General features: G+C 37.9%; 5 protein-coding genes and 1 pseudogene across 9 annotated transcripts; 2 read left to right on the top strand and 4 right to left on the bottom strand.

Moving 5' to 3' along the window:
* Nucleotides 1–1,269: 1,269 nt before the first annotated feature.
* Nucleotides 1,270–2,780, bottom strand: LOC127448154 (uncharacterized; annotated as a pseudogene).
* A 14,160-nt stretch (nt 2,781–16,940) lies between these two features.
* Nucleotides 16,941–22,014, top strand: hrh3 (histamine receptor H3). Its single transcript, XM_051686487.1, has 3 exons — nt 16,941–17,306; nt 17,398–17,564; nt 19,823–22,014. The coding sequence occupies exons 1-3, from the start codon at nt 16,967–16,969 to the stop codon at nt 20,735–20,737; spliced, it is 1,422 nt and encodes a 473-aa protein (XP_051542447.1). The 5' UTR covers nt 16,941–16,966; the 3' UTR covers nt 20,738–22,014.
* Nucleotides 22,015–23,607: 1,593 nt separating this feature from the next.
* vps35 (VPS35 retromer complex component) lies at nt 23,608–62,340 on the bottom strand. Of its 2 annotated transcripts, none has more exons than XM_051686284.1 (17): nt 62,213–62,340; nt 57,324–57,422; nt 57,016–57,112; nt 56,679–56,802; nt 50,489–50,671; nt 50,011–50,224; nt 47,517–47,600; nt 45,484–45,593; nt 43,296–43,392; nt 41,895–42,043; nt 34,415–34,622; nt 32,566–32,721; nt 32,064–32,186; nt 30,772–30,951; nt 30,305–30,544; nt 26,889–27,032; nt 23,608–24,642 (listed from the first exon to the last, which is right to left on the bottom strand). In XM_051686284.1, the coding sequence occupies exons 1-17, from the start codon at nt 62,213–62,215 to the stop codon at nt 24,463–24,465; spliced, it is 2,391 nt and encodes a 796-aa protein (XP_051542244.1). In that variant the 5' UTR covers nt 62,216–62,340; the 3' UTR covers nt 23,608–24,462. The 2 variants fall into 2 exon arrangements, with proteins under 2 accessions (XP_051542244.1, XP_051542328.1); XM_051686368.1 differs by having other exon boundaries at nt 57,324–57,410; nt 62,213–62,287.
* Nucleotides 62,341–62,682: 342 nt separating this feature from the next.
* Nucleotides 62,683–74,520, top strand: orc6 (origin recognition complex, subunit 6). Of its 2 annotated transcripts, XM_051706002.1 has the most exons (8): nt 62,683–62,826; nt 62,940–63,066; nt 67,693–67,856; nt 67,928–68,017; nt 70,169–70,278; nt 70,630–70,716; nt 71,282–71,364; nt 73,949–74,520. In XM_051706002.1, the coding sequence occupies exons 1-8, from the start codon at nt 62,762–62,764 to the stop codon at nt 74,054–74,056; spliced, it is 834 nt and encodes a 277-aa protein (XP_051561962.1). In that variant the 5' UTR covers nt 62,683–62,761; the 3' UTR covers nt 74,057–74,520. The 2 variants fall into 2 exon arrangements, with proteins under 2 accessions (XP_051561962.1, XP_051561970.1); XM_051706010.1 differs by lacking the exon at nt 71,282–71,364.
* A 139-nt stretch (nt 74,521–74,659) lies between these two features.
* mylk3 (myosin light chain kinase 3) lies at nt 74,660–100,657 on the bottom strand. Of its 3 annotated transcripts, none has more exons than XM_051705990.1 (13): nt 100,323–100,657; nt 90,036–90,126; nt 89,200–89,539; nt 85,681–86,255; nt 84,866–84,971; nt 83,422–83,515; nt 81,322–81,431; nt 79,728–79,869; nt 79,236–79,306; nt 78,816–78,944; nt 76,923–77,075; nt 75,809–75,944; nt 74,660–75,702 (listed from the first exon to the last, which is right to left on the bottom strand). In XM_051705990.1, exons 1-13 carry the CDS (start codon nt 100,404–100,406, stop codon nt 75,625–75,627), a joined length of 2,109 nt encoding a protein of 702 aa, XP_051561950.1. In that variant the 5' UTR covers nt 100,407–100,657; the 3' UTR covers nt 74,660–75,624. The 3 variants fall into 3 exon arrangements, with proteins under 3 accessions (XP_051561950.1, XP_051561942.1, XP_051561932.1); XM_051705982.1 differs by lacking the exon at nt 100,323–100,657 and adding an exon at nt 95,611–96,327 and having other exon boundaries at nt 89,200–89,464; XM_051705972.1 differs by lacking the exon at nt 100,323–100,657 and adding an exon at nt 95,611–96,327.
* Nucleotides 100,658–109,263: 8,606 nt separating this feature from the next.
* Nucleotides 109,264–118,821, bottom strand: LOC127445991 (UPF0547 protein C16orf87 homolog). The gene is made up of 4 exons (XM_051706567.1): nt 118,446–118,821; nt 117,558–117,654; nt 112,530–112,700; nt 109,264–110,057 (listed from the first exon to the last, which is right to left on the bottom strand). The coding sequence occupies exons 1-4, from the start codon at nt 118,509–118,511 to the stop codon at nt 109,939–109,941; spliced, it is 453 nt and encodes a 150-aa protein (XP_051562527.1). The 5' UTR covers nt 118,512–118,821; the 3' UTR covers nt 109,264–109,938.
* Between the last annotated feature and the right edge of the window lie 3,075 nt (nt 118,822–121,896).

The following is a 121,896-nucleotide window of genomic DNA, read 5'->3' on the forward strand; positions in this document are numbered from 1 at the left end:
AGTGGCCCAGCCAGAGCCCAGACTTGAACCCGATTGAACATCTCTGGAGAGATCTGAAAATGGCTATGCACCGACGCTCCTCATCCAACCTGATGGAGCTTGAGAGGTCCTGCAAAGAAGAATGGGAGAAACTGCCCAAAAATAGGTGTGTCAAGCTTGTAGCATCATACTCAAAAAGACTTGAGGCTGTAATTGGTGCCAAAGGTGCTTCAACAAAGTATTGAGCAAAGGCTGTGAATACTTATGTACATGTGATTTTTTTTTTTTTTTTTTTTTTTATTATTATAAATTTGCAAAGATTTCAAACTTCTTTCATGTTGTCATTATGGGGTATTGTTTGTAGAATTTTGAGGAAAATAATGAATTTAATCCATTTTGGAATAAGGCTGTAACATAACAAAATGTGGAAAAAGTGAAGCGCTGTGAATACTTTCCGGATGCACTGTAGATCATCTTTATTTATGCATTTATTTATTCTCACAAAAATAGCTTCTAAAAATTCAGTGGTTGGAAAGAAGTTGGGATTCATTGTCAACATAAAGTAATATAAAAGAGGAACTGACTTTCCTGTCATTAACGACTGCAGCAGTGCACTTGCTAAACCTTATCTGTGCTGTACTTAAATCTAACATCTCGGAATATCTGGTATTCTAACTTTGTGGTTATGCATTTTTGTTGATGAATATGAAATAATTTGTGGATGTTCTGCAGGCAGGTTCCAAATTAGACAAGGAATAACAGGTTTGTAGGTTTTAAACATATGGCCTATGTGTTCAATGAATTTGATCACAAATTATAATGGCATTGAGCAGTATTATTAAGGAGGATTGCGGATGATCATAACTAAACCGCCTCTAGTAAGGGTTACATGCAGTCTCTAGAGATCATGTCAAAGGCCAGCTGTATACTCACCTTGTTGTATTTTCCCCTATTTTTATTTATTTTTTTCATCTAGAAATACCTTTCTGGTGTAAAAAGTGAAGTGTAAATTTCTAAATCATAAACCATTTAAAACTATAAAATCTCAAACAAACCTTAAAGTTTATAAAAAATCTCCAGATCAAATTGGTGCAGCTGAGCAGAAGGAATTTCTGGGCTTCCCAGAATGAGAAAAGAAAAACAGGTGGAAATGCTTAAAATTGTGTGAACAGTTAGAGTCCCTGCTGAAGCACAGAGAGCACATGTGTTAGTTCTATCAAACACTGTATGATCCCCGGGGACAATTCCAGAAGAGTCCATGTGGGGTCACTGTGTCTTTTTTTATTTTTTTTATCTCAGTTGCTGAAGTGTGTGTAGTTGTAATGTGCTAAGAGCCAGAGCAACTTCAGTTGACCTTCTCATGGATCGGATGAGGTACCGGAAGTAACAGCACTGGGTCAGAGTAAAAGTAAAGATTAGAGCACAGCCCACCATGCATCCACAGATTATCCAGTCCCACCAAGTGTAGGTGTATTGTGCAGAGCGGGTGGACAGGATTTTTGCAGTCTTTTGGGCTAGGTTAGCCTCCACCTGTGCTTGAGCAAGGTGGTACTCAGTTTGTTGGATGATTCTTTGTGCCAGTTCCATTGTGTCGGCCACAGCTTGGGTGCTTTGCTCATAGAAGGTGTCATCCCACCATGGCGAACCATGCGTCCAGTGGTACTCTCCCCAGAATGTTTATCTGTCCCAAGGAAAAGTCATCTTTTACTTCTAGACAAAAAGAGTGATTGGCAGAGCAGGACAATCCCCCGTAGGTGAAGGAATTCATTTCACTGACTACACACCATTGTGTATGAGATACCTGAATGGAATCAGAATGACCATGCAGCGACTGAACATTTATGAGTTTAGTGTCATTATGAGAAAAAGGTTGTAAGGTGGTACATGTACAAACAACATAGTTATGAGTTTCATGACAGCAAGTGCGACTGGTAAATAAGGTCTCAGTACCCCTCAAGGTCATGTACCCAGTAAGGTGGTCCCATTTGATGTTCTGATCATTCACTACTACACCAATAGAGCGTATGGTAGTGGAATTTGGAAATACTTGGTCTGGATGGATTAAAGGAAAGGTGGCAAAAAACCCAAGACATCCAATGCATTCATTTCCAGTATACATCATAGTGGTGGTTAATAACTCAGAATAATTGATATTTTTCATTTTGTCTGAAGCATGCCATCTGTTCAAATCTAAGATTTCTATTAGATCATTTAGAACATGTCTAGGTGTCTTGTGGAGACGGAGGTCTAAAATTTCTTGTCTAGCAGCAGTAAATAAATCTTGTGCATATGATCTGCAGGCTAAATCACGTTCGATGGTATGGGTCGGATTGAACAATGCGTGGCTGACCAACAGAAGCGCCTGCGCTTCAGAACTAACCGCTTTGATTATATTTTCATTGCTATTGGTGATATGTTGGAAATCAGTGGCCACCTGGTCTGCCATCCATGTTGAAAATTGAGATTGTTTAGTTATTTTGAAGGTGTTGACAATAGAACTGACTGAACCGAAGAGGCCTGCAGTATTTCCAAGCAGATCTCGTTTGGAACGGGTGTATGGTATTTTGACAGCAAGTCTGTCTTTGTAATCAGAAATTAAATCATCGATTCGTGACTGTAGCCATGCATATGTTTTGTCATCATAATCATTACAATGTTTTGTATAGGCAGATAGAATATTGGATATGTTGTAAGTTACATGAGTCATCACCAAATTTACATCATGAAACAAAGTCTTATTAATGTTCCCTTTGATAAGTCCACCAGGAGGAATTGGGTATAGCTTTGGGCATTGCTTTGGTTTACTATACCCACAGGTGGTTAAATTAAAACAGTGATTGGCAGTCCATGAACAGTTTTGTGGGCTAGTGAAATTGTTCTCACTAGCTTTACATTTTTCTACACAATAAATTCCTTCCTTTCGGCTAGTCCAGATGAAGGTTTTTGGTTTATTGTCATAGGGTTTGTATAATGTTAAATTGAATTTATATTCTGTGTAATTTATGTGTGTGGTGTTTAGTGTTTCTGTGTGAGTGCACCTATATGTGGCAGGTTCCAAATTGTTAACAAAAAAGCAGATTTTAGGGTCTATGCCGTCATTGTTTTTTTCATATAAAGTGCGCAGCCCACCTTCTTTAGCCCCTGGACATAATTTTAATTGATGCCAGGCAGTGATATTGTGCTGGGATGACCATGGTGGTGTGTGTGTTAATATGTTTTATGTATGCGGGATGGGTGGAACCTAATTTACAACAGATTTGTGGTGTGCAATTTTGTTTTCCGGTGCTACTCCGGGAGGCCATGTAACTATTTCTTTGGGTGTAATAAGAATTTGAGAGGTGTATGGCCCCTTTATATATTTCCATACCCATCTGCCGCATCCTAATGTGTGTGTGAGCAATACCCGTTGACCCAGCTTGATGCAGGTGGGTCCGGACACCTTTTGGCATCTGTCCCTCACGAGATTGCAACCTGAAATGGGAACAACCACAGAGAGAAAACAGTTAATGTTGAACCTTTAATTAATTTGCATTTAGACATGTGGTACTTTCTTTATTTTCCTCTGATGGTCACAGCCAAACTGTTACAGACAGCTTTAGTCTCATACTGTATGGCTTGTGCCATCAGGGGGAAGATGCATTTTGCTTTACAAAAACATGTACCATTACAATGTCTAATGCAAATTTAGTTTCAGAGATCAAATTAGACTGAGCATCTTTGGTGAGATCTGAATTACTGCTGATATTTTAGTGCAGTTTGAAGTGTGTAGCACCTTAAGCTGTTCTTGCAGTTGAGCCTGCAGAGTCTGCTGTTGTGAGCAATTCCCTTCCTTACATTAGCTCAAATGAGCTGATGCCCATAGCTTTATTTATTTTATTTTTTTTGTTCTCAACACAGCTCTGTGGTCGAAGAATCAGTTCACCTCTTTTTGGTGATGTGTTGTCTGCTTAACATTTTTTAAGGGTGATATTCACACATTTGATCATCTATGATCTCTGTGGTCTGTCAGGGTTGTGAAATTTCTTCCTGATATTTAGCATTTTACACATGTTTTTCATAATTTGCCCAGTGAAATGGGTTCCCTGGTCAGACTCGATTTGGACGGGCGCACCCCAAAGCAGAATGATTTGGTTGGCCATCACCCATGCCACGGTGTTTGCAGTGTTATTGCGGGTGGTAATTGCTTCCACCCACTTTGAGAATTTATCAATGATCACTAAGCAATAACGATATCCCCCTTTGGCACTGGGGAGTGGACCAATGAAATCCAACTGTAAGGATTCTTCAAGGTCTGTAAGCACGTGCATTGTATGCATAGGTCAGGCTGAAAGCCTTTGGACATGCTGCTGTAAACACCCAATGACTGCAGGCGCATATTTAAATGGGTCAAATTTCTGCTCAAGCTGCAGAGCTTTTGTGATTACAATATGAAACTGAAAGCAATTTTCTCATTTTCTTGAGTTAAGATGTCACTAGGTGTATTCTCATGTGAATCTATTTGAATATGAAGAGGGGGCTGGGCAAAGTCAGGGGTGATGCAAGGCGCAAAGAGTATTCTTGAATTTTAAAGGCTTAATGAAGTTCTTCAGTCTTTTTAAAGTTACTGAAGGTTAATGCTAACTGTGTAAAACTACTGAGAGTTTGGTAATTGTGTAAAACTACTGGTAGTCACATGGAATTTTGTACTCTGTATGGTTTAACTACAGCTATATGGTAAATAGCACAGTGTGCCATATCAGAGATAAACATATCCGACATAGTCACACATTCAGCTTGAAACTGATGAATAATTTCAAGAGAAGCGTGATTACAGTTATTTCAACTTTACACAAGACGAAAATTCTAGAATGCCCAAAGCATTTACAACCTCTAACCTAAGTGTTTCTTGTAACACTTACAGCAGAAACAGTCAAGTGTTTTCAGAAATAAACTGCATTATCTTATGTGTACATGCAGTATCACAAACAACTATCATCACGTGTGTTCTATGATAACAACAGTGTTTAGCATAGTTGCAAATGTAAAAAATAGGTGTTATAGTACTCTTTACTGATTTATAAATTAGTGACATTTCTTTTGTTGCTATTTATTTTTTTATCACATCACTCTGTTTTTCCCAGCCTTGCTTTTCATATGCAAACACATTGACATGCAGTGTTTATATCTCAATCGCTACTTTTTAGTTGTTTACAGTTGCTACCCGCTCATTCTTTTGAAATGTTGCAAGTTCGTTGCAGCAAAGTAAATAAACAATAGCGACGGTGTTCATTGATTTTAGAATGAAAGTTCCAATTGCAATCCTCCCTTGAATACCAGAATAAAATTTCCAGTTTAAGTTTGATCTCTCATCGCTTGGGCGAACAAAGAGATCATTAATTTGCAAAGCAAGAGATTTCGTTTCTCGTATCCTGCCGCTACCACTTCCCTGATACACATGTGGTTTTGTCTAAATTCTTTAGCCCCACCGGATTTTTCGGTCTCCAGTCTAATTGTGGGTATTCCGACCCATTCTACAAAATGTGTCTATATGGGGTGCGTCTGTGCTTTCCCTCAACACTTCTAAAAGGCAAAAAGAATGGACTTACAACAGCAACTGAAGACAGAGAAGTAGAAGCTCAAACCTCTTGTCCTGTGTGGAATGGAACTGAATGTCACGCTGAAAAGACATCACTCGCTCGCTGGAGATCACGTCGGGGTCACCACTGTAAAAAAGAGGATAATTTTCTATCCGTTCCGGAGTGGAACTTCAATAAATTGCCCTTGAAGGTCTCTGCGTTGTTCTGTCTTTTCTGAGCGCTGAAGTAAAACAATTATTGTTAATTCACACATTTGATTCCGTTATTCACTTTATCTGACTCCAATTTTATATTAATCTGACTCCAATTTTAAGTTGACCTCTAATTTATATTTAAGCTCTAATTAATTACTGATCATTCTTTTAATTTAACATTTTTAGGTTATTGATTACTCTAAATCCTCTTCTATTCATTGTCCTTTCGATCTTTGGAGATTTACGCCGGCCGTTATTAAATTACGTAAACCTCCAGAAAATGGATAGCCAGTTCCGTTCTTAATCAGTGGTTGTAGGGTTAACTAATATCGTCTGGTTTGGCTTGTCTCATAACCAGACGATATTGCCACTTAGTCACGTACATACAACTTGCTAAGGCGGGTGGTGAGCAGTGACTGAGGGTCTTTAAATGGCTTTCTCCTACCTGGTTGTCCTAGGTGGTTGTCCTACCTGGTTGTCCTGAGTGGTTTAAATTCAAACTGAGAGTCTTTAAATGGCTTCCTCCTATATTAAAGCTCCAGTAATGATATAAATGATTTCAGAGGAATTCAGAATAAATCAAATAATAACAATTTATTTGTCAGGTAGGATATAAAACATTGTTGCAGAAATTCAAATCAAAGCCAATTTCACATGATCAGAATAAACAACCATTACTAAAAATAAAAGACAAGTCAAAGAAACATACCTGACAAAACTACATGCAGATCTGCTTACAGATCCCCAGAGCTTCCTGCCAACTTTCCTTAAATATCTAGACAGAATAAACATTGTGTACCAAATGGTATTATCCTTTGAATAATGAGGGGGTGAATGGGTTCTTGACTTCCTGGGGTTTAACCTTATTAACATAAAGGAGATCATTTCAATTGTAGGTCAAGGAGGGGGATAGACCTCCAGAATTATGCAGTATTTGGCAAAGACCTTATAACTTTGTTACCATTAGTTTTATCAACATGGGAAAGAGACCACTATACCAGTCGCACAGAGACCTCTTAAATGATATCAAACACATACAGTTGCATTCTTTGTTTTCATGGTATTTGTTATATTTTTACATATAAATCTTGTGTCTTTGTGTTGGTCCAGAGCTGTTGAAGGGGAGAAGGGGGAGAGAGAAGGGGGGCAGCAAGGTGATTTGCAATTTATCACACTGTGGTGATATTCAGGCTTTTGTGAGAGAGTTCTATGATGTTGATTCTCGCAGAGTTCTTTGACTTATACTGGAAATGGCACCTTTTGGTTGTAGACATTCTGGTGCCAGCCTTACAACCACTACGCTTAAAGGCTCACCACCAATCAAAGTGGACTGAAGCATGATATTCAAAGAATAAGGTGTAATTTTTTCAGCATATGTTTTGGGAAAATTTAAGGCAGCTGCTGGGTTTATGGCTGCTAGGGAACAAGTTAACCAGGTTCTTCTACCTTTTTCAACTCTAGCCCATAACTACTGCTCACTTCAATAAGAGGTCAAAAAGGTGCTGACTACAGCAAACGAGCTGAATGGATGCTCTCTCGCTCTCTTGAAAAGGCAGTCAGTGATGATTTTAAAAGCACTGACTTTAAAATTAGTACTCATCAGAATTAGGCTAGATAAATTCTGAAAAGAGATTCTGTAATGCTATAAATTATGATGTTCATCTTATATGTCATGCTAATATAGTTAACTACAATATGAACAACAGTTATTAAGTGTAATTATAAGCAGTTCCACAAAATAATTACATTTTGTTCATTAGTATTGCTCCGTATGTACGTAAGTTTGCAATTGCACTGTAGTATGACCACTAATGTAAAATGTGACTGGGTTATTTTTGGGTCAGTATAGCATGATGGCTTTTACTATCTAGAGAATTTTGTCTGAAACTCATCATACATTATTCATTAATGGATGATTCAAGGGTCACTTGTCTTGTCCTCTAATTGGGTTACAAAAGCACCTGCTGCGTGAGCTACAGGATCATTCAAAGCATTTGAATGGCACTGGAACATAGGCACACTTGCTTTCATGTACCTTTTGCATATTCATAAGCAAGCACCTTCAACGCAGATCTGACTAACTGCTATAGTGTGACTGTTGATTTAAACTTCAATTAAGCCTTAGGAACTGTGATAGGACAGTAAAGTTTGTTCAAAGGGAATTCAACTTAAGAGAGAGAGAGAGCTAAGAATCTTACAGAAGGAACCTGGAGAAGTAATGGATTCAGCACAAGCCTTCTTCTGACTCACCACGCATTTCTCCACAACCACTCACCTCTCTCACGGCTTCAATTACCCATCACCACCTCTCCACAGCCATGGTTGTCTATAGCTACAGCCCCTAATAGCAACTCACTCCTTCAGCCCACATAGCTGCCACTCTCCAACACCTCCTCTATAACCACCGGCAGCACTCACATCTCTCATTGGTGAGAATGATGCAGTTATCTTCAGGCTACAAAAGGTCAAATCCCACCTGGACCGGGCTGCTAGCACCATCAGAATTATTTTCTTTCTTTTATTTAAGTCTTCCACTATGAGCATTGATATTGACTGGTAATGTGCATTTTAAGTACCGGTAGTCTATGTATTAAGAACTTTATGTACAGTATGTGTGTGTGTGTGTGTGTGTGTGTGTATTCACATGTATATCCTTTTTGGGTAGGCTTCTATTTCCTTTCATTACATGTAGCCTGTTATGTATTCTGTATATGCTGGATATGCTCACTGACCTATTATGTACAGTATGTATGCATGTATGTATGTATGTATGTATTTATATAAAAACTTAGAACACAATCTGCAGGGAAAAAGACATTCAGATAAAATGTTTGAGAAGAGTAATGTTTTTCATTTTTAAAAAGCCATCTCTCTCCCTTTTGTGAGAAAGATGCCTGCTTTCTGTGTGGAAACATGTAAAAACAATTGAAACTGATGAGCAGGAAGACCAAGAACTTGAGCCTATAATTGTGTTGATTCTAAGCCGTCCTTTATTCATCTGATATGCCTATATCTGAGAGAGAGAGAGAGAGAGAGAGAGAGAGAGAGAGAGAGAGAGAGAGAATAGCAGTCTGAATAAACAATACAGCCATGAAATTGCCATACAATACGGAGAATTATGGAAAGGCTATTTTTTTTATTTTGTTGATTCATCTATCAAACAGAATCAATATTAAACCCTCACTATTACGTCCCCTCCTCCAATACCAAGTTTAAATCTTTCTCCCATAATCTCTTAAGAGAAGTTGAAATTCCGTCCCCCAGACTCTGAATTAGCAGGGAGTAATACACTGATGCCTCATGAGTCATGACCTTTTCCAAAAGCAGTAATCACCACTCCCAAAGTATCTGCCACTTTAGGGGGTGTATGCCATTCCCAAAAATAGTACTGTACTGCGCAGCTGTAAATACTTATAGAACTGAGATTTGGGAATCCCAAAATGTTGAACCAAATTTTCAAAGGATCTCAACACTCCACTCTCATATAGGTCACCGAGTGTAGTAACCCCCCTCCACGATCCACTCTGACCAGCAAAAAGGGGACTTATTAATACATAATTTGGGGTTAAGCCATATGCTCGAAGCAACATTTAAAGAAATGTCAGAATTAAACAATCTGGACACTTTTGTCCACACCGAGTGCAAATGCGAGACAATGGGGTGTAACTTAACTTCTCCGGTTAGTTTGATAGAAGGGCTTTGCAATGGTGAAATAGGGGCAAGAACTTCCTCTTCAATACAAAACCAGGGAAGGGCTCTCTCAGGAGGAAGAGACCAATGAGCCAAATGTCTGAGACTGAATGCATAATAATAAAACAAAATCTTGGGTAGGCCTAGCCCACCTTTGTCAATCGGCCTATGCAATTTATTGAAATGTAATCTGGGATGCATACCATTCCAAATGAAGGACTTCACTATGCTATCAAACTGCTTGAAATAAGAGAGGGGGACATCTACAGGGAGAGATTGTAACAGCTAGTTAAATTTTGGAAAACAATTCATTTTAATAACATTAACCTTCCCAGTCATCGATAAGTGTAATGAAGCCCACCTGCCCACATCGCTCGAAAACCTTTTTATTAAGGGGTCAAAATTTACTCTAACTAAATCAGACAAATTTGCTGGGAATAAAATACCCAAATACTTAATGCCCTGTTTGTACCACTGAAAGGCGCCCAGCTGAAAAGCCGTTACTGGGCAGTACCCTGTCAGAGCTAATGCTTCGGATTTAGACCAATTGACTCTGTATCTTGAGAACTTAGAAAAGGAATGAATAATTCTGTGGAGGCAAGGCATAGATCTAGTGGGGTCGGAGGCGAATAATAAAATATCATCAACGTAAAGCAAAAGCTTATGCGCCATACCTCCTGCCACCTCCCCTGGAAAATCATCCTCCTTTCTTATCACGGCTGCTAATGGTTCCAGGGCAAGACAGAACAATAATGGGGAAAGAGGGCAACCCTGTCGGATGCCCCTGTCCAGAGTAAAATAATCTGAAATTAATCCATTTGTTTGTACCACTGCTACCGGGTGTCTATAAAGTAAGTTAATCCATCCAATAAAAGTATTTTTATATTTCCTAAATCTTAAAAAGATAATCCCATTCTACCATATCAAACGCCATTTCGGTGTCAAGTGAGATGGCATCGACTGGAGTCTGATCATTCGCTACTGACCACATGATATTGATGAAATGCCTAATGTTATCAGAAGAGCTGCAGCACCGAATAAATCCCACCTGATCTGTATGTATAAGAGATGTCATAACTTTACTTAATCGGTTAGCCAGAATTTTTTTAAACATTTTAACGTCTAGCTGGATCAAGGAAATTGGATGGTAACTCTTACTCTCACTTGGATCTTTGTCCTTTTTAAGTATCAGACTGATCCAGGCTTGTGTCATGGTTGGCGGAAGCTTTCCATTCTTTAATGATTCCGTATAAACTTCTAGGAAAAGTGAAGCCAATTCTGTAGCATAAAATCTAAAAAATTCAGCAGCAAAGCCATCTGGCCCTGGAGACTTGCCTGTAGGCAAGGCCTTAATTACCTCACCAAGTTCAAAAGTCTCCAAATATCTGTAAGACCAAGATTTTAACACATCCTCTGAAGCGTCAGTGTTGCTCTGGGGGGCTTGCACACTTTTGCTTCACTATGGTCAAGGACTGAGTCCATCAAAAGATTAAAGTCTCCTTCTAATATTATATCATGAGGGGTGCCAGCGGCTTGCAACATCCCTTCCAGATCTATAAAAAAGCCATGATCATCAATGTTAGGTGCGTAAATATTAGCCAAAATCAACCTTTGCCCCTGAATTTCTGCTAAAACAATAATGACTCTTCCTAATTTATCATTAATCTGTTTGAGACATTTGAAATGTAGATGTTTACTTATCAGTGTCATGACTCCCCTGCTCTTACTTGAGCCAGTACTAAAGAAAACATGTCCACCCCATATCTTCCCAAATTTTTCAGCTTCCTGCAGGGAAAGATACGTTTCTTGAAGAAACACAATATCATATTTCTTATGTTTAAGAAAAGAAATAACCTTCCTTCATTTTATGGGGTGCCCCAACCCATTCACGTTCCACATGGAGAGAGACAATCCACTCATATTAACATTTGACATTTTGACATATTAGAAAAAATAGATTGTGTGTCAAAAACACGATTATAAAAACTTATGAGATTATAAAAACTGCTGCACTTATGTTTCATAAGTGCAGCAGATGACCTAGTCATTCCAATGTCCTGCAAAAAATATTCCACAAAACAAACTCCATCCAATAGGAGGTATGAGCACAAAGAATGTGTAGATTTATCCACAACTGTCCCGATGGAGTGTTATTCCACAAAACAAACTCCAGCCGCTAGGCAGAACCAGCACAAAAAGAAACAAAGAAGATGCCCATTTTCCTCGGACAGTCAAGTGAATGTTCAGTGAGTCAGGTCCACTTAGCTGCAAAGCGAGTGCCACACAATTACTTACTCATTCCCTTTACTTTATGAAGGCCAATGCTTGTTGGGGACAAGTAAATACTTTGGTCGGGAGCTTCAGTGTAAAATCTGGTCGGGAGCTTCAGTGTAAAAGTGACCCTCTGTCGATGCAAGAGTTTCTTGAAGGAGTGTTATTCCACAAAACAATTCCGCGCCCAGCTTCCTTGGACATTCAAGTGAATGTTCAGTGAGTCAGACTCACTTGCTGCAATGTGAGAATCACACAATGATTTACTCATTCCATGGACTTTATGAAGGCCAATGCTTGCTGTGGGCATGTAAATATTTTACGGCCATCCTTAGTATCTATTCACAGTTTGGCCAGAAACGGATCTTCCATTGATGTAAGAGTTTCTTGCATTCCTTGAATCGATCATGTTTCTCTCTTGTCGAATTCACAAAGTCTGGGAACAAGAAAATGTTGTAGTTCTTCCAAGAAAGCCTTCCTTCACTCCTCGCCTTGCCTAACACGAGATCTTTATCGGATGATCTCAGAAATTTGGCCAGAATTGATCGGGGCCTGTCTCCCTCTGCGGATCTCCGAGCCGGGACCCTGTGAGCTCGCTCAATTTCCAGTTTATGGCCTGTTATGTTGAGCAGACTCGGGAAGAGCTCTTCTAGGAATTTCACCATATCTTGGCCTTCTTCATTCTCAGGAATTCCAACAATTCGGACATTGTTTCGATGATTACGATTCTCAAGGTCTTCCAACTTTATTGACATATTACAGCAAGATCCTCTAAGTCCGCTATGACCTTCGCCAGCATTACCAACATACTCGACAGTTGACGCCGAATCTCTCCCGCCGCACCGTCCAAACCAAGTCCGTGGTCTGCGGCCCTGTCTGGGGTGTCAGCTTGAGCATGTAAGCTTCCTTACCAAGCACAATGTCTTGAGTAAGAGTCAGATTGGGTTCTTACCAGACCACCGCACCACCGACCACATTCATACACTACACACGATAGTCAACCAGCACGTTCATCAAAAAAGCAAAGGCAAAATTAATGCATGATTTTGTGATTAATGCATGAATTATAAAATTCTACAATACGGCATTGGGGTAAAATGTACGACACTATCAAATCTATGTATTCAGACAACAGGTGCAGAATTAAAATTGGCAATAAAAGAACAGAATTCTTCACTCAAGGGCGTGGAGTGAGACAGGGCTGCAGTTTGAGTCCAACTCTATTAAACTTTTACATTAATGAGTTAGCAGTGCTACTGGAACAATCTGCAACTCCTGATCTGACTCTAAATTCTGAAGTTAAATTTCTTCTCTATGCAGATGATCTGATGCTGCTGTCAGCTACTGCACAGCAGCACCTGGACCTGCTGGAGAACTACTGTCAGAATTGGGCCCTGATAGTCAATTTGAAAAAAACTAAAATGATGATCTTCCAGAAAAAAGCCAGATTACAGGAAAACAAATACACATTCACTCTGGGAAACACTGCAATAGAACACACCCTACACTATGGCTACCTCTGTATAAAAATCAGTGCTTCAGGGGGTTTTGGTCTGGCAGTGAATGCACTAAAAGAGAAAGCTAGAAGAGCATTCTATGCTATTATGGGCAAACTTACCCATATAGACATTCCTGTGACAATTTGGTGTAAAATCTTTGATATTATTATTATGCCTATTGCTCTGTACGATGTGAGGTTTGGGATCCACTCTGTCTGGCAGATTACTCTAGATGGGACAAACACCCCATAGAATCCCTGCATGCAGAATTCTGTAGAAACATTCTAAGAGAAGAACGCCTACTAATGCATGCCGGACTGAATTAGGCAGATACCCCATAATTATACATATTGAAAAACGATCCCTCAAATTATGGACACACCTAAATTCAAGTTCCCCTAACACACTGCAACATGAAGCCCTTAAAACCCAAGAGTTGAAGCCTAAAACCAGTCCCCTTTGTCAGCTGGCTCTGAAACTCACAAACCCACTAACAACTAACAAACACCAGTTTCAGACCAGCACTGTTGAACAAAACCAAATCAGAATAAACCAAATCATAAAAGAAAGCAAAAATTCATATTTGGACAATTGGGAAAATGAAAGTAAAAACCAAAGTAAATTGGATTGTTATCGGATCCTAAACAGAAAGTATAATCTGGCAGAATATCTCCACACTGTAAGAGATCCAAAACAGAGACGGATCCTCACCAAATACAGGCTCAGTGATTACAGTCTGGCCATAGAAAAAGGCAGACACAGACAAACATGGCTTCCAAAGGAAGAACGAGTCTGTGCTTACTGTGACACTGGTAAGGTCGAGACAGAGACACACTTTCTCCTTCACTGTGAGGTGAGAGACAAATACTTCAAACCTCATGTCACAGTTTTCCAGTTCAGCAGAAACAGATCAAATGCAGGTGTTACTGGGGGAGGACAATCATGCATCAAATTCATTTTTGAAGTGCACACCCTCAGAAACCAATCACTGCCTCAATGTACTTCAGTCACGATATTTTTTTAATGTTCATATTGTCTTGTTAAATGCCAACCCAGTCTCAATCAAATTTGTACATATTTTATGAGTTGGCTATTTCGTATGTTTTGATGAATTTGTATGAATTCATCACGTGCAAATGCCTGGATGTCTAATGCGGAAGTAAGTGCAAATTTCGCGGATGAGGCATTAAGGATATACTTGTTAATATTATGCCCTTACCCAAACACCTTATCTAACCTTAACCGATCAGTAGAGTGTGTAAACATGATAGGAAGCTGTTGTGTGTGACAGAAGCAAGTAATTGTCGAGTATTAGATGGAAACGATGTCCAGCGACGTCATTGGCTGTAGTGAAAGTCGTACGATATCATACGAATTAGCCAAATTTAGAAAAGTCGTATGAATCCTTACGATTTCACAGTGAGAGTGTGTAGTAAATGCTTATTTTATATTGTATAGTGCATTTTTTTTTTCATTACCTGGCACCTTATTTTAATTCTGTTTTATTATTATTTGTTACTGTTTTATTATTATTTTTTGTCTTGTCATTATCTGTTCTGTGTATTAATGCTTTTACAATATTTTATGTAAACACAATCATGCCAATAAAGTACTTTAAATTGAAACTGAAAATTGAAATTGAGAGAGAGAGACTCTCATGATGTGGAGGTGGATGGGGAGAGAACACATCTGTTACTGTTTGGCACAACACAAGCACCATGATTATAATTAACTGCTTCAGTGAATTCAAGCAGCTTTTGTACCATTTTGTTATTGTCTATATTCCCTTTACACCCATTCATGACTTTATATCCAGATGTTTCTCAGTGGTGGTCACACAGATGATTGGTAAAATTAATATACTCTAGATGCATTAACAATGGTTAGGAGACCTTAAAGTCGGCATCAGACATGTAATTCATACATACAAACTGTATTTTTTTTTTATATTGTACATTTAAATTCAGTTCAGTTCTTTTTGTGTGCATTCTCTCAGCACATCTCTGCACAGAAATGTGCTTTGTGCATGAATCTCTTTCCCTCTTACCTTCCCATAAAGTCTCTTTTGCTGAAAGGCCACATAAGGTGTTCCACAGATATGCTTTTGTTGTCAAGTATATAATAATAAAACTAAAAATCCAGAGAGGAGTATGACAAAATCATGATGTCCCAGCTCACAAAGAGGACGTTCAGTGACAAAGGCCTAAACGCTTTTTATTTCTGCAGTGCTCTGTTCCACATTTACTTTGTCTTTGCCTATTATATACCCTCTCTGTAACATGATTTTATAGGAGATGAGGGTCTAAGTGTAATGAAGCACATAATTTAGTTTGGCAAAAATGATGCCACAGTCACATAATGTTCATGAGATCGGGCTAGAATGATTACACTGCAACAAAAATGTAGTTGTAGTAACGTATGAGGCTAGGTTACAGTTTTCCATTAGTGAACAGTAAATCTGTGTAATTAAGTTTGTCAGGAGATCATTATTATGCTACAATACAATCACTGAAATTATTTATGCATGCCTTAGCTGCGTAAAACACACAGAATGAATGCAAAGGGATGAAAAATGAAAAATAAAGCATTTAGACAACATTTGCTACATAGAGATAGTGTTGTCTTCGCAAAAACTAAGCTTAGAGAGCCCTGGATTGTCTACATGAGCGGCTGTATATTTTACATGCAGCAGCTCATTAGTCCTGACATAGCTTTCATGTCTCTTTAATGGATTCTCAAGAGATCTGCCATTTAAATCTCTGAATTTATTTGACCTTACTGGGTATTCATTTAGATTTTTTGCTGTTCAGTTTGGGCACGTTTTTAATTATGACATACTCAAACATCACCATTTAGTTTTAGAGGTCCAGCAAGAGAGTAAGGAATGAATGTCTTTCCTCATATTATACCCCACTTGGCAAGGTACAGCAAGGTATAATTTGTTCTGATGGTCTGTCAGCTGTGAACATTGCTATTCAAAAGTTCTGGGTTTGGCCTCCCTTTGTCCCTGTTAGGTCCATCTTCAAGATGTACTGTAGTGTCACATTCACGATATCAACCCAGCAAAACAGACTGTTCCCCTAATGTTAGTGTATGGCTCCTGTTTGGTTATTTTTTTAGAACCATAAACTCACCTTCTCAGAACATTTCAGGAAGGTTTTTGTTTGACAGCAACCTACAGTAATATGAACTTATAAAGAACGTTATCTAATGGTTATTTTAGGTTTAATTTGGAGACTAATATTTTTCCATTATGATTCAGTATTATTATTATTATTATTATTATTATTATTATTCATTTATCTTTTCATAAACGTTGCAGAGAGGTGTTTGAAAGACAACACTGACTGACTAGTGTAGTATAGCAGAAATTAAGGTAACTTATATTCAGGTGATTTGCAGCCAAAATTTATTATAATGATCAGATGAATGTTATAAAGTATACTTTTTCACAGCTGAAACCTAAAAAAAACAATGGATTACAAATAATGGCATGCAGCGATCTATGAAATCTAGATATGTAAAGCTTCTCAAGACAAACTTTGATCTTTGGTCTGAAAGTTAGTTTAAAAATTGATGTGTGAGATAGACAGACAGATAGACAGACAGACAGCGTTGAATAATCAGCCAATGAACGCGCAGTTCCCGACGCTATAAAAACCTGTGCCGAGCGCGCCACTCGCTGTCAATGAGCTTTTACGCACTGCTCACTATCATGCATAATTGTTTGTTGACGGAGGACATCAGCAGCAACACAATGCAATCCTCTTTATTTTCCGTGGCACACCCTCCAGGGATACCTACAGTTGTTTCATTAATTTGGAAATCAGGAATTCCGCATTCGTCCAACTGGACCGTGTCGGAGAAAGAAAACGGGACGACTCTCGGTGACTTGGACACATTTGAGAACCGGCGCGCACAGTATGGCCAGTTTTCTCCGTCCACCTCTATATTCCTAACGGTGCTCATGACGCTGCTGGTGTTCGCCACGGTTCTCGGGAACGCGCTTGTAATTTTAGCTTTTGTGGTTGAGAAAAGTTTACGCACACAAGGCAACTTTTTCTTTTTAAATTTGGCCATAGCGGACTTTCTTGTCGGTGAGTGATATTGATGACGGTTTGCATCTCAGTGTTTATTTATTAACTATAGTCTCGATTAATAGTTTTTGTGATTTGAATGGGTTTTCAGGAGGGTTTTGTATCCCCGTGTATATCCCCTATGTGCTGACGGGTGAGTGGAGACTTGGGAGAGGTCTGTGTAAACTGTGGCTGGTGGTGGATTATATGCTGTGCACCGCCTCAGTGTTCAACATCGTGCTCATCAGTTTCGACAGGTTTCAGTCAGTCACTAAAGCGGTGAGTGCAGCGCAAAAACACAAACTGTAATGTTCATACATTGAGACTTAAAGGAATACATCGGGTTCAATACAAGTTAAGCTCAATCGACAGCATGTATTGCATAATGATGATTAAATATAGTAACAATAAAAAATGTAACTGACTCGTCCATCCTTTTCTTAAAACAACAAAGCAGTGAGGCACTTACAGTTAGGGTTGCCACCCGTCCCGTAAAATACAGGATCGTCCAGTATTTAAGCTGGTCAGATGGCGTCACGGTGAAATCGTTCCAGATCGCTAATTTAACATTGATATAAGTTGAAAAATGTGCCTACGGTGGGTAAGGGACCATCTGAAAAGTCCATAAATGGTGCTAAAACTGCGGATTTATTTATTTTTTTTTCTATATAAATGTTAAATATCAAACAATGTATGAATACAATCACTGAGTCTTAAAGACAACAGGTGAAGAAAAAAAGAAACAAATATATATATATATATATATACTTCTAAACCAACCAAAATGTATTGCCTACATAAATAAGATAAAGAAGACAAATCATGGAAAAAATAAATATATTTTTAACATATAAATGATGTATTTTTTTAATCAGTCATTGGTCAGGAAAGTTCTCATTTTAGCATATAAGAAAGGATATACATTTTTTATTAATAACGCATATTAACTCAATGCATTTATTGCTAAAACTGTGGAGGATGTGGTTAGGGGCCGTGAAACTTGTGGACTATTTGAGCTGTAAAGTCATTTAAATCATAATTTATACAATCGTTTTAGGGTTTATAGCGTTACAGCCTATAACTTTACACAGGAAAGCTTAAGATGCGATTTTATCACAATAAAGTCACGTCAACAAGCATATTGTTTACGTCTTGTGGCTATAATTTTGAAACAGTGGGCATTTTAATGTTTATGGATTGGCCCCATTCACTTCCATTGTAAGTGTCTTACTGGAACCCAGATTTTGCTTTTTTTAAAGAAAAGGAGGGGTGAGTCATAATTATTTTTTGTTCTAATCAACATTATGCCACAAATGTCGATTGAGTTTAACTTGTATTGAATTCGTAATATTCCTTTAAAAGAAAGATTTCTATGGAAATCCCTTTAAATAAAAAAAAAAGATCCTAATCTGTCAAAATCTGATTTGGTGAATCAATTCAAAATGAGGAGTCTGAGCCACCACTAGCACAAAATATAACAAAATATGAGTTTGGTTACGCCTTGCTTTACCCAATAATCACTTGTATACAATAATAGATGTGCACAGTATATACAATAACACAAAGATTAGCACGGTACAGTCAGTACAAGAAGAGATTTACACAGTACAGTTAGTACAATAACACAGAGATCAGAATCAGAATAACTTTATTCGCTATTACAGGGAATGCATCAGAATTTGCCTTGGTTGTCAGCACAATACAACACAACTACAGTTCGAGTGCAACAACATTACAGTGCAGTATACTATATCAGATTAGGACAATAGTCACTACACTAACACAGATGACTACTGTGCAGTCACAACATTTACAATGAGATGATATTTAATTGGTCCGTCATATTAATTTTAATGTGGAAACATGCTAAATATGCCTTTCCACACAAATAATAAACTGTAAATAATTACAAAAACCAAAATGTTAGAATATTTGTGGAAATAAGTACTGGTATATGTTCAGTGCTGCAGTTTCAAAATCCACCTAGTGATGAAAACAGGCATGAGAACCATCACAATTTTGGCTGTGGCATTGGAGATCAGGCCACCATAAGACCAAAATAAAAAAGGATGCATGAAAACACTGAAAATCATAAATGTAAGATTTATGTGTAGTTTACACATACACATTGAGTTTCGCTGTTAACCTTTGCAGTGCCTACCGTTTTCCTCAGCTTGTCACGTAAAGGTGAAGCAAAACAACACAGATATGTTATTATATACCATTACATGTTCTGACATAATTATTTACACAGGCACAGCTACATAACTGTGTGGGCAAATGTCATGCACACTTTCATATTAACTATCATCTGTCAACATTTATTTACATCCCAGTACACAGTAATACACAAAGGCATGAACTCATTGCTTCTGCCTCTGAAATAAATGCACAGTGGCATCCATTTATTCATAATATTTAATTATTTCAGTTGGCAGGTAAAAGATGACATGACTTGGGACTCTATATTGCTGTTCTATATTGATCTAAATCCTGTATGTAATGCATATTAATTCAATTAGAAATCTCTGTTCCAGGTGAGTTACCGTTGCCAAAAAGGGATCACTAGAGAGGCTGTTTTAAAGATGCTCTGCGTGTGGTTGGCAGCTTTTCTTCTTTATGGTCCAGCTATTATCAGTTGGGAGCACATCGCTGGAGGAAGTGTAGTGCCAGATGGAGAGTGCTATGCCGAGTTCTACTTCAACTGGTATTTTCTTATGACTGCCTCTGCTGTCGAGTTCTTCACGCCTTTTATAAGTGTCACATATTTCAATCTCAGCATTTACATCAACATACGCAACAGATGTGCCATGAGGGAAGAACAGCCTCCTTATATTCGACTCAGGAGTCTCAAGATGAGGGCGCTTGGAACTGGTGATGTGCAGCGTGTGTTTTTTGTAAGGCCAGTCGAGGAAAGAGGGATCGGAGAGTTACCCTCAAGGTCTCGAATCTGCTCGTTGGCTTCTACAGCAAAGGTGTCTGCCGCTGAGTTTGGCAACGGCAGACAGACTAAACGAAAAGACAGCATGATTGCAGACCTGCCTCCTTTACAGGTTGGAGATAGGCTCTTGACATCTACTGAGGCGCAGTTTCATTATGTGGATCACTCGTCTGGATCACATAGACACCGTCCAGATATGGTTGCAAGTCTGGCCAGCCGCTTTCGCCTATCTAGAGATAAAAAAGTTGCAAAGTCTCTAGCTGTGATAGTTTGTGTATTTGGACTCTGTTGGGCACCTTATACTCTATTGATGATCATTCGGGCTGCATGTCATGGTCAGTGTGTCCAGCACTACCTTTATGAGATGTCATTTTGGCTGCTGTGGATAAATTCCTCCATCAATCCAGTCTTGTATCCTCTGTGCCACAGCAGCTTCAAAAGAGCCTTCAGCAAATTACTGTGTCCAAGCAAGACAAAAATACAGCCTCAGAACGTTGACCAGAAGTACTAAACTTCTAAACTAAATAAGGATTAAAACAATTTCAAACGTGGATATTTTTTTTTATGTGCTTGTACAGGAACTCAGTAAATGTTTGATCAAATCAGTATTTAACAGTAGCACAAAATTGTTTGCTTTGCTTACACTATAGTGCTTAGAGCTTTTTATGTACTTAATCAAGCTCTCACATTTATGTATGAAGCAGTGACATTGTTATATTTCTTCCAAATTAGATTTCATGAGTTTGCCTGCCCTTTTAATCTTTGAGTTATAAAGCGTAAACATATTTGGCTTGATGTCCGCAAAGGAGGGGCTCGAGAATGAGGCTCGACTCGAGCTCTAATTTACACTCCTAAGGGACAACTTAATATATGGAGGAAACTATAGGGCAGGAACTCTTAAAGGATCGACTTGGAGGGATGCCTGAAAGACTGTCACTAGAGTTAGGTAAGCGACGGCTCATACCATATATCCTGTGGGTTGATTGGCAGATTACATGAGCAAGCTCCTCCTGAACCTTTGTATTATAACTCCATTTTGTGCAAGCCACAAGTACCATTATGGATGTTTCATGCTTAATGTACAAATGCCTGGAAGTATCTTTAAATGCATTGCCATGCTTGCCTTGGTAATGATAAGGTTTATGATCATTTTGGACTGTTATACCTCTACATACCAGTCTGCAATGAGAACAGTTCAGATGAAATCATAGACCATGCTGTTCATTGTAGTAATTGTATATTGATTCTGAATATCAGATGTTCAGCGTTTCCAGGCAAAGGCTGCAGTTCTCCTTGCAACTGGGAAAACGACGGAGAAACGTGACACATATCATATCAAGGTAAACAATTTATACTGGATTATTTCAGGTCCTATAGCAAATGAACATAAAATTGTATATTTTCTTCAGTACAGCGAAATTCTCTATTGAAATGGAAAGACAAATAAAAATGAGAGTCAGAAAACCCAATGGACACTTACACTTTAACCCTATAAAGATACAATTTTTCTGAATATTAGATTTTTTTCTGTATCATATTTGAAACATCAGGCTTTAAAAGTCATTATCCTCCTGAGAACAAGCAATTCATTTTTGTGTAGGACTATTGTTATTTAAGTTTCGTAAATCGTAATTCTTGGGGTGTTTTAAGAGACTACCTGGGCTTTTCAGAGATACCTAATATTTGGGAGTTTGGCTTCAGTTCATTTATTAATAAACCAAACAGTATATTGATGTTTAAAAAAAAAGGCGAAATTGTAAAATAAAAATATATACAGTATAAATATCAGTTCCCACTTAAACATCGCTACTCACTGGTGACTCTGGTTCTCTCTCCATTCTTCTATTACTTGATCTTAGTTCTGCTTTTGACACTGTTTGCCATGAATTACTTCTCTCCCGCCTCTCGGATATTGGTTTCACTGGTGCTGCTCTCTCCTGGCTTTCTTCATACCTCACGGATAGACAGTTTTACAATTCAATGCAAAATTATCAGTCACCTACTGTTTCCCTGAAATTAGGTGTCCCTCAGGGATCGGTTCTTGGACCTTTACTATTCATTATATATATATATATATATATATATATATATATATATATATATATATATATATATATATATATATAATACTGCCTTTGGGTCAACTCATTTGCTGCCACGGTTTCAGTTACCACTGTTATACTGATGACATTCAAATATGTACAGCTTGTAGATCTGCTCCTACTCTCCAGACCGGTCCACTATCAACATGTGTAAATGAAATTAAAAAATGGCTTAACTCCAACTTCCTAAAATTGAACATGGATAAAACTGAGATCATTATTATTGGAACACCAACACTTACGAAAAAAATTCCTAATGACTTTGGTTGTGATATTGATGGCACTTTCATCAAACCATCCAATACTGTAAAAAATGTTGGTATCATCTTTGATCCCTCCTTCACTTTTGAAGCTCATATTAAATGTGTATCTAAAATTGCCTTCTTTCACCTTCGCTGCATTGCTCGCCTTCGTCCCTTTATCAGTCTCAAAGATGCCGAAACACTGGGTCATGCATTTATATCCTCACGTCTTGATTATTGCAATGCCCTCTCCATTGGTTTACCTGCTAACTCTATTGCTAGGTTGCAATATATTCAAAATTCTGCTGCTAGAATTCTTACACATACCAAGCGCTCAGCTCATATTACTCCATTCCTGTTTGAACTTCACTAGTTACCAGTTTTGTTTCACATCAAATATAAACTAATCCTGCTTACATTTAAATCACTTAATGGTCTGGCACCTCACTATCTTAGTGAATTGCTTCTCCCCTACAACCTGATCCGCTTGCTTAGGTCTTCTGGGTCCGGACTCCTTTCTGTCCCTAGATCTCGCCTCTCTACTATGGGTGGCAGGTCATTCAGCGTAGTAGCACCCAATATATGGAATTCACTACCCCTGACTCTTCACAGCATCTCTTCTATGTCTGAGTTTAAATCTCAACTTATAACTTTTTTGTTTTCTCAGTGTTATTTATCTTAATGTGTTATGTATTCACTCTCAGTGACTGTGCTATCTGAACTGTGTTTTTGTGACTGTTCTTTGTTTGTGTATTATTGTGTTACTATTGTAAAGTGTCCTTGAACTCTGGAAAGGCGCTATATCAATTAAAAGTATTATTATTATTATTATCGCGGACCCCAGGTTGGGAACCACTGATGTAGTAGAGGCTTTAGAAAACCATGCATCACATATGATATGCAGGGCTTTTTAGGGTTAATGTTTGCATGTTTTATAACCATTATCACTATATACCACAATGTCTATAATAACAGACCATTTCAACTCTCAGAGCTAAATTGATGCTTAATATAATAATAATAATTCTACAGGAATGTGGGGTTAATATCATTTATTTGTGCAAATGTCATGAAATCAATGATTTTTTTGTTTTAACTGATTTACAATTAGATTATACATACAATATATGAAGGGAGGGGGAGGATCATAATTAAAAAAAAGAGAGAGACAAGATGCAAAAGGTGGTTCAAATAACAAGGCTTCTGACATTTAGATCAACAGCCACAGCTACTCATTCATTAACAGAATCTATTCACATGTTCACCCATTCCATGTATTAGTCAACAAACTGTCCCACTCCACCAAAGTGTCTGCCATAGAGTAAAAGATGTCAAGTTTAAAAGAGAGAGAAGTGAGAAACAAGAATATTCATTAGTTACACAAATGTCTCTAACTCAGCATGGCATTTAAAATGTTAATGCTGAAAAACAAATGTAGGTCCTCCAAACATAGACCGTAACAACACATGGCTCAATAAAGCTCTGCCTTTTTCTCTAGTTTGGCCTGCGAGGCAGGGAAGTAGTGAAGCAACACTAAAACTTTGTTTTTTAAATAATTTCTTTATTATTTTCGCTCATTTCTGTAGAGTATGGCAAGAATGGCATCAACAGGGAATGGTAATCTGAAAAAAGCGCAAAGAAAGTCCAGCGCTTACACTGTTCTCTAGAGAATTTACACAAGGAAACGCCTCACAAGATCGAAGAGAAGGAGGGACAGAGTTAGACAAGACAGACAGATGAAGAAACCAAGAGAAAGTATGAACAGTAAGAGGAATGGGTGGGTTTGGCTTTATTTGTCCCCTGGCTGGAATACCCTGGTGCGCACATGTGGGCATATACATATATCTCTCTATGCGTGTGTACACAAATATAAATGTAGAATTGTGAGGCTCCTACAGCACCAGTCCCTCGTAAGCAGGTCCCTCAGACTCAGGTGACTCTCTCTGCAGGCGCAGGTGCTCCAGTGTATTGTGGAAGTGTTTGTTAATCTGCTCCGTCTCCTCGCTGGCCTCCAAGTTTGGGAGATCCTCACGGATCTTCTGGATCAGCTGATTCAGGACTTGGACTGTCACCTATTGAACACAGATATTAACAATCAATGCTGTAAGAATCTGGCTTCCAATGACTTCTGTTGATTAATTACATGATATGCTGATTAATTATTAGAATTAACCACATTTATATATGTTTGCTGAAAAAATATCCTTAAATAACAATAATTCAATATATGATTAAGTCATTATAAATAGTTATATTTAAATAATTATAAATATGTAAGGGATGACCAAATAAATAAATCGATATAAAATATTGATTTGAGTTGAAATGATGTAATTTGAGAAGAAAATAAATCGCTGAACAGATGACATCAACCTCCGGTTTGCGTTTATTTAGTAAAAATGATCATCTGACTCCTCATTATTCAGCCTATTACAAGACTACTTGCCAAATAAACAAATAAATGGACATGAAACATTGATTTAAGTTGAAATTATTTTATTAGCTTACTTGTAGAGATCGCACAGTGATCCGAGAAGCAGGAGACGGCTCGCAGAACCCGGATGTGCGGTCTGACACATCTTAATTCCCGGACGTGCGTTTTTTTCAGAGCAATATCTGACTGCTGGATGGCACCACTGACCAATCAGAATTGAGTATTCCAGGAAGCCGTGTAATAAATATATTTTACATGATTCAGATAATTAAAATGCATTACACTATTCTGACATCGAGCACCGATAAAACAAAAAGTGGCTTAAGAAGGCAATACAATGTTTATTTCCATATTATTCAAGATAAGCCTATCATTGGTCTACAGTCTAGAGCGATCCATTTTGCTGTTTAATCCATCAATCTCTCCGAGATTTATTATAAGAGTTTTTTTTTTAAGGACGTGTCAGTGTACGCACGTCACATGGTTGCTTTTGGAGCGTCTCACTTTGCTTGCGTCACATCATGAGCAACGTTTGTAGGTCACCGTGTCAAGTTAAATGTGGTTTGAAACTCGATATCACTGCATTCAGAACTGCCCTCCATCCATCTGTGTTTGAATGCAATAACGTGTTTCCATCTTGTGTTGTTGCTGGTATCAAGCAAACCTGAGTGTGGTTTGTTGTCTGTATGGCTGCACGTTGCCTATATAGCTGGAGTTTCGGTTACTGCCCTCTGCTGAAAACAGGTGGTACTTCAAGCTTGAATTGCTCCGATGGTATGAATATTCCTTATTACCATTCAGGGACATGATTAATTTTTAACACATTATTTTTTTTAAATAATTAATTGCACTGAATACGTTAAATTGTCCGCTATAGCTACAACTTCTCATTCTGGGAAATTGCCAGAGGTGATTTATTGATATTTTCCAACGGGTCCTGTTCACACATGACTTCTAAAAGGAAAAATGCTGTTAATTTTTCTGAAAAGGTTTTTTGTGTGACAGCGACTACTGAAGAAGTTCCGTGAAGTAGGGCTGCACAATTAATCAGAAAAATAATCATAATTACAATCACAGCTGCTGCAATTAACTAATCGTAAAAAGTGTAAATGTACAGCAAACCATTAATTGAGATCTGCTCCCGTTGCATCACATTTTTCTATTTTAACATTTTTTTTCAGTAGATCAAGCATTGTATGTAATCAAAGTGCATTATATGTATGACCATAACCAGCAATGTTTCAAACTCATGTTTTATGTTTTTGTTTCACTGCTGTCTGGGATGCATCAGGACACCTGAGACGCAACTTATAGTCAAGTGTAAACGGGACCAGAGAGACAGAAAGCAGTTAACATCATTGGGGGGGAAAAAGGCTCTATTTACAAAGTAATATCCTTTTTATAATGGTAGGATATTAACAGGTCACACATGGATGGAAATTATGTAAATGCAGTGCATTTGTTGTTTTGTCACATTTAGAGAGGCTCTTGTCCTTGGATACCACTCAAATGTCAAAAGTGACCTCAGTAATGAGAGATAAATAACAGATAGGCACACCTTAGGTTTATCTGTGTGTGTGTGTGTGGGCTTGTGATTCCACTTAGCCCAGCTGCACAGAAATGTACCCTGTGGCCCTGATGTGCTCTGGCAAGTCCTTACTCAATCTCCCACCAAATTGAACACTGATACAAATGCTTCCTCTCCGATGAGTGTGAGTTAGGTATAATCTAGTCTTGCCTTTGCCAGACAAAACTGTGAAACATAGAGAGGGCGAGTGCGATAGACGAGAGGTACAGCAAAGAACACAGGTTGAAGTACAGCAAGTAATAAGAGGTAAACAGAGTGAAGAAGAAAAAGGGGTGAATGATCATCACAGGTTATACCGCATCATTCTCTCGCTCATAGAAGCAGATGTATCTGTTGAGAATCTCAATGAAGAGTTGAACTTGCAAGGACGGGTCCATGCACTGGTTTGCGATCTTCAGAGCCTTCTTCAAACATTCCATCACTCTCCTCCCATCACGGATCTGACAACAGCAGAAAAACAAATTGACAGAGGTTTCACTTGGGACTACTGTGTTAACTGCCAAAAATGATACCGTTTCATCTTGGCCAAATCACTCAAACAAGCTCTGCACACTTCCGCCTATGGGGTTAAGAACTGGATTGGGAAGCTCTGTTGTTAGGGGCAACACAAACCTCCCTAGAACATGCTGTGGAGCTGAGAGAAGGAAAACAGCATACTCCTATCCAGATACTATTTAGCAGAGACAGGCTACTTCTATTTAAATGAATTGGAGAAACTGGAATGCCCAAGCTTTCTAGAAGCTCTAGCGCCCAATGGTCAAAGGATGTAGTAAGGAAGTCCCGCCTTACAGGTAAAAGAGCCAATCACCTTTTAGATACAGACATCACCTGTCAATCAACACGAGAAAGCGCATGCGCATGCGCATTAGCTATACAAGCCGGGAAAATTGCGTGTTTTAGTGTAATATGAGGTTAAGAAGCACAATTTATGATTCCAATATTTTTTTTTCTTCCCTTTTTCTCCCAATTTGGAATGCTCAATTCCCAGTGCGTTTTTAAGTCCTCGTGGTCACGTAGTGATTCGCCTCAATCCGGGTGGCAGAGGATGAATCCCAGCTGCCTCCGCGTCTGAGACCATCAACCCACGCATCTTATCACGTGGCTTGTTGAGCGCGTTGCCACGGAGACATAGCGCGTGTGGAGGCTTCACGCCATCCACCACGGGATCCGCGCTCTACTCGCCACGCGAACCACATTATAGTGACCACGAGGAGGTTACCCCATGTGACTCTTCCCTCCCTAGCAACCGGGCCAATTTGGTTGCTTAGAATACCTGGCTGGAGTCACTCAGCACACCCTGGGATTCGAACTAGCGAACTCCAGGGGTGGTAGCCAGCGTATTTTACCACTGAGCTACCCAGGCCCGATTCCAATATTTTCACATTTTATTGCTGATTTGAAATATGTTCTTTGATCATAATCTTGACCAACCGTTTTTGAGATTTATGTCTTCTCATTCAAGTATACAGGTGCTGCACTGGCATGACTGGAAATAGCCTCCTGAGAGAGTTCCAAAGATGGCTGACAGTGAACTGACTTGCTAGAAAGACTTTGTCCTATCGCTCCATGTGCATTTTTGAGTCGCAACAACACTCTCTATTGAGCCTTACTAAAAGAAATGAATGATAAATCCACATCATGTCCACACTATTAAGTGCCATTTCAAGGGGGGCAGATGTATATCTTAATGATCACTGCAAAGGACTAGGTCATTTATAATGCACTATTCATCTTCTAAACACAAAGAAATGTGTCACACTACATATATACACTATATGGCTAAAAGCTGAGACCCCTTCAAATTAGTTTTGCTTATCCAGTCATTTTTGTGTGGACATATTTTAATACCATGCCATAGAATGACATTCTAGACAATTGTTTTCTTTCAAATTTGTTGAAACAGTTTGGTGAGGGCATTTATGTTTCAGCATTAGAATGCTCCAGTGCACAAAGCAAGGTCCAGGAATGGTTTACTAAAGCCATCTTTACACTGCCAAGGTGGCACAGAAGCTGCATTTAAACTGGCATTTAGATGCATTTACACAGACTGTTTAATGCTGTTCAGAGCAGGCATAAATGCATTTACACAGAAATTGCAACTGCATACATAATAAAAGATTCATGTTTAAAATATAAAATTTTGAATACAGAAATATGAAACTAAATTATGAAATATAAGCTCTATCATGACAAAAACAAAGCTTAAGGCTGCTCTGAGGTGGGTTTAATGCTGCATTGCATCTTTACACAGAAGTTTCAGCAGGCACATAGCAGGATTAACTCGGCTGTGTAAAGTCTGTTGCGAAAGAACTTGACTGGCCTGCACAAAGTCCAGACCTCAACACCTATTGAACACATTTAGGATGAACTGGAAAGCAGACAGTGACCCAGGCCCCATCACCCAACGTCTACGCCTCACTGATGTTCTTGTGTTTGAATGACATGAACATATCCCTGTATCCATGTTTCAACATCTAGTGGAAGCTGTTATATAGCATCATATACCAGAACATGGAGTAATGCAAAAAGTACAGAGAGCGCTGCTGTTATCGCAACGCTGTATTTAGTTATGTACAATTGCCGAGCAGTGTTGCAACTTGCCATTTTTATCGACAATTCAACTGACGTGTGAGAAAAATATGGCTCATCCAATTAGAATTTAGAGTTGGAACAATCTGTTTTATAATCTTAGATTCAAAAGAAGAGTCTTTTGTTTGCAACTTGTGTTCCATAATATTAAGCTGCAAAAAAAAAAAGGTATTTTCATTTGTAAAGTACTTAAATCACTAGATTAACCAACAACATGCATTACCATATGGGTATAATAACACAGTAATAAATAAACCATTTTGGGTTTCCAGCAAATATAACTAAATGATACATGGGTATTGACAAATAATGGAGTCGAGGCAATAGAAATGTAATATAAACCCATCCCTAAGGGAAGCATTGACGTATGCTGCTAAACATAAAATAAGAAACAAATCAAGGCAACAGAGAGAAACTGAGAAAATGCACACTTTAAATGCACAACCATCCACATAGAGACGTCAGTCAACAATCAGAACAGACCGTGTACAGCCCACACGAAACACAGCACCAAAAATGAATCACAGTTTCAGTGGCTGATTCAGTTACAGTTGTGAGCATTTTACCCTTAATTCTCCCTTCGATACAAATGACTCAGAAGAACATCTTCCTCCTACAGCATCTTTTGAATGATAATTGCTTTATTAATGCTTTAAGCTTAAGAAATGACAGCTAATTTCACTTACACAACTCCAAATATCCCATTCCGTTCAGAGTTTCTTTCTAAAATAGCATGTTTAATTTCCAAAATGCCTACGATAACTATGATAATCATACAGTTTTGAAAAATGAAAATGACATGCTTTCAAAAACATGAAGACACGATCATTATGAAAAATGACAAAAAGGAAATACTGTATAAGAATGACCTCTTTAGTCAGACTTAAATATCAACATTTTTGTAACCACACTGACTAAGGACATGAATATATCACCATGATAAAAGTGCACGAACTACATCAGCCAAATCAAGGTAACATCATTACTTCGTTCTAGACTATTCACTGAAACGTATGCAACCTGCAATCAAATTACAACTTAAGGTCACTCTGAATCACAGTCGCATAGATTTCTGATTTCACATTGCCACTTCTTTTAATATGTGTAACACACATATACTGACCTCTTCTCCACCCTTGTCAGTGTTGCGTCCAGACCAGAAGAGATGGGCACAGATACTGACAGCACGGCACTGGTCGGGTTTTTTCAGCAGTTTGGAAGCAGCCAGCGCGCACTGAGTACGCAGGGGCTCATGGTTCTCTTCGCTGAAGCACCGCGTACGCTCAAATGTGCCAATGATCAGAGTGATTGCGGCCAGCTGAGCCTTTGAGTCGCTGATCTCATCCTCATACAGGGAGAATGCCTTGGGACATACACACACATATATTTAAATGGCACTTTTTTTAGTACAAAGGTTTGGGTGCGAGTGTGAGTCACTGCAAAGCAATTCTTTTCTGATCTAGTCTTCCTCTCAGGCTACTATCACATCATTGTGAATAGTACTGAATGTGAAAGGAAAAATAAAGAATTCACTCACAATAGACCTCTTCACAGTGACCTATCAGGCATTAAATCAAAATGCTTTTCTACCTGAGACATGAACTCGTAGGCAACAGTTTCGTGGTTCTCAAAGCCGATCTCTCCAGCTGCCAGAGCGCCCTGGAGGAAGAGCCTCAGTGGTAAATCTGCCAGCTCTGCTTTGATCAGAGCACTGATGGTCTGATGGGCGAATGAGAAAATCTTCTGACATTTCTTTTCCCATTTATCATCCTGCGAAAAAGATTGACATATAAATAAAAAAATCTCTTCAATTATAAACTGTGATTCACATACCTTTGATTAAGTGTGAAAATATGACAGATGATGGCTGTGCAACCATACTTCCACGACAAAGAGAAGTTGCATATTCATTTCCTGAATATAGATCATACATATCTGCCAACAGTCCTTGAAAAGCTCATTTGTGAATTCATTTTTTGAAGTTTTTCCAAAAGAGCAAGTTAAAGTTGGCTTTATTGTCATTTCTCCTGTGTACTAGAACTTAAAGTAATGTTCCGGGCTCAATACAAGTTTAGCTCAGTCATTTTTGGCATAATATTGATTACAACAAAAATTAATTTCGACTCGTTCCTCCTTTCTTTAAAAAAAAAAAGGCAAAAATCAAGGTTACAGTGAGGCACTTACAATGGAAGTGAATGGGGCCAATTTTTTGAGGGTTTAAAACAGAAATGTGAAGCTTATAATTTTATAAAAGCACTTGCATTAATTGTTCTGTTAAAACTTTGTATTTTTTGAGCTGTTGTTTAAATTGTAAATTTTACAGTCGTTTTAGGGTTTAAGGGTTTGTTGACATTACTAAAATCATGTTTACATGCATATCCTTCATGTCTCATGCCTCACTGGAACCCAGATCTTTTGCTTTTTTTTAAAGAAAAGGAGGGACGAGTCAAAATAAATTTTTGTGGTAATCAACATTATGCCACAAATGCTGTCCATTGAGCTGAACTTGTATTGAACCCAGAATAATCCTTAAAGTATCTCCAGAATACAGAGTTTACCATATCTGTACAAGACAATGCATGTCTAATACAAATGCTTGTCATAGTTTCCATAAATTACCACAAATTAATTTTTAATTAAAAGATAAAATTTTCATTTGTTTCTGCTTGTACTATTCTCTGTGCCGTGCGTGAGTGACCATAAACGCCCATGAAGAGCATTTCAAATAATTCACTTAACAGGTTCCATTTCAGTTAGGATGCTGCCTGTAAAGGCTGCCACCTATGTAGTAAAAAGCAAGGCAGCTCAATAGGTTTTGGAACAGAGCTAAGGTGCTGTGTTATGGCAGAGTGGGATGTTTCGTTATTGAATGTGGAACATACTGAGGAGGAGTTCTCTTTGTAACGGAAGGCCAGCTGATAAGCAGCGAACACCAGCGGGGGTAGGGTGTGTTGAATTCTCTGGTTCCCTCCAGCACCAAAGTGTTTCCTGGCTGTGTTTAAAATCTGTGGGAGGCATGAATGAAAACGAATAGATTAATCTATTTGAATTATTCATTGATCAGCATGATGAGCTCATCAACTGATTAAACTCTAAATGAATCACCTTTCACTGGGAGTCAATTAGACCAGCTCTGATGTCAATTACTGATGTCAAACAATCATAGCATTGTCACTCATTTTTTTACCATGTTCCATCAAGGGGATTATTTCCAGCACAGTATCCAGCACTACTGAAATGATCAAAGAAACATGCTGCCCCTCCAAATAAGGAGCCCTTAACTGCAGTGCATTTTATAGAGCACAGCAGCTCTTTGAGTGGAGTCTAACAATGCTATGCTCTGTCATCTGATGAAAGGAGGAGGTAAGAGGAGAGGTCATGTACCAGATACTCCTGGTCAGGGTCGTCTGAATGCAGCAAATGAATGAGTCGGCCCACTAGACTCTGTTCCTCAGCAAAGTCCTCAGGGTCAGGATCCTCAGCTGGCTGATCTGGCTGGTCCTGTATCAGCGTAGACACCAGGTTCAGGATCACATCAACCTGCATGGAGAGAAGAATGAGATCTTGCCTGGAATGCAGGGGGCGAATGATTAAGACTTGAAGAGACACTGCGGACAAGAATCATGTTCAGTTCCGACAACATGGGATTTTATTACAGCTAAAATGACACCAAAATTGACACTTAAGGACATAAATACTTTTCTATTCAGATGCCAGTATACAAGTTACAGTATATATGCCTCCAAGCAGGGCTGCAGGTAGAAATTCTTGAGCACGGTACAAAACGTCTTCAGCAGGCCCCCCTCCAGTTAGTTGTCCCATGGCTTTCGCTTTCGCTCCAGTTGTCCCCCTCATCACCGGCCCTGCCTCCAAGTAAAAAGCTGGAACCTCCAAATAATTATAGACCAATTTCAAACCTAACTTTTGTATCAAAGGTGTTAGAAAGAGTTGCTGCTTTCTAGCTTCAGTCTCAAAGTCTCACTCATCTCTAACAATAGCTGAATGTATGACCCTTTTCAGTCTGGCTTCCATCCTCTTTATTCTGTAGCAATATCCTCAACTACCACCTTTTCTCAGACTCAGTAGCACTTAATATTCTTCTCCTTCTGGATCTAAGCTCTGCATCTGACTGTTTTGTCTCCCACAAAACACTTCTCAATTGCCTTTCAGCCACTGATATCATAAATGATAGGCAGCAAATCCTCTTCAGCTTTTATCAAACACTGCATCCCCCAGAGTTCAGTTCTCGATCCACTTTTTATTTTTTATTTTTTGTTACTTCTTTTTGTCCGCTTCTACTCTTCATGTTTCCAATTGGACAAATAATTAGATCAATTAATCAATGAAATAATTGTTATGCCGATGACACCCAAAACATCTATAATCTATCGCATTTGCTTTGTTATTTATGTCTCCCTCTGACTCATGTTGTTCCCATGCTGTTTTCACATATTTTCTTTTGATCTGTCTCATTTTCTGTAATGAATTGCTCTTCATGCTGTTTTCTAATTTATGATTCTCTGTAAGGCAAACTTGGGTTTAAGAAATGCCCTATATAAATAAACCTTTATTTTTGTTATCAAAATTATAAGTGTTGTATAACTAGATGTTTTTGGCCAGTTATTCAAACAGCGCTCTACTTAGCAAACAAATGGCTTTAAATGGTTCCTTGCTGTTATGAAGTTAGTGCTCTCTTTTCAACTGCTCACAAAATGAGTGGGTGAAAGAAAAGATGGTGTTTTGGCACAGTGCTTTGGAAAAGGCCAAAGCAGTTCCAGCATTATTGGAACACAGGAATATCAATAAATTCCTCTCTCTGTGTAATGGCCAGAACAGAATGTTGCTAGTCTGAGTCACAGCTGACCTTTCCCTGAGAAGCCACGGCTTTTAAGGAGAATTAACGATGCACCTTTAAATTACAGGTAGAGAAAACATCTATACTGGTTTGAAACTGCATTTAAAGCCAGAAGCAATCAAAATCTTCAGCTGTGCTTTAAACCCACAGCACACAGCGTAATAACAAAAAGGAGAAGACTGACAGCAGTCAAATTTAACCTGTTAGTCCCCCATTTTTAAAGGACCAAATCAGTACAAATGACTCAACTGTAGTTAAAAAATGTATACTTCTGAAAAGACATATTGGGATTCCCTTTAAGATGTGCAAACTTAACACATGACAAGTTTTATTCAAAACAACCATATTCTACTCAAAATACTGTATGTGATATAGTACCTGATCTTGGGCCACTATTGTGGTGTTGTAGTCTAGGATGTTGCTCAGCACATAGCAGCTCATGCTTTTGCGTGACTCATAATCAAAGTACTCGAAGAGTGGTGGAAAATGCTTGAGCTGGAGCACAGTGAGGATGTTATTGTATGTGTCCACTGGGATCTTTAGGAGCCTGGTCAGCTCCTTAGATACTGCGCTGCTGGTGGCAATGCTGCATGAAAAGACATAAAAGAAATCAAACAGTAACAAACAAAAAGCAGGAATAATAAGTGGCCCGACTACTGTGCGGGTACAGCTTTGGTTGTTGGTATTTTAAAAGGTTGGTGGCATGTTCATCAATAGGAATTTCTGCCCTTTTCTTCAGTTACTATACACCTTGGTCTTTTCATAACTTAAATTGCACCAAGAATTCTAAAGGTGTTTTCTAAATTCTAAATTCACACTGACAGTGAATTGCAGGGATAAAAAAAGAAACCAGTCATTAACTTTCAATGACATTTGGCAATTTCTGGGGACATGAGCAACAATGACCATTCGCGTATCCAGCAACTCAACAAAGCTAAGGAAACTTTATACAAATAAGGAGCAACATGATGCAGTGACTACTAATGGGATTAAAGACAGTGGAGCTCACGTACTACTTCTCTGTGATGCTGTAGTGGAGAGTAGGCAAAACTGAGAATAAGCTGAAGTTACTGTGAGCAGGTTCACTGTCATATATTATTTGTCTCTGCCAACACACTAAGATATAATAAAAAAGGATATTGTCAGAAACTGCCTCAATCAGAAGTGAGTGAGTTTGATTTATACATGGACAATCGTCCATCTTGTTCATGATATGATATATTAGGGCTGCACAATTAATGATATTTTAACCGCAATCACTGTTTCTGCCTCTCACGGGTAATTAAGCATAATCGTCTGCAATATTAGTGAGCTAGCAAACAGAACTTACAACCCAGGAGTTGCAAATTGTTGTTTTCTATATTGGCTGTGTCTACGGATGATAGACCAAATCACAAGTTCTTTCGAAGTCTCTTTTTTACTCAACTGACCCATCACAATCTCTTCAGAAGTTCGCTACTGACCAACCACTGTTCCACTTTCAAACTCACTCTGAAATACAGAGCAGAAATATGGTGTATGTGCCTCGCTCTGATCTGCAGTGTATTACACATACTCGGAACACAAACACACACAAGGTTAATGGTATGGTGTTTCAGCGGTCTCAGAGCAATATTGTGCTCGATACACATGAAATTAATAAAAAGCAATCAAAAGTAACCCCTTGGCACCAGGGTTTTGTGGACCAAGGAGGAGATGAGAGCATTTCACCATGTATGAAAGGAGCACAAAGCTGTTGTTAACAGAAACAACACACCGTTTAGCAATGGAACACGCTAAATTATTACTATTGTTAATTACTATTGTACAGTCAGTGCCCTCCACTAATACTGGCACCCATGGTAAATATTAGGAAAACATGTAAATGAAAAAAAAGCTTTGTATTTTATTCCATTGATCATTCATTCAAAATTTCATAAAAATCTAACCTTTAATTGAAGTAAAATAATTGAAAGGGGGATCTAGGGTTGCAGCGGTATACCAGTTTCACGGTATACCACGGTATGAAAATGTATGGTTATCATACCATGTACATTTGCTTATCTACGGTATTGCGAGTACGGTAAGTGAGTGTGTGAGTTAAAGCAGTGTTTCTCAACTGGTGGGTTGCGACCCAAAATTGAGTCGCAGGTCTATTCGGACTGGGTCACGGACAGCAGGGAAAGAACAATGCCATGGTTCTCCCATTGAAGATATTTCGGCAGCCGTCCAAGTGATAGCCTATTTAGGACTGCCGAGGCAGATTTAATGATAATCTCGCAATCAGCTAAAGGCTTCTGCACTTTCGCAAGAGTGTAACGGTGCCAGCTCGTGATCATGATCTGCTCTGCTCTCTGGCGCGCCCATGCAACAGCCGGGCTTCCCTCGATTCTGCGGAGCGCAGACCTCAAAACTGATGTGACCAATATAAATTCTAGTGAGACTTTTCTAGTTTAAAGCGTTACGGAGGAAGTCAAGTCAAACTTCTCAAACAGTAGGCAGCTCTGACATGACAAACAGCACAGAGGAGGAAAAGAGCAACACGGTGCTATGCACCAAAAAATAAAATTAAATGTATGTTCTGTTTGAATGATGTTTGAAATAAGGAAACAAACGGGCTAATAATGGGCTCATATAATTAAATATGCTCTTAAATATTTAAAAGTGGGGAGAGAAAACTTCCTGTAGATTTTGTTGTTGACATCAACAACAAAAATAATGTCACTTGATGCATGTCCTTGTACTTGAAAACCATGAACAAAACTATGCAACATAAAAGGAAATGCGACCCCGGATACATTAAATACAGGTTACGTTTTTACACTTAATTTCCGATGTAAATTCTGGGTCCTGAAGCAAAACCAGTTGAGAACCACTGAGTTAAAGGTACAGACAGGAGCAGTCTGGCTGCGCTGTCGTGCACATACAGTATATGTTAACTGTTAATAATCATAGGACATTACTTTAAAAGCTCACACAGCTGATGTTATTTTTCATTTAGTAGTTAATTTAACATGCTATGCTAACATGTAAACTAACATGCTTTAGTTATATAACATGTTATAGTTACATGCTGTTTTTTTATCATGTTTATAATTCGGTTTATTATTATAATTCTGTTAGCTTTATTTTTTTTTACACATACTTCCATTAAAAAAAATGGTTTCAAGTTTCAATTATAATAAAGTGTTTGTTCAACCAAAAAAAACCCAAAAAAGACAAGGGTCATTAAGGGTCATTGTAACTGATAATAATAATAATTGTGTAATACCGTGAAACCGTGATATTTTCTGAGACGGTTATCGTACCGTGAAAATCTCATACCTCTGCAACACTAGGGGGATCTCACAATTAAATAAATATTTTTCTCTAAAACACATTTACCACAATTATTGGCACCCCTAGAAATTCTTATGAATAAAATATATCTGAAGTATTTTCCCATTCATACTTTACATTTTTTGGTACACCTGGGTGACTAGGAACATTAAATTGTTCATGACTTCCTCTTTCACAGCGGTATGAATATGAGGTAACACATAGGCCAAATTCCCTATTTCTAGTCTTCCTTCTAGTCATTCATTACAATGGGTAAGATCAAAGAATATAGTTAAGATGTGTGGCTAAATGTTATTGAGCTTCATAAAATGGGAAGTGGCTATAAGAAAATAGCTAAAGCATTGAAAATGCCCATTTCCACAATCAAGGCAATAATTAAGAAGTTCCAATCAACTGGAGATGTTAAGAATCGGCCTGGAAGAGGACATGCATCTATAATGTCTCCACGCACGGTGAGGAGGATGGTTTGAGTGGCCAAAGAATCTCCAAAGATCGCAGCTGGAGAATTGCAGAAATAAGTTGGGTCTTAAAGTCAGAAAGTCTCCAAAATTACAATCAAACGTCACCTACATCACCACAAGTTGTTTGGGAGGGTTTCAAGAAAAAAGCCTCTGCACTCATCCAACAACAAATTCAAGCATCTTCAGTTTGCCAAACACTACTGGAACTTCAAATGGGACCAGGTTCTACGGTCAGATGAAACAAAATAGAGCTTTTTTGCAGCAAACACCAGAGATGGGTTTGGCGCACACAGAGAGGTAGCCATATGAAAAAGAACCTCATGCCCACGGTTAAACATGGTGGCGAACCTTTAACGTTGTGGGGCTGTTTTTCTGCCAGAGGTCCTGGACATCTTGTTCAGATACATGGCAACACAGACTCTATCAAATACCAACAGATACTAAATTGAAACCTGACTGCCAAATCAAGGTTCTGACATGGCCATCCCAGTCCCCTGACCTGAACCCCAAAGAAAACCTGTAGGGTGAACTGAAGAGGAGCGTCCACCAGTGTGGACCTTGGAATTTGAAGGATCTGGAGAGATTCTGTATGGAGGAATGGTCTCAGATCTCTTGCCATGTGTTCTCCAACCTCATTAGGCATTAGAAAAGAAGACTCAGAGCTGTTATCTTGGTAAAGGGAGATTGCACAAAGTACTGAATAAAAGGGTGCCAAAATAACTGTGCCACACATACATTTGACAGAAATATTTGTTTTTGAGAAAACTTGTTTTGTGTATTCAAATGCTTGATATCCATAGAGGATAGATTTTTGTTAATATTTTGAATGGAAGATCAAAAGGATAAACAACAAAGAATTTATTTTCCACAGCCTTCTTTGCTCATATTTACCAAGGGTGCCAATATTAGTGGAGGGCACTTTATACTGCAATATAATAATAATTATAATAAGAATAAGAATAATCTAAAAATCTATCTTTTAAAGAGGACACAAATGTAAACACCCTACAGAGTAACTGTTTCTATTAGCAATAAAGAGGCAAATCATGACTTAATTTTGGTCAAAAGGAATCATTTACTAGTCTGTAGTTTTAACACCTTGTGTTATCAAATTGATATCAAAGCAGTGGGAACCAGGGTCTAAAAATGAAATGTTTTCCATTTCAGTTCGTTCTGAGCAAAAACTGTATTTTTTCGTTCCAGTTCAGAAGTTCCGCAGCTTCCTTTTCAAAAGGTTACCGATTAGAACAAAATAAAAGAACGATTAAAAACGTTCTTTTTAAAATGACAGTACTCTGCTCTAAGGGGTGGGTGAAATACCAATTGCAGTGCTGCCAGATCTCGCAAGAGAAACAAGCAACCTGGTCTGGAAAAATAAGCTCAAAATAAGCCACTTGCCTCACAAAAATAAGCAATCATTTTTTTTCCCTCTGTGGTGGATATATCGGCATAGAAATCATAACAAGCAGTTAATTAACAGTTAAGTATAATTTTAATTACAGATCTGCTTCGGAGTCAAAACCCGACAGCATCAAATCTGTATTAATGCATCATATCTAACAATAATTCAGTGAAGACTTGGAAACAACTGAAAAATATACTTTTGCCTCTAATAATGTTTTCCTTGTATCTGGATTAGCCGTGCACATATACAGGTGCATCTCAATAAATTAGAATGTCGTGGAAAAGTTCATTTATTTCAGTAATTCAACTCAAATTGTGAAACTCATGTATTCAATAAATTCAGTGCACACAGACTGAAGTAGTTTAAGTCTTTGGTTCTTTTAATTGTGATGATTTTGGCTCACATTTAACAAAAACCCACCAATTCACTATCTCAAAAAATTAGAATATGGTGACATGCCAATCAGCTAATCAACTCAAAACACCTGCAAAGATTTCCTGAGCCTTCAAAATGGTCTCTCAGTTTGGTTCACTAGGCTACACAGTCATGGGGAAGACTGCTGATCTGACAGTTGTCCAGAAGACAATCATTGACACCCTTCACAAGGAGGGTAAGCCACAAACATTCATTGCCAAAGAAGCTGGCTGTTCACAGAGTGCTGTATCCAAGCATGTTAACAAAAAGTTGAGTGGAAGGAAAAAGTGTGGAAGAAAAAGATGCACAACCAACCGAGAGAACCGCAGCCTTATGATTGTCCAGCAAAATCGATTCAAGAATTTGGGTGAACTTCACAAGGAATGGACTGAGGCTGGGGTCAAGGCATCAAGAGCCACCACACATAGACGTGTCAAGGAATTTGGCTACAGTTGTCGTATTCCTCTTGTTAAGCCACTCCTGAACCACAGACAACGTCAGAAGCGTCTTACCTGGGCTAAGGAGAAGAAGAACTGGACTGTTGCCCAGTGGTCCAAAGTCCTCTTTTCAGATGAGAGCAAGTTTTGTATTTCATTTGGAAACCAAGGTCCTAGAGTCTGGAGGAAGGGTGGAGAAGCTCATAGCACAAGTTGCTTGAAGTCCAGTGTTAAGTTTCCACAGTCTGTGATGATTTGGGGTGCAATGTCATCTGCTGGTGTTGGTCCATTGTGTTTTTTGAAAACCAAAGTCACTGCACCCGTTTACCAAGAAATTTTGGAGCACTTCATGCTTCCTTCTGCTGACCAGCTTTTTAAAGATGCTGATTTCATTTTCCAGCAGGATTTGGCACCTGCCCACACTGCCAAAAGCACCAAAAGTTGGTTAAATGACCATGGTGTTGGTGTGCTTGACTGGCCAGCAAACTCACCAGACCTGAACCCCATAGAGAATCTATGGGGTATTGTCAAGAGGAAAATGAGAAACAAGAGACCAAAAAATGCAGATGAGCTGAAGGCCACTGTCAAAGAAACCTGGGCTTCCATACCACCTCAGCAGTGCCACAAACTGATCACCTCCATGCCACACCGAATTGAGGCAGTAATTAAAGCAAAAGGAGCCCCTACCAAGTATTGAGTACATATACAGTAAATTAACATACTTTCCAGAAGGCCAACAATTCACTAAAAATGTTTTTTTATTGGTCTTATGATGTATTCTAATTTTTTGAGATAGTGAATTGGTGGGTTTTTGTTAAATGTGAGCCAAAATCATCACAATTAAAAGAACCAAAGACTTAAACTACTTCAGTCTGTGTGCATTGAATTTATTTAATACACGAGTTTCACAATTTGAGTTGAATTACTGAAATAAATGAACTTTTCCACGACATTCTAATTTATTGAGATGCACCTGTATGTAGTAATTACATATAGTTGTTAAAAAGGTCTTCATTCAGAGAATGCTACATCCACAACGGGCAATTAGGCAAAGAAATGTGTGATGCAGTGGTTTCCTTCAGGATCAAAGCACATGTTTCATTTTTTCAGGCAACATGAATTGGTGAAGTTCCAGAAATGTACTGAGATAAACCCTTTGGCCTTTAGTTTCTTGAAAAAAATGAACAGGTTATAACCAGTTACCAGCATCCCAGGAGATCAGCAGTTACAGGAATACTCAAACCAGCCTGTCTGGTACCAACAATCATGCCACTGTCCAAATCACTGAGATCACATTTTTTCCCCATTCTGATGGTTGATGTGAACATTAACTGAAGCTCCTGACCCGTATCTGCGTGATTTTATGAACTGCAATGCTGCCACATGACTGGCTGAATGGTGCTAAAAACAAAAAACATCCAGTGAGCGGCAGTTCTGTGGATGGAAATCCTTTGTTGATGAGAGAGGTCAACAGAGAATGGCCAGACTGGTTAGAACTGACAAAGTCTACAGTAACTCAGATAACTGCTCTGTACAATTGTGGTGAGAAGAATAGCATAGAAATGTGGGTTGGCGCTGTTTTGCCAGCACGAGGGGGAACTACACGATATTAGGCAGGTGGTTTTAATGTTGTGGTGTCTCATAAGCAACTGTTCCATTACACAAAAAAAGGAGCTAAAAACAGAGATCAGGCACTAAAATCAAAAGAGCAAATAAAACTTTCAGTAATACATTAGCTGTGCTAATAAAAATGGGTGTTGGTTTGACCATGTGCTCTGTGATCTGCTAAACAGTGTGAGAAAAACAGTGTAGCTAAGACTCACTGCTCCAGGTTGAGTTTATTAAAAATCTCCACAGTACTCTCCAATACTTTATCCACGTAGTCCACACGCTCAGGGTAGCACTTCATGGCCAGGTTGATGAGAGACACTTGGAGTGAAACAACATCTTCGGATGGCATGTCCTGACGAGACTAATGAGAAGAATAAAGATGGCACCATGAAACATTTATATTTGTATCCTTGCTGTGTTAGCATAATGTAGTTTCTGAGTAACAATAAGCTAAGGATGCACCAATACCACTTTTTCTCTTCCGATTCGATTCCGATATCGGAAATCTCAGTATCGGCTGATACCTATCCCAAGCCGATACCAGTGTTGTTTTTTTTGCATAATCAGTTTAGAATATATTTACATTATTGTGTGGAACTATTTGGGAGTACCCTTTAATATGTAAAGAAACACAAACCTCTAACTTCACATTATTTCAATATAAATGTATAGCTTATTAAGAAATACTTTATTATTAACTAGTATACTGGTTAAGGTAGCAGCAAAATTAACAGTAATACCAGTGTTTCAAGTCTTCAGTAGAAAATAAACCAGTGTTTTATTTTTGCCTTTTCTTTTTTCTTTCCAAAAATGTTTCAACTTGCATCTGGACTTTAATGGATTCAGATCTCTTTTTTGTTCAATTTAGTTGTAAGACATCAGTCCACTTTTCACACAGTTATTTTTTGGAACCCATTCAACTTAAATATTGTTATAAATTGTAAACAAATACTAATGATAATAATAAATTGTTATTAATATTACTATTATTGACTTTAAATTTTAAATTTAAATACAACAGTAATATATTTAAATCGTGCACTTTTTAAACCCTCACGCTTTTATTTTGACATTCTAAACTCAGTAGTTTAATTTGCTTCTTATTCAAATTCGGTAATATGCACCTCTGGTGCTGTTCTAAATGCATATTATAAGTGAACCGAACTATTGAGCATCTACATCTGAGATGCTGTTCTTGAGTAGCGCTCAAATATTTCGCACCGCTGTGAAGGCTAAAAATAGCCGTGAGTGCATCACCAGCCTGTGCGTGAGTTTGTGTCAACAGAGCAGCACCATTCACTAACGTGCTGGCGCTGCACATACTATATATATATACTTATTAAACACAGCCTATCACAGCTATCGCATGTCTTCAAGTGGCTTGAATAAAATGCACGAGTCATATAAACTGCTTTAATGGTGTTTTTATGGTTCTTTTATGTCATTTTTGGAGCTTGACAGTAACGATCATGACTAACACACAGTATCGGATTTGGATCGGGCTCGTTGGACCGATACCCGATCCGTCTAAAAGCTTCAGTATCGGAGTCGATACCGATCCAGGTATCGGATCGGTGCATCCCTACAATAAACCTTAAAAAGCCTGAGCCCACCTGTATGACAGTAGCCACTTGCTGTGAGAAAATATCAAATAACTTGATTTCAGCAGGGATTCCAGGTCCATCTTCTCTGTGAGCAAACAAGGCCAATCTGTGGGATGAGAGGAATCAATAAGAACTTATATGAGTACAAGGGGCATTTTCTCTGAGGAGGGAAGACAGTGCCTCCTAAACATTCAGATGAAAAGATAAATTACAGTACAGAAAAAACAAAACGAAAGTGAAAATATCACAAAATAATGAGATCAAATAGCGTGTAAACTACAAATCTATCTAACGTAACACCAGTGGACATATTTTAAGAGGGACGCAGCGTCTCTTTTGCTTCCCTTCAGCTCACTCACTGCATTCTCATTGGAGGTCCTAAAGAGTGCAGCCTATTATGTTTGCAACCAGTCCATATTTTATGTACAACCCCAATTCCGAAAAAGTTGGGACAATATGAAAAATGCTAATAAAAAAATAAATAAAAAAAAAAATAAATAAAAAAAAAAAAAAAAGAGTGATTTGTACATTATATTCACCCTTTGCTATATTGAAAGCACTACAACTACACATTATATGATGTTTTACCTTGTGAATTTCATTGGATTGTTTTTTTAACGTACAGTAATTTCAAATCAGATGATTGCAACACGCTCCAAAAAAGTTGGGACAGTCGAGTGTTTACCACTGTGAAACATCACCATTTCTTCTAATAACACTTATTAAGCATTTAGGCACTGAAGACACAAGTTTGTTGAGTTTAGAAAGTGAAATTGTCCCCCAATCATCCATTATGTAGGTCTTTAGCTACACAATAGTACGGGATCTTCGTTGTCGTATGGGGTGCTTCATAATGCTCCACACATTCTCAATTGGAGATGGTCAGGACTGCAGGTAGGACAATCTAGCACCCACACTCTCTGCTTACACAGCCATACACTTGAAATCTGGGCAGTATGTGGTTTGAAATTGTCCTGCTGGAAAATGCAGGGACATCCCTGGAAAAGATGGTGCTGGATGGCAGTATATGCTGCTCCAAAATTTGTACATATCTGTTTGCATTCATGGTGTTCTCACAGATGTGTGAGTTACCCATGCCATGGGCACTGACACACCCCTGGTCCATACAGACACTGGCTTTTGGACCTGACGCTGATAACAGCTTGGATTGCCCTTTTCCTCTTTGGCCTGGATAACACGACAGCTTTGTTTTTCAAAAACTTCAGACCAAAAAACGCAGTTCCACTCTTCTACTTTCCATCTAAGATGAGACTGAGCCCAGAGAAGTCAGCAGCACATTCAGAAGTCTGGATTAGAGATCACACGCATTCAAAAGTGGTTTTCGCCTTGCCCTTTACGCACAGAGATTTGACCAGATTCCTTGAATCTTTTAAATATATTGTGTACTGTAGAGGGTGAAATGTCTCAAATCCTCCCTATTTGTCTTTGGGGAACATTGTTCTCAAAGTGCTGGAATATTTGCCCTGAAGCATCTGTTGGCAAATTGACAAGTCTCAAATGATCCTTGCTCTTGAAGGACTAAGCTGTTTTTGGAGGCTCCTTATACAGTATATAGTACTATGACACGATTGCCTCATCTGTTTAACATGTCCTGTTTCACATTGCCTTGTTATTTCAACTCGTCAAATTGTTATTAGTCTTAATTGGCCCCTGTCTCAACTTTTTTGGAGCGTGTTGCAATCATCTGACTGGAAATTACTGTACATTTTCAAAAAAAACAATTAAATTCACAAGGTAAAACATCATATAATGTGTAGTTGTAGTGCTTTCAATATAGCAAAGGCTGAATATAATTTTCAAATCACTCCTTTTTGATTTTATTAGCATTTTTCATACTGTCCCAACTTTTTCGGAATTGGGGTTGTAGTTGAACTGATAGAGAATGGTGCTAGCAACGCCAATGTAACTGGTTTGACTCATAAGGAATACACCACTCAGATCTGAGAAATTAAAGCCTCACCTCCATGCCTGTCACCATCATTACACTTGCGGTGTTTACTGAGGCTTTGTTGCATAATGCTTTGTAAAAAGGTCACTTTTTATAATAATAGCTGAACAATAACTAGTAGTAACAAACAAAAAATACACGAAATATGATTTTTACTGTTCACCACTGATATTTGCATGATAGATATCTGTCTAAGCTGAGTAGAAAATGAGAGGAACAGCAATCCACCTGTCAATAAGAGCAATGATAATGTTCTTCACATTCACGTTTTGGTGCAGCTCGGCACAAGAGCGAAGGAACGGGTTCAGAGTCTGCAGGTGGAACTCATCCGGAAAGACCTGCAGAAAGTGAAAAACCAATTTTCATAAAGAAAATTGCGAGGACATAAAAACTGCAAACTAAAAATTCCAAACAAATCTATTCGCACCCAGACTGAATAGAATATTTGCCAGACTAAATAAAACCAAATTGACTCCTGTAAAATAGGTGGCGCAAATCGACAAACACACCATGCAGAACATAGCAAGCCTTGCTTGTTTCAAGACTTGTTTCAAAAACCCATTCTGAGTCTCATGATTCAATATTTAAAAATCTGTTCTACAAAAGCATACCCTATGTAAGAACAGAAAAGTGTTGTTTTTAGGACTGTCAACAAGAATGATTTAAAATTAAGAATGATTTAATTGGGCAGTGCAACGGTTTCATTCTCTTAAGAGTTATTTCTAAAGACTGAAATATCCAGAACTATAGAATATAAGGATAGGAATTTAGGATCTGTGTTTGCTTTGTCAGAGGCGTAATGCCCATTCAGACAGAGGGGGCGCATGCCCCCTTCGATTTTTGAGCCAAGAGGATTATGAAATTATTATCTGAACTTCCAAAAACTCATTTGTACCTTTGATAATTAAATGAAATGATTATTGCATGTAAAAAGAATGTCTGTTGCAGAAATCTTTATTCACAGGTCAAAATTTTGTCAGTCCAAATCCAATCGAGTTACATACTGTATGTTTGGCTATATGGGGCGTCCCATGGCTGCTTCGGAGATTGCGCTCACAGGGAAGGTCGAGCACCAAGAGAAAATGCGGTTTTATTAGGGCTGGGAAAAAAACTACTCTGTTACAAATCGTTATTCTTAAATAAAAAAAATACATGTTTATCTGAATGCTACAATGCTTAATAGATAAATACAGGAAGCTATATTCCACATAACTGGTTTTCAAAAAAAAAGTTTTGTCTCTTTAATTTTTTACATTCACTCCTTTAATGCACCACTGCTACAGCCATCAAAGCACCGTTTGTTCACTGTCGGACGTCAAAATCCTCTGCTGTGATCAATGTTCCTGTTATTATGCATAATCCAAAAGTTCATTTGAGAGGTGTTGTGGAGAGTATTTGTCAGAAGGTATTCTGCAGATTCTGTCTGACACTGCTTTAATAAAAAATCTAGCTGTATAAAAGGTTTATCAAACTGTTGGATGGCGTAAACTTTATGTCGCGCCCCTCGCAATATTTATAATCTAACAGCCCGGGCATTCATGGACATAATGCAACCTTATACATGGGTTCCTTTGACTGGTCGATTGGTAGTTTTAAATTAGTAGTTTTGCACATTTCTACCTTTTACCTGCAAATTATGTATTACAGAGTGAAAACAATTGTCATTTCAGACACAAATGTTCTTCAGTAGACATTTCTTTCTGAGAAAAAGGACTTAGTTTTTTTAAAACCTTTTTCTGAAATTTTTATATCAAAACATCAAATCGCAATACTTACAGAATCGCAATATCGCAATACATATCGAATCGGCTAGGAAATATCGAGTAAAGACTGAGTAGTCGTATAAATCTACCTCTGCCCGATGACTTATCTAAAGCTGAATTATAGAATTATAATTTTTTCGAGCCACATGGTCCCTCAGTTTTTCCAATGTTTTGTTTAGTTTAGGATTTATGACTAAAATAAGGTCTGTGGTAAACATTACTTAAAGATACTAGGATGTTTTGTTCTTACAAATAAATGACACACAGTCATACCTCAAATGTGAATGTATGTCAGCAGATGAATGCCAAAGGTTCAGAGGAATCTATTGCTTCAATTCAAAATCTTTTAGCAACAAATTGTCGGTTTAGGTCTGAATATGCCTATAGAATTAAACAGTTTGTTTTTGGCTGCTGCATCTTTAATGTCCACTTTGCATGTAAATTTGACTCCATGATGAAATATGAAAATATGTTGAATTATGTGTGGTATTTCTGTACCTGTATGATGCACTCCATGAGGTATTCCTGTGCTAGAGAATCTCTACAGTTCACCACCTGCTCCAAGATCCCAGACAGCACGATCTGTGGGGAGCCAACACATGCTTACTGCGTGCAACTTGTACTGCCAAATCCACTTGCAAACCAAGTTAACAGCAAATCATAGCATAAGTCTACAGATTGATGCCTATACACCAATAGAATGGTTTGCTGTTTGCATTGGATTCCAAGTGATGCATACTTACATAGTTTGGAGGAATTAGCTGATCTGCTGTGTATATATTTTATAATTAGCTTTACTACACAAATGGCTCAATATGAGGATGACTTTCGGTTCCAAACCTTTAAAATTTAAAACAGATATAATTTCTTGCTTGTTAAGACACTTGTATTAGTTTTGTTCAGCTACATTTTCCCAATGCCTGCAACGAAATCTTTAGCTGGAGGAATAAAAGGTGAATTACAGAATTTCAATTTGGCTGTATCATGCTAAAAATGTATACACCATGTTCCAAATTATTATGCAAGTAACATATTGTATATGTTGCATAACATATTATGCAAGTATATTAAAATAAACATTCAGGTTTTAGTTTTTCAAAGAAAGTGTTCGTTTGTTTTATTTCTCATGTTTTAAGATAACTGTATCAATCAATCTCAGACAGGTTAGTTAATTAGTTTGCCAGGTGATCTCAGTTAAAGGGAAACCTACTTAAAGAGGTCGTTCCACATTATTAAGCAAGTCACAGTTCTCATGCAATATGGGGAGGAAGAAAGATCTTTCTGAAGATGAAAAGCGTGAAATTGTGCAATGTCTTGCAAAAGGCATGAAAACAATTTATATATCCCGAAAACTGAATAGAGATCATCGAACTGTCAAAAGATTTGTGAGTGATTCACAGCACAGAAGAATTCAATCAGATAAAGGCTTATTAAGAAAGGTTTCTGTCAGACAAATTAATGCTATTAAAAGGGCAGCTATAAAAAAGCCACTGTTGAGCAGCAAACAGATATTTGAAGCTGCTGGTGTCTCTGGAGTCCCAAGAACCTCTCGATGCAGGATCCTTCAGAGGCTGGCAGTTGTGCATAAAGCTGCATTTCGGCCACCCCTAACCAAAGCTCACAAAGAGAAACGTTTGCAGTGGGCTCAGAATTAAATGAAGACTAATTTTCAAACAGTTTTATTCACTGACGAATGCTGTGCTACACTGCATGGTCCAGATCTGGATGGTTGGTGAATGGCCACCCTGTTCCAACAAGACTGAGACGTCAGCACGGAGGTGGTGGAGTGATGATTTGGGCTGGAATATTGGGAAGTGAGATGGTAGGTCCCTTTAGGGTCCCTGACAGTGTCAAAATGACCTCTGCAAGATATGTGGAGTTCCTAACAGACCATTTTCTGCTATGGTATAAAAAGAATAATCGTGCCTTCCGAAATAAAATGATATGCAGGACAACGCACCATCCAATGCTGCAAAAAACACCATTGACACCTTGATTGCTATGGGCATGAGAAAAAATCATGGTGTGGCCACCATCATCCCCTGACCTCAATCCTATTGATAACCTGTGGAGCATCCTTAAAAGGAAGATCTATGAGGGTGGGCGGCAGTATACCTCCAAACAACAGCTCTGAGAGGCAATACTGGCATCCTCAAATGAAATACTGGCAGAAACTATACATGGACTTACAAGTTCAATGGATGAGAGAGTTGTTGAAGTCATCTCAAAGAAGGGCTCATATATTAATATGTAACTTGAACTGTAAATAGGTTTTTGTTTTAAATTGTGTTTATTTTTTGAAAAATGAACTGTCCATGCAGCACATATGACAGATTTCTGTTTTGAGTTCATTATAACCCACTGAATGTTTTCAAAGTGCATTCTGCATAATTATATGGAACAACATATTTTGTGATTTTTTTCAAAATATCAATAAAGCTGTTGACATTATCAGTTCTTTCACATGTAATAACATCCACATTGTAAAATAATTGTTGAGGATAAAATAAAATCCTTAATCTTACTGACTGTTTCAGAAAAACAAACAAAAATGGCATGTGCATAATAATTTGGAACATGGTGTATTTTTGAGTTTCCTCTAATTACAATGCTTAGAGTATATCTGAAAAGCTTCTCTGCTGGCACAATATAATGCATATGTATGGGTACTTTAATTAAAAATCAAATGAGAAAGTGGAGCACATCATTGCTAATTTATGAATGTGAACATTGAGTGCTTTAACAAACAGCTGTCAAAGAACCATCAAAAGATGCTGCAACCTCTCTCACAGTTGTCGTAACATCAACGGCTTATTTACCGACTGATTATGCAAAGTGCTAGTTTAAGGTTCCTTGTGTTAGCCACAAATAAACAGGTTACTATTGTCAAAACATCCTTTTATACCTTTAAAAGAGCTTTATGAGCTCTGAAAGACAGAATATTTGCTGATTTCTATGAAGTCCACATTGGAGGATTGAAACCGAAACATACCTGTTTGTACTTTTCCATATTGACTCCTTCCAGCTGGCTCAGTCGTACCAGATTGGTCCCTACGAGGATACGCAGCTCCTGTCTCTCCTTCTCCCTCTTTTCTCGGTCCCGACTGTGTCCCTGATGCTGCATTCGCACCCATAGTTTATTCATCTCGGCAAAATTCAGCAGGACAAAGTCAATGGAGTCATTAATGTCACCAGTCATCTCTTCCCTAATTCAAACAGGAGAGAACAGTGCTACAGTACTCCTTACCAGATAATGAGACCTTGTTACGATTACTTCTTTCTTTGAAACGCTGTCCACGTGTTTCAAAAGCAATGGACAAGGGATAAAAAGCCTTTTCTAGCAATGGATTAAATTGTATTTCAGCAGGTAGGATTAAGCAACCATAGCTTTTAAAATTGCTCTGCATGATTCACAATGCTCTTGAGCTACTTGAGATGTAATCACTGCCATTAGATATGAAATGTCGTACTCAGCCTGCTCTCCATCATCAGGCAGGATGTTTCGCGTGCACTGCAGCAGGTAGTTCCTGAGGAACAGGCCCCGGAGAGGATGCTGCACCCCACGACACATCTCCACCAGGTCCTTCAGAATGTCTTTGCGGGACTGGGGGAAAGAGCGAACATACACCACTCCAACAGTTATCAACAGGTACCTGTGATGTCACAGAGAGTAGAAATAAAGAAGGAAGAGAAGTTAACAATGGGACAGAGTTAAGACCACAACAAATAAATTCAATAACATAAATCCATACAAGAACAAACCTAAACAACCTCAAAATAAATAATGGATCACAGATTATTGTAATTAAACAGGCAGGGACAACAAGGTCTTAAAGATGCAGTAAGCAATTTCAGCAATTCTGGAACTTCCACCAGACTTAACTGTTGAATTAGACACGCCTCCTCTTTCCAAAACCCCGCACTCCAAAGACAAGCGCACAGACACAGACACAGACACAGCACACACACACACACACACACACACACACACACACACACACAAACACACAAGAGACTGTTGTGTTAGAGCAGGATGTGTCCTCCTGAGCTTTATGTCGTCTGACCTCAAGGGTTTTGCAGGAGCAGGACCTTGTACCGGCATTTATACAAGCATTTATTGGCTGCCCTGAGAAAGTGCACAATGATTGACAGGCAGAAAGTCTCCTGACTGGTTTAACAAAGGCCACCCCCTCCCTCCCTTTACCAAGCCTAGGGCTGTTACAGTGGCAGGTGTGATATTTCATGGCACCTATTTCAGTGATATCTGACAGGTAATAGGGACGCTTTCTGCATGTCATTACATTAAAAGAAAAGAAATCACTTACAGCACCTTTAACACTGCTTATTAGCAAAACTTGCAGTATCTGATACGCTTTCCACTTAGTTTTCACTAAATGAAGTCATGAAAGAACTACATTTAATCATACATATATCACTAATGATCTGCCCCAGCCTAGCAACAGATGTTGTTTCACTATAACTGTACCAAATAAATACATACGAATTAGAGGTCGATAGATATTGGATTCTGCTGATACCAATAATAAGGTGTTGGAAGAAAGCTGGTAAAGGATTTTTCGTATGATTATGAAAAAAAAATGTATATATTGATTGTGTTAAAAACTGTACTTTGATGGTAGGAAAAGACATATTAAGACTTTTTAAGGACCCCTTTGGGAAATGTGATTTACTGAATGCACACCCAATCAGTTAAAGGTGGACAAAACAAAGACAACAGATAATTAAGGTACTTGAGGAAAACTTAAAAAACAAACAAAATACTGACACTCATATTTAATATAAAACCAGTGATATCGATCTCTTTTTTAATAATGCAGGAAAAATCTGTTTTTTTATAAACCTGATTCTCTAAACCTGACTGCTTTTCCCTTCCTAGATTCGATGACTGTGTGGATTGTGTAGGCTCTGCAGAGTATGACAGTAAGTTTGTTCTGTTGAAGGGATATTGGCAGGTGCCATTGACTGAGCAGGCTAGGGAACTTTCTGCTTTTGTTACTCCCGATCACTTCCTGCAGTATAAAACTATGCCCTTTGGTGTCCGAAATGCACCTGCCACCTTTCATCATCTTGTAAACTTAGTTCTGTCCGGGTTGTCTGGTTGTGAAGCTTATCTGGATGACATTGTTCTGTTTAGCTCCTGCTAGTCAGAGCAAGTCCTTCAGATAAGAGCTTTTCCAATGTATTTCAGAGACCAATCTTACCATCAATCTTGCTAAATGTGAGTTTGGGATGGCCACAGTAAACTATTTCGGTACGGTAGTGGGACGTAGTCAGGTCCGTCCTGTAGGAGTGAAGGTGGAGGCTGTCTGTAATTTTCCAGTGCCTTCCAACTGCAAAGGACTGCATTGTTTCCTTGGAATGGCAGGGTATTACAGAGGGTTCTGTGAGAATTGGTGGTTGCTTCACTGAAAAACCTACTTGGCCCAAAAGTCCGTGTAAGGGGGTTTAGAGGAAAGGAGGAGGCGAGAACCGGCTTGACAACTTAAATAATAATTTATTAACCAAGAACACAACCAAAAACACACAACTAAAAACACAGCACAGCTGTCTGTAATTCTCTCTCTCTCGAACTGTCGTCCCCGGCCGCCTTTATCCCTCGCGCGCCCCATCAGGCTGATTGGGGACCGGGTGTGTCTCATTCCAGCCCGGCCCCGCCCTCCCCAGCTCTACACTCCTCCCGGCGTTGCCTCAGGCCGGGGAGCCCCCGGCATGACGTACATCCCCCCCCACCCTTCCTCTCCGGGTGGGGGGGGCGTGCCTTATGCCCCGACTGCCGGCGGGTCCTCCCCGCCTTCCTCAACCTGGGAGGAGACAGGAGGGGAAAAAACAACAACACAAAATGGCGAGGGAAAGGCCAACACGGAGCGGCAGAGAGAGAGAGAGGAGAGAGAGAAAAAGAAACTCACCGGTTCTCTGATGCGCCGTCGCGTGGTCCTCGATCACTACTCCACCCTCTCAGGCGGACTGCAGCCGCTCCTCCCCGGGCGGACCGGAGTCAGACCTCCGACCCCCAGCGGACAGAACGCCCCTCCGCGTTCCAGGCGTCCCATGGGGACTCTCCTCCGCCCCTGACAGCGGCCCTACCACTCCAGGCGGTCGGGGAGTCGCTTCCCTCCTCCCCCCGCGGACGGCGGTCTTCTCTCGACCCCTCCGCGTTCCCGGGGGACAGCAGGGCACTCCTCCGCCCCCGGCAGCGGCTCCCTCGCTCCAGGCGGTCGGGGAGTCCCGTCCCCACTCGCCTCGCGGACGGCGGCCGTTCCCCGCGTCCGGGTAGTCGGGCTACTCCGTCCCCCGTCGGATGGCAGCGGCGCTCCCCTGGGTGGACGGCAGTGTCGAGGACTCTGCGACGGGAATCCCTCCTCCTTCCCGGGTTTCGGCACCAGTGTAAGGGGGTTTAGAGGAAAGGAGGAGGCGAGAACCGGCTTGACAACTTAAATAATAATTTATTAAACAAAAACCCAACCAAAAACACACAACTAAAAACACAGCACAGCTGTCTGTAATTCTCTCTCTCTCGAACTGTCATCCCCGGCCGCCTTTATCCCTCGCGCGCCCCATCAGGCTGATTGGGGACCGGGTGTGTCTCATTCCAGCCCGGCCCCGCCCTCCCCAGCTCTACAGTCCCCTTTAAGTGGTCGGAATTTTGTCAGCAGGCATTTGATGGAGCAAAAGCCTTGCTAGCCATTTCGCTTGGCCGTTGATGATAGTGATTGTGGTGCTGACCTTCTCCAGGTTGGTCTGCATGGGGTTGAACATCCAGTTTGTTATTTCTCTAAAAAGATCAACCAAAACCAAAAGGCGTATTCTACTGTGGAGGTGGCGGCACTGACACGAATTCGTGCCTTCCAGCATTTTGAGGTGTATTGGGGTTCGTCCACTGCTCTCATCATTGTATAAACTGACCACAATCCACTGGTGTTTATTGACCATATGCGAAATCAAAACCGGCACTTAATGCATTGGAGTTTGATCTTACAGGCATAAGTGAATGTACAGGCATACCCACTGAAGACTGTCCAAATACGAGGTACTGATAATGTCATTGCTGATGCTTTATCTATAGCGTAAGAAAGATGATGTGACAAGATGATATTTGAACTGTGGATTTGTCTCTCCCCCTTTTATCCTTTTTCCCTTGGACCCAGGAATTAGAGGACTGCAGGGAGGTGGGACTGGACCCAGGAGGTCGTTTTTTCTTTTTTTTTCTTAGAGCTCTAGAGAGCTCTTTGAGGATGGGAGGTGTTATGACCCCCTGTGCTCCTACAGGCTGATATGGCAGTACCGGTGCTGGTAGGAATGATGGGAGGGGTATAAAATTGCCTCATTGCCTACACCTGCATAGGTTTGAGCACAAAAAGAGGTGCTGCTATTTTTTCTGCCTGTGTGAACATAGCCATAGTGACTGCACTAAAACTCAATTACTGCACAATTAAACCCAATGAAAGATTACGTTTTCATGTGTATCATGTAGACAACAGTTTTGAGTGATGGAACGCAATATTTTCAGTGAATTATAATATATATATGAATACGTTTTTTTATCTTTTCCTCACACAAAACTACTGTATGGCTTTAGAAAATGGTGCACAAGTTGAATTTGCAACTGTAATTGCAACTGTTTGATATCCATAAAAGGATAGATTTCTGTGAATATTTAAAATTAAAGATCAAAAGGATAAACAACAGACATTTTTCACAGACTTCTTTGCTCATTTTTACCAAGGGTGCCAATATTAGTGGAGGGCACTGTATGCAGTTTGTTGTATTGTAACAGACTGAACTGTTACATGACGATGTAAACAGAGCACAACGATCCTGCACCTTTTGGGTTTCAAAAATTTATTTGAGGGCTTGCTTTCAAGAAGACCATGAAGAGGGCACTTTAAGTGGTTTGATGATAGTGATGAGTCTCACTTAATTTTTATGTAGATCTCTGTTTAGCTGTTTTAGTAGTTTTAACATGACTGCATTGTAAATGTATCTATCCTCACTGGCGTGGGCTATTTTTGTATGTATTCTGCAGTCTAAAAATTATTTCTGTCTATGTTACATTCATACTAACGGCCATTCAAGGGCTGATGTATTTACTCTTTGTTCTTTATTGGACAAGCTTCGACATGTGTCATTGGCGAGTCTTCTGTGATCACATACTGATCTCTCTGGGTCATGAGCGAATGTTTAGGGGTGTGGCTCATGAATATTAATTAGCTTATTATGACATTGGTTAACCTGTGTAGAGCTGTAGATCACGTGACCTAATTAATATTTATGAGCTAGCCCAGGGCCCCGGGCAAAAATGCCATGGAAAAAAATAAAAATAAAAAATCCCAAGAAATTCAAAATGTTGGTGCAAAAATGCCATCCAAATGAATTCTCCTGTTTTTATTTTTATCAGAAATAGTTCTTAATATTCTATTATATACCTACTTATACATATTATGGCATAAAATATGAGTTGCTGTTGATCGAATTGTCAGGGGAAAAGGAAATATTCTCAATCATAGAATTTCTGTTAAAGAACTGATTAAAGTCAGAGAATGACACCGTTTTTTTTTAAAGGTTAGAAAAAAAGCCCACATAAAGGAAAAAACGGCCCTAAAAAAAGTAAAATCCAGGTGCAAATATTGCCCCTTAATACAAAGTTAATTTCTGACACTGAGCTGAATCATGAGAAGAATCATCTGAAAGACATAACAGACCAAGCTTTGTGAAGGTTAGTTCTTATCAGTGCTTCATTAAGGACAACCTCACATGCATCCAACAACTATGGGTTTGCCAGTAACATACTGGTGTCTTACAAGAGTTCTATTCTCTTACTTTCCAAGTAAGCCTATCTGGAGGTTTTTAAGTACAGGATCACTAGGGCTGGGTATCACCACATACACAAACAGATGAATAAATATGTGTACACAGGGATCAAAAGTGTATGATTAAATATTGTGAGAAAAGAGCATGAGCACATATAAAAATGTTTGTACGCATGCATGTCAGTTGACTTACGTATAAGAATATTTTCACATCAGCATTTGCCTTTATAAATGCCAATTTGTTCCTCACTTTTGAAGTAGGATCAAATCCATGGAATTTAGGATCAAATCTGATCCTACGTACGCTTTATAAATGAGGCCTGGTGTTCTTATGGTGACTATTATGCACGATTTTACTCTTTTTTTACATGAACAATTTAACAAATCAATATCACTGGCAAATCTTTAAACTTTGTGTTTCTGCACTTTCAAGGAAGTATACAAATTGTGCACAATCAGGCCAGGGTATGTTCAGTGTTCATGAAAAATACACTGCATAACAATAAGTGAAGAGAGATAGCATGTTAGATGGAGTACTGACTAAAACACTGGTGGTGCGCTACAATTAAATATCAAGAAATGGAGAGACAGAGAGACAGAGTGGGAGAAAGAATCTGCAAGAGAAAACATAATGAACAAGAGCTAAAACACAATATTGATCTGGTGCCAGTGGCAGTCTAGATCTTAATAAGATCACCAAAGTTACACAAATCGTTGAGTTGGCAATAATATTTAATGGTCAAACTGTTGGTCAATTCAAACACATTCCAACATCTTGAAAGTTTCTTTCTTTTGCAGTTATATTAGCTCAAAAGATTGCTGAGATACTCACAGTCTAGGGATGATGTTCCCTGCATACTGAACAAGCTCATAGAGGTCAGCCACCTTGCGGCCTTTGGCAAACTCATCTGTCAAATAGACCTCCAGGTAATGCAGCTCATCTGAGATGGCCATGTCTACAACAGAAATTTAGAACAATAAATAAACAACTTAAATAAATAGAGATAACATGGCTAAAGGCAGTTGTAGAATTTTTTTTTATAGAACAGATGATTTCTTTAAATGTTCTTTAATGCTAAAATTTAGATTTTCATTTGAATTGATTTTTACCCTAAAACTTCTGTTCTGTTCAAATCCATAAAGCCTATCATAACAAAGAAAACACATACAGAGTTCATAGTAGCTCTTAGGAGAAAGCATAGAAGTCCTCAACTCCCCCAACATATTTGAGGCATGTTTCAGTGCATCCATCAGCTTGTTCTTGTCCTGGATGGAGGACATACATCGCCATTAACCGAGTAAAAGTCAAACTTCACAGTGCCATGAGAAACAACTTCATGGTGACCATAAATACAAACACAACTTATCTTCCAGAATGTTAAATGCAAGAGGCGTCACACTGTAATTATAAGGCTTCAGGGTGTAGTTAATAAGCAGCTGATTGTGGAACTGAAAACATGCAAATAACTCAACTTACCAGACAGCGCTTCATTTGAAATGACTGAACCTTCACAGCCTGCACAGCTTCATCCAAAAGCTTCTCCTGCTCATCCTGGGGAGACTGCTGTGTGGTAGGCTGGCAAAATTAGTACACAGTGGAGTAAAACACTCAAAACAGGATCTTATGTCACAAATTACAATAAATTGAAATATACATTTGTTTGGGCAGCTGACATGAAACACTTTGGAAAATGTACAACTCCTGCAGTGTGATATACTATCCTCCATTTAAAAATATTTTTAAATAGCATTTATATATATATATATATATATATTTATTACTTTCTTTTATGGATCTTTGACAAATAAGGTTGTCTGAGGTGGTAAAAATAATAAATATTTAAAAAATATATTTTAAAACACTTCTTGTCTTTCTGTCCAATTTGGTAAATTTTTTGAAAAAAACCTTTATAATTTTCCAATAAAATAATTAAATAAATACAAAAAACAACAATAATAAATATAGCTGCAAGCAGCAATACCGGGATCAAGCCAATTATCGGCACCATGAGCAGCAAAAGAAGCTTTGTGACATGTTTTTGGTTAGAGTCCGATGAACAGTGTATGAGGAGTTAGAAAAAGTAAACTTTCAATCATAAAAAACCCATTTATTTTAAAAAATAACTAAAAACAGCTGCTACACAGAATTTTTGTCCAGTAGGTGGTGCTGTTCTGAAACTGCTCAGGTAGTATCTGGGCATGATGGTTATCATGCAGGAAAGTGCTCAAGAGTTATAAGCCAAAATAGCCATTTTTCTATCTCCTGACCAGTAGGGGGCAGTGCACCAAAACGCTGCAGGTAACCTCAGGGCAGTAGGCAAAAGGAGTCAATAGCTATTAGCATTTTTAGAAATAGCATTATAATTTGACCACAAGGTGGCGCTGTCCCGAAAATTTTTGAGTCCCTTCAGAGCATGGTGCCAAATACACATACCAAGTTTCGTAACAATACGCCAAGTCGTTCGTAAAATACAGCATTTTATGACTAAATTCAAAATGGCCGATGTCCAAAATGGCCGACATAGGAATTTTTCATTTCGTTGGACTCGCTATACCCCACTGTATCTAATGAGACTAATTTGATGATTTTATGACAAACTGTTCAGACGTTATAAGCAAAAATTTGCTTTTTTCATATCTTGTGACCACTACGTGGCACTGTTCCGAAACTGAGCAGGCACCCTCCAGTCATGATGCCTATGACAAATAATAAGTTTGGTATGAATACGCTAAAGCATTATGGTGAAATAACCTCACGTCCATTTTGGCATGCTCTTCATCGAATTCGTTGAAGCACCATTCGAAAACGGTATGGTTTATCAAAATTCTGTGAACAACTTTTCGTCGTGAGTGCCTCTAGATGATGCAGGCCAATTTTCGTGCAAATCGGACAAACGACCAAGGACGAGTTAAAAAAAGTTTTTCAGAAAATTCAAAATGGCGGAAAAGTTTTCATGATGGAAAATGACGTCATAGGGTGCATTCAAATCCTCTTGAGCAGGAAAAAAGGAATCAGAGGAAAAAAGAATTTCGTTTCTAGGATTCACAGTTCAAAAGTTATTAACATAAATGTGAGTGCAAATTTGGGCAGTTGGTGGCACTACAGGGTTTGAGGTAGAGATGCCAAATTTGCTGTGGTAACAAATCAGACTGTCCTCTATCTGTGCACCAAATTTCATAACTTTCCCGCAAGCGGTTCTATGGGCTTTCATAGACTCAAGAGCGGAAGAAGAAGAAGAAGAGAAAACTAACAAAAACAATAGGGGTCTGTGGCAGGGCGGAGGGCGGGCCGGACCGGGCCATGATTCCGCACACCCAGCCACTAATTAAGCTGTTTAAACCCAAGAGGGAAAGGAGGCGAGAACTGGCTTGATAATAAAAATAATAGTTTAATAAGAAACTGAACCAAAAAGACAAACACACACAGGTGTCGGGCTGCTGCCCGTAACTCTCTCTCTGTCGCACTGCCGTCTCCGGTCGCCTTTATCCCTCTCGGGCTTAAACAGCCTAATTAGGGGCCGGGTGTGCAGAATCACGGCCCGGCCCAGCCCCGCCCTGCCACAGGGTCTTTCGCCCCTTCGGGGCTTGACCCCTAATGAAAATGTCATGTTGTGTAACTATCAAGTAAAAAGTATTAAAACACTTTCCTTGCACCTTGAATACATGAGTGTATAAACAACTTAAACATTAATTTAAAATAGTTTTCAAACACATTTTTAAAGGTAAAAAGTATTTTTTTTAAATAAATATCTTGACTTTTTGAGACAAAAATATCAAGAAGTTTTCTCAGGATTACACCACATGACCTAAACAAAATGTTCCTTTTCATAAAAATTTCAAAAGATTTGTTTTTTTCAAAACTTCAAACACAGTCATAAGAGTCTAAGGGGGTCCTTTCTGTTTTATGGTTTTTGTCAACATAAACCACAAAATGGCTACCTGCATGTTGGTTACACCACATGACTTTGATTTGGTGGACAAAAGTGCTTTTAAATATTAATCGTATTTTCCAAAACATGATAGTTTCACTGCTTTTTAAAAGAAATATGAATAAAAGATTATTCTGCACTACTCTGACAACATTTCTTTTTTAAAGAATGTCAGTCTATGGACAGTTACCCCACATTACATTTTTTATTTTAAGATAAAAATAATAATATCTTTAAACGGAAGAGGTGTATTCAACTGATTGTTTTGTGTGAATTGCATTTTTTATGTATTCTGGAATAATTTTTTAGATCTGGACAAAAAAATGAGTGTCACGTGAGTGGCCCTTATAATTATTATACTTTCAGCTTTTATGATATCAAGATTATTTTTGAGAGTACATGGATTGTAGAAATTCAATTACAATGCAAGACCAATTAAAAAGAACTAGTGAAGGCAAAAAGGTGATTAAAAATGGTGGAAATGATGACACGTTACAGGACCTATGACCTAAGCTTTACACATTCTCTTATACATTCATATACATTTCAACCTAAATTCTTGATGTTTATATATTAAAAAAAAGTTCATAGACACATTATACAGGTATATAGAAAATGTTATTTTCATACACTTTCCCTTTGACTGGTGAAATGTTTACATTTTCATTTAGTATTTTTAATCACCTAGCTGTCACTTTAAACACTTAGCTGTTTTGCAGCTCACTTAAATGGTACTGCGGTGTAACAAATGAATTTTTTTAAATACATATATTCAATTAATATGAGGTACTAAAAAAGTGTGCAATAATTATAAAAAATAAAATATTTACATTTAAAAAAAAAAATGTTTTAGATAGCGTAGCATGTCACTCTTCGCATCACACTGCTTAAAGTAGTTGTTCACTTAAAAATGAAAATTCTCTCATCATTAACTAATTCTCATGCCATCCCAAATGTGTATGACTTTATTCTGCAGAACACAAATTAAGATTTTTCAGAAGAGTATTTCAGCTCTGTAGGTCCATACAATTCAAGTGAATGGGTACCAGAATTTTGAAGTTCCAAAAGCACATAAAGGCATCTTAAAAGTAACCCATAAGACTCCAGTGGTTTAATCCATGTCTTCATGAGAGATATGATAGGTGAGGTTGAGAACAGGCCAATATTTAAGTCCTTTTTTACTATCAATCTTCACTTTCACAGTCTACTGTTGTTGTTTATTTTTTGCAATTCACATTATTATGCCACCTACTCGGCAGGGAGGAGAATTTAATGTAAGAAAAAAAAAGGACTTAAATATTGATCTGTTTCTCACCCACACCTATCATATTACTTCTGAAGACATGGATTAAACCTTGAGTTGTATGGATTACTTTTTTTCTCCCTTTATGTGCTTTTTGGAGGTTCAAAGTTCTGTTCACCATTCACTTGCATTGTGAGGACCAACAGAGCTCAAGTATTCTTTTCAAAATCCTTCGTTTGTGTTCAGCAGAAGAAAGTAAACATCTGAGATTTCTTGAGGGTGAGTAAATTATGACAGAATTCTCATTTTTGGGTGAACTATCCCTTTAAATTATAATGTCAACTACCTGTGCTCTTTATAGTTAAAAGTAATGTTACAGGTTACTTTTTTATAGAGTAACAGAGCATATCTTCGCGAATTAAATTATACTAATCTGTGTATGTTTTCAATAAACAGTAAATTATGAGTGAATAGAATAAAAGTTACTGACTGGGATTTGAAGGGTGCTGACAGACATAATAACCACCCCCTTCCAAACGACCCCATCATTTGTGTCAGTAATAAACAGCCACGCTTCACATTAAAAACCTTTTTAACACATTAAGATGAACAGTAATCACAAGAGATTGAGATCTGGTTTCAATTTAAATGAATGAACCCGTTAGCTTATATCTCAAGACAGTAAGTCAATCACCATTTCCTGGATCTCAGTGTTCCACATACAGTATGCTTTCGTTAAATGGCCTTAATATCAAATTAATACAAGAACTGCATATAAAAGTATATTTGTAATTTTATTACGATAAATCGTATCTGCTTACATAAATTTGGCTGAAAATGAAGCAAAGCTAATGCTAGCTGAATTAGCATATTAAATTAGCTATTTTTACACAAACCCTGTGAATCCTAATGATAGTGAAACACACGGACTGCAAGTGACAAGAAACAGCAGGCCGAGTGTTACACGACTTGAGGAATAAAACAAGAGTGACACAACAAAAAGAGATTAATGTAGGTGTAGTTCGGCCTCCGTATCTCTAATGCTAATGCTAACGGCTAACTGCATAGACGCAAAATAGCCCATCAGGAGATCTCGCTTCCCGTCTGACACTATTACTGCTGTAAACAATCTTATGGCTTATATAAAGCATGCATCACACACACTGTATGAATACGCTGATCTTTAAATCTTACCATGATTATCAGGTATGCTAGAGGAAACACTGGATCACCCCCTGTTAATATATCCAGTCATGTGACTGCTGCTGCTAGCCTGCTACTGATCCTCCTCATGACGAGCACTGCCTCAAACACACAACAATCCCTGGAATTCACTTATAACACTCTGTAGAGAGAATGTAACGAATACAAATGAATTTATTTACACTGACAGATATAGATGGGTCGTGGAGACTTCTCAGCACATCATTCAATTTATTAGGAAAGAAACATTTATCAAGTGACTTCTCTCCTGAACCACTTTTTTTATTGCTTTGAAATGTGTAATATTGTCTACTTCACTTGACCACGTATAGTACTATTTTAATAAATACATTTAGCCATGTTCACGCGTTTATTTGTGACGTATCGCTCCCATTTTATCTCTGCCAATCACTGGACGGAACGTTTATTTCGGGCGTGACACGTATCAGTTTTCGCGCGAAATCACTCTGCGAAGACGGCTATCGGCTGAAAGGACTTTGTTGTGTTGCTGGTAGTACGACGAACTGAACCGCTTTACAAATGGATAAAGAGTTATTTCGCAAGCTTGCGTCGAAGATTGGGATAACGTCTGTTAAAATATTGGGGTGAGGGTTTTCAAATAGTTATGCCATCATGGACAGATTCAAAGACATTGTTGGACATGTCTGAAGTGCTCGTGTCTATAACAACAGAACTAATTCTGATTATTTATTTTCAGCCAAGCAGATGAGTACATGCGGTTATCCCAAGTGAAGTGTGTTGGACTGGGGTCAATGACAGACACCAGCAAAGCCATCATTTGCCTCGAGTTGGCAGCGACATCAATGAAATTTCCTCTAGACAAGGTGTTTTTCCCTGTAAATGTGTATTGTGTCATGATATCATTCTATTTACCTAACAAATGTATATAGACACGTGTGTGTGTGTGTGTGTATCTCTCTCTCTCTCTCTCTCTCTCTCTCTCTCTCTCTCTCTCTCTCTCTATATATATATATATATATATATATATATATATATATATATATATATATACACACACACACCGACCACTTTATTAGGTACCTATGTTCACCCTTCTTATTCATGCGATTATTTAATCAGCCAATCGTGCGGCAGCAGTGCAGTGCATAAAATCATTCAGATAGGGGTCAGGAGCTTCAGTTAATGTTCACATCAACCATCAGAATGGGGAAAAGGTACCACTACTGTCAGGTAAGAACAGGAAACTGAGGCTGCAGTGGGCCTACCATCTGCATTTCGCAGCAGAAATCGAGATTCGTCAGACTAGGCAAAGTTTTTCCAATCTGTGATGCTGTCATGTCAGCGTGGAGCAGAATCTCTAAGGAATGTTTCCAGCACCTTGTTGAATCAATGCCACAAACAATTCAGGCTGTTCTGGGGGCAAAGGGGGATCCTACCCAGTATTAAGTCAAGTCATTTTTATTTGTATAGTGCTTTTCACAACACACATTGTTTCAAAGCAGCTTTACAAAAAAACATGCTTTAACAGAAAATGAAACCATAATATCTATAGAGTCATCATTGTGCATTTTGATAAAAATATGATTGTAAATTGTGTATAAAAGTAAATAAGTCAATAATATTTGTATTTAGACCCCCAGTGAGCAAGCTGAATGTGACTGTGGCAAGGAAGACAAAACTCCACTCAAGATAATTAACCTTGGGAGAAACCAGGCTCACTGTGGGGGCCAGTTTCCCTCTGGCTAACCAGCATGAATATAATTCCAATATTATTTTTTTGTGTGTAGTACTTGTCATAGTTTAAAATTAGTAACGAAGTAAGCGTTAAGGGCCAGTGTTTAAACAAAGATTTTGTATGAACTGTAAGATTAATGAGTAATGTTTTTGAAGTCAATTCTGGATTAACTGCAGAAGTTCACATAGATGCATTGTCCTTTGTTAGTTGGCTGATGAAGGCTTTTATTGGCAATTAAATAATAGTCCATGTATTCCATTTTAAGAGTGTAGTCCATCCTTAGACCAAGGTTCAACAGTTCAACCAGCAGGTCATTCCGTTGAGATTCGGTGGGGTCCATCCTAAATCCAAGGTTCAGGCAGTGGCACATGAAGTATCCTATGTCTTACGGTTGGAGTTGGCATTGGTTCATCCTCTGAGGTCCATCATAGTAGACTGAAGTGATGTCTGGCTGGCACTGGCTGCAGTTACTGTAGTCGTCATCACTCAGCAACATGCAACAGTGGAGTCCGACTGGAGTCAGGCACCAAGCAGGAACGGAGCTGGATCTGGCAGGCTCTGGTAACCTCAGGATATGAATCCTGAGCTTGAGACAGGGAAACAAATAGAATAATATTAGCATAGTTTCCATTCAATTTATTGCAGAGTTATAGAATATGAGAGATATTTCCGGTTCCGGCAGACCAAATTAAAGCAGCCTAACTGTGAGTTGATGGATAAATTAGGTGTATGCTTGGCTGAATAGATGAGTTTTTAGTCTAGACTTAAACTGAGAGAGTGTGTCTGTGTCCCGAATAGTGTTAGGAAGACTATTCCATAGTTTAGGAGCCAAACAGGAAAAGGATCTCCCTCCTTTTGTGGATTTTGATATTCTAGGTACTATTAACAAGCCAGAATTTTGTGATCGATGGAATATAGCATAATAGCAGATCACTTAAGTATTGTAGAACTAGACCATTTAAAGCTTTATACATAGTTAACAGAATAAAAAATTAATACGAAATTTAACAGGTAGCCGTATAAACCATATATGTAACGATGATAAAATGGGGCTAATATGATCATATTTCTTGGTTCTAGTAAGCACTCTTGCAGCTGAATTTTGAACCAACTGAAGTTTATTTATTGAACTTGCAGTACATCCTCCAAGTAATGCAGAACAATAATCAGTCTTGAGGTCATGAACTCATGAATTAGTTTTTCGGCATCAGCAAAAGACAGCATAGGTCGAAACCTAGCAATATTTCTGAGTTGGAAGAATGCTGTTCTACAAACATTGGAAATTTGATTTTCAAAGGACAGGTTGGTATCAAATATAACACCCAAGTTCTTCTTCATAGATTATGATGCAACAGTACATCCATCGAGAGTCTAATTATATTTTAGTGGCTTATTTTTAGAGGTTTTTGGTCCAATAATTAGTAACACACTTTTGTTGGAATTAAGTAGAAGTTACATTTCTGGCCATCCAATCTTTGATTTTATTGTTACACTCTGCTAATATGGAGAATTGTGAAATTTTGTCAGGTTTCAGAGAAATATAAAGTTGGGTATCGTCAGCATAACAGTGGAAACTTATTCCACGATTCCTGATAATATCTCCAAGGGGAAGCATATATTAGGAGAAATGCAGAGGCCCTAAAATTGATCCCTGTGGCCCTCCATACTTTTGTTTGATCTGACAATTCCTTGTTTATTCAGACAAAGTGGTTGCGGTCTGATAATTAGGACCTCAACCAAGCTAATGCCTGTCCACAAATGCCAACATAATTCTCAAGCCTATCCGAGAGAATGTCGTAATCTATGGTGTCAAAGGCAGTATTAAGATCTAAAAGCACTACAGTTAATATTAATATTAGAGGGTGTACCTAATAAAGGTGCGTGTGCGTGCGTGCGTGTGCGTGTGTGTGTGTGTGTGTGTGTGTGTTAGTTGTACATATACATACAGCAGGCTCAACGCTAAGGATATTTTCTACTGGCCCTGCCAAAATGTTCACTGGCCCCAACACAAAAATGATGAATAGCTTTTTTTTTTTACTATCATGGCTCTAAAAATGTGTCCAAAGATAATTATTTTTTGCATATATTATGTTTTTAAGACAATGTCCCCCCAAACTGAATCACATTTATAATTTGTAAGATATGATTTATGCCTTATGTAATCCCATATAAGCACTTTACAGATATAAATTCATAAATGCATCATATTAACCTCAGCCGTCCTGCCATTTGCACATGAGTTCTGTTGTGCACATGATGGGTTTTCGATCACCCGTTTAGTCATGCTGTCATGCAACTTTTGGCCATGTGTAGTGTATTCACACACAGGATCAAAGATTTAATCACTTAAAGATCAGTTAAAGATGTGATTATTGGCTGAATGTAATAAACATATGAATCACTGAGAAGAGACTTGCTACCAAATCGGTTGTTACGTGTAATATACATTGGGGAGATATTAGGCCTAATCTGTGGATTAACAATGTGTATATAACATGAAATCAGACAACCCAGACAAGACCAACACTGACTGATATACAAAGAACAAAAACAAAAAAATACCTGTACGGTCCAGAAATGAGAAATGTAACTGGTGTTTCATGAGGATGATATGAAGTAAACAGTTTTGAATATTCATCTTCACCCTGCAGCTGAACAGCTCTGATAATGATAGCCTAATAGCCATAGTGATCTTACTTCTTTTCATATCAAACTCCATTATCATGTCAAATTAATGATTACATTTTGAAACTAACCTAATTAAATCTATACTTACATTTTGGATACTGAGCAGCTCGTGATTTCCAGACACATGTATAACTGGGGTTTAACAAAGTTTATTACGTTTCATTCGGCGCTTCATCTCTAAAGGCGAATTAATGAGAGAAAATGTGTTTTTTACAGTGGGAATAAAACTAGTGCTCTGTCTCTTTACGAGAGCACATGCATGTTAAACAGTCTACACTGCATGGAGAGAGATGATGATGAGACCTATGCATGAAGTGACATGGATTTTCAGTCCTATAGAAAGAAACTTTTCCAGTGTTCCAGTGTGTGGATTACTACTTTTCACCAACATGTAAAAATGAAAAATGTGGGGATTTCACGCACTGCGAACACGGAATGTGCGGGGATACTTAAAATGTTGCACAAGACATGCAATCCCGCTACAAAATTCATTAAGTGGGTTTTTTTTTCCTTCTATTTTCTACACATTGGTAATAGTTGCTGCTAAGACACTGGGAAAAGAGCGAGGGCAGTGCTAGGAGAGTGCACTCTGTGTCTGCATGCGACTGTGCCTTGGCACATCCAGTATATTATGCATTTGCGCGTCTTCGCGAGATAAATATACTCGCGCTTGCTCCTCGGTTAGAATACTTGGTTCGCTCAGTGTAATATTTGTGCTCTCTCACTTGTTGTTTTCTTGCACTAATGTTATAAATGCAGCACTGGCCTGATCAGGCAAGTGACAGTTCTAGCAACTGGCCCGACTCTCTCTCACACTGGCCCTGGGCCATCGGCCAGTCCTTATTGTCAAGCCCTGTACAGTATATAATCTCTCTGTGTGTGTGTGTGTATACATCAATATGTATATTGGTATATATATATATATATATATATATATATATACACACACAAATGTGTCACAGTATAGATGTGTAGATACAGTACATGCTATACATGTTTTATGTACAGTTATAAGCTTTTATTGTGATAAATTTACAATTAATATTCTTACACGTCTGCTGTATAGGAGTATGCCATCAAGCTATCCGGGCTGAGTTCTAAGGTGTACCACAGTAATTTGAAAGCTATGGAGTGTATGCTGGGCCTGCAGTCGAACCTGGGTCTCAGAGATCTTGCAGTGCAGTATGGCTGTTTGGATGCAGTTAAAGTGGCCTCTCAGATCATCCAGCGGTGAGCTGCATGACATTGCGTAACCTTAGTGAAAAGGAATGACATGATTTAAACCTTTGTATTTATTCAAGGTATGAGGCCAGCTTGCCTGCCGCTCAGCAACAAGACCTTGACTTATCAAAACCTCTCTTTACCACAGCAGCCCTATATACAGCATGCAAGTAAGTAATACCACTGTAATAGAGGTAATAGCACATTGAGTCATTAATGCATGGTTTAATAACCGTTGGACAGTATTTGCAAATCAAATGTTGATCAGATATTAAACCAGGAATATTAGTCTCTTGAAAATCTGGTACATATGCTGTTCTCAATGCCTTTTTGGTCAAGGTACAGAGAGGCTATATAGGGAAATATCAGTCTCTAACAAGTTATAATTTATTACGTAAAGATTAATTTAGACCTTCGATACTTAAAATGAAAAATTTTCATAGGTAGGGCTGCAACTAACAATTATTTTTATAATCGATTAATCTAACGATTATTAGAATGATTATTCAGCGATCAATCATAAGCTGTTAACCAATTTTTCAGCTTGTGCCCCAACTTAAAAGGTTGTATTAAATGTGCTTACTAACAATAAAGAGGACAAAAATCATCTTTTAAAAATACCTCTAAAAGACATTCACTGAATTAAAGGGAAAATAAATACTGTTTTTGTCTTGTTTTCCATTTAAAATTGTCTAAAAATCCTTAAAACAAGATACATTGAGAAGTAACATAAGATATTTAGACTTTCTTTAAGAGAATGTATCTTAAATATGAGTATTTTGTATATGTGTATTTTTTCACTTGGTTATACTTCTGTGAGTGCAGTAAAGACAAAATACACTTATATTCAAGATCTATTCTTTAAAAGCAAGTCTAAACATCTTATATGCTGCTTCTCAGGTGAATGCATCTTTTTTTTTTTTTTTTTTTTTTTTATATATAGAGGATTTTTAGATATTTTAAAATATTTGTATTTTTAATGTTATGTTCAACATTCTCAGATAACAATTTTGTCTTCTGCAGTATAGCTCCTAAAGTAAATGTGCATTGTTTTAAAGGAGTTTTATATATTTATATTGGAAAACAAGCCAAAACAAATAAAAAAAAAACGTATTTTGTTGCAGTGTATAATGGGGCAAAGACTACCCCCTCTCACATTTCTGTTCACTTCAATCCATCTTTTAACTCACAAAAAAAACAAAAAACTCTCTCTTATTAATAAAGCTGTGTATTGCCAGTTTTCTTCACGATAAGAAATGCACAGTGACATATATTATGATTCAATAAATTGCCATCGTGTTATAATCTAGCTGCATTAAGCGTGCGCATTCGAGGGATGAGCGTCCCCACAACAGAGTGTACCTCAGCCGGGTGCAGTTTCAGTCTCTCTTAGATCGGGACATTCACGCAACTCAGAGAAGAGGCGCTGACCGCGCAAAGAAATGCCGGAGTTTGTAGTTATTTACATGATCTGCTTCCGTATTATTTGAACTTTAATAAAGATATAACGCATTAAATATAACTGCATTTAAGATGTAACACGTGGATGTTTTCTTTAAAGAGCTCCGGCTCCGCTTATTCCACAACAAGAGTGCTTCTGTATTTACTTATTATGTATTTTTGCATTATAATTCCCTCATACTTTGCGATCTACATCACCTGAAGCTGTTTGGAAAGCATAGAGTACATCTGGACTGTGAGAAGTGTAATTCGTCCTCTCCTTACTCAGACGAGAGCTGCTTTCGTGCATCGTCATTACAGTTAAATGTGATCTCATGTTACGTTAAATGAAATCAAACAATTATTCGACAATGAAAATTTTTGTCGACTTTTTAAAATGTTTTTTTTTTATTGTTGACATGGTCGATAATGTGGACTAAACATTTCAGCCCTATTCATAGGTCATCATGAATACGAATTCAATATCAGGCATTTTTTGTGACATGCTTGCTCTCAGAAATAAGTTTTCTGGATATTAGAGTGGATATGAACATGTGCGTGTGCACTCACTTTAAGTCACCCTCTTGATGAAATAGGGAAGGTATATGACTGGCAAAATGCTAATTATTGATTGTTTTTCTTGAGTGATTTAAGCAGATTTCTACACGTGTTATACTGTTGGTTAGTTTGTCCAACCAAACTCTGTACAGTATTCTTATATTGTACAAACATAAATGGCTCAGGCCCCCAGATGTGTCGGAATGATTTTACGCATGCCATCAAGCCACAGAAACCTCTAAATCAAAACACCACCTGGTTTACATTCACATTCATTTTACTGAAAATGGAAAAATAAATTGGTTCTGTCCTTCTGTTTGAAGGTGCATGAAAATCAGAACTGACAGGAAATTAGCCTCTTCATCTGGAGCGAAGAAGGGAATCTTTGACCGGCTGTCTACACAATTCCAGAAATTTGGACAGGAGCTCTGCAGTGAGTGTGAATCCTACAAACAAAGGCTTTTTGGAAAATGGCAGATTGCCTAAAGTAAATAAAGGGAGGTTTTGAACTTCATCTGACCTTCATGTTTTAACAAAGATGTTGTATTTGAAGGTGCAGAACTTTAATCTTGTTTCTCTCATTAAAGAAAAACATTACTTCAAAGAGTTATGAAGACATTTTCAATGGTTACCATGGCTGCAGACATATCACAGTTAGACAATGTATATTTTGTGTGTAGTTGAACATCAAAGATCAGCATGTTTTCTGCTCAAGTGATTATTGAAGATGTGATGTTAAGCAGACTTTACTGGATATTTATTGGAATCTTTCGTGTCTCCTCAGATGAGGCTTCCTCTGTGGAGGAACCAATCAAAAAAGCTCAAAAGAGGCAGAAGACTCTCACTGAAATGTTAGAAATGGAAGACGATGGTAAGATGAGCAACTGCTTACCAATATACAATAATGGCAGATCATATCTTTTAATTCTAGCTGCAATTACTGAATACAGTAGAAGAATATCTGTATCTATGATTAAATATCCATCTACTTCTATACGATGAAAGTTCTAAAGAATTTTATCCCATTTTAAAGGACTCAATGTACTTCATACAAAATCAAAGAACGAATGGGTGTGACATAATTTAGAAGAAAATCTGGCCAAAAAGAAGGTGTTTTTGCATTAGATTTGGTGGTTCGTAACAGCTCACAGGGGTGAATTTTTAGGAACATTTCTTACTGGCTGCAAAGCACCTTCCTACTGTCATAGGTCCATCATTGTTAGGTGTGACCTAGAGCTCCACCTACCTTGAGGCCAACAGCTCATTCTGTTTGTTGTTCAGTCAGTCAAAATCAGTCAACAGGAACTCGTTGGTGTGTAGAGTTAGTAGCGACCTGGTGCAACTTACCTACATCTGTAAGATCGTTCGCTTAGAAACATTTTCCAAGACCGTGTCGTGATTTATTTTTTTATTTATTTGCTTTTCGTCTACTAAAGGAATCAAATCTTCTCAAAAACTCTCAAGTGCCCATTCACTCATGTGCTATCTGCAGCAAAAGCCATTCACACATCTGTCTAAAGTAAGATATGCCCATAATCATTCTTTTGTCTCTATTCTGCACATTAACACTTTTATACACTCATATTTGCAGTAGTATCAGTGTCATCATAAATCACAATAACAGAGTTTAAACAGTGCATATTATGGCCGAGTATAGCATGTTAGCGCATTAGCTTCATTAATTCATAATGTAAACAAGACGAATTAATCCTTTTCTTCTGCATATACAGTGTATTACTTTAAATCATCATCGAGTGGTTAAAACAACTTCTTTTACTGACCTCATGTGAATTCAACTCATAGAACGAGGCATAAAGTCATTGATAACACATTTTAATGTCATTTTAGTTAGGTTTTACTGAGTGTCCTCATATTTAAATGTACTTCTAAATGGATCCCACAGCGGTGTGGCTGGTTTCTAAATGCTCAGAAACAGTATACTTTTGCTTGGCCATTTAGAACTTCATTTTACTCCTGAACGAAGAAAGAAAAAGAACTTCTCTGGAAGTACAGTGCATCCGGAAATTATTCAGAGCGCTTCACTTTTTCTACATTTTGTTATGTTACAGCCTTATTCCAAAATGGATTAAATTCATTATTTTCCTCAAAATTGGAAATGATAACGTGAAAGATGTTTGTTTGAAATCTTTGCAAATTTATTAAAAATAAAAAACGAAAAAAAAAAAATCACATGTACATAAGTATTCACAGCCTTTGCTCAATACTTTGTTGAAGCACCTTTGGCACCAATTACAGCCTCAAGTCTTTTTGAGTATGATGCTACAAGCTTGGCACACCTATTTTTGGGCAGTTTCTCCCATTCTTCTTTGCAGGACCTCTCAAGCTCCATCAGGTTGGATGGGGAGTGTCGGTGCACAGCCATTTTCAGATCTCTCCAGAGATGTTCAATCGGGTTCAAGTCTGGGCTCTGGCTGGGCCACTCAAGGACATTCACAGAGTTGTCCCGGAGCCACTCCTTTGTTATCTTGGCTGTGTGCTTAGGTTCATCTTCCAACAGGACAACGACCCTTCGCCCCAGTCTGAGGTCCAGAGCGCTCTGGAGCAGGTTTTCATCAAGGATGTCTCTGTACATTGCTGCATTCATCTTTCCCTCGATCCTGACAAGTTTCCCAGTTCCTGCCGCTGAAAAACATCCCCACAGCATGATGCTGCCACCACCATGCTTCACTGTAGGGATGGTATTGGCCAGGTGATGAGCGGTGCCTGGTTTCCTCCAGACATGACGCCTGCCATTCAGGCCAAAGAGTTCAGTCTTTGTTTCTCATGGTCTGAGAGTCCTTCAGGTGCCTTTTGGCAAACTCCAGGCAGGCTGTCATGTGCCTTTTACGGAGGAGTGGCTTCCGTCTGGCCACTCTACCATACAGGCCTGATTGGTGGAGTGCTGCAGAGATGGTTGTTCTTCTGGAAGGTTCTCCTCTCTCCACAGAGAAAAGCTGGAGCTCTGTCAGAGTGACCATCGGGTTCTTGGTCACCTCCCTGACTAAGGCCCTTCTCCCCCGATTGCTCAGTTTGGCCAGGCGGCCAGCTCTAGGAAGAGTCCCGGTGGTTCCAAACTTCTTCCATTTACGGATGATGGAGGCCACTGTGCTCACTGGGACCTTCAATGCTGCAGACATTTTTCTGTACCCTTCCCCAGATCTGTGCCTCGATACAATCCTGTCTCGGAGGTCTACAGACAATTCCTTGGACTTCATGGCTTGGTTTGTGCTCTGACATGCACTGTTAACTGTGGGACCTTATATAGACAGGTGTGTGCCTTTCCAAATTGTGTCCAATCCACTGAATTTACCACAGGTGGACTCCAAACAAGTTGTAGAAACATCTCAAGGATGATCAGTGGAAACAGGATGCACCTGAGCTCAATTTTGAGTGTCATGGCAAAGGCTGTGAATACTTATGTACATGTGTTTTTTTTTTTTTTTTTATAAATTTCTTAAAGATTTCAAACAAACTTCTTTCACGTTGTCATTATGGGGTATTGTTTGTAGAATTTTGAGGAAAATAATGAATTTAATCAATTTTGGAATAAGGCTGTAACATAACAAAATGTGGAAAAAGTGAAGCGCTGTGAATACTTTCTGGATGCACTGTATATCGGGGCCTTAAGACTTTCTGTTCTTAAAGGGATAGTTCACCTAAAATGTCATGATTTACTTGCACTCATGTTGTTCTAAACTCGTATGACTTTCTTATATGGAACTCAAAAGGAAATGTTAGGCAGAATGTTAGCTTCAGTCACTATTCAATTTTATTGCATCTTTGTTTCCCGTACAATGGAAGTGAATGGTGACTGAGACTGAACATTCTGCCTAACATCTTTCGTGTTCCACATAAGAAAGAAATATGTGTTTATAACGACATGAGGTAAATTATTAAATGATGTAAATGAGTAAATGATGGCACAATTTTAATTTTTGGGTGAACTATCCCTTTAAGTCTGTCTCTAAGATGTAGGATTAAACATTTCTTCCCTGTACTAACATCAATAAGGAATACTTCTAGTTGTGACCTCTAAAAAGGCACAGAGCATACCTGTCATACTCAATGAAAAAAATATATATATATTTCTGTTTTCTTCCAAGATGTGGAGCTGGCAACACCGTCTAAGGAAGTGTGCATTGAGAAGACAGAGGAGGAAGAGACACAATATTATGAAGAGTGGAAAAGAAAGATCCTTGAAAATGCACTGAAAGCAAAGGCTGTAGATTCATGAACTCTAAAAGATTTCATGTCTCCATTTTATTTAATTAAGGTTTTGCATAATGTCATCTGGACCCTTCTTGGGATTATTTTAATGTTGTTACCGAGACAAGTCAACTGCCCCCTTCTGGCTTCTTTTGTCAATGTCACTTTCTTTGAAGTATGAATATTTCTGGATGACTCTTTATTACTTTTTGCCAGTGAAATGACAGATTTAATTAGTGATTCCATCATCGTACCATATTAAATTCCTAGCTTTGATGTCTTCTTGCAATGGCAGGATTGTATAATTGTTCACTTAGTTATGTGGTTGGTATACCGTACATGTGTGAGTGGTGAGATTTGAACTTATATCAGATCTGTCAACTGTTTAATGCATCGTGATAGGATGATTATGTCTAGTGAGAATGTGACTTGATTTTTAACAGTGTTTTGTGATGCTGGTTTAAATTACCTTAATACAATATTAATGTACTCTTCTCAAGTATTCAAGAGCTTCTGATGTGTTATCCATTTGTTTCAATAAGACATGGTTCCTGATTGTTTCTGGTTTATATAGCCATGATCAAATTAAAGGTTTCATTAATACTGTGTTAGGGTACATTTATCTTTAATAATAGCATTTCCTACAGAAGCAAAGTTCAGATGTTTGTGACAATCAATATTGCACTTGGAAAAAGGTTGCTACACAAACACGCTCTACAAACAAACTCAGAGAAATAGCAAAACAAAACTGCCCTATAAAGCATCCTTATTTCTGTGCCCTTATATTGCCAGTTACAATGCCAAGAGCAGAACCACCTTAGTGCATATATTTGTGATTATGCTGTCACCATATGAATGTGTACAACTTGTCATTAATGCTACAAAATGCAAATGAAGAGCAATGCAATAAATTCTGTGACAGTAATAATATTAAAAAATTCTGGAACAAGCAGTGAAGTTGTTTTAAATGAGAATTAAAAAAAAAAAAAAAAAGATACCACACTAGTCAGTCTCTTATTTTGTTAATTTTTTAGTTTTTTTGTCTAAACTAAAATGCTCAACAAAGGTCAGCAGTGTAAGATGATCGCTGTGTCTCTATATCAAATTCTGCTGCTACAGTATGTTTGTACTAATATATAATACTTTCAAAATATATGAAAAACATCAAATACTCAAATTCATCAAATACTAGGACAAGGCAGTAAAGCCCAAGATTAACACCTTCACAGAAGGGACAAAAGCTTTTTCATGTGATTCCAAAGCAAACCCTGCAATCCATGCCATACACTCATGGTGTGAAAGCATGATAATGAAGTGTTAATTAAATGCAATGGTGTTCCAAACAAGGCACCTTAAGAGAATGTGACCATTTTTAAAGATACGTATGCAGCAAAAAATATATAATCTGACACTGGCTTAAAACAAGGCAAGATACAATACTCTACAAATTCTTTCCAACAGAAACTCAGACAAATAACAGGATCCTTTCCCAGTGTGTGATGTTGTGATGTATTTGAAGCCTCTGCAGAAATGGAGTCAAGCTACTGACACTGTCCTCTAGCTTAATAGCTTGCTAATTTGGCATACTGATTGATCTGTTCTGTTGAAATCTCTTCAATCTGTTAGCTGCTGCAACTGCATAGAAGTGTTTCTGGAAAAAATAGAAAAGAAAAAAGTTACCGCAAGTGTATGATCACTTATTTTGTTGGCATGCAGCACACTTTATCAAACACATGCACTGATTGCAGATTCCATACCTTCCATTGACGGTGAGCAGCAAGGTAACGCTGCAGCCTCAGCTGAGACTTGAGGCGAACTTTGTACATCTTGGCCTTGTCCTCCAGGTTATTCAACCAGTTATGCTTCATACAACCTGATGCACTCAGACGGCTACTGCCATAGAGACCACACGCAGACAAAGGTTTTAAAAACATCTTGTCTTTAAGGGAACAACCAGTTCCATAAAATATTTTTTTAAAGATGCAGTATGAAATTCAATAGCTACTGTAATAATCTAGGAACCATGTTTTCAAGCCTTTGACAGAAAGCTGATTAGGTATACTGTAGTAATCCATAAGAGGTAAAACAAAGCAAACAAAACAAATCATCTTAAATAACAGAGGAGAGAACTTAAATGAAGTACATTGCAATAAATGGACAAAGTTAAAAGGCTCTGTGTGCATAAGTGCATTTTCACCAATAGGACAGAATATGTAATCCAGCTGATTATGATACATTATTATCATCCCAATAATTCATTAGTGTTCATCGGCTAAAAGCATGAATGTGAAGGGGTGACACTGCATTTTGTTACCACAGTTACAGGGAAGAGAGAAAGGCCAGGGTGGTTGTCATGCTGGTCTAAATGCACCTTGTCAAAGCCCACTGGATCATTAACCATCACGTTTACTCCGCACACAGTGGTAAGATGGTGGGCAAAAGACAATGTGCCCTCTCATGCCACCTGCTGTGTCAGCCTGCTATTATGTCATGCCAGCTGAGCAGTCCAGCCCTTGTGTGGGAGAGGTTATTGTCTAAAACAGTGATGTGATGTGAAGGCGAGCGCCAAATGCTCTAAAATTCACCAGACCAATTATGTTATATGTGCCATTTTTTGGTGTAGAGCACTGCATTTTCTGAGGTTTTAGTATGATGTCAGGATGCATTAAGGGAATGTGTGCAGGTCAAAGCAGGGCAATGATTGAAAGATGGAAGGGAAAAGTGAGGCTTTTACATCTATAAAATGGGTGGTCAGAAAGGTGGAGAAATAATGGGCGATACTAATGCTTGTGCAATAGAAAGCATGACTTGTTCTCTGTATTTTAAGGTACGACATTGGTAAATAATGTGGTTAGATAGATGGATGAATACCATTTGGCAGGTACAAGAAGTCTGGAGATGAAGTCTTTGGCTTCTTCGGATACATTCTCGAATGCTTCGGCGTCAAAGTCCCATTGGGCATGCAGTATGTTGTTCATTGTCTCTGTGTCGTTGTCACCCAGGAATGGAGAAAGGCCACTCAAACTGAAAAAATACATTTTCTTTTTAAGCCTATGAATAAAGTACATCATGAAAGGTTTGTACATACACCTTGTGTTTGTCTACTTTAAAATGTTGTTATTGCAGCACTGCTAATATTGTTTGCTTCTTATGATTACTCACTTGTGTTTGCTTTGTTCCTCATTTGTTAGTCACTTTGAATAAAAGCATTTTCTAAATGAATAATTGTAATTGTTTATGAATATGCAAACATAATAGCAGTCAAGTCTGTAAGCACTTCAAAATGAGGGCAACATGGCAGCAGAACTGATTGCTAACATAATTATTCATCTGTGACTGTGTGTACTTTGAATAGAAAGCAATAATTGAATTAATGTACTGAAGCCTGTAATCATGTGGTGCACACTGTTTTGAGAGAAGTGTGAAGTAGGTGAAACACATTATCTGGATGGGCAAGCCCTCCTTAATCTCCAAAAATAACTGTCAATTAATTCGCATTGATTCAATCATTGAGGTCCGGTTGCCAGTGACCAGAACAGTGGGTCATCTGGGGCCAGCTCTGGGCACAGTGTGGGCAAAGGAAGAATCAGAGATGTGTGTATGCATACTGGTTGTTTTGTTGACAGCATCAGCCGAGCAGGGTTGGTAGCATGCTTTCTGCACTGTAAGGGTCTGGTGCTCTTTTATCAGGGCTCTATTGAATGCTCTTTGCTGAGCACTTTAAAGCTTTCATGGGCATTGCATTTGCATTTTGCATTTGATCTCTCTCATATTACAGTCACAAAGTCCACTATGCAATTCAGCATAGGAAGAAAAGTGGAACTTTTCTCCATATAAAGCATAACGCATCAATATATAAATGTACAGTATGTGCGTAAATAAATTAATAAATACTTTTGGAATGGTTGACTCTTTCATTACACTTCTTTTTATTGGCTCCTGTAAAACATTTGAAGTCAGCATAGCAACATTTCTATTATATGAGAAATATTAGCACTGTTCCAAAACCTACGGAGCTTCCTCAACAGGCAGCATTTTAAGGCATGAAAGGAAACTTAATTATGTTGCCACCAAAAATGCCTTGTTTTGGCCAAATTGCAAGGCAGCATCATATACACCCTTTACAAGAAGGGAAATTCCAAATGCATTAAAAAATAACTAAGATGGTGGATGAAGTGAGAGAAATGCTGTTTCCAGTTCTTCCAACACCAAAAACTACTGATAAAACTGTTGATGAAGTAAAAATTATTATTTTACCCAAAATGTGTGCACTGCAAAAATAATAATAAAAAATAAATAAATTATAAAATAAAATAAATCATATTCCTAAATAATTTTGTCATGTTTTTCAGTAAAAATATCTGAAAATACAATAAGCTAAATTTACTTGAGAAGCAAGACTGCATAGGATATGGCATAGACTGTATAGACGGTATCTTGAATATAAGTATACTGAACTGGCAGATTTTTTTTTATCACTTTTTCACTTGTACATTTTTAGAACCAGTGAAAAAATCTGCCTGTGCAATAACACAAAAGACACTTATATTCTAGATTGATTCTCTGAAAACAAGTCTAAACATGTAATGCAGTGTAGCGTCTCAAGCAATTTTTGCTTATTTTAAGGATTGTAATCTTTTTTTTAAAATCATGAATTAAAAACTTAGGAACAAATTTTTGTGAGAGTTTCTGTATGTATATCTTATTGTCTAACAGGCTTATTATTTGATCCCCATTGCCTTATTGCTCTAATTTTGTACTCACAGCATGTATATGATGACACCAATGCTCCACATATCTGTTGGAAATGACACAAAGTCATAGTTGACAACTTCTGGTGCCAGGAACTCTGGGGTTCCAAAGTTGACCTTCAGCTTTTCTCTGGGCCGGTACCTGGTGGAAAGAATTTTTTTTTTTTTTTTTTGAAACTCTGTATCACATGCATAGACTACTTCATAATGAAATGTATTAGTTTGGGAAGTGATGTCTTTGTTCCTAACATGGATGTCAGCTAAAAACAATTTTAGTCATTGTATGTGTGGAAGAGGGGACAACATTGCCACAAACTAAGACACATTGAAAGCTCTTTCTTTCATAGCCTCACATATAATAAAAAAGTAATCCACTGTCAGCATTTGTTTCGATTAATTTAATAACAAGAGAACTTAAGGTTTTTTCACTTACTTTCTGGCAAGTCCAAAGTCAATGATCTTGATCTGATTCCCAGTGCTGTTCACACATAATATGTTTTCTGGCTATATTGCAGAAAATAAAGATTGAACAGATTTATGAATATAATGAATATGTAATTAGTGCCCACATAAATAACAATAACAACATTTATAACAATTTCTTAAAAGTATTTAAAAATGAATCTACAATCAAGAGTTTATTGTTTATGAAGGAGAGCTGACAAGTGAGTAATCTCTGACCATGGAAATTGATTTTGATTTATTGTCACCATTGCATTGTATCCATTTAATATGATCATATGCGACTCGACATGACACAAGTCTCTTGGCAGTATGCTAATTAAAATGTATGGTGTACAGCTGCTAATGTTGACATACAAGTGTGATAAATTGGTTGCTTTTTCCATGGAGACACCTGACACTATGCACCACTAATCCCATCAGTATCACATTATAACATTCAGTGCAGTGCCTGAGGTTTTACCTTAAGATCTAAATGGAGAATGTACTGCTGGTGAAGGTACTGTACCCCCTCACAAATCTGCCTGGTAAACACGATGGCATCCAGCTCCGTCAGCTGGTAATTCTCATCAACAATTCGTTCAAACAATTCACCACCCTCCACACTGAAATAACAAACCATGGAAAGATATTTTAAAATCAACATAAATGAACTCAGTTTATTTAGACTTGTATATTGACATTAAGTGGGTTGGGCCATGTGAGTGCCTGTATTTCCTTCCAGCTAAAAGCAAAACTGGATTTTAACTTTGATTCTTTCATTGTAAGTAGTCGCTTCACATAAATACTTTAAGAATCAGTGTTGATTAAAATTTACCAAAGACTGGTTAGCCCAAGATGGAGCACTTTTATTAAAATTAATGGGAGACAGGGCATGTGGAGTGACTCCAGTCAGGCTTCCTAAGCAACCAATTGGCCCGGTTGCTAGGGTGGGTAGAGTCACGTTGGGTTAACCTCTTCGTGGTCGACATAATATGGTTCTCGCTCTTGGTGTGGTATGTGGTGAGTTGTGCGCGGATGCCACGGAGAATAGCGTGAAGCCTCCACACGTGCTAGGTCTCCGCAGTAATGCACTCAATAAGCCACGTGATAAGATGCCACCCAGACTGAGGCGAGTCACTATGCCACCATGAGGACTTAGAGCTCATTGGGAATTGGGCATGCCAAACTGGGGAGAAAAGGGGAGAAAATCCAAAAAGAAAAAATAATTTAATGGGAGAAATTGGAACGCCTCCACACGTGCTAGGTCTCCACGGTAATGCGCTCAACAAGCCACGTGATAAGATGCCACGCGTACTGAGGCGAGTCACTACACCACCACGAGGACTTAGAGCTCATTGGGAATTGGGCATGTCAAATTGGGGAGAAAAGGGGAGAAAATCCACAAGAAAAAACAATAATTTAATGGGAGAAACTGGCGGATGTAATAATCTTGACCAGCCGTTTGGGAGATTTCGGTCTTTCCCCATTCAAGTAGATAGGAGCTATACTTTTATGCCACTTGTTTACATTGAAAATAGCTGCCCAGCATGCCCGGAAGCTTTCCAAAGAAGGCCGTTGAGTGGACTGACTTGCCTTGAAAGGGACTTTGAATGTACCCTTTCACTTTTAGTTATATCACATATTATAAAAACATTCACTCAACTATTTCCAAGTCATATGCTTGAATGCTTTTGTTGGTCAATTCTATATACTAAAAAAAAAAAAAAAAAAAATTAATCTGTGGACAGGGCAGGAAGATGACACACCATCATGGCTGTGTAAAGTAGCATGTGTGGGTGCTCTGTGTTCTTGTGACAGAATGTGACAACTAGGCCAGGAGAGAAAATTTGCTTTGCAAATTAGGCATGATGAATACTGTCCAAAGCCACTGTGTCATAATCAGACAGAAACAAAGAAATTATGGAATGTGAACAATATTTACTTTGGGTAATATACTAAACTCATTCATTTAGAATAAATGAACATGTTTTTTAAACAATTATTTTTATTTTAAATTTGAATCTTTCAAGTACTGATACAAAAGTCATGTCTCTCTCAGTAAGTGGTGTACTCACTATTCCATGATGAGAGTGAGGTTAGTCCGAGACTCAAAAGCATCATACAGCTGAATCAGATTCACATGGTTTAACTGGTTCATAACTCCAATCTCATTTTTCACTTCATCCTGGAATGAAGGACATAAAAGTCAAAAAGCAATGCCAGAGCATTTAAATAATCATGTACAATGCAGCCCATTTTCAAAAGACATGTCTAAAGCTTTTCAAGTTTAAAGTTTTTCAGGGTGTTTTTACATTCTCTAAAGAAGAAAAGGCAAGAGCATTAAATTTGAATGCAATAAAAAGAGATTTGAAGAAGAAAAAAAAGAGAGGCTAGACAGATTTTAGATTGCACAGTTAAATAGCTGGAAGTGGATTTACAATGATTGTGAAGGGCAGCGAAAACAACAGATTAAACAGTTTCAGAAATGGGGGCTTGACAGCCTTTGCCAACCCTGTAATTGTCTGCCCTATACTTATTCTGGCTCTTCCCATCTGCAATTCTCTCTACTTACCCAGGAAATGTATTCAATTATCCCATATGAAGAGCTCTATCTCTCTGGCATCTTTTTCACTAGACAGCACATGTAGCAAGAATAGTGCATTATCCCCCATTTGCCGTCACTGGATAAGCAGCATTTGAAATGGTAATATTCCATGAAGGGGGCTCAGAGAGGTTACCGGTAAGCTTGTGAGTGTTACTGTCCCCACAAGAATAGCAAAACCTGGGGACCAGCCAACAGCCATAGGAAATTAAATTAATGAACATAATACATAAAAATAAAAAAAAATCTTAAAAGGTTTGTAAAAGGTTCAAGAGGTAGGGATAGGGACAGAATTAGAAAATGAGGAGGGCTCAGGGCAAAAATGCCACTGAAAGTAATAAAAAAAAAAAAGGCATAAAAAATAATGCCCCTGTAATTAACTTTTTTTTTTTTTTCTGAAAGAGGGTCAGAATGAGGGTGGGAAATGATCATGTTTTACAAATATATGACAGCTTGTGCAAAAAACTTTACTCAAATTATAAATGAACCTCAAGGAACATATATAAAAAAAATAACAAATAAAAAAAAGGCATGTCATGACTCAAATTCAACAACTAATTGACTAAATTCAACTAAATTTAAATGTTTGACACAAACGAGACAGTTTATTTTTATATGGATAAAATGGTTTTATATGGTTACCCTCAAAAAGGTAAAACAATTTCCCAGATAATCAAATCCAGTGGGTAAATATTGCCCCTTAATGTAGAAGTTAATTTCTGACACTGGTTATGAGATAGAAAGTATTTTTTATCACAGTTTGAAAACATTGGAAAGTCCCCACCATGATATAAAAACAAACGTGTGTGTGTGTGTGTGTGTGTTTCCGTGAATCCTTAGCTCTTTTGCTATCATGTCAAATAGTTGGAATTAAAAACACAAGAGGGTGAAACTGAATCACTTCTTGATTGATTGCTTTTTAATGGTGGTAATAGACAGAGCAGAGGGCAGAGAATGGCATTGCATTGCAGGAAAGCGCTTATGAAAGGATAGCTGTCATTTTATGTGATTAGAAGCACTTGTTGAAGCATGGAAGATGTAGGAAAGGATGACAGCCTTGGGAGATACCCGAAAGAGAGACCTGGATGTCTTTGTGCATTTATCAGTCTGTGCCACAGATGTTTATGTAATGTTCCTCACTATGGCAAAAGTACACTTTTAGAAAAAGACTGGATGTTTGGAAGATGTATAAATAAGATTTGGTTTTATGCTTGAATTAATGCTTTCTTTTTTAATGTGGAAACTAGAAACAACAAAAGCTTACATGTTCATGAAGGACTATGTGTTATGTATGCAAGTGTGGTAGAGAATGTGTGAATGTGTGCATAGTTTTTGTATGCTCGTATGGGCTGAATTGTCAGCTGTTGTCAAGGAAGTGTTCTCATAAAGCAGTTTAACAGGAACAGGGTGATGGACAGATTGGAGTAGGAGGGAGGAGAGAGGGAGAGAGGGAGGGAGGGAGAGAGAGAGAGAGAGAGAGAGAGAGAGAGAGAGAGAGAGAAGGGGGTAAACATATTGATGTTTGCACATAAAAGCGAGAGACACTAATGGTTTATGCGCTTTTTGTTATTACCTTCTCTTTCATTCCCCGTACTTTTATAATCTTGGCAGCCAGCGTAAGACCCGATGACAACTCAGCACACTTATGTACCTGTCCAAAACGGCCTCTGCAAAAACAAACAACACACACACACACACACACACACACACACACACACACACACACACACACACACACACACACACACACACACATGTTGGCTATCCTTATGAGGACTCTCCATAGACATAATGATTTTTATACTGTATGAACTATAGATTCTATCCACTAACTCTACCCTTAAACCTAACCCTCACAAAAAACATTCTGTATTTTTACATTTTCAATCAAACATCGTTTAGTGTGTTTCTTAAGCGATCTGAAATATGGGGACACTAGAAATGTCCTCATAAACCACATTTATAGCATAATACCCTTGTAATTACCAGTTTGTAACCTAAAAAAATGTCCTCATAAACCACCCAAACCCACCCACACACCCACACACACACACACACACACACACACATCTTAACAGTAACACTTGTGGAAGTTAACCATAGCAGGGTAAACTTTTATAGAGTTACATGCATTACCATTTGCTCCAACAGCACAAGAAAAAAAATCCACTGTTACATTTCATTGACTTTACAAAAGTGGTAAAAAATAAAAAGCGGTGAATTATAGCAGTAAGAAGAAAGATAAATGTCAAAAGTACTGTCACTTCCTCAGCAGCTGTATTTGAAACAGCATCACAGCAGTGTTGACTAGTTTGTTTTAAATTAATGTCAGGTTAAAATATAAATTTACATTAAATAATAAAAAATAAAACAAATATTAATAAGTTGCTAGATTTACACTGCTAAATTAAGGTGGAAATGCATCATCACTGTCTGTGACAGGGATCCATACACATAGATTTCATTAATGTGGAAAGAGTATCTAATCATTTAAACCTATGTGAAAGTTATGGCCACATACACACTACAGCTAAATGTTCCTTTTTCCTTGAAGGCTTCCTCTTGTGCCTTTCTGTGTATTTACTGCATGCTGCTTCTCCATGGGATAAGATAGCGTGTTTGTGTCAAGTTGGCTGCTGTTGTTGGCTTAAAATAAGTCCCATGCAAACAGACCTGCTCAACACCTGCCCAAAATAAACTCTGCCTATTATGAGTCAAAAACAAGCCAGTGCGTATTTGTGGCGTATGTGGAGGGAGGAGAGGACAGTGTATGTTTGTGGGTCATTATCTGCGTGCTATATGTTCTACTGTCAGTGCACTCGTGCTTATCTTCCAAAGTTAAAAATAGTACTTTCCATAGGGATGAAAGACAGAAGCCTATACACATTCAGAATATTAACATCTGAAACATGGCGTCTCCATGTTGTCCTTTGGGACTGATTGAGAACACACAGGTTCAATTAAATGAGTAGCATTAAATACATTGTCAGTGTCAGGTTTTTAACACACTGACTCACCCGCCCAGCAGTGCATTGGGGTTGACTGCATAATATGAACTCATGGGAACCTGCTTGGCACTGACGATGCGATGCTCGAATGGGGCTGGAAGTGGTGGACTGTCATCTGGAAAAACAAATACCAGCATGGTGAGAGACGTTCCCTGCCCACCAAATAGACTTCAAGCTGGAACATGGTGACGTCTGAGACTCAATTTGCAAAGTTGTATGTTTTCTCATTGAACTAAAGGCTTTTGGCAAACTATAGGCTGCAGTTATAATTACAATTTATTGATAGAATTGAAGTTTTAGTCCACAGCTTTATCACTTTCTAGGTGTTGCAACTGACTAAGTCATTGTTCATCGTAGTTATTGAATTTGCTCACGTCACATATACGACTGTTCACATTAGAGGGCATGAATGCATACTTACTGTAGTTGCCTATGCATGTACCAATTTATTTATTAATGAGCACTGATCAACTCAATATCACCTCATACATTTTATTTATTTATGGTAAAAGCCTTAAAGGGATAGTTCACCCAAAAATGAAAATGTTGTCATCATTTACTCGCCATCATGTTGTTCCAAACAATTATGACCATCTTTTTTTCATGGAACACAAAAGGAGATGTTAGGCAAAATGTTAGTCTCTGTCACCATTCACTTTCATTGCATATACCATTCAATAAAATTGAATAGTGACCATTATTCTGCCTAAGATCTCCTTTAATGTTCCAAGGAAGAAAGAAAGTCATATGGGCTTGGAACAACATATGGGTGAGTAAATGATTTCAGACTTTTGATTTTGGGTGTACTGTGCTCTTAAACTCACCAATGATCAGTAGTGACTCAGCTTTTCTCAGAGGTCCTGTTGTTGCATTTTCTCCTTCAACATGGGCTGTTGTCTGTGGACTAGAAGCAGCACAGTTCTTCACAGGGTCAGGCTCCAAAATCTTCTCAACTGTCTTAGTTTGGTTTTTCTTGATTGCTGGTTCAGTTTCTAGCTTGCTCTCATTATGTTTTGGCACAGTCATCACCCTCTCTGCTGTCTTTTTATGTGATGACTTAGTCTCGGAATCCTTTTTGACAAGATTTTTGGTGCAGAGCTGAGGTTCTTGATGAAATTCCTCCTTTTTCTCTTCTTGTTGCTCTCTTGGAACTGTTGATTTGAGTGAGGCCTTCTCACCTAACTGTGCACATTCTGTCTGTTCTTGATGAACCTTCTCATTCTGCTCCAGTTGTTGTTTTCCATGAATGGTTGACTTGAGTAAGGCCTTCTCACAAACCAGTGAACTTTCTGTATTTTCATGAGGAACATCCACCTTCTGCTCCACTTGCTTTTCAGAAAATGTTGGCTTGAGTGAAGCCTTCACACCAACCCGTGAAACTCCAGTTTGTTCAAGAGCCCTGAGTTTACAGACAAATCGAATCAGCCATTTAAAAAAATCAAAGGAACAACCATTTGGTCTGCTTAAGTATTAATAAAGCATTACTATAGATATTATGGTAACACTTTTTATCAAGCCTATATTTATAATGCAATGTAAAGCCATTATAAATGCATTATTATGCATTCATAATGTCTCATAATACACCTTGTAGTATGTTAAAACTCCTCATACATAAATATAACTAGTTATAATACATTGCAACACTTGACTTATTCATAGTTATATCTTAAAGTGTGTAATGCATTATAAGTTGGAATGTAATATATAAACAGTATATTCGGTATCATATAAGTGCTGTCATGCAAAAGCAGTGCAGTGTAAACAGTCATAAGGCTTTATGACATGATCTTATACCATTATAAGTGATCTTGGCCTACTGTAAATAAAGTTACAAAAGCAATGTCTTATAAACAGCCATAACATAAACTTACAATACATAAGTCAAGCTTATATAATGGAAGTTATATAAAAATGCACAGAATACAAAGGAACACACATTTCTTTTTTAGAGAGCTACTGATATATAACCTTGTAGCTTTACAAGTGTTTTTCTTAATGTCTCAAATTGTACATTGAATTTGTGTTTCTTTGTGTTCTGTGCAATTGTAGGGTATAACTTCCATTGTCTTCTAGCCACTTAAAATATCTAATATCTAAAGTATAAGACATTGCTTTTGCCATTTTACTTAAAACAAACCTAATATACTGTATGTATATTACACCTATACATAATACTTGTAAAGAAACAACCAGAAGCCATGTGCTCACATGAAACAAAGGGACAAGACATGGATGTCAGAATGCAGCCACAAAACTAAAACCAAGCTAGACAGAAGTGCACAGGATCCTGACATAATACATTATAACTTCTGCAGATATCATTTGATAATGGTCATGTTATAATGCATTATAGTCTAAAATCTAAATACGTGGATAGGTAAGTATTGTAATGTATTATAATTGTGTTTGAAAATATTTATAAGAAATGATTATAACATATTATAAGACGTATAATGAGACATTACAAATGCATTATAATGCATTTATAATGACTTTACAATGCATTATAAATATGGGCTTCATAGAATATGTTACCGAAATTACTGCAGTGTCAGTTTTTGAAAGGTAAAGTTGTCCATTTTCAAGGCAGAGGCTATTTGCACTATGTGTAAATAGCAACCAAAAGCATCTTCTTTGCACTAAGAGCAAACAGTGTTGAATGTTATTCGCACCCCTAATTAAATACTAATATACTGTATAGAGGCATCACTACAGTGTGTTTATTGTGTTTATTTACAGTAAAGTCCCATAGACACCCTACTTCAGAAACTGATGCAAATGGAGGAATCGAACCCAGGTTGTCTGTACGAAATAAACACATCCACAGTGTCTCTTCACACCACACTATTGAAGTTACACTGGGGGAGCAGTTTGTCTTAAATTTCGTTATTTCCACCAGACTATTTGAGTGCAAATAGGCGCGCTGTGTGGCAGGTCACACCAAAAAATGTTTAAATAATATTGTATGTGAAATTTTGCTATGTGTAATCAAGAATTTTTTTTTTTTTTAAAGTAATAATTGTAAAATAAAAAACAGCACTGCACAATGGAAGTGCTTTTGTACTGGGTTTGTGGTCAGTTCGTTCTGAACGTTTCACTGGAATGTTTCACTGTTGTTTTACTTCGCTGGTCTGTGGCATTCTAAACAGGCTTCTTTTGGAACAATTTTAATTGGCAGGGGTCCACCTTGGATAGAGAAACTGACCGGCACCACCTTATAGCTTGGCAGCTCACTTGGTGATTCACTTTTTAAAAGGTCACAATGTATGTGAGACCTTGCCATTTGTAAAAATAAATAAATAAATAAATAAATAAAACATTATGGTAAACAAAAAACACACAATGGGCCATGCACAGAAAGTGGATTTATACTGGGTTTGTGGTCAATGATATATTATGTGGCTGCACATGCAAGTCTACTATGAACAACAGCGAATCCAATAACAGCATGCGGCCTGTAATTGTGCTGTGAATAAATTCATACCATAATGCGTGGCAACATGCATTCAGTTACTGCACTGCATTATAAAAAATAAGAGGTGGTCTAAATTCAAGACCTTGGCCATTAGTCTGATGAATTATGATGCGAGCACAACACAGCCTATTATTTGCTGGAGAAGGTCTTTTGTGCCTCTATACAGATAACAGCTAACACATTGAAAATACACAGCTCTTGCAACTGCATTATCAGCACTCCCCCTCTCAAAATCTCACGACAGACAAAAAGATGTGAGTGTGCCATAGAAATATATTTTTTAAATGATGTAGATTGGTTTCAACCATGAGCGGTGGATTGGTGTTCTCAATGACTGTGATATTTATTTTATAAAGAGCAGTTTTCTAGTTTGTTCAGTAATCCTATGAGCATTGTTAATTGAAAATAATAAAACACTGGAAGTTCCTCTAAGCATTATTTCATATTGTGACTATTGTCATGATTGTTCTGCCTTCTTTAGCAGGTTTAATTGCAATTTATTGTAAAATGTGAAGACTGTAATCTATTATGTAGTTCACATAAAAGTGTATAAAAGTTATAAGTACATTAGTGCTCTTCACTGACACCAGCTGCTATGTAATTATATCCATTAGGATGGATCAAACTGAGGATCAAATATTATTTCTGAACAACTATTGAGGACAAAGATGGCCAAGGATAAGTGAAGAGACAATGTTTTGTCGTTATAACCTATTTCCTTTTCAACCAAGAGTTATTTTTGACAAATGCTGCAGCAGTCTGACAAAAGGCAACATATCATTGATATAATCCTTTTTAAAAGTCAAGACAAGAAGAAATGAGCAAATTCTAGAGCATTTTGACAGCAATTTGTGCAATATCTCACCTCTCTGGCTGAAAAGGCACCTCTTCTTCCACTTTAGCTGTTGTCACAGTGCCACATTCTGTTTTAGTTGGCACTGCAGCCGAGCTATATGTCTCCTGCTTGGGTACATCATGCACCTCAGTCTCCTCAACTTCAAGGTGGAATTCAGGAGCAAATGTCTGGACACGTGCAGGCTCTCTGCTTTTCACGGTGACCTCCTTGGCCTTACGTAAGGCTTTGTTGGACCCTTCTCCTCCGCTTACAGTGCGCAGAGGTTCAGTTGAACCTGTCAGGGGTTCAGGAGAAAGTCGACTGAGGACAGTGGAAGTAGTGACCTCTGGCTGCTGGAATTTAGTCTCAGCTGTGGACAATCACATAATCAGGCTATTTCCATTTCACCCAAAATGGCAAATTCAGTCATAATTTACTCACTCTCATGTTCTTCCAAACATGTATGACTTTAAACATAAAAAGAGATATTAGGAAACATTTTAGCTTGGTCACAATTCACTTTTTATTCATGGAAAAATTATGCAATGAAAGTAACTGAGACTGTCAGTCCCTAATTTTCTGCCTAACATCTCCTTTATGGTCCACAGAAGAAAGAAAGCGATATGGGTTTGGAATAGTATGAAGGTGAGTAAATGATGACAGAATTTTTATTTTGGGGTGAACTATCCCTTTAAAAGAATCTTGCAAAACGGTACATTCTTAAGTACATAAAATAAATGGCTCTTACAAATCACTTAAATCATAAGCTTTACCTCAATGATAATAAATATTTATAGTTCATCATCTGCTGATAACTAAAGGTAAACAAAAATATATAAGAAACAGGAGATTCATAAGTATCATACCTGAAACTTCCTTAATCTCCTCTGAAGTCTGTGTGCTCTGGTGGCACACACTGTCTTTTGGCTTAACACTGTTGTCATCTGGTTTGTTTTTCTGCAGAATCAAAGGCAATTATCTTACAGTGTGTGCAAGTGTCTTTTCATGCAATTAGAAAACGTGACCCTAAACATGTATTTTACTTTGTCAGCTCTCTTATAAGGAGAAAAGCATAAAGCATTTTGTAAATCATAATCTAAATATTGCATAGTTCACCAAAATATCAGAATATCATCTTTTACTCACCTTCATGTTTTTCCAAACCTGTATGACTTTCTTTCTTCTGTGGCACTCAAAAAGAGATGTTAGGTCGAATGTGAGGCTCAGCCACCATTCACTTTCATTGCATCTTTTTTTTTTCCTATACCCTGAAAGTGAATGCCTAACATCTCCTTTTGCGTTCCACAGAAGAAAGAAATGTATGCGTTTGGAACAACATGAGGGTGAGTACATGATGACACAAAACACTCTATCTTTGTGGTTCTTGACATCAGCTTCATAAAATGCTTAACTTGAAATAATTACACTGTTTGACGACAGATCTGCTTACTACACACACTGTGGAAGTCTCCATTTTCTTGTTGCGCAACCGTGCCGTTCCATAGTGATCCAGACTCATTGGCACGGTTATGGTTTCTTTTCCATATTTGTGCTCTGAAATCAGGATTAGTATGGACTGACTGAGCAAGTGTGACCGATCATGAGTCACCACATCACTAAAGCCATTCCACCAACATAGTTCTCAGTCCTGAGTATGGTTAGTAAACCATGCTGAGAAATCCAGGTTTGTAATCATGCCATACCGAACCATGCTCAAGTGGAAATGCTACTGGAACCGTTACACACTGTGCTTAGAACCATTCAGCATGATGGTGAAAAAGCACTTTTTGATCCAAGACCACCTTCTGCTTTAGACTTGGGAGATGCAATCCTCAATTACTTAAGCAAGTCAAGACTGAAAAGCAGCAGATTGCTGGCAATCCCTTCAACTGTGACTATAGTCATAATATAGCAGTAGCTAGTTGAACAAGTCTTTTGTCTCATAGCTGTTTTTTTTGTTGTTGTTTTTATCACCACATTTTATTGATGGGCAAAGTAGTAGAGAGCCAGGAAATCAAGGGGAGGGTGAGATGGAAAGAAATGGGAACACGACTCAGTTCAGACTGGAGTCTCCCATAAGCACTGGCGCTCAACATGCCAGAGCACAGCGACCACAAGGCCACCAATCTGACGATATTGTTTATTTATTAATTTTTATCATGGCTGGAACTCTTTATAGACCATTCAGCATCTAGGACCAAAACTATCCAAATGTTTTATTATTTTTTTACCTCCATCATTTTGAACAATAGCTGGCTTCATACTAACAGACTCAAAACAACTACATTTTGGCCAAAGGTGTCACACTGTTTTGCAGAGATCTCGCTCTCTTCACTTGGAAGTATGACACACTTGTTGATTAAGAATGATGGAGGGGTGGCAGACATACCAACTCACCGCAACTCTCTCTCTCTCTCCCCCCATCACATGGAGCTCGCCAAAATAACAACAGGTGTTCCGCATGAGCATAAACAGTTGTAATAGAGTGATTTAGGGTGCGATTTATAGAGTAACTTTACCTTGTGTTTGTGTATGATTGTGTATTTATCCCCTCGATGCATACTGTAGTAAGAATTTACGTTCATTAAAAACAGACTGTTGTGCCTCAGTCAGTATAGGAGGAAAAATGCAGGAAAAACGCTTGGTGACTGTGGGTTATAATCAGCGTTTGTAATGATATGCTGCTGAGTGCAATCGCAGATGAAAATAACTAATCAGATTGACGTCTTTTCAGCTCCTCAGTAAAAGAAGGAGCTTATTGGTCACTTGACGAAAACACAGGACCCCACCCAGGCGACAGAACAATTTTTGTCTTGTTGGATCCTTTTTTTCTATTGTTGTAACCATTAATTCCGCAGGGAGTCCCGATGATCAAGTGATTAACAACCTTCTGCTGTCAGACATTAATGCGTGCTTTGTCTCCTTCCATCTGGTTAGTGATTATGTAAATGAAGCCGACACCTGAAAATCACTGGAAAAATCGGCTTGTGTGGCACCAGCTGTCTATGGCCAAAATCACAATAATATGTTTGGTGTTTAAAAAACACATTAAATGAATAGTCCGGGTTCAATTCAAGTTAAGCTCAATTGACAGCATTTGTGGCATAATATTGATTACCACAAAAATGTATTTTGACTTGTCCCGCCTTTTCTTTAAAAAAAGCAATAATCGATGTTACAGTGAGGCACTTACAATAAAAGTAAATGGGGCCAATTTTCGGAGGGTTTAAAGGCAAACATGTGAAGCTTCTAATTTTATAAATATTATATTGTTGTAAAATATTATATTGTTATGAATCATTATAATAAACATATTGTTTATGTCTTGTGGCTATACTTTTAAACAATTAGTATTTTAACGTTTTCGGATTGGCTCTGTTCACTTCCATTGTAAGTGCCTCACTGGAACCCAGATTTTTTCTTCTTTTTTTTTTTAGAGGAGAGGCACGTCAAAATTATTTTTTGTGGTAATCAATATTATGCCACAAATGCTGTCAATTGAACTTAACTTGTATTGAACCTGGAATAATCCTTTGATTTTGTTATGTTTACGCATCTCATCCACACTAGAACAGCATTTTCCTCCTTCAAAAACACTCCATTACCATATATTTTGGAAAATGATGATAGGGAAAAACTTTCAAACTTAAAAGGATTAGTTTGGATGTGGTCAATGTAAAACTTCTACAATAAAAAAGGGAACATGCTGAGTGAAAGCGGTATGTTGCTAAACAGCTGGAATGGAAGAGCATTTTAAGAGAAAAAAAAATCACAATTGTTTACATTGTACTTTCAATAATGACTGTATACGTAATCAAGGTTAGGGTTGGGGTTGTGTTTAAGCTTTGGTTTTGCTAACTGAAAAGCTGGGTAAATGTATTCATAGCTGAATTCTCAGCTCAGTCACATAACAAGTCTAGGAATTTGAAACACGAGGCCAATACAGCCTCAACATGGATAAAATAGCAACCTTGGTAAAAGGTTAGCTTGACCATAAATTGAACATGCTTATTAGCATGCATGTGTATCAGCTTACAATTTAAATGAGCAGGATGGTTAAGACACCAGAGCATAATTTACAAGCCCAAAAAACCCACACAACCAAAAAACAGCTTGAACCGTACATAAATGCTTTCAAAGAAAAGAGTTCCGAAAATAACTGTCTCAGGTTTAATGGGGTTGTTCACTTAAAAATACAAATTCTGACATCCTTTACTCACCTTCAGGACATTTTAAACCTGCATTGCCATATGGTTAGTCAGAATGTCAGACTCAGTCTCCATTCACTGTCATTGAATTGAAAAAATAAAATGCAATAAAAAATAAATGGGAATTGAGGCTAACATTCTGAATAACATCTCCTCCTTCGAGCCTTCGGCCCGAGACAGCTAGGATAGGCTCCACTACTACCCTATTATTCCTTTAACCTTGTATGTAGGGCTGGTCGATTAATCAAATTTTATTTTCAATTACGAATTTTGGCTTCCAACGATTATGAAAACAAGATAACAATTATTGTGCCGCATTTTATTTCGCAATGAAACACCCCGGCGTTATATCTTTAAAGCATCCTTTATTAAAGTTCAAATAATAAGTAAGCGGGTTATGAAAATAAATTCCAAAACTGGCATTTCTCTTTACGGTCAGCGCCGTGTATATGAGTTGTGTGAAGTGACTGGGGAAGAGATTGTATCTTTCCCCGGCTGATGCACATTCTGGCGTGGAGACGCTCATCACTCGCGCATGATTGCTGCAGCTAGATTATAACACGATGGCTCGCGATGTAGTAAATCATAATATATGTGTCATGTTCACTGTGTATATCTTATCATGAAAGAAATCGGCGATTCAAGCTCTATTAAGAAGAGAAAGTTTGTTTTTTTGTGAGTTAAAGATGGATTGACGTGAACATAAAGGTGAGAATATATTTTCGATTAGTCTTTTTTGGCTTGTTTACCAAAATAATATCTAAAACTCCTTTAAAACAATGTACATTTACTTTAGGAGCTATACTGCAGGCTGTTGTCAGAGAATGTTGAATACAATATTTAATCAGGACTCGACATTAACGCTCGTCCAGGACTAGTGGATTTTTGAAGGGGCAAGTGAAAGAGAATTTTATTTGCCCGACCGGACAAGCAGACTGATTAAAATGCCAATAACTAAAAAATAACCGTATATATTTGTGATAGCCTAGGCCTGTGTCACTTATTAGAAAGGTCATATTTTTATTCTGTTATTGATAATAATCCTGAGCACATAATTTTATAATTCGCTAGTGATCTATTAACAGCTGTGCCCTGTTTGATTGACAGGCGGCTTATGGGTGTGCGCTGAACATGCATGCGTGTGTGTGTGAAAATGCTCATGCTAATGCGCACCTGAACGGTCAAATATATTCCACCAAAATGCCCGTCTTGGTGAGGTATTCATGTAAACACAGAGAGTGATGTCTAAAGTTAACATAAACAGTGGAGAAAAAAGCAGATTTGTATTAAAATGTCGTAATTGTAAGTATAAATGTAAGCTAATAGACCTGCTGCTGTCTAGTGTGTCATTATAATAATCAAACAACCAGAACAAGTCAATGAGAAAACCACTCACTGCCCTTGACTGAGTAACTTTAGTAGCTTTAGAAATTATTATATATTATAATCATACAGTAAAGATCAGTAGTAGTTTAATGTTGTATTTCATTCTGAATGTTTACTTGAATGTTTGATATCCTACTGCTGTTAAAAACTTTTAAAGTGTTAAAAAGCACTTCATTTTCTTAATTTGTTCTATTATTATATACTATTTCTATTCATTGCTGTTTTTATTGTTGTTTTATTACTGACTGTTTACTAGTCTTGAATAATTACTTAAGAACTTGAAACCGTTCTTCCATAATTAACAAATTAGTTAAGTGTTATTATTTGTTGTAGTTTTGAGCTGGTATTGTGAGTCATCAAATTTCACTACAGACTCCTGAAATTTTGGTATTGTGATAATGTATAGCCTTTATGGTACATGGTAGATCTTGTTGCAGTAACATGATGAAAAAGTAGATTTTATTCCATAGAACTATGAGCACCCCTGTTGTAAATGATGGCGATGGAGGCTTTTCTTTATTTGACTACCATACGTGACATAAAATAATTATCATATGACAATAGCCTCCTCCCCTACCCAGTGCAGTTTACATTTCAATTTCAGGGAAAAAATTTTTAAAGTTCAATAAGTGGATGATGCTTCCAAAGTCAATGAGTAATCATGTTAAATAATTGTGATCTCAATATTGACCAAAATAATTGTGATTATGATTTTTGCCATAATAGAGCATACTTGTATACCCAGAGATTATATTTCCTCTGTTACGCTTAATATCACAAAACCACTGTGTATTTGTGTTTAGCTGGTAGTCGCATAGAGATCTCTGATGATCAGGAGCTTACTGACCTCTTCCTCTACAATGTCCAGAAGGCCTTGCTTCCTCCATGGCACCACACCATTCAAGATAAACTCCATTATCTTTGAGTTGCGGAAAGCATCTCCCACATACCCTAGTACTTTATCCATTATGGACAGAGAACTTTCGATACGATCGATTTTCTTCCTCTGCTGTTGACTCTCCTGCTTGAGATTATGAAGCAGATCCACAGTCTCTCCACAAAGCGATCTGACCTCAGTTAGCAAGGGGAGCTTGTTGCCCTCTACTTGGCCATTTTTGACTGGATTTGATTCTTGACTGCCCTGCTTGTTTTGCATAAGGCTTCTCTCTAATGATTCCATCCCGTGACACAGCGAGCTCAACTTTTGGAGCACCTCCGTCTGGGTACATTCAATTTGTTCCACTTTCCCCTCCAGGACATTCAGCTTGACCTCCACTTTGCTCAGACTGCCTATCAGAGTACAGCTCGACTTCTTGATTGTTCCTGATGGCATTCCAGAGTTCTCCAGCCTGCCACCTTCATACATCCTGGCAATACAGGTTGCCAGAGTCTCCTGTTTACTCATGTCACACTCAGGTCAGTGGCATGGGGGTAAGAAAAAAGTGGAAAAAGAGGAAGCCCCAGTAATCCCTTTGTCACACTGAACAAGAGTGCATAAGCAACTATAAAGTTCTTCCAACCCCCCCCCAACCCCAGTCTCAACGCTTGTCTGAGGTATTGTGTGCCTCCCAGAAGGCAACTCTGACAAACTCTGTTGTTGGTATGTGCCAGAGACATGACACCACTTAAATAAACACCTCCATTGGGTATCTTATCTCTCTGCTTCTATTTTTTCTCCCCTTTTTCTTTCTCTCTCTCTCTCTCTCTCTCTCTCTCTCTCTCTCTCTCTCTAGCTACTCTGCGAGGCCTTTTATATGACCTAGCGGGCCTTGGTGATTGCCAAAGTTCCAGCGGTCTCTTGACGTCACTTAAACATTTAAACTCTCCTCAGCAGATGCTGCTGACAGGTGGGCATGCAAGGAATGACCTCTCCCAATGGCCAGTCATTAAGCACAGTAAAGAAAGACGAGGACTCATTCTTTCATGTTCCTTTCTGTTGTCTTTTTTTATTTTTTTTATTTGTTGCAGCATAGGAGCATCCATTTTCCTCCACTGGATGCACCCTATAAAAACTATAATTACCTATAATGCCCTCCTCATTGGGCAGAATGTGACGTGACATTGGCTGACATTTTAAGTAAAAATAAACCTCTGTGGACACTGGTATGAAGATGAATGATATGCTACAACTGTCCTCTCCAAACATGCTCTTTACAGCCAGGAAATATTTGCTCAGAAAAAATTTGATTGGGTACCCTGTTGCTTATTCTTGTTTTTCCCAGCCATCAGCTGATACATTACTACATTTGATAAGACTGAACAATTGCCATCATGTGATGGTTTATAGAACCAGGACAGAAGCAATTTTTAAACAAGTTCTTCAACACATTCATGCAAAATCTAACATATCCACTAATCTATTATATATTACTAAGAATATGTAAAAAAAATAAAAATAAAAAAAATAAATAAAACAAATCATAAAAATTATTAAAGTAAAGTTCAGGGGTTAAAACAATTGTTCAAGTAACAGCATTTGTGTCTTAATGTTGATTACTGCAAAAATGTATTTCAACTTGTCCCTTGTTTATTAAAAAAAGAAAAAAGAAATAAGACAGTAAGGTACTTACAATGGTAGTGAATGGGACCAGTCCTTAAATGTTACAATACACACTGTTTCAATAGTAAAGCCACAACATGATTTTAGTGTGATAAAATCAGGTATTTACCAGGAATTCAGGGATCTACAGTACTTCCGCCATCATGACAACAAAGTTGTACTTTTTGATGTAACTTTACACAGATAAGGTTACCAAGCAATTTCATATTACACAAAATCATACTAACATGCATTATGTTTATGTCTTGTGGCTATACATTTAAAACTATATGTATTTAACATTTATGAACTTGCCACATTCACTTCCATTCTAAGTGCTTTACTTCAACCACAGTTTTTGCTTTTTTTTTTTAAATGAGCTAGGGATGAGTCTAAATTATTTTTGTGATAATCAACATTATGCCACAAATGCTGTAGAATAACTTTTATTGAAGCCAGAATGTTCCTTTAAATGAAAAGAACATAGAAATCTGTAGGAGTGCAAAACCTGCATGTAAATGTTACATGCCAAAAGATCCCTCTAACAAGAGGGGTATCTAAAGGAGCTTGGAGGTGAACCTTGATAGGGGCCTTACAGGATTTGCTATTTCTATGATCTCAATATGTAAAGGGTTCCCATATGGCATTCTTTTGTCTAAATCCTTCTCCAGAATATGGCGTTCTGCTGTGATCGAATGATAAAACACAAAATTTACAAGGTATACAATATAACCTTATTATGCAATAGCGAAACATTGAGAGCCAGGGTCAGGCCAGCCACAGGAATGTGGCTCCATGCTGACTATTTGGTGGGTGTGGGGGGGGGGGGGGGAATCCTTTATTACAAGCTGGCAGAACATAAGCAACTCAATTTTTAAGTCCACAACAGGACTTGGGCCAGGAATATAGCTAACATAATTGAAAAAGAATATCTGCTTGGCAGAGATAAGCGTAACTTTATCACCCGGTTAATGTTTTAAAAACTCTTTGATCTCTGATATTCATTTAAAGTGTCACACAAACACAGAGTACACCGTGTACATAGAGAGGTTAAAAGAAAGTCTGTCTATAGTGGAAATGAGTGGCCAAACTAAAGTACTTGTGTTCCATCATGAGACTAATAAGCTGATGTAGCTTGGAAGGGGCTCTGTAATGTCAGAATATATATGCTGTTGTTCAAAGTGCCGTTTAGCCTTGCCCAATGTAAAGGGAATTTTTAAACCGTAGTCTCGTTTTACAGCCCCTTCTGTGCCCTCTAATAAATGTTTGACATGGCAGGGACCCTTGGATTTAAAGGGTTAGTTCACACAAAAATGAAAATTTCTCTCATAATTTACACACCTTCATGCCTTTCAAGATGTGTATGCAGGTCCATACAATGTAAGTAAATGGATGCCAACATTTTGAAACTCCAAAATCCACATAAGGGCAACATAAAAGTTCTCCAGATGACTCAACAAATGTCTTCTAAAGTGATATGATAGGTGTGGGTGAGAAACAGATCAATATTAAAAAAGTAAAAGTGTACTTTAAATTCTCCTCCCTGCTCAGTCAATCTCCACTTCACTTTCACATTTTTCTTCTTCTGTTTTTGGTGATTCACATTATTTGTGCATATCGCCCCCTACTGGGCAGGGAGGAGAATTTATGAAAAATAATTATTTAAATATTGATATTTTTCTCACCCACACCTATCATTTCGTGTCTGAACACATGGATTTAACCACTGGAGTCGTATAGATTACTTCTATGCTCCCTTAATGTGGATTTTGGAGCTTCCAAATTTTGGAACCCATTCACTTGCACCTACAGAGCTGAAATATTCTTCTAAAAATCTTATTTTCTGTTCTACAGATGAAAGAAAGCCATACACATATGGTATGCCAGGAGGGTGAGTAAATCATGAGAGAATTTTAATTTTTGGGAGAACTATCCCTTTAAAGGCTGAAAAAGCAAAAGAGTCTCTTTTCCACTTCTTTCATTGACAGGAGCATTCAGTTTTGATTCAAGGTGAAGCTGTGCAAATTTAAAGGAAAATCATACTACTTACAATATAAATTCACTTTGAGTGTTATGAAGTAAGGGGATGAATTAAAGCTCATCACATGTCATGACTTCAGTAGGCTTAACAACAGAAATTGTGTTTATGCTTACTTTAAATATAAATTGTTTCTCTCTCTCATTCACCCACACAAGCTAATTGCAGTTCATGTTTCTTCTTTCTTCAGACAAAAGAAATGAGACTGTGCAGACTAATGTACAAAATCTTTCAAATGTTATGGGCAATTGCCAATTGAACAAAGTTTGTCAAAAGTCCAAAGGGCACAAATTTTCAAGAACATGTTCAGTCATTTGAAAAACAATGCTGTGATGATTTACCAAAAGAAGGAAAAGTAAGAAAAGGCAAAGATAACACAATTATGACAGAAGCATAGGAATGAAGCTCACAGAAGATCAAAGTAAGCCATTAGATTTATTAAAGTAATCAAATTCTTAATAAACTCTGCACATATTTGTTGGTAAATGTTCCACCACCTCCTAAGATTTCAAACTGCTTCAATTTAAAGAAGCATGTCTACCCTAAAGTGACTAAAACTAAAATGGCAGTTATCGTGGGAGAGTCTTAATCCTCATTCACTTAGATAAGTAAGTTCAGCTTAAATCAAAATATTAATTTAGCTCCCAGAAGTGTATTCACTTTCGCAATGTTCCAATAGCCCTCAAAAGGAAATGCATGCTAAAAAAAAATGTTTGCCACTTTAGATGTCAGCTATTTTCTACATACAGTATATTCTCAATGTAAATATAAATTATGAGATTAAATGAAATTAGCATGTTTTTGCAATCATAGCTTCATTGCTTTTACACAAGGATGCTACAGTTATTCCCTTGCCTGTCATCCCAACTCGAGCGTTTCAAGCCAAACAAGTAATCACTGTCCCGAATATCACAATGGTTCCTGCCATGGCATACTTGTTCAGTATTTTCTATATTCCCTCTGCACGAAATCAGGAGCTTACCGTGAACTTGCGAATGTAGTCAGACACACTGAAGCCACCAGTGCTGAGAAACGAAGATCTGTACATTGAGGTCCCCATCATCATTGCCCTCTTGTATTGGGTTAGTAGGAATCAGTGTACTCCATTCCCAAAGTGAGCTGGCACAAGAAAACTAATATTCCGCAGACCTGGACTCTCAGGGTTCTGTAACATTCTGGAGTGGACTGATGGCCCCTCAAACACTATCTTATCTCTTTCAGCTCGTTTACTGGGTACGCGCCCCTCCTGATAGTGGAGCCCCGTCAGCACGGCAGTGGGCCCAGAAAACACTTCCTGCTACGAGATAACAGCTGCCTGAGATTAGTACGTGTATGTTGGAAATGTGAGTGTACTGTTTTATTAATAGGGTTCAGATTTGTCTTTTTGTTTTGGAAAGGTCCCCATGGGAGGCCCCAATCTGGCCTCCTCCCTTCACAGCCAGGATGGATGGATGGTGATATGATGACGAGGATGCTGAGGGTCAGGCATGAATTCTGTCTCCCTTATACTGATGTAAGACAACAGACACGAGATTTTGTGTGCTTAAACCTGTGAGGGATCTGATCTCACGCACTGACCCAATTTGAGATGAGTGCGTCAGTCACACTCAGATGCGTAGGCATCAAGAAGCTAGCTTAAGTCTTTCCTGATAAGGACACTAAGAGTCTGAGCAGGGAGAGAGAGAAAAAGTACATCCATCTGGATTTGGAACAGCCCAGAGCCAGACCATAAGCTAGCAATGCAAAGTATAAGACCGTACTGCAGGGTATTTTGTGAGCAGGTTCTGGTTTTAGAAAGAGATTTGTAAAGCCCCAGGAGGCTGACGGAAGACAATCCAACTCTGATTGGTGGCATTATTCCCAGTCTGAAAAGGATTCTTTTGGAACATGGCTATGACACCAGTAAGGCTGAGCCACTATAATCATGCCATTGGTTTATATAAAAGACAATGACAATGGTTGATAATATATAAAGCTAATAAAGGATATTCTAGATTTTTTAATTTTTTATAAATCAATAGAATTATTTCTAAACTAACTTCTCTGCTTAAACATGATATAAGCTCCCCGTTACAGTCACAAAGTGCTTTTCCCTGTAAGTTTAACTATTGCAATGTAGGCACACCAGAAAAAGTCTAAATGGCCTAAGTTGTTATTAGATATAGACTAAACATCTCTTCATATTATGACTTGTGCAAAGGGCATGTTGAAGTATGTGGGTGATGATCCAGATGGTATTAAAACCACTTTAATGTTAAAACAATAATGTGATTCTGTGACGGGGCTGTTGTTCCTGTTAGTAACTGGACAGGTGGCATCAAGTATGGCATCTAACATGACTCACACACACTTTTGTCATCGCAATGCTCTACTATATGACATGGACCTTGGTGACTCAATATGCATCATACCACAGCCTATACTGACCTTCATCAACATGACTTCTAAAAGAACTACATGCAAATGAAGTAATGGGTAATATTGCCCAGAAAGGTAAAAATGTGTTACAAAGTGTAAAAACCTTACCATTAAAACTTCCAAAATAACTTGGTTTCTGAAGTTTGGTAAGCTTGTTGGCTGGTCTTACTATAAGACAGTCCCCTATCCTGGCCAAGTTGTGTTCAGCTGAGCTAGCTCATTGTGCCGCTACAGCCTCTTTCAGGGGGGTAGTTGGGCATAACTTTTGTCTTCCCCGTGGTCAACTTTATTGAGAAGAGTGGAATTGCTGTGCGAGCAAGCTGAATAGGGCGCGCACCAGGATTTTGTCAGTTCGTTATGAACTTCCAGGAAGTGCGGGGCAGATATGCGGAATGCAGTCGCTTGACGGCGTCCGGACTGCACGAACCATTCATCAAATCGAGATTTTTCATGTTTCTCTGGAGATTACACGAGACCAAGCTATTCGACCGCCCTTGAAAGGATGCAAAGCATTGCCTTTTCAGTGGCGAGTGCACGCTCCTCACCCTCACTGGGGGAAGGGGTGTCATAACCTCCGAATGTGATGAGGCGGTGTGCTCTTACAGAGGGCCAAAGCTCGTCATGCACATAATGTATCGGCATAGACACAGTACATGGATATTGAGGGGCTCACGGGGCGTGTGGCGGCACGAGGTCTACATCATCCTTCTCGACCTCGTGGCCCCATCTTGCCTCCTCGTGTGATCCCTCGGGTGTCAAAGAGGCAGTTGGGAGGGCACGTGAGGCTGAACCATTCCCCCTATGCGATTTGCGAGCTAAGCATCTTGAGACTCGTGCCCTCGCAGTGAGGGCAGTCTGTCTCTATGAGAGCTGTCTCTGTGTGGCCGTGGCCCAGACAGTGAATGCAACTCTCATTCTGATCTGACGGCGGGATGTGTCCTTCGCATAAGAAAACACTTACGGAATGACATCTTTAAAAAGACGCGAACACGTAAGCGGCTCTTTTAGTTATATAAAAAATGGCATGTGGTGCCCAGAGACAGTAAAAAAAAAAAAAGTAAAAGTCTCATTAAAATCTGAAATTCCTGAAAAAAGAAATGTTGGCATGGCTAGTGCAGAATAATCTTTTATTGTTATTTCTTTCTTTTTTTTATTCCCTTTTTCCTCCCAATTTGGAATTCCCAATTCCCACTACTTAGTAGGTCCTAATGGTGGCACGGTTACTCACCTCAATTGACCGGAGGACAAGTCTCAGTTGCCTCTGTTTCTGAGACAGTCAATCTGCGCATCTCATCACGTGGCTCGTTGTGTATGACACCGTGGAGACTCAGCATGTGGAGGCTCATGCTACTCTCCGCAATCCACGCACAACTTACCACGCGCCCCATTGAGAGCGAGAACCACTAATCACGACCACGAGGAGGTTACCCCATGTGACTCTACCCTCCCTAGCAACCGATGTGGTTGCTTAGGAGACCTGGCTGGAGTCACTCAGCACACCCTGGATTCAAACTCGTGACTCCAGGGGTGGTAGTCAGCGTCAATATGCACTGAGCTACCCAGGCCCCCCATTATTGTTATTTCTTTAAAAAATAAGCAGTGAAACAATTGTGTTTTAAAAGATGATTATAAAACGGTTTTGTCCACCAAATAAAAGTAATTGGGTGTAACCAACATGTAGGTAGTTATTTTGTTGTTTATGTTGACCATAAAAACCATAAAACGGAGCAGACAGCTTTAGACCCTCAAGACTGAGCATGAAATTTTAAAAAACATCTGATATTTATTTTGACATTTTTATGAAAAGGCACATTTTGTTCATGTGGTGTAACCCTGAGAAAACTTCTTGATATTTTTTATTAAAAAATTATAATATTTATTTTTTTAAAAATGTATCTTGAAAAATGTGTTTGGAAACTTTTTGGAAATTAATGATCAAGTTGTTTGTCCTCTCATGCATTCAAGGTGCAAATAAATTATTATAATACTTTTTACTTAATGGTTACACCACATTACATTTCTGACAACATGACACGTGTTTTAAACTAGATTTTTTAAAAGATTTCTCAATATAACACCTTGTACAACCTTATTTGTCATCGACCCATAAGTATTAGAAAATTTTTTTTTTTTTTACAAATCGACCACTGTAAATATATACACTATCGGCCAGAAGTTTGGAATAATGTACAGATTTTGCTGTTTCTGAAGGAAATTGGTACTTTAATTCACCAAAGTGGCATTCAACTGATCACAAAGTATAGTCAGGACATTACTGATGTAAAAAAACAGCTCCATCACTATTTGAAAAAATCATTTTTGATCAAATCTAGACAGGCCCCATTTCCCGCAGCCATCACTCCAACACCTTATCCTTGAGTAATCATGCTAAATTGCTAATTTGGTACTAGAAAATCACTTGCCATTATATCAAACACAGTTAAAAGCTATTTGGTTCATTAAATGAAGCTTAACATTGTCTTTGTGTTTGTTTTTGAGTTGACAATGTGTGCAATAGACTGGCATGTCTTAAGGTCAATATTAGGTCAAAAATGGCAAAAAAGAAACAGCTTTCTCTAGAAACTCGTCAGTCAATCATTGTTTTGAGGAATCAAGGCTATACAGTGTTTAAAATGTTCAAAAAACTGAAGATTGCATACAAAGGTGTACGCTACAATCTTCAAAGACAAAGGACAACTGGCTCTAACAAGGACAGAAAGAGATGTGGAAGGCCCAGATACAACTAAACAAGAGGATAAGTACATCAGAGTCTCTAGTTTGAGAAATAGATGCCTCACATGTCCTCAGCTGACAGCTTCATTGAATTCTACCTGCTCAACACCAGTTTCATGTACAACAGTAAAGAGAAGACTCAGGGGTGCAGGCCTTATGGGAAGAATTGCAAAGAAAAAGTCACTTTTGAAACAGAAAAACAAAAATAAGAGGTTTCAACTAGGTCGTGTAGAAGGATACTCCCCATATGCGTTAGCAGAACGCAATGTCAAGTGTACTGAGCCTTAAAGGAACTACGGTTACCATGTGATAATTATTTTGAAAAGTTGATGAAAAACGTTGCCCATTAGTCCGAGACGTCCTCGCTTCAGACTCTAGCGCGATGACGTAGTGGATTTCATATATATATATATATATATTAGTAGTAGTATAGTATAGCGTACTAATACCTTTTGAACATCAGGGATTTTAGTCTTCTAAAGAATATGAGAGGTTGCTGAGTATTTGGAGTGAATTTGTTTGATATAGATGACTAATATATGTTTTTTTTATTCGTTTGATTCTGTTTCGAGAACATATACAGTCCTGTTTCCTCTTTAACTTAATTTGGGTTTAAAATCTTATTTTAGTATCCTAGTATCATATATCACAGAGGGACAGAGAAATATATAGTCTTTATTTGATTCATACATTAATTATTATAACACCGATGACTGCTTCAACATCTCTATAAAACAAGAGAATTATTATACAGTTAGCTACAGACAGATTTTTCCCGTCTCTAAACCTTACATTTTGGACAGCAAAACATAAAGGACAAACAAAGAATATATTTATTTCCAAAACGAAGTTATGTGGATTATGGACAACAAATATATATTGTTATAAAATATGACTTATTATGACAAGAATTAAAATAATCTTTATGTATCCTGCCATGGTCGATTATACGGCACATGTAGAGCAGTTCTGTGGAGATTAAATACAAAACAATGCATATATCCAGTCTTTAAAATAAACTTTGTTACGGTATATGGCTGGATAAATGTAAACATTACAGTTTATACAGACACAGATATCTATCGGCAGTAGTTAAACAGCTAAACCAACATTTAGTTAACCACTAGGCTAATATAACCTGTCAAACTAAATTGCGTATAGGCTATATGCCGTAGTGACAACATTAAATGACATAATATTGCAAAGATAATATAATATAATATGTAGCTGTGGGTGTGCACATCCAGTACGTCACGGAATCGCGCTACAGTCCGCAGCGAGAACAGTCTCCATTAATTTCTTTTTGAACTGTGAATTTGAACATTTTAAAATGTGATACTGCTTCTTCCTCAGTCGTGTCGAAACATTCAGCAGACGTTGTACATTTCAGAACATCTTAAATGAAAGAAAATCCCAGTGATATTTATAGAGGAGCGTTGTTACACTGCCATCTAGTGGTTCACAAAGAAATCGCAACGTATTTTTGAGAAATAGCCCAAATGTATCCAAAAATAAAATGTATCTGATACAAATATAACTTGGATCTGTTTCCTTTCGCACCCCCAGGCAAAGAGTCAGGGCCTGTGATTCATACTGAAGAGTTTCCATTAGCGACCTAAATGGTTTACCAAAGCTCAGTCACAATAACATCTGTACAAAGCAAATAACATTTTAAATGATGCACTATCAAGGGCATAAAACATGTGCACTCCAGTTTAGAGCCTAAAATTATTCATGGGTTTCTTTTGTCTAAGCATCAGAGCTTGTCTAATATAAAACATAACTTGCAGTTCCTTAAACTGAAGGAGCATATAAAATGCTGCACATAAAAAGAGCATTGTGATCATTTCTAAGGCAGAAATAATTTATAAAATATCAATCAATGTACTTGTCCATCTTTCAACTTCTGTGGCAAAATACAAAGGCTTTTAAGCTTTAGGCCTGACAGTCTGGTGCACAAATTTAGCTGCTTTTTGTCACTGTCTGGTTCTTCTTTCATTACAGGTTTTTGTTTTATGTCCTATGGCTTGAGCCTTGTTTGGTTAAACAGTTGTTTTTATTTTCCAAAATCTCTCATCAAGAGGCTAAATGTGAGGTAAGGAAATATTTAATGTTTTTATTTTATTATTATTATTAATTCTAAGCAAACAAATATTGTTTTTCTTTAAACAGAATTTAGGTATTTCTGCATGTTACCTTTCAGCTTCTCCATTTCCTGTAACCTTAGATAAAAGGGCAGGAATGTTTTATTCCTAACCTCCAGGCAAAGCTCCAGAGCCTGTGAATCACACAGAGGAAGGTTCCATTGGGAGGTTCAGCAAGTGCCAGACAAGATCAGCACCTTATCATCTCCACCACAGAGATATTCCATCTGCCTTTGAACTTACAACTGTTTGAACTGAAAGCCCCTCAATTGTACGGTGACTTATACTCATGGCATAGACTAAAGTCATCACATCCTCTTGTCAAAAATAAAAATAAATAAATAAAAGAATACAAAAGTTGTATAGATAGATAGTATTGTGCAAAAGTTTTAGGCATAGTGAGGATGTCTTCAAAAATAATGACATAAATAGTTTTCATTTATCACTTAATGTCATACAAAGTCCAGTAAACAAAAAACAAAAACAGAACAAAAAAAAAAAAAAAGCTACATCAATATTCGGTGTGACCACCTTTGCCTTTAAAACAGCACCAATTCTCTTAGATACACCTGGACACAGTTTTTCTTGGTTGTTGGCAGGTATGATGTTCCAAGATTCTTGGAGAATTCACCACAGTTCTTCTATCTATTTAGGCTGTTACAATTGCTTCTGCTTCTTCGTGTACTCCCAGACTGACTCGGTGTTCAGTGAGGGCCATGCTATCTGCTGCAGGGCTCCCTGTTCTTCTATTCTAATCTTTTCTATTTGCAAAAGTAATGTTTGGGAGTTTAAAATGTATATTTCCTATTGACACACTAAAGCTGAAGATATATATAAACATCTTAAGACAAATGTTTTTTGTGAAACATCTTATGTGCTTAAGATTTTTGCACAGTACTGTGTATACATACATACACACACACACAAATGTACAGGGAAAAAAGCCACAGGGGAGCAAAATCCCCAACAGAGCTGTTCATCACAAACTATTTGTAAATTAAGTGAATGAAATTAATAATGCTTGTTTCGGCATTGGGGGTGTTTAGGTAATAGCTCAGTCACCAATCACACTCTCAAGAACAAAAGGTGCTGTAACAACTGCCATAAACGTCCTACTGTTCTGGGCTGATGGTGGCAACCAAATACAAATAAGATGACGCATAAAGTGGGAAATCCCCTGGTGTAACTCAACTGTCAATTCAACTGTCCTCTCAGGTTATAAATATTAAAGAAAGGATCAATGCATTGTTTGTCTCTTGACCTGTTTTTACTTTGTTGGCAACAGTAGTTTGTGTTAACATTCAGTATTTGCATTTTATTGTTACAAGTCATTTACACTCATAAGCTAATTTTATTTCAGAGGTCATGATTTTACAAGAACAATAGGACCGTTCACAGTTTTTCAGGCCAAAGTTTCCACATTTTCACAAACAACTCTGCTTTGGCCCCTTTGATCCACGTTCATTCCCTTCTTATGAAGAGAGCTACTGCACACAATGAAGTAACTGCTTTGCGATCATGTTTTTCATGTGCAAACAAAGTCAGGGGAGGTTAAACCTAGTCGTTAGTCACACCTTGAAAAAACATGTTCGCTAATGTGAACGTAATGGCTCATGTAAAATGTCTTGATATTCATTCCTAAATTCATTCAAGAGCATCTGGACATGTTTTAACATTTAGAAAAGGAGCCCTTCAAGTTTTAAATACAAGAGAGGAGGGGCGTGTCACCCCTCGCAGATACCTTAATATTGCAAACACTGCAAAACATATTTGAAAACACTTAAGCCAGAGCCACCAAGCAAGATATATTTCCACAAGTTATTCTGCATTGACCTGGATGACAGAATACCCACAGACAAAACAACCTATTTAAACATACATTGCTGACAGTATACTGGAGTATTTTACATCCAGAGCACCCTCTTGGCTGAATAGAATATATTGACTATAGAAGCAAACCGTATTGAAAGCAGGTTTAGACATTTCACATTGTGAATTACTCATAAATATACCCTTTGAGAATCAAGTAAGTGACTGTAAAAGTTAATATGGTGCCGGCTATCCATCATCTCTGCGGAAACCAAAGCACAGGATTCTCAGAGGTGAGCTTGTTGCTTGGTGATGGAGCTTTGGAAAAAAAAACAAAAAAGACGGGCTGCTGCAGTTGTCTCCTAGGGAAACTACATGTTCCAAACTAGTGGTGAAACTAGATACATCAATAGGATCATGGTCAATATGGTCTAACTCTTTGTAAACAATAATGCTATATAAATACTATGCTTAAACTCATTTCATGTTAGAGTTTCTATTTCAGCTTTTTTTATTTATTTTTTTTAATTACTACAGCATGAATATCCAAGGACAGTCCTCATGTATTTTATCCAACATTTTTAGCTAAATAGCTTCCAGTTCCTTGTTACCACTGTGATATATTGCTTAGAACGAACTGAAGCAGAGCAATTCAATTCAGAGCAAAACTGAGCAACTGAAATATGAGCTCTATACTGAGAGTAGCCATAGGCATTTTTTCTTGCCCCAAATCCATTTTAAAAGAGGGGGAACAATGTAGGAGGAATGGTTGTAATTAACTTCACTTTCAAAAAATGAGTTTAAAAAAAAATCTTAGAATTGTGACTTGATTTTAATAAATCCATATACAGGGTGAATTTTACACATAGTTACCATTTGTAAAACAATAACAAAAGGAAAACAAAATAAAAATATGCACTTAAATTAGGGTGGTAGAGGCATAATAAATAATCATTTATCAGGCATTCCCCTGGGTTTAAAACCCATTAAGTTACTTATAAATTCATATGGCTCACTGGCACCTAAATAAACAGTATAAAAGATCAGCTTACATGTTTGAATTAAATGGTTCCAGCCATGTGATATAATGCACATACCTTGCACATCTATTGCTCTTTTGCGGTGCACAATGAACTCACTGTTTCCTGAAAAACAGCTTGAATTTTTAGGAAATGACTGAGGAAACCTTAATACAATCCATACAATTTTGATTAAAAGATAAATAGAATCCTACACCATTAACATTTACTAGTTTTTCTCTCTTGTCGAGTATAACAGTCATTTTTCCCCTCATAGAGATCTGCAGAGCATGTGTCTGAATTATCCACGGTAGGACCACTGAGCTTCGGCCACACAGGCAGGGTTTAAGCCACAGTCATAAGCATTTCCGGGTCACAGTTTTCCACCCTCTTTTCCATCAGACATATGGGACACCCGCATACCCACGTCGTGAGAGTCCTGAGTTTCGGCTGCAATTGTTTCCACCACCCCCTCCTACAGGATGAGTCTCTGGCCCAAAATTTTGCGGTTAATCTCAGCCAAGGCCACAGAGAACACAAAAGCCTTCTCATCTGAGAGGTTGGCATAAATGTCAACCTCCTTTTCCTGTTTTTCTGCAAAAAAAGGAGCATAAAAACTATGTTTAGACATAACATTTATAGACAGGATATTGTGCCAGTGTGGTATAGGATTCAAAGCACAATTCAAATACAAAAAGGGCAAAATGAACTTCATACTGATGAAATTTTAAGTAGAACTCTTTGTTTAATAACTAAGGACAAAGCACAGCAGATTTGCAGTGAACAGAAAAATGCAGCTCCACGTTGGAAGAGCTGATAATGCATAGATGCTTCCAACATGGCAATGATTTATTCAGCAGTGAGTAAAGAAAGGACCATGTGTGTAAATCATTAATTCACAATACAAAAGCCTTACACTTGGAACCAGTGCACAATGAACAACGTCACCAAGATGACTGCTGAATACTGTTTGTTTTTTTTTTCTCGTTTTGTTTGGTGAGATGCAGACCACTTGTGAAAATCCCTCTGTTTTGCATTTCTATAATTGAATATTTTATTTTTTAAAATTCTATGATCAGGATAACATGAAACAATTAACATACATTTCCAAATTTCTTTGTATTTTGGTGAACCCCACTTTTGTTTTAATGACCACATGCACTCCAGCTGGCATGGACTCAAAAGTTTGTGCAAAACCCGATGATCCATTTCTTCGCAGCATGATTTATAAATGGTCCAAAGATCATCCTGTGATTCAATGGAAGCAAGAAAAGCTGACCTTTTGTACAAAGAAGTTAACACGTAACAATGTTATGTATTTTCTTAATTAGTAACCTAGGGAAAAGTGCACAATCTTAAACATTTCTTATTACTTTACATCATATTTATTTTTTTACATTTACAACATTTACATTTTCCAAAATGATAAAAAGTGTATTTGCAGGTTTAAATCAGACTTTAAATCCCAGATTTTTAATGTGGCCTCTTTTGAACAGCACGGTCTCTGTTTTTATTTAAGTTTAAATTGATAGAAAACACTATTTGTTTTAAAGCTGTGTGGCACGGAGTAAAGAGTGGGATCAGTGGTGACATGCCACACAGAGGCTTTTATTCTGAATAAACATGAAAATAAACAGAATTCTCTATAGGGTGAGAGTAAAATCAAAGAAAGCCATGGTCAGAGTGAATGTCAGTTAAGCAGAGGGGTGTAGGTCTAGTCATAATGTCTTAGTGGCTGCAAGCTCGCAAGTCATGGCATGGCCCTCAAGGACACAATTAGCATCATCACACACAGCCAGTATTGTTATACACCTTCTCTTAGCCGCTCGCTCCTGCTGTGAGCTTGGACGTGGGCCAGGGTAAAGGAGGGCTGGCTGATGTTATTTTAAGGGGAGGTGGATACTTTGTCACATATAGTGTGGTCCTAAATACTAAGACCACTAGTGAAAATGCTTCTATTTTGCACTTTTCTAATTTAAGACAATTTTATAATAACAAATGTTTTCAATTTCATATTATGTGGCAAACAACAGCATACAGCTGGCAGACTCCACAAGTCAGTTCAAAACCTGATGATCCATGTTATACCAGCATGATTTGGGAATGTTATTGAAAGCAAGGAAATCAGAACTTTGTACAAAAAATTCACTGTACTACATTTGATAATTGACCAAGAAACTGTGCCAAATTCAAAATGTTTCTTTTTTTCTTTTCTTTTTTTATCCTAAAACTTTATTTACAGATTTAAATGGGATTTTAAATCCCAGATTTTCAATGTGGTCTCAAACTTTTGGATCTCACTGTATGTCAAAACCAAAGTTGCTTTCCTAAGAGTAGCCCAATGTATCAGAGCAATTTTTAGAAATGAATGCCCAAGACCTTGATAAAGGCTTTCTAAATTTAACACACAAAAGCCCTTGTCGCTCTTGCAATCCTTGCTGAATGACTCCTAAAGTGCTTTGACCCAACAGTTGAGGTGAGAATCATTTTATGACTGAGGTGGGAAATGAGAAAGCAGAGCCCTCTTTTGGATGACTCAAAATGGAAAAAATAACAACTGAAAATAGAGAAAATGACGGCAATGTCAACTAAATTTGAAGTGAAATGTCACACTGATCATACCCATAAAAGGTGCTTGTGGGGGGGGGGAATACCCTGTAATCAAGCATTATCCACAAGACCCCTTCAAAGCACATCCACTCAGATTACTTTCATTGGGATAATTGAGAAAATGACAGATGACAAAAGCACATTTCAAAGAGACTACTTTTTCCATCTGTTCTGTTTATATTATTTATAAATGGGATTTATTGCTTTCACTTTATAATGACATAATAATGCCCACAGATATTCCAAGAAAAGCAGTAGTCAAGGGCATTTTAACAATATTGTGTATATTATTATGATTGTAGAAAGTAAAATTGACAACTAGCATTATCGTAAAAGACAAAATGGAAGAATAACAGCCTTAAACCCTAGATACCTATATTCTAAATTTCTAGGCATTTACAGTGGCCATAAATCTATAATGATTGCTTTTCCCTCAAACACAAGTGAGCGGTTTACCTTTTTCTTCCTCCTGCTTCTTCAGTCCAACAGTTTTTGGTCTGCCGCGCCCTCTACGAATTGGATCTGATTGACTGTTAGAACGGGATTGTCTCCCATTTTCCATATCATTGGTAGATGTTAAGTTTATCTTCTCTTTTCTGATTCTTTCTGTACGTCTTCTTTTGGGATCTTTTGAAAACACAATAAAATAAGACATATATAAAAGATTAGGTTACAATTCTACAGAGGAATAAAATGATAGACAGTGTGTCCATAACTGGAGTTGGTTGTAGTCATATTCTTTTCACTAACTGGCCAACAAAACCCTCTCAAAAACACATGCGCATAAGATAAACACTACATTTGTTATCTTTAAACTCTCCCCCAACCATTACTGACAGACTAAAAAGGCAAAAGAGAGACTGATAATCATCATGCATTTATGGGAAGAAACTTTAAAGCACATCCATATGAATTGCTACAATCAGAGAATTAAGGGGCCATTACAATAGGAAACAGGCCTTCAAATTTATTTATAGCGCTCTTCGAGTATATGTCACCGATAACATGCTCTCACAACCCTGTGGAAAGAGAGATGATCTGAATGACAATTTAAAAAGACTACACCACAATACTAATAAATCATCATTGAATTTGAAAGCTTTTTAAAGAGCAATGACAGAGCTTGTCAAGGATATCACTGAGCAAAATTTCTGATGTAAGAGAAAATACTTAAAATAATCAATATTTGAATGATTAAATCATCTTAGCAGTGTAACAGAATTCTGTTCATCTTTAATGACAACACATTCTGTCACCATCTCAAAGCTTTGAAATATTTATGTATGCAAGCATTTCCATAGCAGCCATTTGATTCTTAATGCTGCGATAAGATCTTTGTCTGCTCCCTCCCTTCACAGCCCTGCTGTACTACGACTGCACTAACACTAACTCAGGAATCCAGACCCTGTCTGTCAATAACCTGCCCTAACAGGAAGAGCTCTGTTCTGCAACTAATTAAGACTGTGCAACTGTACATCTCCAGAACGATAACAATAAAGGGTGCATCCTGTGTAAATGTTATTGCACAATATCTGGCTGTAAATAGGCCTGTCACGAGGCCTATTTATTTATAAGTCGATAATTATATTATCGACTTATCGAACAATATATGGACATGACCTCGATCATTTTTGCTGACCTCGATATTGCCCACTGTGTTTTCATGCATGTTTGTTTACATAAGAATTAATGTCACCAACATTTTAGCCAGTTGCACTGTTTCTGTCCTTTCGTCTGCTCTCTGTGTCGGAGGCGGGGCTCAGGCAGCTCCTCCACACACACTGAGTGGACAGTGACAGGTGAAGATTACGTGTTACTCGAGGCTAATAGGTGTTTTAATGGGTGTTTTTCTGGACGACTGCATAATTCCAGCCAGAAAGTTTGGAAGAATAAGTCCAAATGGACTTGGTTTCAAAGCTGCATTCCACAGCTTCGGTGTGGGAACATTTTGGCTTTAAGCCGAATGAGAGAGGAGAGCCCATTAACGTGAACAAGCCGGTATGTCAACTTTGTTTTAAAACAGTGGCAATGAAAAGTGGCAATACAACTAACTTAAAAGCTCATCTAAAACATAACCATCCCATCCAGTTTTCCGAGCTGGGAACAAAAACCGCAGCTGGAGAAGGAGAGGGGCTTTCCCGACCGTAATTTTTTTTGACATTCCAATTCCAATGTCTGAATATTCTTAAGAATTAAAAGTTCATTGTTCTTTGAAAGGGTGTACTTGCATTATTTTGCTATTATATTATCATTATATCAGTGGCATAAAATGGTCTTAAAATGACAATAATATAATTTATCGCAATTATTTCTGGGACAATATATTGTCCAACAAAATTAATTATCGTGACAGGCCTAGCTGTAAATGTGATTAAATATTTTTCTGTTACACTCTACATTCAGAATATACAGTAGTATTGACTCATTCTGGCATGCTATACTTTTCAAAACAAAATACTTTAGCCACATGCAAGACTTCAACTCATGTGATGGACAAACAGTGCTAAAGCTAAGAGCAGCCACACACATTTCATCAACATATAATCTGAATTACAATGCCCGTACAATGAACCAAATAAGGCAGAGACAGGGCAGCCTAAATAAAGTCCTATTTAAAATGTAGGCTCACTATTCTTAGCAGATTGAAGAGTAAACCCTAAAAAATAGTTTATCCTTGTTTGGAGACAAGAGACTAAAATGAAAACAGAATGTTACAAGAGACGAGACATTTCAGTAGGCACAACTTCAGCCTTTTACCAAGAGAAAAATGACTCCACCCTTCATTAAACATCAAATAAGTAGGATCTCACATGCCCCACACATTAACAAATGGGTTCCTTATGTAACTTGTGAGAGCCTTATGAAAACTCTTGATTAGAGTGGGGATATCAATGTATACTTCACACAACTATGAAACGTTCATATAAAGAACATTTGTGCAGAGCATTCCATTCATAACTCAAACCAAAGAATAACAATCACAGACTACTGAGTCTGCACTGCCAGAAAAATGCTTGTCAGCTGGTTTTTGAACAATAAAAGCACAGGTAGTATACTTGTGACTTTTAGCTGAGTTTATTTTTTGTGTTCAGAATTAGTGGCTGTTAACTGGGTTCCACAACTGTTAATATCAATAGTTCTCTTGGCTGACCTAAAACTTGCTTTGAGTGTGTAAATACTTGAAACAAAGCAGATAAACAAATGACGCAAAGCTTATTTTAAGCCACAAAGTTCCGTTTACAAACAAAAAAAGGGGATGTTAATTGAAAAAATACTGTGCACTTAAATGTGGTCACATGTCATAATGTGTAATCCACGTAGTTCTCAGGTTTAACAAGATCACTAACCCAAGCTGGCCTCTTATCACTTACAGTTAAAGTCAGAAGTTTACATACACTTAGGTTGAAGTCATTCAAACTAATTTTTCAACCACTCCACAGATTTAATATTAGCAAACTACAGTTTTGGTAAATCGTTTAGACATCTAGGACAAGTAATTTTTCCAACAATTGTTTACAGGCAGATTGTTTCACTTTTAAGTGACTATATCACAATTACAGTGGGTCAGAAGTTTACATACACCAAGTTAACTGTGCCTTTATGCAACTTGGAAAATTCCAGAAAATGATGTCAAGCCTTTAAGCAATTAGCTTCTGATAGGCTAATTGGAGTCAATTGGAGGTGTACCTGTGGATGTATTTTAAGGCCTACCTTCAAACTCTGTGCCTCTTTGCTTGACATCATGGGAAAATCAAAAGAAATCAGCAAAGACCTCAGAAAAAAAACTGTGGACCTCCATAAGTCTGGTTCATCCTTGGGAGAAATGACTAAAGGTACCACATTCATCTGTACAAACAATAGTACGCAAGTATAAACACCATGGGACCACGCAGCCTTCATACCGCTCAGGAAGGAGATGCATTCTGTCTCCTAAAGATGAACGTAGTTTGGTGTGAAAAGTGTAAATCAATCCCAGAACAACAGCAAAGAACCTTGTGAAGATGATGGAGGAAACGGGTAGAAAAGTATCTATATCCACAGTAAAATGAGTCCTATATCGACATAACCTGAAAGGCTGCTCAGCAAGGAAGAAGCCACTGCTCAAAAACCGCCATAAAAAGCCAGACTACCATTTGCAAGTGCACACGGTGACAAAGATATTACTTTTTGGAGAAATGTCCTCTGGTCTAATGAAACAAATTTAACTGTTTGGCCATAATGACCATTGTACCCAAGGTATTGGAGTGGCCATCACAAAGCCCTGACCTCAATCAGATAGAAAATTTGTGGGCAGAACTGAAAAAGCGTGTGCGAGCAAGCAGGACTACAAACCTGACTCAGTTACACCAGTTCTGTCTGGAGGAATGGGCCAAAATTCCAGCAACTTATTGTGAGAAGCTTGTGGAAGGCTATGCGAAATATTTGACCCAAGTTAAACAATTTAAAGGCAATGCTACCAAAATGTATGTAAAATTCTGACCCACTGGGAATGTGATGAAAGAAATATAAGCTGAAATAAATCATTCTCTCTACGATTATTCTGACATTTCACATTCTTAAAATAAAGTAGTGATCCTAACTGACCTAAGACAGGGGTTGTTTTCTACGATTAAATGTCAGGAATTGTGAAAAACTGAGTTTAAATGTATTTGGCTAAGGTGTATGTAAACTTCTGACTTTTACTGTATATAACATGCTTATTTAATTTTCTACTGGCTTTGTTTTGAGGTACCACTTTCAAAAATCCCCCACATTAAAATTCAAACAAGCCTCCAGTTAGATCCAGTTCAATACTGAAGAATCCCCATTGTATCATTTGATAATCCTGTGGCGATTTTTTTATTCATTTTAATCTTAAGCATTCTGAAAAGGTGTCAATTAATATTTTGTGACTAGTTTCTAGATAACAAGACATTAGTACAGGGAGGGGGTAGTGAGGCAGCAGGGACAAGCTTTTCAGACAGGAATTAGGCTAGTTTGCCCAACCCCCATCCCTCTTAGCACCACTCAACTCAAGCAAACAGTCACCACTGTGCCACTCATTTCAGTATTCTCAACGCATCCTGCTGACTGGAAACTTATCTGTGATCTATTTCCATTCAATAGCCCATACAGTCAAACACACACCAAGAGTAAAAACCAAAACCTTTCTTATCTATATGATTCATGACTAAAACCAGAGGACATGGGATACATTTGCAAAGTCAACTAATATGGACAAATATTAATACCAATAAAAAAGATTAAACGAGTTAGTTGTCATTTACACACTTTTCACTGAAAAATAAAAGTTTGCTGATCAATATCTGGAATTACATTGCAATGAAATAATTATATATTCCCACAGCAGTCATATTCAAGATCAATATTAGCATAGACGACTTAATAAACAACACAGCCACACATAATTGAACATAATGTGACAAAGGCATGGATAGATGGGATATTTATGGGCATAAAAAAATATAAAACTGCACAATTTACCCATCACTGGATTTGATCTCTCGTTTAATTTAGCATTGAGAAGCTTTCGGCTGATGAAGACGTAACCACAAGGACAGGATTTACAAGCCACAGGGATCTGAGAGAAACAGAAGGAGAGAAACAACTCAATATATGACTTCAACATACACAGAAATTCATGTAAAAGGACTGACAAAGATTTTACAATACTGGACTGAAGATTTCTTTAATGTTTGGCATTTAGAGGGGGTAGCCAAAATATTGTTTTCCTTTATAAAGGCAATACTGACTGGGGAAAAACTAACGCTGACCCTTTGTAAGAAGGAAATTATAAATTGAATGTGTGCCAAAACAATATTACAACTCATATGTTCAAGTGCAAAATACACATCCATAATGCATCATGTATAATGTCAACAGTATTATTAAAATCTGCGCGAACATATAATATCGTCATCATTAGAGGTGGTTGAGCTCTTCGGGTAATATTATGCATATTTATAAGCAGTGTAATCGCAGAGATCATCTTTCTTTGTGATATTTATTAGGGCGCGCACAAACCGCATGAAACCTACGAAGAATGTCATTGTTTAAGTACAGCTAGCTGGAAATCCCTACACGTAGTTATTGATAAACAATTCGTTAATGAAAGGGTTCCCTTTCAAAACTAAATTCAGTGTATTATCATTTGATACGATGCGTAATATTGATAATATCACTTCAATGTAACCGACAAAAAATGTGAAAAGCTGAACACCATATTTCAGAGCACGTTGCCCAGGCAGCAACGTTGTTGCTCACACTAATCGATTAAATAACTTTGTCTCGTTGAACCACACACAACACTAAACACTTGAGAACTTCAGAAAAACACAAACATTCATTATTCAATCTCAAAAAACACCTCACCTGTTGGTCACACTCGGGGCATGATTTGGTAGCCATTTTTACTTTCTTTACTTTATTTGTAGACATATTTATAACGAGGAGCCTCAATAATATCCTTCGACCTCGGCGGTGAAGCTTCCAGCTGCACACACTGGCTAGAAGTGCAGCTGATCGGGTTCTCGGGTGCTCCAGCACACACAAACAGCCAACGGACCATCAATCACACTGTGCACAATACGCATGCGCTATGTGGTGGTGTACTCTTTCCCGGGTCGTGTCTAGAAGGGAACCCTCTCGAGCTGGGAAAAGTCTCGCGACATTCACCAATTTTTTTTTTGGGTCCCACAGAAACCAAACATCTACCCATACCCCTAAACCTTACTCTAAGCTTAAGCCTATCCCAAAATCTAACCTTAGAAACAAGAAACGACACTGTCGCGAGACTTCCCCAGATCGAGGGTTCCTTTTTTCTTCACACGACCCTCTTTCCCTGGCTGTCAGATCACGTGAGCCACTGTCAGCCATGGAGAGATCGGGTCGATTAAGGCGCTTTGGGATAATGAGCAGCAACGATAAATATTGGCGTACAGATTTTTTTTTACATTATTTTTTTAGCTTTTTTTCTTTCTTAAATCAGTACAACATGACAACCAAACAATCTAACTGAGACAAAAAGAGACATAAAAGAAAAAAAAAACGTACAAAAGGGTATATCGACAGTACATCAGACTATACATTTTACAGTAGGCCTATACAAAGAATCAGAATGAGCTTTATTGCCAAGTGTGCTTACACATACAAGGAATTTGTCTTGGTGACAGAAGCTTGCAGTGCACAAACAATACAACAGAGATAATTATAATAAAAATAGAATAAAAATTAAAGGTGAATAGAAAATAAAGTATATATAGAAATATACAATAGGACTATGTGTGTGTGTGTGTGTGTGTGTGTGTGTGTGTGTGTGTGTGTGTGTGTGTGTGTGTGTGTACAATGTACAAATACAAATCTGTTATATACAGAAGCAAGGGAATGTAATGGCAAAAGTGGTATGGTATGTTGGATACATATAAATAGAACTGTGTATTGCACATAATTATTGCTCAATGGGGCCGTTTTAACTGTTCATGAGATGGAAAGCCTGAGAGAAAAAACTGTTCCTGTGCCTGACAGTTATAATTTAAAATTAAGATTCAAAAGGTATATAAAAGTGAATACTCTTTTTGGATTTTCTGTTTTTTAATAGACAATGATAGCCAAATATATAATTTTGGCTTACATTAAATACACGTTACTGCATATGCATCATACAGTATGTCCTGTAAAACATCAGCGGATCTCCGCACGAAAGACTCGCGATTCAACACCAGGCTGCTTCCTCTCTCCAGTACTGTAAGAATTATTGTGGGGTAGTGTAAATTAAATGAAATAATGAATGAAAGTAAAAATGAAATGAGAAACGTAACAGGATGATTGACAGGTCGGTGTGGTCGCAGGATGCACGTGACTATGAGGTCTGTGGTTTCAAGACGCAAATTTATGACGCGATAGCATGTCTCAATACTTGCACACACTTTAGCTGCACACTCAAAAGTGTGTAATTTCCCATAACAATAAAAGTAGGTACTCTAAGGGCTTAGAAAGTAGGCCAATCGAGACGCAGGGTAAGTGTTGATAGGGGTGAAATATGCTGGGTGAGACGGCTGCCATCACCAAGGGCGGACTGGCCATGGGGAGAACCGGGAATTTTCCCTGTGGGTCGGCCGCGAAAAGGGGCCGAACTGCAGCATTATTTAGAATGGTGTCCCATAAGCTCAATTCTGTATGCTGTACAATCAGTGCCTCTTTTTTTCATAGGTTATTTGGTTACACCATTTAATATCCTAAGCGTTTTAAAGTCTAATATTAAAGTTGTCAGACTTTGAGCATATAGTTAATGTCCAGCAAAAGGATCTGATTACCCTTTACAGAACAAACATTTCTCTAAACAATATTCCCAACCACCTGGCAAACTGGTCCCTTCTAAAATTGATTCAAATATTTAATTCATAATATCTGGACTGTGCAAAATGTTTTCACTTATTACATATTCCATTGATATCAAGGCTCAGACCTCCCTTTATCATGGTTAAGATGTAAATATATTTGCTTTGTCGCATTTATTCAATAATATTTGAACAGATTTTTTTTTCTACTATTGCGTAGATTTTTAGGCTGTTTCTGACGAGCTTGCCTAAAATAATCTCACAATCATTCACTGCATTGACGTTCTTAGCAGATGCTTTTATAATTCACCTTTCTTAAATTTCCCAACTTCCTTATATGCTGCAATAACTAGTTCTGTTTTTATCAGTTCACTGCTTTTTACTGGGTTCTTAGATTCCCACAGTCATGGGAAACCTTAAAATATCGTGACATTTAAAAATTGTTATTTTCAGGCTTGGAAAATTCATGGAAATTAATACAATCTTAAAATTCTATGAAAATTTCTAGATTTACTGTTTAAATATTTTTATATTAATATCTGTTCTAGTAATGATTAGCTCTAAAATAGGCTGTTTCATCTGGCACTCTTTGTGAGTGAAATCTCTGTAAAATTGTTTTTAGAAAATCCCCATCCAGTAATCCCAAACAACTGGAAAAGTCATGGAAATTCTTTGGTCAAAAAGTCTTTTTTATTATTTTTTTTATACTGTATCTGAAAAAAGGTTCTACAATCTAAATATGCATTGTGTTGGCAGGACGGATTGAGAAAAAGTATGCAAAACAATTGGGAGCATGGAATAATAGGATCTAAAAAGGAATGGATTTATAATACAAAACATTAGATCAGTAGATAAATTTTTATGGAAGAGAAAATCACAGTCAGAGACCTGTTTTTATTTAAAATGGGCATACCTTCTACTGCCACTGATAGTGCCACCTCCTTCATACACTGCACAGTCACACACTGTCTGAAACACAAGTGTTCTGAAATTACATCTTAAAAAAAAATATATCCAACATTTTGTTAATAAGAAAAACTTAATACACAATGTTGCGTGCCTATTGAAAATAGAAAAGGAAATCCTAAAAAACATTTTAAATGTGGCTCTGCAGTCTTCAGAGTTGTTAGTTGAACTGTGGGAATCCTGTTTTTCAGATGCAAACCAAATAATGACAATGGTTCAGCACAACACTGTTCTTTTAACCTCACACAAGATGAAATAGGCTACTGGTGCATAAAGTTTTAATGACACTTTCTGAGAACATTTGAATTTCGATCTGAAAGAGAATCTTAGGGAATTCTCTGGAAGAATTTTCACTGAGTTGTATTAATATGTGACAATACATTTCACTGGCTTGCCATATAACATATGAACCCTGTTTAATCCTTGTTTTTTACTAAATGTGTGTGTGCCTTATAAAAATAGCTTTTAAATAAAAAGTAAACATAACAAACAAATACTGTGGTACCAGTGGTAGATTTTTG

This window comes from Myxocyprinus asiaticus, chromosome 1 (genome assembly GCF_019703515.2).
Source record: "Myxocyprinus asiaticus isolate MX2 ecotype Aquarium Trade chromosome 1, UBuf_Myxa_2, whole genome shotgun sequence".
Lineage (NCBI taxonomy): Eukaryota > Metazoa > Chordata > Actinopteri > Cypriniformes > Catostomidae > Myxocyprinus > Myxocyprinus asiaticus.

Coding starts and splice junctions, on each gene's coding strand:
- hrh3 (XM_051686487.1), top strand. CDS start 16,967: ATGCAATCCTCTTTATTTTCCGTGGCACACCCTCCAGGGATACCTACA. Junction 17,307..17,397: donor CATAGCGGACTTTCTTGTCG/GTGAGTGATATT, acceptor ATGGGTTTTCAG/GAGGGTTTTGTATCCCCGTG. Junction 17,565..19,822: donor TTCAGTCAGTCACTAAAGCG/GTGAGTGCAGCG, acceptor TCTCTGTTCCAG/GTGAGTTACCGTTGCCAAAA.
- LOC127445991 (XM_051706567.1), bottom strand. CDS start 118,511: ATGTCTACAAATAAAGTAAAGAAAGTAAAAATGGCTACCAAATCATGC. Junction 112,701..117,557: donor GAGATCAAATCCAGTGATGG/GTAAATTGTGCA, acceptor TGTTTTCAAAAG/ATCCCAAAAGAAGACGTACA. Junction 110,058..112,529: donor GAAGCAGGAGGAAGAAAAAG/GTAAACCGCTCA, acceptor CTTTTTTTGCAG/AAAAACAGGAAAAGGAGGTT.
- orc6 (XM_051706002.1), top strand. CDS start 62,762: ATGGATAAAGAGTTATTTCGCAAGCTTGCGTCGAAGATTGGGATAACG. Junction 63,067..67,692: donor TGAAATTTCCTCTAGACAAG/GTGTTTTTCCCT, acceptor TCTGCTGTATAG/GAGTATGCCATCAAGCTATC. Junction 70,717..71,281: donor GTTAGAAATGGAAGACGATG/GTAAGATGAGCA, acceptor CGTCTACTAAAG/GAATCAAATCTTCTCAAAAA.
- mylk3 (XM_051705972.1), bottom strand. CDS start 96,168: ATGAGTAAACAGGAGACTCTGGCAACCTGTATTGCCAGGATGTATGAA. Junction 79,307..79,727: donor TTCTCCATTTAGATCTTAAG/GTAAAACCTCAG, acceptor TCTGCAATATAG/CCAGAAAACATATTATGTGT. Junction 75,945..76,922: donor CTTCTTGTACCTGCCAAATG/GTATTCATCCAT, acceptor TCTCTATGGCAG/TAGCCGTCTGAGTGCATCAG.
- vps35 (XM_051686284.1), bottom strand. Junction 56,803..57,015: donor TAAGAGCTACTATGAACTCT/GTATGTGTTTTC, acceptor TTTCTGTTGTAG/ACATGGCCATCTCAGATGAG. Junction 45,594..47,516: donor TCATGGAGTGCATCATACAG/GTACAGAAATAC, acceptor CACTTTCTGCAG/GTCTTTCCGGATGAGTTCCA.